A 144,179-nucleotide genomic window follows, 5' to 3' on the forward strand; every position below is an offset into this window, starting at 1 on the left:
CTAGAGAACCCCAGAGATTCTACTAAAAAGCTATTGGAAATAATTCATAATTTTAGCAAAGTAGTTGGCTACAAAATAAATCCCCATAAATCCTCAGCATTTTTATACATCACCAACAAAACCCAACAGCAAGAGATACAAAGAGAAATTCCATTCAGAATAACTGTTGATACCATAAAATATTTGGGAATCTATCTACCAAAGGAAAGTCAGGAATTATATGAGCAAAATTATAAAAAAGTCTCCACACAAATAAAGTCAGACTTAAATAATTGGAAAAATATTAAGTGCTCTTGGATAGGCCGAGCGAACATAATAAAGATGACAATACTCCCTAAACTAATCTATTTATTTAGTGCTATACCAATCAGACTTCCAAGAAAATATTTTATTGATCTAGAAAAAATAACAACAAAATTCATATGGAACAATAAAAAGTCGAAAATCTCAAGGGAATTAATGAAAAAAAAATCAAATGAAGGTGGCCTAGCTGTACCTGATCTAAAATTATATTATAAAGCAGCAGTCACCAAAACCATTTGGTATTGGCTAAGAAATAGATTAGTGGATCAGTGGAAAAGGCTAGGCTCACAAGACAGAATAGTCAATTATAGCAATCTAGTGTTTGACAAACCCAAAGCCCCTAACTTCTGGGAAAAGAATTCATTATTTGATAAAAACTGCTGGGATAATTGGAAATTAGTATGGCAGAAATTAGGCATGGACCCACACTTAACACCATATACCAAGATAAGATCAAAATGGGTCCATGACCTAGGCATAAAGAACGAGATTATAAATAAATTAGAGGAACATAGAATAGTTTATCTCTCAGACCTGTGGAGGAGAAAGAAATTAGTGACCAAAGATGAACTAGAGACCATTACTGATCACAAAACAGAAAATTTGGATTACATCAAATTAAAAAGCCTTTGTACAAATAAAACTAATGCAAACAAGATTAGAAGGGAAGCAACAAACTGGGAAAACATTTTCACAGTTAAAGGTTCTGATAAAGGCCTCATTTCCAAAATATATAGAGAACTGACTCAAATTTATAAGAAATCAAGCCATTCTCCAATTGATAAATGGTCAAAGGATATGAACAGATAATTTTCAGAGGATGAAATTGAAACTATTACCACTCATATGAAAGAGTGTTCCAAATCATTATTGATCAGAGAAATGCAAATTAAGACAACTCTGAGATACCACTACACACCTGTCATATTGGCTAAGATGACAGGAAAAAATAATGATGAATGTTGGAGGAGATGCGGGAAAACTGGGACACTATTGCATTGTTGGTGGAGTTGTGAACGAATCCAACCATTCTGGAGAGCAATCTGGAATTATGCCCAAAAAATTATCAAATTGTGCATACCCTTTGATCCAGCAGTGTTTCTATTGGGCTTATATCCCAAAGAAATACTAAAGAAGGGAAAGGGACCTGTATGTGCCAAAATGTTTGTAGCAGCCCTGTTTGTAGTGGCTAGAAACTGGAAAATGAATGGATGCCCATCAATTGGAGAATGGCTGGTTAAATTGTGGTATATGAATGTTATGGAATATTATTGTTCTGTAAGAAATGACCAGCAGGATGAATACAGAGAGGACTGGCGAGACTTACATGAACTGATGCTAAGTGAAATGAGCAGAACCAGGAGATCATTATACACTTCGACAACGATGTTGTATGAGGACATATTTTGATGGAAGTGGATTTCTTTGACAAAGAGACCTGAGTTTCAATTGATAAATGACGGACAAAAGCAGCTACACCAAAGAAAGAACACTGGGAAACGAATGTGAACTATCTGCATTTTTGCTTTTCTTCCCGGGTTATTTATACCTTCTGAATCCAATTCTCCCTATGCAACAAGAGAACTGTTCGGTTCTGCAAACATATATTGTATCTAGGATATACTGCAACATATCCAACATATAAAGGACTGCTTGCCATCTAGGGGAGGGGGTGGAGGGAGGGAGGGAAAAAAAAATTGGAACAGAAACGAGTGTCAATATAAAGTAATTATTAAATAAAAATTAAAAAAAAAAAAGGAAAGGGAAGCTTGGGAAAAGGAGAGGGAGGCTTGGCAAAAGAGCCCGGAGAAAGTTAAAGAGAAAGTGGATAAAGAAGTAAAATCCTTGAAAAATAGGATTAGTGAACTGGAAACAGAAAACAGCTCTCTAAAAAACAAAATTGGCGAAATGGAAAAAAATTCCACAGAACAAAAGAACTCAATTGGACAATTAGAAAAAGATTTTAAAAAGAGAGTGAAGAGAATACTTCACTGAAAATCAGACTTGAACAAGTGGAATTGAATGATTCGAGGAGACAAGAAGAATCAGTCAAGCAAATCCAAAAAAATCAAACAATGGAGAAAAATGTGAAATACCTTCTGGGGAAGACAACAGACCTTGAAAACAGATCCAGGAGAGACAATCTGAGAATCATTGGACTTCCAGAAAAACATGATGAAAAAAAGAGCCTGGACACTATTTTCCAGGAAATTATCAAAGAGAACTGCCCAGAATTCATAGGAACAGAGGAAAAAATAAACATTGAAAGGATTCATCGATCACCCACTGAAAGGGATCCTAAAATCAAAACACCAAGGAATATAGTGGCCAAATGCCAGAACCCTCAGATGAAGGAAAAAATATTGCAAGCGGCTAGAAAAACCCAATTCAAGTATCAAGGAGCCACAATAAGGATCACCCAGGATCTGGCAGCATCCACATTAAAAGATCGAAGGGCCTGGAATATGATATTCCGAAAGGCTAAGGAACTTGGTATGCAACCAAAAATAACTTACCCAGCGAGACTGAGCATCTTTTTCCAGGGAAGAAGATGGACATTCAACGAAGTAAGTGAATTTCATCTATTTCTGATGAAAAAACCAGAACTTAACAAAAAGTTTGATCTACAAATATAGAACTCAAGAGAAATCTAAAAAGGTAAAGATTAATCTTGGGAACTATATTTTGACTATATAGATGTATTAAGAATACATGTATACCTTGTTCTAGAAATTGATGTGGAAAGGACATTGTATCAGAAAAAGGGTAAAGTGGGGGTAGTACATCTCATGAAGAGGCATAGGAAACCTATTATATCTGAGAGAAAGAATGGAGGGGGATGAATATAGTGGGTATCTTACTGCCTTCAGAATTGGCTTTAAGTGAAAAATCTTAAGACATATTCAATCTATGGTGAAACTTCTCCCACCTCATTGAAAAGTGAGAAGGGAAAAGTGAAAAGGGAAGGAATAAGCTAAGAGGAAGGGAATACGGGAACTGGGAGGGAAAGGGGTAAGATAGGGGGAGGAACTCTAAGGCGGGGGGAGGGATACTAAAAAGGGAAGGCTGTGAGAAGCAAGTGGTGCTCACAAGCTTAATACTGGGAAGGGGGGGAAAGGGGAAAGAAGGGAGAAAAGCATAAACCGGGGTTAACAAGATGGCAAGTAATACAGAATTGGTCATTCTAACCATAAACGTGAACGGGGTAAACTCCCCCATAAAGAGAAAGCGGTTAGCAGAATGGATTAAAAGCCAAAATCCTACAATATGTTGTTTACAAGAAACACACCTGAAGCGGGGAGATACATGCAGGTTAAAGGTAAAAGGTTCGAGCAAAATCTACTATGCTTCAGGTGAAGTGAAAAAAGCAGGGGTAGCCATCCTGATCTCAGATCAAGCTAAAGCAAAAATTGACCTAATTAAAAGAGATAAGGAAGGACACTATATCTTGCTAAAGGGTAGCATGGATAATGAAGCACTATCTATATTAAACATATATGCACCAAGTGGGGTAGCATCTAAATTCTTAAAAGAGAAACTAAGAGAGCTGCAAGAAGAAATAGACAGTAAAACTATAATAGTGGGAGATCTCAACCTTGCACTCTCAGAATTAGATAAATCAAACCACAAAATAAATAAGAAAGAAGTCAAAGAGGTAAATAGAATACTAGAAAAGTTAGATATGATAGATCTCTGGAGAAAGTGTAATGGAGACAGAAAGGAATACACTTTCTTTTCAGCAGTTCATGGAACCTATACAAAAATTGACCATATATTAGGACATAAAAACCTCAAACTCAAATGCAGCAAGGCATAAATAGTAAATGCATCCTTTTCAGACCAAGATGCAATGAAAATTACATTCAACAAAAAACCAGGGGACAGTAGACCAAAAAATAATTGGAAACTAAATAATCTCATACTAAAGAATGATTGGGTGAAACAGCAAATCATAGACATAATTAATAACTTCACCCAAGAAAACGATAATAATGAGACATCATACCAAAATATATGGGATGCAGCCAAAGCGGTAATAAGGGGAAATTTCATATCTCTAGAGGCCTATTTGTATAAAATAGAGAAAGAGAAGGTCAATGAATTGGGTTTGCAATTAAAAATGCTAGAAAAGGAACAAATTAAAACCCCCCAGTCAAACACTAAACTTGAAATTCTAAAAATAAAAGGTGAGATCAATAAAATTGAAAGTAAAAAAACTATTGAATTGATTAATAAAACTAAGAGTTGGTTCTATGAAAAAACCAACAAAACAGACAAACCCTTAGTAAATCTGATTAAAAAAAGGAAAGAGGAAAATCAAATTGTTAGTCTTAAAAATGAAAAGGGAGAACTCGCCACTAACGAAGAGGAAATTAGAGCAATAATTAGGAGTTACTTTGCCCAACTTTATGCCAATAAATTCGACAACTTAAATGAAATAGAAGAATACCTCCAAAAATATAGCTTGCCCAAACTAACAGAGGAAGAAGTAAATATCCTAAACAGTCCCATCTCAGAAAAAGAAATAGAACAAACTATCAATCAACTCCCTAAGAAAAAATCCCCAGGACCAGATGGATTGACATGTGAATTCTACCAAACATTTAAAGAACAATTAACTCCAATGTTATATAAAGTATTTGAAAAAATAGGGTTTGAAGGAGTCCTACCAAACTCCTTATATGACACAGACATGGTACTGATACCTAAACCAGGTAGGCTGAAAACAGAGAAAGAAAATTATAGACCAATCTCCCTAATGAATATTGATGCTAAAATCTTAAATAAAATATTAGCAAAAAGATTACAGAAAATCGTCACCAGGATAATACACTATGACCAAGTAGGATTTATACCAGGAATGCAGGGCTGGTTCAATATTAGGAAAACTATCAGCATAATTGACTATATCAATAACCAAACAAAAACCATATGATCATCTCAATAGATGCAGAAAAAGCATTTGATAAAATCCAACATCCATTCCTCATAAAAACACTTGAGAGCATAGGAATAAATGGACTTTTCCTTAAAATAGTCAGGAGCATATATTTAAAACCATCAGTAAGCATCATATGCAATGGGGAAAAACTGGAACCTTTCCCAGTAAGATCTGGAGTGAAGCAAGGTTGCCCACTATCACCATTATTATTTAATATCGTATTAGAAACACTAGCCTCGGCAATAAGAGTCAAGAAAGATATTAAAGGAATTAGAGTAGGCAATGAGGAAACCAAACTATCACTCTTTGCAGATGATATGATGGTATACCTAGAGAACCCCAGAGATTCTACTAAAAAGCTATTGGAAATAATTCATAATTTTAGCAAAGTAGCTGGCTACAAAATAAATCCCCATAAATCCTCAGCATTTTTATACATCACCAACAAAACCCAACAGCAAGAGATACAAAGAGAAATTCCATTCAGAATAACTGTTGATACCATAAAATATTTGGGAATCTATCTACCAAGGAAAGTCAGGAATTATATGAGCAAAATTATAAAAAAGTCTCCACACAAATAAAGTCAGACTTAAATAATTGGAAAAATATTAAGTGCTCTTGGATCGGCTGAGCGAACATAATAAACATGACAATACTCCCTAAACTAATCTATTTATTTAGTGCTATACCAATCAGACTTCCAAGAAAATATTTTAATGATCTAGAAAAAATAACAACAAAATTCATATGGAACAATAAAAAGTCGAGAATCTCAAGGGAATTAATGAAAAAAAAATCAAATGAAGGCGGCCTAGCTGTACCTGATCTAAAATTATATTATAAAGCAGCAGTCACCAAAACCATTTGGTATTGGCTAAGAAATAGATTAGTGGATCAGTGGAAAAGGCTAGGTTCACAAGACAGAACAGTCAATTATAGCAATCTAGCGTTTGACAAACCTAAAGCCCCTAACTTCTGGGAAAAGAATTCATTATTTGATTAAAACTGCTGGGATAATTGGAAATTAGTATGGCAGAAATTAGGCATGGACCCACACTTAACACCATATACCAAGATAAGATCAAAATGGGTCTATGACCTAGGCATAAAGAACGAGATTATAAATAAATTAGAGGAACATAGAATAGTTTATCTCTCAGACTTGTGGAGGAGAAAGAAATTTGTGACCAAAGATGAACTAGAGACCATTACTGATCACAAAATAGAAAATTTCGATTACATCAAATTAAAAAGCCTTTGTACAAATAAAACTAATGCAAACAAGATTAGAAGGGAAGCAACAAACTGGGAAAACATTTTCACAGTTAAAGGTTCTGATAAAGGCCTCATTTCCAAAATATATAGAGAACTGACTCAAATTTATAAGAAATCAAGCCATTCTCCAATTGATAAATGGTCAAAGGATATGAACAGACAATTTTCAGAGGATGAAATTGAAACTATTACCACTCATATGAAAGAGTGTTCCAAATCATTATTGATCAGAGAAATGCAAATTAAGACAACTCTTAGATACCACTACACACCTGTCAGATTGGCTAAGATGACAGGAAAAAATAATGATGAATGTTGGAGGAGATGCGGGAAAACTGGGACACTATTGCATTGTTGGTGGAGTTGTGAACGAATCCAACCATTCTGGAGAGCAATCTGGAATTATGCCCAAAAAATTATCAAATTGTGCATACCCTTTGATCCAGCAGTGTTTCTATTGGGCTTATATCCCAAAGAAATACTAAAGAAGGGAAAGGGACCTGTATGTGCCAAAATGTTTGTAGCAGCCCTGTTTGTAGTGGCTAGAAACTGGAAAATGAATGGATGCCCATCAATTGGAGAATGGCTGGGTAAATTGTGGTATATGAATGTTATGGAATATTATTGTTCTGTAAGAAATGACCAGCAGGATGAATACAGAGAGGACTGGCGAGACTTACATGAACTGATGCTAAGTGAAATGAGCAGAACCAGGAGATCATTATACACTTCGACAACGATGTTGTATGAGGACATATTTTGATGGAAGTGGATTTCTTTGACAAAGAGACCTGAGTTTCAATTGATAAATGACGGACAAAAGCAGCTACACCCAAAGAAAGAACACTGGGAAACGAATGTGAACTATCTGCATTTTTGCTTTTCTTCCCGGGTTATTTATACCTTCTGAATCCAATTCTCCCTATGCAACAAGAGAACTGTTCGGTTCTGCAAACATATATTGTATCTAGGATATACTGCAACATATCCAACATATAAAGGACTGCTTGCCATCTAGGGGAGGGGGTGGAGGGAGGGAGGGAAAAAAAAATCGGAACAGAAACGAGTGTCAATATAAAGTAATTATTAAATTTAAAAAAATATATATATATAAAAGAAAGTATGTATATATTAAAAAATAAATAAATAAATAAAGTCTATTATTCTCTAAAAAAAAAAAAAAAGAACAATTAACTCCAATGCTATATAAAGTATTTGAAAAAATAGGGATTGAAGGAGTCTTACCAAACTCCTTTTACAACACAGACTTGGTACAGATAACTAAATCAGGTAGGCTGAAAACAGAGAAAGAAAATTGATGCTAAAATCTTAAATAAAATATTAGCAAAGAGATTACAGAAAATCATCCCCAGGGTAATACATTATGACCAAATAGGATTTATACCAGGAATGCAGGGCTGGTTCAATATTAGGAAAATTATTAGCATAATTGACTATATCAATAACCAAACAAATAAAAATCATATGATCATCTCAATAGATGCAGAAAAAGCATTTGATAAAATCCACCATCCATTCCTAATCAAAATACTTGAGAGTATAGGAATAAGTGGACTTTTCCTTAAAATAGTCAGGAGCATATATTTAAAACCGTCAATAAGCATCATATGCAATCGGGAAAAAGTGAAACCTTTCCCACTAAGATCTGGAGTGAAGCAAGGTTGTCCACTATCACCATTATTATTCAATATTGTATGAGAAACACTAGCCTCTGCAATAAGAGTTGAGAAAGAGATTAAAGGAATTAGAGTAAGCAATGAGAAAACATACTATTACTCTTTGCAGACGACATGATGTATACCTAAAGAACTCCAGAGATTCTACTAAAAAGCTGTTAGAAATAATTCATTACTTTAGCAAAGTAGCAGGATACAAAATAAATCCCCATAAATCCTCAGCATTTTTATACATCACCAACAAAATCCAATAGCAAGAGATACAAAGAGAAATTCCATTCAAAATAACTGTCAACAGCATAAAATATTTGGAAATCTATCTACCAAAGGAAAGTCAGGAATTATATGAGCAAAATTACAAAAAAACTTTCCACACAAATACAGTCAGACTTAAATAATTGGAAAAATATTAAGTGCTCTTGGATAGGCCAAGCGAATATAATAAAGATGACAGTACACCCTAAACTAATCTATTTATTTAGTGCTATACCAATCAGACTTCCAAGAAAATATTTTAATGATCTAGAAAAAATAACAACAAAATTCATATGGAACAATAAAAAGTCGAGAATCTCAAGGGAATTAATGAAAAAAAAAAATCAAATGAAGGTGGCCTAGCTGTACCTGATATAAAATGAGATGTTAGAATCCTAGTGTTAACTCAATGGAATTGATACAATGCTTATTGCTTCACATGTTAGAGCATATCCTTACAAGGTGATAAGTCGTTAATACTGATAGAAACAATGTTTGTGTTCACACCTTTAGAGAGCTCATATAAGCAAGAAGCACTTAAGGCCTGAGAGCACTTTCAGAGGAATCCCAAATCCCACTCTCAGATCCCACAGTCCCATTCTCAGAGAAGGAGCATAAATAGAGCTTCAGTGACCCAGTCAAGTTAGTTCATCTGATAAGATTGAGAGGGGAACGTCAAGTGAGTTCAGAGAGAAGTCTGTTTTCAGAGGCAAGACAGATTCATTCCATCTTCCACCTTTGTGCTGGGTGGAGGCTGAAGAGAGCAGAGGCAAAGGACTAGCAGCAAGAGCTCTTGGAACCAAGTAGAAAGATAGGCCTCTAGGAAAAAGTAACCAGGCTATTGGAAGGAAAAAATAAATGTTTGCATTTTATCAGCTGGCTGCATTTTGGAGTGATTATTAATTATAACTGAAAGTAAGGCTGCCTCCAGAAAACCTCCCCAAGAAACCTGCACCCAGAGAGAAGCATTATATTTTAAAGAAAAAGAAGACCACAGAATTCACATGTTAATCTGTAGTGTTCTAGTTGTTTTTTCTAGAGGTCTTTGGACAGCCTTTATTTCAGCTGAGTAATCACCATGGGAATAGCCAGGTGTTAAAGTCCCAAAGTCTTTATTATCTCCTTCACAGTCTGAGGCCCAAGCTAGATTTCTATAGGTCCTCCGGAAGTTGTGTTGGTTTCTATGGGGAAGGCAGGAGGACCGCCATAATGGTCTCTGGCTTGAAGTATCTCTCAGTCCAGGAGCTTGTGCTCCAAATCACGAGGCTTCATCCCTGGAGGGAGTGTAGAAGCGTGGAAAGGAAGACAAGCTATACAGGCTTTTACTATATTCCTATCTTCCTCTTTTGTTATCCCAAACTGCAGATGCAAAGCTCGAGCAGCCTGATGATATTTAGAATGAGATTTTTGGGCTACCTGACACAAAGGAGTATTGACCAACATAGTTAGAAGGCTGTTTGCCTTTGAATTACCATCAAAAATAGGACCTGGAAGTCCTCTGTGAGAATGGACATGCAAGATATAAATCTTACCTGGATGCTTTCTCACTTGCTCTTGAAATTCATTAAAGAGCTGATATATATTGGAAGCTACACATTTTATTTGAGCTGTAGCAATTCTTCATACAACATCTACTGAATAGGCAGAATCAGATATTCATATCTCCTGAATAATAAGTAAGACCTAGAATGATTACATACAATTCATTCTGCTGAAGAATGAAAAGGAATTCTGACTCCTCTCTTTATAGTTAAGTCACGAGAGTATACACCACAAATGTTATGTTTGGATGCATCTGTAAAGATACTTGCTCCTTTAAGCGGAACTTTAGAAACCTTTTCTTCAAGAATCCATCGCCAAATATGTAATAGTCTGGTTATCTTTAATAGAAACCTGTGTGTAAAATTTGGAGCTGTGGCCAATAAATTTGCCACTCTGGGATGGTTTCACAGCATACATTAAGTTGTGCATCAGTATAAAAGGTGTATATCTTGTCAGGTCTTCTCCCAGATAATTGTAGTGCTTGCTTATTTACCTTTAATAAAATTCTAGCCACAAGCACTGGGTAAGGAGTAAGGCTTTGTTCTGGTTGTGCTTGGAGGTTCACCCACTCTATCACACTGTCTCTTTGATGAAGGACTGCTGTGGGTGCCTCTTTTCTAGCAAAAACTGATATTTCCAAGGGTTTATGAGTGAGTCTTTCAACCACAGTAGATAAAGCCAGTTCAACTTCTCTCAATGCCTCTTGAGTTTCTTTTGTAATCTGGCATGATGAGTTTAAAGCACTGTTTCCCCTTAAAATGTCACATAATGGTTGGAATTTATAGGTAGTCAAGCCTAACACTGGATGCATCCATTGGATATCTCCTATCAATTTCTGAAGGTCATTTAAGGTGTTTAGCGTCTCTCTCTTCTTAAGGAAAGTTTTTGTTTTGTAAATGCCTTCGGTATACTTCATATACTAAATATTGAAAAGAAGAATGTCTTTGAATTTTTTCTGGAGCGATATGCAATTTATAGTTCCTTAATGTTTCCATGGTCTTTTGTAGACATACTTCTAACATTTGCTCCTTTAGGTACATACCCCAAGATATCATCCATGTAATATAATAACATTACTTTAGGAAATACTTTTCTTACTGTAGTAAGAGAAGCAGCAACACACATTTGACAATGTGTTACTGTACAAAACCTTTGTTATGTAACCAAATCAGTAAATATTTGTTTCACAAAATATGTTTATTAACAAAATTTATTAACAATTGTTTTTTTAAAAAACTAAAAAGCAACAAATTTTAAAAGTTAAACACAAAACAGAAATTTGAATAGCAAAGAAAAGATAAATAGAATCGAAAACAAAATCACTAAATTTGTAAATAAACAAGGAGTTTTTTTTTTCAGTTGGAAAGCTAATAAAAGAGATAAACTTGATTAATCTGATTTTTTGTTTTTTATTTTTTTTATAATTTTTGCTCGTTTGTTTTTAATTTGGGTTTTTTGGGAGGGTTGACTGATTTTAAAAGGGAGAAAAACCATTTTTTTGGAATAAAGGTGAAAAGAGAGAATTTATAGTAAGTAAAGAATGAATAAAAGCAATTATTTGGAACTATTTTACCTAATTACATTCCTATAAAACTAATAATATATAATAGGCAAATATTTTTAAAATATACAAAAGATACAATTACTGAACAAGAAATAGAGAACTTAAATAACCCAATGTCAGTAAAACAAATTTAATAAGCCACAAAAGAATTTCCAAAGCAGGGAAATAATCAAGGACAAGATAGATTTGCAAATAAATCCTATCAAATAATCCAAGTACTATTTTAGCACAAAGTACAATGCAATCACACTTAATACCAATATTATACAAAATGATTAGAAAAATAATGAGATAATGCATCCTATCAAAATCCTTCTTTAAGAAAAACATGACTGTGTTATCAAAATAAAGGAGAGACAAAGTAGAGAAAGGATATTTTAGACCAATTTCTCTGATGAGTATAGAACCAAAAAACATTAAATAAATTATTAAAGACTTAACATCATCAAAGAGATTTTACCTTATCACTAGACTAAATTCATACAGGAATAAAGGTTCTTTCAATAGTACCAAACTTATAGAAATAAGAAATAATTAGCTATAAAACAACAATAATCTTATGATAATAACAATAGATACATATTTTCTTCATTTATGTTAAAGATACTACAAAGTATAGGAATTAATGGATCATTCCTTTAAATGGTGACTAGTATCTATTCAAAATCCAAAAATAGAATGATTTGTATAGAAGAACTTGAGACCATTTCAAAAAGATTGAGGATAACTCAAATATTATCAACAGTTATTTGCTATAGTTCAAGAAATGGTAGGCATCTTACACCTCTCAGATTGGTTAAGATGACAGAAAAAAGATAAGGATAAATGTTGGAGGGAATGTAGGGAAATTGGGATACTAATGCATTGTTGCGGAATTGTGAAATTATCCAATCATTCTGGAGAGTAATTTGGATACATGTCTAAAGGGTTATAAAACTGGACATACCCTTTGACCCAGCAATGCCATTACTGAGTCTGTATCCCAAAGATAACATAAAAAAGGGAAAAGGACTCACATGTACAAAAATGTTTGTGGCTACTCTATTTGTGATGGCAAATAACTGGAAAATGAGTGGATGTCCATTGATTGGGGGATGGCTGAATAAGTTATGATATGTGGAAGTAATAGAATATTATTGTACAAGAAGAAATGAACAGAGTGGAAAAACCTGGAAAAATTCACATAAACTGATGCTGAGTGAAATGAGCAGAACCAGGAAAACATTGTACCCTGCAATGGCAAAATTATTTGATGATCAACTATGGAAGATTTAGCTCTTCTCAGCAATTCAGTGATCCAAAGTAATTTCAATAAACTTTGGTTTTTAAAACTTTTTTATTAAAGCCTTTTATTTTCAAAACATATGCATAAATAATTTTATTTTTTTAGTATGTTTTTAAATAAACCAAAAATGTCTTCATTTGTCATATTTTTTTGCCTACAATTATTTTATTTTTTTCATATTTTTTTATTATAGCTTTTTATTTACATGGGTAATTTTACAGCATTGACAATTGCCAAACCTTTTATTCCAATTTCTCCCCTCCTTCCCCCCTCCCCCAAATGGCAGGTTGACCAATACATATTCAATATGTTAAAGTATAAATTAAATACAATATAACTATACATGTCCAAACAATTATTTTGATGTACAAAAAGAATCAGACTTTGAAATAACATACAATTAGCCTGTGAAGGAAATAAAAAATGCAGGCTGACAAAAATAGAGGGATTGGGAATTCTATAGTGGTTCATAGTCATCTCCCAGAGTTCACTGGTGTAGCTGGTTCAATTCATTACTGCTCTATTGGAACTGATTTGGTTCATCTCATTGCTGAAGAGGGCCAAGTCCATCAGAATTGATCATCATATAGTATTGTTGTTGAAGTATATAATGATCTCCTGGTCTTGCTCATTTCACTTAGCATTAGTTTGTGTAAGTCTCTCCAGGCCTTTCTGAAATTATCCTGCTGGTTATTTCTTACAGAACAATATTCCATAATATTCATATACCACAATTTATTCATCTATTCTCCAATTGAGGGGCATCTACTCAGTTTCCAGCTTTTGGCCACTACAAAAAGGGCTGCCACAAACATTCTTGCACACACAGGCCCCTTTCCCTTCTTTAAAATCTCTTTGGGATATAAGCTCAGTAATAGCACTGATGGATCAAAGGGTATGCACAGTTTGATAGCTTTTTGAGCATAGTTCCAAATTGTTCTCCAGAATGGCTGGACGTATTCACAATTCCACCAACAATGCATCAGTGTTCCTGTTTCCCCCACATCCACTCCAACATTCCGCATTATCTTTCCCTGTCATTCTAGCCAATCTGACAGGTGTGTAGTAGTATTTCAGAGTTATTTTAATTTGCATTTCTCTGATTAATAATGACTTGGAACATCTTTTCATATGGCTAGGAATAGTTTCAATTTCTTTGAGAATTGTCTGTTCATATCCTTTGACCATTTATCTGTTGGAGAATGGCTTGATTTCTTATAAATTACAGTCAATTCTCTCTATATATTTTGGATATGAGGACTTTATCAGAACCTTTGACTGTAAAAAATGTTTTCCCAGTTTATTGCTTCCCTTCTAATCTTGTCTGCATTAGTTTTGTTTGCACAAAAACTTTTCAATTTGATATAATCAAAATTTTCTATTTTGTGATCAATAATGATCTCTAGTTCTTCTTTGGTCACAAATTCCTTCCTCTTCCACAGGTCTGAGAGGTAAACTATCCTATGTTCCTCTAATTTATTTATTTGTTTGTTTATTTATTTTAATAGCCTTTTATTTACAGGTTATATGTATGGGTAACTTTCCAGCATTGACAATTGCCAAACCTCTTGGTCCAATTTTTCCCCTCCTTCCTCCCATCTCCTCCCCTAGATGGCAAGATGACCAGTAGATGTTAAATATATTAAAGTATAAATTAGATACACAATAAGTATACATGACCAAACCGTTATTTTGCTGTACGAAAAGAATTGGACTCTGAAATATTGTACAATTAGCCTGTGAAGGAAATAAAAAATGCAGGTGGGCAAAAATATAGGGATTGGGAATTCAACATAATGGTTCTTAGTCATCTCCCAGAGTTCTTTCACTGGGCGTAGCTGGTTCAGTTTATTACTGCTTCATTGGAACTGATTTGGTTCATCTCATTGCTGAGGATGGCCAGGTCCATCCGAATTGGTCATCATATAGTATTGTTGTTGAAATATATAATGATCTCCTGGCCCTGCTTGTTTCACTCAGCATCAGTTTGTATAAGTCTCTGCAGGCATTTCTGAAATCATCCTGTTGGTCACACCGAACAATAATATTCCATAATATTCATATATCACAATTTACTCAACCATTCTCCAATTGATGGGCATACACTCAGTTTCCAGTTTCTGGCCACTACAAAGAGGGCTGCCACAAACATTTGTGCACATACAGATCACTTTCCCTTCTTTATGATATCTTTGGGATATAAGCCCAGTAGTAACACTGCTGGATCAAAGGGCTCTAATTTATTTATAATGTCATTCTTTATGCCTAGGTCATGAACCCATTTTGACCTTATCTTGGTATACAGTGTTAAGTGTGGGTCAATACCTAGTTTCTGCCATACTAGTTTCCAATTTTCCCAACAATTTTTGTCAAACAGTGGGTTCTTATCCCAAAATCTGGGGTCTTTGGGTTTGCCAAACACTAGATAACTAAAGTTATTGACTATTTTGTCCTTGGAACCTAACCTATTCCAATGATCAACTAGTCTATTTCTTAGCCAATACCAAATGGTTGTAGTAACTGCTGCTTTATAATATAATTTTAGATCTGGTATAGCTAGGCCCCCTTCATTTGATTTTTTTCATTAATTCCCTTGAAATTCTTGACCTTTTGTTTTTCCATATGAACTTTGTTGTTATTTTTTCTAAATCATTAAAATAGTTTTTTGGGAAGTCTGATTGGTATAGCTCTAAAAAAATAAACTAAATAAATAGTTTGGGTAGTATTGTCATCTTTATTATATTTGCTTGCCCTATCCAAGAGCATTTAATATTTTTCCAATTGGTTAGATCAGACTTAATTTGTGTGGAAAGTGTTTTGTAGTTTTGCTCATAAAGTTTCTGATTTTCCCTTGGCAGATAGATTCCTAAATAATTTAATTAATTAGTTTAAAAGTAGGTCAAGAGAAAGAACATATCACATGTTTATTTGCATGCATGTATGAATGCATGTATATTTTCCTTTTTCCATCCAACTCAAGAATGCCTCCAACAACATTTCTGGAAAAGGATTTTTTATCTGATGCTTGGATGCTTCTTGTATTAGAAAAATGATCTCCCTTCAAGATTGTCTATTTTATTCTATTCTTTATCAGAATCTAGATTAGAACGTTTTAACCTTTTTTTTTTCCTCTTGTATCATGAATGGGATCCTCTGATGACTTCAGAAAAACCAATTAATTTCACTTAAGAATAATATTTATGAAAAAATAAAATTACTAAGAAAAGCAAAAATATATTGAAATTAAGTAATTATTTTCAAAAAGAAGCTCATGATCCTCAGGGTGAGAATCTATATAAATCTAGATAAATTCTCTTTTTGGCTCATAGTACATAGATGATAAAAAAAATAGCATTTTTCTCAAAAGAGAAATGTTTAGTAATCATAAGAAAAATCTATTAAGAAGGTGCCTCTATAACACAAAACATCTATTTAAAGATTATTTTAATGAATCCTGAAGTAGAAAATCAATAAAACTGGATCATGAATCTGATCTAGATATGTAATTTCCCATAATATGCCATTTATTTATATTGTTCATAGAAATAAGCAATATATGCATAGTTATATATCTCTATATAATTACATATGTCTGTATATATATATATATATATATATATATGTATACACATACATATATACACACAGATTTTATATGCATTAACACATGCCATTATATACCTAGATACATTTGCTTTCTTAACAGCCTTGAGAAATGGCAGAATTGACATTTGAGTTATTTGCCTGCAGATGTATTATGCTGAGCTCCAACATTTTCTCTTTCATTCACGTAGAAGGACCAGTAGATGTGAGACCAAAGTAGTTGTCATGGATAGTTATGGTCATGATCTCTTTTTGATCACATGCCTTGTGAATCAACTCTATGAACAATCTATCTCTATTAGTAAACTATCTTTCTATTATATTCCAATTTTTTGCAGGCGTCAGCCTCCAATTTCAAGTCATATTTCTTGCTGTACATAAAATTCATCATATTTATTCATTGTCCAAATATCAGAGGAAGATTAGAAAATTAAGGTATGCTATGTATTTTTATTGTTTTCTTATTTTCTTCCTAGGTATCCTTTTCCAAAATTTAATCTTAAACTACATGTTGAAAAAAAAATCTCAGGAATGGGTAAGACTAAACTAACTATAAATGTTGTACAATTGAACTGAATGAGACCAGGTCACTAAGTTGAGTTTATAGCATCTATCTCCAGGTGAAATAAAGACCTATAGTAGAAAAATGTTCTGGATTTGAAGACAGAGGCCCTGAGTTTCCACCCAGGTTCTGCTACCAACCACTTGTGGCACCTTGGGCAGAAATAGGATATGGAAATTTTTATATGTTCTCCTCACTCTTCTGATATATTCTACATATTGGGGCCACTTGCCAAAGAAAAAGAAAAACTGTGTTATAAGATCTAAATATTTCTTTATGAACCTTACTTTAAAAAATCTAATATCTGTATACTTTTTACACTGAATTGTCATAAAGCTGAAGGGAGATATATTTTAAAAGTGCTTTGTACAATTTAATATACTATAATCAGTTTCTAGTGTCCTCCCCCCAAACCGTCTTTAATTTACTTATTATACACATATACAAAAGGCAATATGCACATAGTGTCCCAGAAATCTTAATATAGTTTTAATCAATCACTCTATGCATATATCTTTATTCATTTTATATGTGTGGTGTATATAATTATATATGCACATTTTTCTCCCTCATTTAAATTTAAATTCCTTGTGAGTAATTTTGTTTCATTCTTTAGTCTTGAATCTCTAGGGTTTGGCATAGTCATGTCTTTAATAAATCATTTTTGATTGACTAACATTTATGTAGAGAAAAGGGTTTTGTTGGTATAGGGAGATCCCACGTGAAGAAATTTCTACTAATAATGCAGTTCTGCACTTTCTCTGCAACTTATACACTTAGAAGGTTTTCAAGAGCACCAGAGTGAATTTGCTCAGAATTTCAGAGCCTGAATGTATCAAAGGCAAGATTTAGATCCAAGTTTTCCTGCCTTCAAAGTCAACTCTATCTCTTATACCATGCTACCTCTCCATACTTATGTAGGATTTTAATTACATGATCTCATTTATACCTCTAAAAAGATAATTAAGGCATTTGGAGCAAGTATTGGTATACACATTTTTAAAATGGGGAAATCAAGCCAGGAGAGAGTAATGACTTATCCAGGGTCATGCAATTTGTAAATAGTGGATCCAATACTACACTTGGCTTTTTCTTTTCTATTGCTAACAAAGTATTGGGTGTTGTGCCCATCTATAATCACCTTTCATAGTGATGTATAACATATCAATTTTCTTTGATTGATTTTTATGTAGTTTAAAAAAATAATTTTAGTATTTACTGGGAGACCAGAGATGGTGGTATTTATGTCAGCTACCTCAGTGAAGCTGAAATAAAGCTTACCCATCTTGATTTAAAACAAATACATACCATCCATCAGCCAACACCTTCCATCCCAAATCTATCTTGACTTATTGTAGTTCTAATATTAGGCATTTGGGAATATAGGTTTTTTTTTTTTTTTTTTTTTTTTTTTTGCTATTTATGGTATGTATGTTAGCTAGTCTAATGTCAGGAAAGGTTGTGAGTAATGACACTGAAAATTGAAGTCATCTGTTTTTTCTGCATGCCTGCTCAGAGCAAACAGCTGCAAAGGAATTTCTCCCATGTTGCTTTGCCAATGATCTTGACCTCAAGAGGATGATTCTTCAAAGAGAGTTACAGGATCCCTTGAGAGAAGAGTTGTATCTACAGTTTATCTCAATCTTGGTTCTCCATTGAGGATTGCTTATTGCTGTTTTACAGAAAGTCTTAATTTGATCCTCTAGGTTACTCTGGAGTAAATCAAGAAAATAATTCATTTTGCCCTAGCATTACAACCAGTTGTTTGAGTACAAATTGAAAAAGCTTATGTGTACCATTATGTGTTATGTGTTATTACTGTTAAATTTACGTGTTAAAATTAAAATTAAAAACATTGTGGGCAGGTGTGGAACACCAGTGGGTCCAGAAACAAGGATGTTTCATAATCTATTATAATCTCCACAAACAAAACATAATGCAATCAAATTCACTTTACCATTTCTCTAGAAATATTTCTTTTATTTCTATAAAAATTCTAAATAAAATCTATTTTTGTCAGGTTTGTGAACTCACATATTACTGTTTTATATATATATATATATGTATATATATATATATACACACACATATATATATATAATATATATATATATATATATATATATATATATATTATGGGAATGAATACTACTATAATGTAACACATTATACAATATCATTATCCACTAAGTGTAAATCTTTTTATCTTTTCTAAAAATATATCTTTTTTTTCTTTTCTTTTTTCTTTCTTTCTCTTTCTCTCTCTCTATATCTGTTGATTGATTATCTGTTTAGAGTTATGTTAATGATAATCCTTTTTATGGATCTGTGGAGAAGGAATTTGTGTCCAAAGAAGAACTAGAATTCATAATTGAACACCAGATAGATAATTTTGATTTATATTAAGTTAAAAAGTTTTTGTACTAACAAAACTAATGCAGACCAGATCAGAAGGGAAGCAATAAATTGGGAAATCATTTTTACATTTAAGGGTAAGGCATCATTTCTAAAATATATAGAGAATTGACTCGAATTTATAAGAATCCAAGCCATTCTCTAATTGATAAACAGTCAAAGGATATGAACAAACAATTCTCAGACAAAGAAATTGAAACTATTTCTAGTCATATGAAAAGATGCTCCAACTCATTATTAATCAGAGAAATGCAAATTAAGACAACTCTAAGATACCACTATACACCTCTCAGCTTGGCTAAGATGACAGGAAAAGGTAAGGATGAATGTTGGAGGGAATGTGGGAAAACTTATCCACTATTGGTAAAGTTGTGAATGGCTCCAGCCATTCTGCAGAACAATTTGGAACTATGTTCAAAAGGTTATCAAACTATACACAGTCTTTAACCCAGCAGTGTTTCTATTGGGCCTATATCCCAAAAGATCTTAAAGGGAAGAAAGGGACCCACGTGTGCAAAAATGTTTGTGGCGGCCCTTTTCATAGGGGCAAGAAACTGGAAACTGAGTGGGTGCCCATCAGTTGGAGCATGGCTGAATAAGTTACAGTATATGACTGCTATGGAATATTATTGTTCTATAAGAAATGATGATGATGAGGAGGATTTTAGAAAGGCCTAGAGAGACTAATATGAACTGATGCTAAGTGAAATGAGATCATTGTACATGACAATATCAATATTATATGATGATCACTTCTGATGAATGTGACTCTTTCCAACAATGAGACAATTGATGCCAGTCCCAATGATTTTGTGATGAAGAGACCATCTATACCCAGAGAGAGGATTATAGGAACTGAATGTGGATCACAACATAGCATTCTCATTCTTTTTGTTGTTGTTCATTTGCATTTTGTTCTCTTCTCATGTACTTTCTTTTTTAAATTTTATTTCGCTTGTGCAGCAAAATAATTGTACAAATATGTTTATACATATTGAATTTAACATATTACATTTAACATGTTTAACATATATCGAATTGCTTGACATCTAAGGAAGAGGGTGGGGGGAAGGAGGAGAAAATTTGAAATGCAAAGCTATGCAAAGGTCAATGTTGTCAAATTATCCATGCATATGTTTTTTTTTTTAATTTTTTATTTAATAATTACATTATATTGACACTCATTTCTGTTCCGATTTTTTTTTCCCCTCCCTCCCTCCACCCCCTCCCCTAGATGGCAAGCAGTCCTTTATATGTTGGATATGTTGCAGTATATCCTAGATACAATATATGTTTGCAGAACTGAACAGTTCTCTTGTTGCGTAGGGAGAATTGGATTCAGAAGGTATAAATAATCCGGGAAGAAAAACAAAAATGCAGATAGTTCACATTCGTTTCCCAGTGTTCTTTCTTTGGTGTAGCTGCTTTTGTCCGTCATTTATCAATTGAAACTCAGGTCTCTTTGTCAAAGAAATCCACTTCCATCAAAATATGTCCTCATACAATATCGTTGTCGAAGTGTATAATGATCTCCTGGTTCTGCTCATTTCACTTAGCATCAGTTCATGTAAGTCTCGCCAGTCCTCTCTGTATTCATCCTGCTGGTCATTTCTTACAGAACAATAATATTCCATAACATTCATATACCACAATTTACCCAGCCATTCTCCAATTGATGGGCATCCATTCATTTTCCAGTTTCTAGCCACTACAAACAGGGCTGCTACAAACATTTTGGCACATACAGGTCCCTTTCCCTTCTTTAGTATTTCTTTGGGATATAAGCCCAATAGAAACACTGCTGGATCAAAGGGTATGCACAATTTGATAATTTTTTGGGCATAATTCCAGATTGCTCTCCAGAATGGTTGGATTCGTTCACAACTCCACCAGCAATGCATTAGTGTCCCAGTTTTCCCGCATCCCCTCCAACATTCATCATTATTTTTTCCTGTCATCTTAGCCAATCTGACAGGTGTGTAGTGGTATCTCAGAGTTGTCTTAATTTGCATTTCTCTGATCAATAATGATTTGGAACACTCTTTCATATGAGTGGTAATAGTTTCAATCTTATCCTCTGAAAATTGTCTGTTCATATCCTTTGACCATTTATCAATTGGAGAATGGCTTGATTTCTTATAAATTTGAGTCATTTCTCTATATATTTTGGAAATGAGGCCTTTATCAGAACCTTTAACTGTGAAAATGTTTTCCCAGTTTGTTGCTTCCCTTCTAATCTTGTTTGCATTAGTTTTATTTGTACAAAGGCTTTTTAATTTGATGTAATCGAAATTTTCTATTCTGTGATCAGTAATGGTCTCTAGTTCATCTTTGGTCACAAATTTCTTTCTCCTCCACAAGTCTGAGAGATAAACTATTCTATGTTCCTCTAATTTATTTATAGTCTCGTTCTTTATGCCTAGGTCATAGACCCATTTTGATCTTATCTTGGTATATGGTGTTAAGTGTGGGTCCATGCCTAATTTCTGCCATACTAATTTCCAATTATCCCAGCAGTTTTTATCAAATAATGAATTCTTTTCCCATAAGTTAGGGGCTTTGGGTTTGTCAAACACTAGATTGCTATAATTGACTATTCTGTCTTGTGAGCCTAGCCTTTTCCACTGATCCACTAATCTATTTCTTAGCCAATACCAAATGGTTTTGGTGACTGCTGCTTTATAATATAATTTTAGATCAGGTACAGCTAGGCCACCTTCATTTGATTTTTTTTTCATTAATTCCCTTGAGATTCTCGACTTTTTATTGTTCCATATGAATTTTGTTGTTATTTTTTCTAGATCAATAAAATATTTTCTTGGAAGTCTGATTGGTATAGCACTAAATAAATAGATTAGTTTAGGGAGTATTGTCATCTTTATTATGTTCGCTCGGCCGATCCAAGAGCACTTAATATTTTTCCAATTATTTAAGTCTGACTTTATTTGTGTGGAGACTTTTTTATAATTTTGCTCATATAATTCCTGACTTTCCTTTGGTAGATAGATTCCCAAATATTTTATGGTATCAACAGTTATTCTGAATGGAATTTCTCTTTGTATCTCTTGCTGTTGGGTTTTGTTGGTGATGTATAAAAATGCTGAGGATTTATGGGGATTTATTTTGTAGCCAGCTACTTTGCTAAAATTATGAATTATTTCCAATAGCTTTTTGGTAGAATCTCTGGGGTTCTCTAGGTATACCATCATATCATCTGCAAAGAGTGATAGTTTGGTTTCCTCATTGCCTACTCTAATTCCTTTTATATCTTTCTCGACTCTTATTGCCGAGGCTAGTGTTTCTAATACGATATTAAATAATAATGGTGATAGTGGGCAACCTTGCTTCACTCCAGATCTTACTGGGAAAGGTTCCAGTTTTTCCCCATTGTATATGATGCTTACTGATGGTTTTAAATATATGCTCCTGACTATTTTAAGGAAAAGTCCATTTATTCCTATGCTCTCAAGTGTTTTTATTAGGAATGGATGTTGGATTTTATCAAATGCTTTTTCTGCATCTATTGAGATGATCATGTGGTTTTTGTTTGTTTGGTTATTGATATAGTCAATTATGCTACTAGTTTTCCTAATATTGAACCAGCCCTGCATTCCTGGTATAAATCCTACTTGGTCATAGTGTATTATCCTGGTGACAATTTTCTGTAATCTTTTTGCTAATATTTTATTTAAGATTTTAGCATCAATATTCATTAGGGAGATTGGTCTATAATTTTCTTTCTCTGTTTTCAGCCTACCTGGTTTAGGTATCAGTACCATATCTGTGTCATAAAAGGAGTTTGGTAGGACTCCTTCAATCCCTATTTTTTCAAATAGTTTATATAACATTGGAGTTAATTGTTCTTTAAATGTTTGGTAGAATTCACATGTCAATCCATCTGGTCCTGGGGATTTTTTCTTAGGGAGTTGATTGATAGTTTGTTCTATTTCTTTTTCTGAGATGGGACTGTTTAGGATATTTACTTCTTCCTCTGTTAGTTTGGGCAAGCTGTATTTTTGGAGGTATTCTTCTATTTCATTTAAGTTGTCGAATTTATTGGCATAAAGTTGGGCAAAGTAACTCCTAATTATTGCTCTAATTTCCTCTTCGTTAGTGGTGAGTTCTCCCTTTTCATTTTTAAGACTAACAATTTGATTTTCCTCTTTCCTTTTTTTAATCAGATTTACTAAGGGTTTGTCTATTTTGTTGGTTTTTTCATAGAACCAACTCTTAGTTTTATTAATCAATTCAATAGTTTTTTTTACTTTCAATTTTATTGATCTCACCTTTTACTTTTAGAATTTCAAGTTTAGTGTTTGACTGGGGGTTTTTAATTTGTTCCTTTTCTAGCATTTTTAATTGCAAACCCAATTCATTGACCTTCTCTTTCTCTATTTTATACAAATAGGCCTCTAGAGATATGAAATTTCCCCTTATTACCGCTTTGGCTGCATCCCATACATTTTGGTATGATGTCTCATTATTATCGTTTTCTTGGGTGAAGTTATTAATTATGTCTATGATTTGCTGTTTTACCCAATCATTCTTTAGTATGAGATTATTTAGTTTCCAATTATTTTTTGGTCTACTTCCCCCTGCTTTTTTGTTGAATGTAATTTTCATTGCATCGTGGTCTGAAAAGGATGCATTTACTATTCCTGCCTTACTACATTTGAGTTTGAGGTTTTTATGTCCTAATATATGGTCAATTTTTGTATAGGTTCCATGAACTGCTGAAAAGAAAGTGTATTCCTTTCTGTCTCCATTACATTTTCTCCAGAGATCTATCATATCTAGCTTTTCTAGTATTCTGTTTACCTCTTTGACTTCTTTCTTATTTATTTTGTGGTTTTATTTATCTAATTCTGAGAGTGCAAGGTTAAGATCTCCCACTATTATAGTTTTACTGTCTATTTCTTCTTGCAGCTCTCTTAGTTTCTCTTTTAAGAATTTAGATGCTACCCCACTTGGTGCATATATGTTTAATATAGATAGTGCTTCATTATCCATGCTACCCTTTAGCAAGATATAGTGTCCTTCCTTATCTCTTTTAATTAGGTCAATTTTTGCTTTAGCTTGATCTGAGATCAGGATGGCTACCCCTGCTTTTTTCACTTCACCTGAAGCATAGTAGATTTTGCTCCAACCTTTTACCTTTAACCTGCATGTATCTCCCCGTTTCAGGTGTGTTTCCTGTAAACAACATATTGTAGGATTCTGGCTTTTAATCCATTCTGCTAACCGCTTCCTCTTTATGGGGGAGTTTACCCCGTTCACGTTTATGGTTAGAATGACCAATTCTGTATTACTTGCCATCTTGTTAACCCCGGTTTATGCTTTCCTCCCTTCTTTCCCCTTTCCCCCCTTCCAAGTATTAAGCTTGTGAGCACCCCTTGCTTCTCACAGCCCTCCCTTTTTAGTGTCCCTCCCCCCGCCTTAGAGTTCCTCCCCCTATCTTACCCCTTTCCCTCCCAGTTCCCGTATTCCCTTCCGCTTAGCTTATTCCTTCCCTTTCCACTTTTCCCTTCTCACTTTTCAATGAGATGGGAGAAGTTTCACCATAGATTGAATATGTCTTAAGATTTTTCACTTAAAGCCAATTCTGAAGGCAGTAAGATACCCACTATATTCATCCCCCTCCATTCTTTCTCTCAGATATAATAGGTTTCCTATGCCTCTTCATGAGATGTACTACCCCCACTTTACCCTTTTTCTGGTACAATGTCCTTTCCACATCAATTTCTAGAACAAGGTATACATGTATTCTTTATACATCTATATAGTCAAAATATAGTTCCCAAGATTAATCTTTACCTTTTTAGATTTCTCTTGAGTTCTATATTTGTAGATCAAACTTTTTGTTAAGTTCTGGTTTTTTCATCAGAAATAGATGAAATTCGCTTACTTCGTTGAATGTCCATCTTCTTCCCTGGAAAAAGATGCTCATTCTCGCTGGGTAAGTTATTTTTGGTTGCATACCAAGTTCCTTAGCCTTTCGGAATATCATATTCCAGGCCCTTCGATCTTTTAATGTGGATGCTGCCAGATCCTGGGTGATCCTTATTGTGGCTCCTTGATACTTGAATTGGGTTTTTCTAGCAGCTTGCAATATTTTTTCTTTCATCTGAGGGTTCTGGCATTTGGCCACTATATTCCTTGGTGTTTTGATTTTAGGATCCCTTTCAGTGGGTGATCGATGAATCCTTTCAATGTTTATTTTTTCCTCTGTTCCTATGACTTCTGGGCAGTTCTCTTTGATAATTTCCTGGAAGACAGTGTCCAGGCTCTTTTTTTCATCATGTTTTTCTGGGAGTCCAATGATTCTCAGATTGTCTCTCCTGGATCTGTTTTCCAGGTCTGTTGTCTTCCCCAGAAGGTATTTCACATTTTTCTCCATTGTTTGATTTTTTTGGATTTGCTTGACTGATTCTTCTTGTCTCCTCGAGTCATTCAATTCCACTTGTTCAATTCTGATTTTCAGTGAAGTATTCTCTTCACTCACTTTTTTAAAATCTTTTTCTAATTGTCCAATTGAGTACTTTTGTTCTGTGGAATTTTTTTCCATTTCGCCAATTTTGTTTTTTAGAGAGCTGTTTTCTGTTTCCAGTTCACTAATCCTATTTTTCAAGGATTTTACTTCTTTATCCACTCTCTTTTTAACTGACTTCTCCAGGCTCTTTTCCCATTTTTCTTCTAGCTCCCTTGTGAGAGCCTTTTTAATCACTTCTATGAGGTTCATCTGTGCTGAGGAACAGACAATCTCCTCCTTTGGGGAATCACCTGGGGACTGCCTGTTTTTAGTCTCCTCAGGATTTAGAGTCTGCTCTCTATCTGTATAGAAGCTGTCAAGGGTTAAAGTCCTCTTCAGCTTCTTGCTCATTCTGTCTATTAATCAGAGACAAACTACCAAAGAAAAACAGAAAAAACTGGAGTCTTTCTTGGGGGGGGGCTGGGTGTGTTATCGAGCTTCCTCTACAGACTGCAGGGGGCAGCAGTGAGGCACTAGCAGGACTGTGCTGCGCCTGCGCTCTGAGATCCCAAAGCGTGCTGAGTCACTGAGGGGGGGGAAGGGGGGGGCGGCCAGGTCCTGAGAGACTCCAGCTGTTTGCGGTTGTATTCTTCAGCCCCGGTGTTTTTAGCTTCTCTGCTGGGCTGTTGACGTGCTGCAGGTTCCAAACCTGTAGCGAAGCTCTCCCCGCAGAGACGGCTACGATCACTCCCCACCCCCTCTCAGCTCTGCTCCCGTGCTCTCACTGCCGCTGCCCTCAGCCTGCGCCTGATCTAAAACCGCCCCAGCCCTCCAGTAAAGACAGACCTTTCTTGGCGGATCTCAAGGATGGCTTCTCTTGGTAACTATTTGTGGGTTTTTTTCAGTCAAGCATTGATTCAGAGGCTTGTAATGAAGTGGATAGTGAGAGAAAGCGTGGAGCTTATGCAACTGTGAGCCTCCTCTCCGCCATCTTAACCGGAAGTCCCCATGCATATGTTTTGAAAATAAAAAAAGCTATAGAAAAAAAGAAAGAGAAAGAGATTCATTGTAAGAAGGGACAATGGGAAAAATTATCTCACATAAAAGAAACATGCAAAAAAGAGCTTTTACAATGGAGGAGAAAATGGGTGGAGGTAATGCTTGAACTAAATTTAAAGTTATGGTTTTCTATTAAAAAAGAAAAAAAAATTCAAGGAGAAATGTGGCCATTGTGTGCTATTTCACATCTCTTGTTAAACTGATTCTCCCTGATAATCAACCAGACCAGATCTTATCTTTGACTATGCCTTTGTGCTTACCATTGTGCTCAGTGCTTAGTGTATACTTCATGGATATTTGTTTGAAAATTATTTAAATTTAAGATTTAGAACTCTAAATTGTTAAGAATGGAAGAATAAACTACTTTCTAGTTTCAAAAAAAAAGATAATCCTGTTTGTGAATATAGGATTTAGCTCCATGAGATGAAAATTCATGATTTGTCTGTGTATTTCTCCCCAATATAATGTTCTCTCCCCAGGAGATAATTAATATGTTTTTGTTGATATATTAAATTGAGGATATTAATTATTTTACATTAAATTTGTGGATTTAAGAAATTCTGAAAATTGCCAAAGAAGAGTAGATCTAGAAGTAATAGGCAGGTTGATTGGTATATTCAACAAAAATTTGAACAATTTATAGAAACATTGAAAAATTAGGTTTTTTCCCCCTTCAGCTTACATTATTTTCTAGTATATATGCATAAATATCTCTGACTACTACATTTAAAGTAATATTTGAGGTCTTGTTTTGGAGTGTCAATCCACTTACCTACATGGAGAAATTCTAAACCTCTAATGTTGCCCACATTTTTAATGTATAAAATATTTGCACTATTTGAAAACTTTTTCTTTCATATCAGTTCAATTCAAATAGCACTTACTGAGTGCCTAATTCATGCAACATGCTGGAATTACAAAAAAAAAAAAAAGCTTTACCAGTGATATTGACTGAAAGAAAAGGTTAGAGCATCTTTTTAAACAAAGTATTTAAAGTAAACTTTTCAACGGCATAATTAGATATATAATAAAGTAGCCAGATAGATTTTGGGTTTCATCTACTTGACAAATACTGAAGGATGTTCAACTAAAAAAAGGCAATATTCAATTTATGAGAAAAGATCTAGCCTTTATTGAAATTGTTCATTTTGAAGTTTGCTCCCTAATAAATGAGACAGGAAATATCACTGCACATTACATGCTGTGAATTGTCATTTGTAAATGACATTAATGAAAAATTCTTCCTGAAATAAACTATTGATTTTGTCATTCATAATAACTTAAAGAACATGATATATAAGCATTAGAATATATGTGTCTGTTTTTTGCTGCTGAAGTACCTAAATTCATTATATCTAATTCTGGGAGAGAGAAAAAGAAAGCCATCATAAAAAGAGAGCAGTGTTACATTAGTTGGCCTTAGAATAATGAAGATATGCATTTAAGGTTTGCCTCTGACAAATATGATGATATTGGGCAAGACACAGCATCTCAATAACTCCAAATACCTCTCTCAGACTCCAAATTGTGGAAAAGCTACATTTTGATAGTGCTTAGGCCTAGATATAGGTTATATTCCAAAGGAATGGAAGAAACAAATTCATTAGTAGGTCATATATACATACATAGGATATAAAAGTACAAATTTGTAAAAAAAAAAAAAAAAAGTATTTTTGTTTGGTATTTGTTTTTAAAAATCCATTACAATGTATTCACATATTAAAAGCATGAAGAGAAAATATTGTATGCCTTTTCAAATTATTTCCAATGTAATCTTTTCTGAAGTGATGAGAAGTAATCTGCCTAATAACTTTTAGATAATTATAAAGTTTGCAAATTAAAAATATGTATTCTTTAAGATAATATATATCTTCTCTAAAGTTAGAATATTCTCTTATTATGAGAGAAATTTTGATATAGTATATAGGAAATTGGTTTCTGATTCAAGTTCTTTGACCTATACTGCCTAAGGGATCTTAGAGAAATCACTTAACTTCCCAAATTCTTCCTCAAATTACGACTTTTGCACATAATACATATACATATTTTATACATATACATTTATAAAATCACCAAATGTCTTCATCCAATTTTGTTACTATTCCAAGCCTTAATTCTTACTTTCTCAGGAGACTGAAGGGTGGGGCAGGGGAGGATTGTAGTAATTTAAGGCATTTCTCAGATGGGTCCCACAACTACTATTACTAATTGTCCTATTCTTTGTGTCTGTGCTTATGTCTGGAGACTGTTATCTCTGTTTCTTCTTAGATGGATTTGTCTTCTTGCTATTCCCTAATCATGGAATTCCCTTCCTCTGCATTGATACTTCTTAACTTCCCTTACTTCCTTCAAGTCCCAGGTAAATTCTCATGTTCTTGTAGAATTTTTTTTCATGCTGCTGAATTTCTTCTACTGATTATTGACAATTCAGTCATTTGTAAATTCTCTTTAGCCTTTTTTTGTATCCCCAGTGTTTAGCAACACAATGTCAGGTACATGGTAGGCATTTAATCAATGCTTATTGATTGATTGACTGGTTGGCGCTCTACATGTCTGCCTCTAGTCCTTCCTTGCTATTTTCTGTGCTGATTGCTCCCTGTTTCCTGTGAGAATCTAATCTAAGGGCAAGTTCCAGCATATGAACTTCATTGTTAAGGTAGTAACTACTCATTGATCTTTATTGATGTTACATAGTTGTGAATTTTACCAGTACTCAAATAAAGAGCCATATCAACCTGGGCAACAAAAGTCTAGATAATAGAATGCTTTGTCAAAGAGTTAATTTGGAGACAGATAGGTGATGCAGTAGATAGAACACTGGACCTAGAGTGAGAAAGGCCTAAGTTTAAATCTGAGTTCAGATACTACTTAGCTGTTTGATCCTGGGCAAATCACTTAACCCTATTGTATCAAAAAAACAAAAAAAAAAAAACAAAAAAAAAACACGTTAATTCATTCAGGGAATTATATGATTTGTTTAGGTAAGAGTAGAAAGTAGAAGGGATTGAGCAGCTCCTCTTGGAACATATCTGAGCATATCTTGGCAACATTAAGTACATGAGAGGATATAAAATTGTGCATATAAATAACATCATTTAAAATTGAAAATAAATATGAAAAAATTACATGAAGTTGTGGATAGAGAGCCAGCTTTAAATCTGGGAAATTCTGGCTTTGGGCCCTGTTTTGGTCCCATGCTGGTTATATGACTATGGGCAATTCTATTCAGAGCCCTCAGGATAACAGATTGTTGATTATTTGCTGATTTGTTTTATTAGACGAACTGACCTTACCAATAAAATTATAGATCTGAACCCAAAAGAAAATATATATGTGTGTATGTGTGTGTGTGTGCGCACATATATGTATATATGTATCTATAATTAATCATTATTATTCCTGACTTCTGTATTTCAACATGTTCATGATTTTAACGACAATAGCCATTAATATCCTTACCTAATCATATTGTGTAATTTGCTATTTAAAAGGAACTATGGTTCCTTTGATGCAAAAACTCCTTCAGCAAAGCAAATGATGTGATCCATGCAACCTTACCCAGTGCAACTCTTGAGCATGGCTCTCCCATAAATTCTAGATGGGAGGATCCAGTAAATGTGCAGTAGATTCTCCTCAATACTTCTTGACAATTCCTGGTCAAAAACAGAACTTAGTAACTCATTAGCAAATACAAGTATTTCTATATACAAAGATCAAAATAGAAATTGGAAATGAAAAAATTTCTGTTACACTGTCTCTTTTTTGACTGTGTATTTGTAACTATTTGTAAAAAGATAATTTTTGAGATTTTCTTCATTGGTGGAAAGAGATTAGTCAGTGCTACTTAACTATGTAAAAAGCAAAGTTACTAATAGCTTGAGAGAGGATAGATCCTGGTCTTCTGACTTCCTACTTCAACAGAGAAAACATAGTTCAAGACTCTCTTGAAATCTCTGATTCCTCTATATGTTGATTTCTTCTCAGAATTTTCAGAGGCCTGAAGAGAGTATATGGAACCATTTTTCTCAGTCATCAAAAAGAGAAGAGTCCTGTGCAAATAAGCTTTGAGTCAATTGTTACAAGTTAAATTTAACAAGATAATAACAAAAAGGTAATTTGTGTCCTCCTCTCAATTTCTTTAGCTTCTTTGCATTTTCAATGTTTGATTGATGCCTTCTTTCTTTATAAATCTCTGAATCTATCCATAGATAAATTTTCCCTCGAAAAAGAACCCCATACTTCTATATCATTATAGACAATATATTTCTTAGTCTATATCTCGTCTATCATTTCCTTTTAAGAAACAGAAGCAATGAATGCCATTTTAATAGTTTTTTGAAATCATAATTGTGTATTGTTTTCATTAAAGTTTTGAAGTCTTTAAAAATATTTAAAAGTGTTTTTAAAATTGTTTTCAAGTATCATGTGTGTTCATTTTTCTCTTACTTCTCTTTTAATTCTGGATCACTTTACGCTACTCTTCCCAATATCTTCTAAATTCTTCAGATTTAAGATTTTAATGGATCAATAATAATCCATTAAAAATACGAAAAATATGCTCAGTCATTCCCCCATTCATGGATATGTTGGTTGTTTTTTTTTTTTTTTTCATTATTTGCAACAACAAAAAGGCCTGATTGCATTAGTTTTATTTTAATGAATGCTTTACTTCTGTCTTTGACCACTTTAGTGGTATATGTGTTTGTGTGTTAAAGATATAAAAAGTTTAGTGACTTTGAAGACTGTAGCTCCAAATTGTTTTCTAGGATGGTTGCATCAATTTATAACTCCACTTATGGTATATTAATTAACTCGTTCTTCCATAGCTTCTCCATTATTCGCCATTTTCATCTTTTAAAAAATCTTTTCTAATATGATAGTTGTAAGTTAGACCCTCAGAGTTATTTTAATTCATACTTCTCCTATTATTAGGTGAGTTATTGCTTACCATTATAATATAACTGGTTATATAACTCATTTCCAAGTCACATACTTCTATGACAATATTCTTTACACAATGAATACTATAAAATCATTCATTTATTTGTCACAGACTATGCATTTTCATGAAACTTGATTTTGCATTTTCGATAATAACATCAATTCTTTAAAAAACACAGCATCTGACTACATAAAAACATTCTTTTCATGACATAAATTCCATGAAATATACATAAAATTTTACAAAGGTGTTAAAAATACTTTGTTTTACGGAAAAACTTCAGATCAATAAAAACAACTGAGTAATTACCCAAATGATATCTAGTATTTTCTCTCTTTTCTATCTATTTTTGGATCCAGTTTACAATCCATATGTAGTATCTATTTATAATATATGTATTGTTGGATCAAACCTGTGAGTAGATCATTGTACTGCATATTGTAACTGGATAATAGTTATTCCAATCCATGTTTTTTTTTTTTTCCTCAAGGAGATAAGCCAAAATCTTTTGTATGGTTATAAATATCATTTTTAAAATTCTATAGATTTAGCAGGCTTAATGCAATCAACAAAAATGTCAGCATAAATGGAGCATCTGAATGATATCAGCAAATGATCTACAGCAAATTTCTCTTCTGTTTGAACTCTGTGCTGGATATTCTCCATGACAATGGCAATTTGGTAAAATTACATCTTCCTATTTTGTCCCTTACCTGATAAATATTGTTTGTACAGAAGATCATTGAACAGAGGTTATATGCACATGGGAGACAACACATGGATTACAATTTTTGAGGTGATATTTTCCTCTATCAAATCAAAGGCCTTTTATGGTCTGAACAATAAAAACAGTAGGATCTTAAATTCCTCAGGATGTTTAGTTAATTTTGTGATGTTAAAGATGTAATTAGCTGAAGAATATAATTTGAGAAAACCTGTCGGTTTTCTTCTCATACTTTTATCAAGAATATTTTCATTCTTCTGTGGGCCCTTCTCCTGATTCTCTAAATTTCTTTCTCCATTATAACTTAGCAACTTTCTCATCATACAAGATCACTCTTTTTCAGAAGGTTTTCACTGGAAATAATTCTACCCTTGTTGTTCCTTCCTCTGATGGATAAGGTCCACCTAGAACTTACATTTAAAAAAAAAGGATCCTGGCCTTCCATTTTCATCCCTTCATTCTTTCCTGGGTTTCACTCCTGATACTCCAGACATTTTTCTCTAATCTGTTCTTCACTTTTTATTTTCCTTAGTGAGAACCCTTTCTGTCTCAAATTAACAGATTCCTTTTATCTTCTCTTATCTGAATTTAAACTCCTTGAGGATGGGAAATGTATTTTTCTTGTTTGCAGTTGAAGCCCAGCAAATAATAAGGCACCAGACACATACTACTGTTGTTGTTGTTTTATTTTAGTTATGTCCAACTCTTTGTGACCTTATTTGAGGTTTTCTTGGCAAAGGTACTGGAATGGTTTGCCATTTCCTTCTTTAGCTTATTTTACAAAAAAGGAAACAGAGACAAATGAGATTAAACGATTTACTCAGAGTCACAGAACTATTAGGTGTTTTAGGTGAGATTTAAATTCAGGATCCCAGGCCAGGCATTCTACCCACTGTGCCACCTAGATGACCTAGCACATAGGAATAAATACTCCATAAATGTTTGTTGACTTGATTCGATATCTGTTTAGATTTGTCTTATACAAATTTTATTGAGAAGGAAAACTATCTTCTTAGTAATACCCCCTTTAAAAAGATTTGATTTTTTCTAAACTTTTGATATCCTCTCCTCACTCAAATTTATTTCAAATCAGTTCTTTAAAATTATCCTAATTGGAAGATGGTGGAGAGGAGGCACATAGCTGTGTAGCTCCATGCTTTCTCTCACTATCCATTTCATTACAAGCCTCTGAATTAATGCTTGACTGAAAAAAAACCCACAAATAGTTACCAAGAGAAGCCATCCTTGAGATTCGCCAAGAAAGGTCTGTCTTTACTGGAGGGCTGAGACGGTTTTAGATCGGGCACAGGCGGCAGGCAGCGGCAGTGAGAGCACGGGAGCAGACTGGAGAGGGGGTGGGGAGTGATCGCAGCCGTCTCTGCGGGGAGAGCTTTGCTACAGGTTAGGATGCTTTGCTCCGGCAGCAAGTCAGCAGCCCAGCAGAGAAGCTAAAAACACTGGGGGTGAAGAATACAACCCCAAACAGCTGGAGTCTCTCGGGACCTGGCCGCTCCCCCTTCTCTCCCCCCCCACCCCCCACAGTGACTCAGCACTCTCTGGGATCTCAGAGCGCAGGCGCAGCACAGTCAGGCTAGTGCCTCACTGCTGTCCCCCGAAGTCTGGAAAGGAACCTCGGTAACACACCCAGCCCCTCCCCCAAAGAAAGACTCCAGTTTTTTCTGTTTTTCTTTGCTAGTTTGTCTTTGATTATTAGACAGAATGAACAAGAAACTGAAGAGGACTTTAACCCATGACAGCTTCTATACAGACAGAGAGCAGACTCTAAATCCTGAGGAGACTAAAAACAGACAGTCCCCAGGTGAATCCCCAAAGGAGGAGATCATCTGTTCCTCAGCACAGATGAACCTCATAGAAGTAATTAAAAAGGCTCTCACAACGGAGCTAGAAGAAAAATGGGAAAAGGAGAGTGAGGCTTGGCAAAAGAGCCTGGAGAAGTCAGTTAAAGAGAGAGTGGATAAAGAAGTAAAATCCTTGAAAAATAGGATTGGTGAACTGGAAAACAAAATTGGCAAAATGGAAAAAAATTCCACAGAACAAAAGAACTCATTGGGACAATTAGAAAGAAGATTTTTTAAAAGTGAGTGAAGAAAATACTTCACTGAAAATCAGAATTGAACAATTGGAATTGTTATTACTCGAGGAGACAAGAAGAATCAGTCAAGCAAATCCAAAAAAATCAAACAATGGAAAAGAATGTGAAATACCTTCTGGGGAAGACAACAGACCTGGAAAACAGATCCAGGAGAGACAATCTGAGAATCATTGGACTCCCAGAAAAGAATGATGAAAAAAAGAGCCTGGACACTATTTTCCAGGAAATTATCAAAGAGAACTGCCCAGAAGTCATAGGAACAGAGGAAAAAATAAATATTGAAAGGATTCATCAATCACCCACAGAAAGGGATCCTAAAATCAAAACACCAAGGAATATAGTGGCCAAATGCCAGAACCCTCAGACGAAGGAAAAAATATTGCAAGCAGCTAGAAAAACCCAATTCAAGTATCAAGGAGCCACAATAAGGATCACCCAGGATCTGGCAGCATCCACATTAAAAGATCGAAGGGCCTGGAATATGATATTCCAAAAGGCTAAGGAACTTGATATGCAACCAAAAATAACTTACCCAGCGAGAATGAGCATCTTTTTCCAGGGAAGAAGATGGACATTCAACGAAGTAAGCGAATTTCATCTATTTCTGATGAAAAAACCAGAACTTAATAAAAAGTTTGATCTACAAATATAGAACTCAAGAGAAATCTAAAAAGGTAAAGATTAATCTTGGGAATGATATTTCGGCTATAAAGATGTATAAAGAATACATGTATACCTTGTTCTAGAGACTAGATGTGGAAAGGACATTGTACCAGAAAAAGGGTAAAGTGGGGGTAGTACATCTCATGAAGAGGCATAGGAAACCTATTATATCTGAGAGAAAGAATGGAGGGGGATGAATATAGTGGGTATCTTACTGCCTTCAGAATTGGTTTTAAGTGAAAAATCTTTTTTTTTTTTAAATTTTTTATTTAATAATTACATTATATTGACACTCGTTTCTGTTCCGATTTTTTTCCCCTCCCTCCCTCCACCCCCTCCCCTAGATGGCAAGCAGTCCTTTATATGTTGGATATGTTGCAGTATATCCTACATACAATATATGTTTGCAGAACCGAACAGTTCTCTTGTTGCGTAGGGAGAATTGGATTCAGAAGGTATAAATAATCCGGGAAGAAAAACAAAAATGCAGATAGTTTACATTCGTTTCCCAGTGTTCTTTCTTTGGGTGTAGCTGCTTTTGTCCGTCATTTATCAATTGAAACTCAGGTCTCTTTGTCAAAGAAATCCACTTCCATCAAAATATGTCCTCATACAATATCGTTGTCGAAGTGTATAATGATCTCCTGGTTCTGCTCATTTCACTTAGCATCAGTTCATGTAAGTCTCGCCAGTCCTCTCTGTATTCATCCTGCTGGTCATTTCTTACAGAACAATAATTTCCATAACATTCATATACCACAATTTAACCAGCCATTCTCCAATTGATGGGCATCCATTCATTTTCCAGTTTCTAGCCACTACAAACAGGGCTGCTACAAACATTTTGGCACATACAGGTCCCTTCCCTTCTTTAGTATTTCTTTGGGATATAAGCCCAATAGAAACACTGCTGGATCAAAGGGTATGCACAATTTGATAATTTTTTGGGCATAATTCCAGATTGCTCTCCAGAATGGTTGGATTCGTTCACAACTCCACCAACAATGCATTAGTGTCCCAGTTTGCCCGCATCCCCTCCAACATTCATCATTATTTTTTCCTGTCATCTTAGCCAATCTGACAGGTGTGTAGTGATATCTCAGAGTTGTCTTAATTTGCATTTCTCTGATCAATAATGATTTGGAACACTCTTTCTATGAGTGGTAATAGTTTCAATCTCATCCTCTGAAAATTGTCTGTTCATATCCTTTGACCATTTATCAATTGGAGAATGGCTTGATTTCTTATAAATTTGAGTCAGTTCTCTATATATTTTGGAAATGAGGCCTTTATCAGAACCTTTAACTGTGAAAATGTTTTCCCAGTTTGTTGCTTCCCTTCTAATCTTGTTTGCATTAGTTTTATTTGTACAAAGGCCTTTTAATTTGATGTAATCGAAATTTTCTATTCTGTGATCAGTAATGGTCTCTAGTTCATCTTTGGTCACAAATTTCTTTCTCCTCCACAAGTCTGAGAGATAAACTATTCTATGTTCCTCTAATTTATTTATAGTCTCGTTCTTTATGCCTAGGTCATAGACCCATTTTGATCTTATCTTGGTATATGGTGTTAAGTGTGGGTCCATGCCTAATTTCTGCCATACTAATTTCCAATTATCCCAGCAGTTTTTATCAAATAATGAATTCTTTTCCCATAAGTTAGGGGCTTTGGGTTTGTCAAACACTAGATTGCTATAATTGACTATTCTGTCTTGTGAGCCTAGCCTTTTCCACTGATCCACTAATCTATTTCTTAGCCAATACCAAATGGTTTTGGTGACTGCTGCTTTATAATATAATTTTAGATCAGGTACAGCTAGGCCACCTTCATTTGATTTTTTTTTCATTAATTCCCTTGAGATTCTCGACTTTTTATTGTTCCATATGAATTTTGTTGTTATTTTTTCTAGATCAATAAAATATTTTCTTGGAAGTCTGATTGGTATAGCACTAAATAAATAGATTAGTTTAGGGAGTATTGTCATCTTTATTATGTTCGCTCGGCCGATCCAAGAGCACTTAATATTTTTCCAATTATTTAAGTCTGACTTTATTTGTGTGGAGACTTTTTTATAATTTTGCTCATATAATTCCTGACTTTCCTTTGGTAGATAGATTCCCAAATATTTTATGGTATCAACAGTTATTCTGAATGGAATTTCTCTTTGTATCTCTTGCTGTTGGGTTTTGTTGGTGATGTATAAAAATGCTGAAGATTTATGGGGATTTATTTTGTAGCCAGCTACTTTGCTAAAATTATGAATTATTTCCAATAGCTTTTTGGTAGAATCTCTGGGTTCTCTAGGTATACCATCATATCATCTGCAAAGAGTGATAGTTTGGTTTCCTCATTGCCTACTCTAATTCCTTTTATATCTTTCTCGACTCTTATTGCCGAGGCTAGTGTTTCTAATACGATATTAAATAATAATGGTGATAGTGGGCAACCTTGCTTCACTCCAGATCTTACTGGGAAAGGTTCCAGTTTTTCCCCATTGTATATGATGCTTACTGATGGTTTTAAATATATGCTCCTGACTATTTTAAGGAAAAGTCCATTTATTCCTATGCTCTCAAGTGTTTTTATTAGGAATGGATGTTGGATTTTATCAAATGCTTTTTCTGCATCTATTGAGATGATCATGTGGTTTTTGTTTGTTTGGTTATTGATATAGTCAATTATGCTACTAGTTTTCCTAATATTGAACCAGCCCTGCATTCCTGGTATAAATCCTACTTGGTCATAGTGTATTATCCTGGTGACAATTTTCTGTAATCTTTTTGCTAATATTTTATTTAAGATTTTAGCATCAATATTCATTAGGGAGATTGGTCTATAATTTTCTTTCTCTGTTTTCAGCCTACCTGGTTTAGGTATCAGTACCATATCTGTGTCATAAAAGGAGTTTGGTAGGACTCCTTCAATCCCTATTTTTTCAAATAGTTTATGTAACATTGGAGTTAATTGTTCTTTAAATGTTTGGTAGAATTCACATGTCAATCCATCTGGTCCTGGGGATTTTTTCTTAGGGAGTTGATTGATAGTTTGTTCTATTTCTTTTTCTGAGATGGGACTGTTTAGGATATTTACTTCTTCCTCTGTTAGTTTGGGCAAGCTGTATTTTTGGAGGTATTCTTCTATTTCATTTAAGTTGTCGAATTTATTGGCATAAAGTTGGGCAAAGTAACTCCTAATTATTGCTCTAATTTCCTCTTCGTTAGTGGTGAGTTCTCCCTTTTCATTTTAAGACTAACAATTTGATTTTCCTCTTTCCTTTTTTTAATCAGATTTACTAAGGGTTTGTCTATTTTGTTGGTTTTTTCATAGAACCAACTCTTAGTTTTATTAATCAATTCAATAGTTTTTTTACTTTCAATTTTATTGATCTCACCTTTTACTTTTAGAATTTCAAGTTTAGTGTTTGACTGGGGGTTTTTAATTTGTTCCTTTTCTAGCATTTTTAATTGCAAACCCAATTCATTGACCTTCTCTTTCTCTATTTTATACAAATAGGCCTCTAGAGATATGAAATTTCCCCTTATTACCGCTTTGGCTGCATCCCATACATTTTGGTATGATGTCTCATTATTATCGTTTTCTTGGGTGAAGTTATTAATTATCTATGATTTGCTGTTTCACCCAATCATTCTTTAGTATGAGATTATTTAGTTTCCAATTATTTTTTGGTCTACTTCCCCCTGCTTTTTTGTTGAATGTAATTTTCATTGCATCGTGGTCTGAAAAGGATGCATTTACTATTTCTGCCTTACTACATTTGAGTTTGAGGTTTTTATGTCCTAATATATGGTCAATTTTTGTATAGGTTCCATGAACTGCTGAAAAGAAAGTGTATTCCTTTCTGTCTCCATTACATTTTCTCCAGAGATCTATCATATCTAACTTTTCTAGTATTCTGTTTACCTCTTTGACTTCTTTCTTATTTATTTTGTGGTTTGATTTATCTAATTCTGAGAGTGCAAGGTTAAGATCTCCCACTATTATAGTTTTACTGTCTATTTCTTCTTGCAGCTCTCTTAGTTTCTCTTTTAAGAATTTAGATGCTACCCCACTTGGTGCATATATGTTTAATATAGATAGTGCTTCATTATCCATGCTACCCTTTAGCAAGATATAGTGTCCTTCCTTATCTCTTTTAATTAGGTCAATTTTTGCTTTAGCTTGATCTGAGATCAGGATGGCTACCCCTGCTTTTTTGACTTCACCTGAAGCATAGTAGATTTTGCTCCAACCTTTTACCTTTAACCTGTATGTATCTCCCCGCTTCAGGTGTGTTTCCTGTAAACAACATATTGTAGGATTCTGGCTTTTAATCCATTCTGCTAACCGCTTCCTCTTTATGGGGGAGTTTACCCCGTTCACGTTTATGGTTAGAATGACCAATTCTGTATTACTTGCCATCTTGTTAACCCCGGTTTATGCTTTCCTCCCTTCTTTCCCCTTTCCCCCTCTTCCAAGTATTAAGCTTGTGAGCACCCCTTGCTTCTCACAGCCCTCCCTTTTTAGTGTCCCTCCCCCCGCCTTAGAGTTCCTCCCCCTATCTTACCCCTTTCCCTCCCAGTTCCCGTATTCCCTTCCGCTTAGCTTATTCCTTCCCTTTCCACTTTTCCCTTCTCACTTTTCAATGAGATGGGAGAAGTTTCACCATAGATTGAATATGTCTTAAGATTTTTCACTTAAAGCCAATTCTGAAGGCAGTAAGATACCCACTATATTCATCCCCCTCCATTCTTTCTCTCAGATATAATAGGTTTCCTATGCCTCTTCATGAGATGTACTACCCCCACTTTACCCTTTTTCTGGTACAATGTCCTTTCCACATCAATTTCTAGAACAAGGTATACATGTATTCTTTATACATCTATATAGTCAAAATATAGTTCCCAAGATTAATCTTTACCTTTTTAGATTTCTCTTGAGTTCTATATTTGTAGATCAAACTTTTTGTTAAGTTCTGGTTTTTTCATCAGAAATAGATGAAATTCGCTTACTTCGTTGAATGTCCATCTTCTTCCCTGGAAAAAGATGCTCATTCTCGCTGGGTAAGTTATTTTTGGTTGCATACCAAGTTCCTTAGCCTTTCGGAATATCATATTCCAGGCCCTTCGATCTTTTAATGTGGATGCTGCCAGATCCTGGGTGATCCTTATTGTGGCTCCTTGATACTTGAATTGGGTTTTTCTAGCCGCTTGCAATATTTTTTCTTTCATCTGAGGGTTCTGGCATTTGGCCACTATATTCCTTGGTGTTTTGATTTTAGGATCCCTTTCAGTGGGTGATCGATGAATCCTTTCAATGTTTATTTTTTCCTCTGTTCCTATGACTTCTGGGCAGTTCTCTTTGATAATTTCCTGGAAGACAGTGTCCAGGCTCTTTTTTTCATCATGTTTTTCTGGGAGTCCAATGATTCTCAGATTGTCTCTCCTGGATCTGTTTTCCAGGTCTGTTGTCTTCCCCAGAAGGTATTTCACATTTTTCTCCATTGTTTGATTTTTTTGGATTTGCTTGACTGATTCTTCTTGTCTCCTCGAGTCATTCAATTCCACTTGTTCAATTCTGATTTTCAGTGAAGTATTCTCTTCACTCACTTTTTTAAAATCTTTCTCTAATTGTCCAATTGAGTTCTTTTGTTCTGTGGAATTTTTTTCCATTTCGCCAATTTTGTTTTTTAGAGAGCTGTTTTCTGTTTCCAGTTCACGAATCCTATTTTTCAAGGATTTTACTTCTTTATCCACTCTCTCTTTAACTTTCTCCAGGCTCTTTTGCCAAGCCTCCCTCTCCTTTTCCCAAGTCTCACTCTGCTTTCCCCATTTTTCTTCTAGCTCTCTTGTGAGAGCCTTTTTAATCACTTCTATGAGGTTCATCTGTGCTGAGGAACAGACAATCTCCTCCTTTGGGGATTCACCTGGGGACTGCCTGTTTTTAGTCTCCTCAGGATTTAGAGTCTGCTCTCTATCTGTGTAGAAGCTGTCAAGGGTTAAAGTCCTCTTCAGCTTCTTGCTCATTCTGTCTATTAATCAGAGACAAACTACCAAAGAAAAACAGAAAAAACTGGAGTCTTTCTTTGGGAGGGGGCTGGGTGCGTTATCGAGCTTCCTCTACAGACTGCAGGGGGCAGCAGTGAGGCACTAGCAGGACTATGCTGCGCTTGCGCTCTGAGATCCCAAAGCGTGCTGAGTCACTGAGAGGGGAGAAGGGGGGGGTGGCCAGGTCCTGAGAGACTCCAGCTGTTTGGGGTTGTATTCTTCAGCCCCGGTGTTTTTAGCTTCTCTGCTGGGCTGTTGACTTGCTGCCGGAGGAAAGTATCCAAACCTGTAGCAAAGCTCTTCCCGCAGAGACGGCTACGATCACTCTACACCCCGTCTCCAGTCTGCTCCTGTGCCCTCACTGCCGCTGCCCGCCGCCTGCGCCCAATCTAAAACTGCCCCAGCCCTCCAGTAAAGACAGACCTTTCTTGGCGGATCTCAAGGATGGCTTCTCTTGGTAACTATTTGTGGGTTTTTTTCAGTCAAGCATTGATTCAGAGGCTTGTAATGAAATGAATAGTGAGAGAAAGCGCGGAGCTTATGCAACTGTGAGCCTCCTCTCCACCATCTTAACCGGAAGAAGTGAAAAATCTTAAGACATATTCAATCTATGGTGAAACTTCTCCCACCTCATTGAAAAGTGAGAATGGAAAAGAGAAAAGGGAAGGAATAAGCTAAAAGGAAGGGAATACGGAAACTGGGAGGGAAAGGGGTAAGATAGGGGGAGGAACTCTAAGGCGGGGGGAGGGATACTAAAAAGGGAGAGCTGTGAGAAGTAAGTGGTGCTCACAATCTTAATACTGGGAAGGGGGGAAAGGGGAAAGAAGGGAGAAAAGCATAAACCAGGGTTAACGAGATGGCAAGTAATACAGAATTGGTCATTCTAACCATAAATGTGAACGGGGTAAACTCCCCCATAAAGAGGAAGCAGTTAGCAGAATGGATTAAAAGCCAGAATCCTACAATATGTTGTTTACAGGAAACACACCTGAAGCGGGGAGATACATGCAGGTTAAAGGTAAAAGGTTGGAGCAAAATCTACTATGCTTCAGGTGAAGTCAAAAAAGCAGGGGTAGCCATCCTGATCTCAGATCAAGCTAAAGCAAAAATTGATCTAATTAAAAGAGATAAGGAAGGGGACTATATCTTGCTAAAGGGTAGCATGGATAATGAAGCACTATCTATATTAAACATATATGCACCAAGTGGGGTAGCATCTAAATTTTTAAAAGAGAAATTAAGAGAGCTGCAAGAAGAAACAGACAATAAAACTATAATAGTGGGAGATCTTAATCTTGCACTCTCAGAATTAGATAAATCAAACCACAAAATAAATAAGAAAGAAGTCAAAGAGGTAAATAGAATACTAGAAAAGTTAGATATGATAGATCTCTGGAGAAAATGTAATGGAGACAGAAAGGAATACACTTTCTTTTCAGCAGTTCATGGAACCTATACAAAAATTGACCATATCTTAGGACATAAAAACCTCAAACTCAAATGCAGTAAGGCAGAAATAGTAAATGCATCCTTTTCAGACCACGATGCAATGAAAATTGCATTCAACAAAAAACAAGGGGGAAGGAGACCAAAAAATAATTGGAAACTAAATAATCTCATACTGAAGAATGATTGGGTGAAACAGCAAATCACAGACATAATTAATAACTTCACACAAGAAAACAATAATAATGAGACATCATACCAAAATGTATGGGATGCAGCCAAAGCGGTAATAAGGGGAAATTTCATATCTCTAGAGGCCTATTTGTATAAAACAGAGAAAGAGAAGGTCAATGAATTGGGTTTGCAACTAAAAATGCTAGAAAAGGAACAAATTAAAAAGCCCCAGTCAAACACTAAACTTGAAATTCTAAAAATAAAAGGAGAGATCAATAAAATTGAAAGTAAAAAAAAAAAACTATTGAATTAATTAAGAAAACTAAGAGTTAGTTCTATGAAAAAACCAACAAAATAGACAAACCCTTAGTAAATCTGATTAAAAAAAGGAAAGAGGAAAATCAAATTGTTAGTCTTAAAATGAAAAGGGAGAACTCCCCACTAACAAAGAGGAAATTAGAGCAATAATTAGGAGTTACTTTGCCCAACTTTATGCCAATAAATTTGACGACTTAAATGAAATAGAAAAATACCTCCAAAAATATAGCTTGCCCAAACTAACAGAGGAAGAAGTAAATATCCTAAACAGTCCCATCTCAGAAAAAGAAATAGAACAAACTATCAATCAACTCCCTAAGAAAAAATCCCCAGGACCAGATGGATTGACATGTGAATTCTACCAAACATTTAAAGAACAATTAACTCCAATGTTATATAAACTATTTGAAAAAATAGGGATTGAAGGAGTCCTACCAAACTCCTTTTATGACACAGACATGGTACTGATACCTAAACCAGGTAGGCTGAAAACAGAGAAAGAAAATTATAGACCAATCTCCCTAATGAATATTGATGCTAAAACCTTAAATAAAATATTAGCAAAAAGATTACAGAAAATCGTCACCAGGTCAATACACTATGACCAAGTAGGATTTATTCCAGGAATGCGGGGCTGGTTCAATATTAGGAAAACTATTAGCATAATTGACTATATCAATAACCAAACAAACAAAAACCATATGATCATCTCAATAGATGCAGAAAAAGCATTTGATAAAATCCAACATCCATTCCTAATAAAAACACTTGAGAGCATAGGAATAAATGGACTTTTCCTTAAAATAGTCAGGAGCATATATTTAAAACCATCAGTAAGCATCATATACAATGGGGAAAAACTGGAACCTTTCCCAGCAAGATCTGGAGTGAAGCAAGGTTGCCCACTATCACCATTATTATTTAATATCGTATTAGAAAAACTAGCCTTGGCAATAAGAGTCGAGAAAGATATTAAAGGAATTAGAGCAGGCAATGAGGAAACCTAACTATCACTCTTTGCAGATGATATGATGGTATACCTAGAGAACCCTAGAGATTCTACTAAAAAGCTATTGGAAATAATTCATAATTTTAGCAAAGTAGCTGGCTACAAAATAAATCCCCATAAATCCTCAGCATTTTTATACATCACCAACAAAACCCAACAGCAAGAGATACAAAGAGAAATTCCATTCAGAATAACTGTTGATACCATCAAATATTTGGGAATCTATCTACCAAAGGAAAGTCAGGAATTATATGAGCAAAATTATAAAAAAGTTTCCACACAAATAAAGTCAGACTTAAATAATTGGAAAAATATTAAGTGCTCTTGGATCGGCCGAGCAAACATAATAAAGATGACAACACTCCCTAAACTAATCTATTTATTTAGTGCTATACCAATCAAACTTCCAAGAAAATATTTTAATGATCTAGTAAAAATAACAACAAAATTCATATGGAACAATAAAAAGTCGAGAATCTCAAGGAATTAATGAAAAAAAAATCAAATGAAGGTGGCATAGCTGTACCTGATCTAAAATTATATTATAAAGCAGCAGTCACCAAAATCATTGGGTATTGGCTAAGAAATAGATTAGTGGATCAGTGGAAAAGGCTAGGTTCACAAGACAGAATAGTCAACTATAGCAATCTAGTGTTTGACAAACCCAAAGCCCCTAACTTCTGGGAAAAGAATTCATTATTTGATAAAAACTGCTGGGATAATTGGAAATTAGTATGGCAGAAATTAGGCATGGACTCACACCTAATGCCATATACCAAGATAAGATCAAAATGGGTCCATGACCTAGGCATAAAGAACGAGATTATAAATAAATTAGAGGAACATAGGATAGTTTATCTCTCAGACTTGTGGAGGAGAAAGAAATTTGTGACCAAAGATGAACTAGAGACCATTACTGATCACAAAATAGAAAATTTTGATTACATCAAATTAAAAAGCCTTTGTACAAATAAAACTAATGCAAACAAGATTAGAAGGGAAGCAACAAACTGGGAAAACATCTTTACAGTCAAAGGTTCTGATAAAGGCCTCATTTCCAAAATATATAGAGAACTGACTCAAATTTATAAGAAATCAAGCCATTCTCCAATTGATAAATGGTCAAAGGATATGAACAGACAATTTTCAGAGGATGAGATTGAAACTATTACCACTCATATGAAAGAGTGTTCCAAATCATTATTGATCAGAGAAATGCAAATTAAGACAACTCTGAGATACCACTATACACCTGTCAGATTGGCTAAGATGAGAGGAAAAAATAATGATGAATGTTGGAGGGGATGCGCGAAAACTGGGACACTAATGCATTGTTGGTGGAGTTGTGAACGAATCCAACCATTCTGGAGAGCAATCTGGAATTATGCCCAAAAAATTATCAAATTCTGCATACCCTTTGATCCAGCAGTGTTTCTATTGGGCTTATATCCCAAAGAAATACTAAAGAAGGGAAAGGGACCTGTATGTGCCAAAATGTTTGTAGCAGCCCTGTTTGTAGTGGCTAGAAACTGGAAAATGAATGGATGCCCATCAATTGGAGAATGGCTGGGTAAATTGTGGTATATGAATGTTATGGAATATTATTTTCTGTAAGAAATGACCAGCAGGATGAATACAGAGAGGACTGGCGAGACTTACATGAACTGATGCTAAGTGAAATGAGCAGAACCAGGAGATCATTATACAGTTCGACAACGATATTGTATGAGGACATATTTTGATGGAAGTGGATTTCTTTGACAAAGAGACCTGAGTTTCAATTGATAAATGACGGACAAAAGCAGCTACATCCAAAGAAAGAACACTGGGAAACGAATGTGAACTATCTGCATTTTTGTTTTTCTTCCCGGGTTATTTATACCTTCTGAATCCAATTCTCCCTATGCAACAAGAGAACTGTTCGGCTCTGCAAACATATATTGTATCTAGGATATACTGCAACATATCCAACATATAAAGGACTCCTTGCCATCTAGGGGAGGGGGTGGAGGGAGGGAGGGAAAAAAAATCGGAACAGAAACGAGTGTCAATATAAAGTAATTATTTTAAAAAAATTTAAAAAAATTTTTTTGCATATCCTTTGATCCAGCAGTGTTTCTATTGGGCTTATATCCCAAAGAAATACTAAAGAAGGGAAAGGGACCTGCATGTGCCAAAATGTTTGTAGCAGCCCTGTTTGTAGTGGCTAGAAACTGGAAAATGAATGGATGCCCATCAATTGGAGAATGGCTGGGTAAATTGTGGTATATGAATGTTATGGAATATTATTTTCTGTAAGAAATGACCAGCAGGATGAATACAGAGAGGACTGGCGAGACTTACATGAACTGATGCTAAGTGAAATGAGCAGAACCAGGAGATCATTATACAGTTCGACAACGATATTGTATGAGGACATATTTTGATGGAAGTGGATTTCTTTGACAAAGAGACCTGAGTTTCAATTGATAAATGACGGACAAAAGCAGCTACATCCAAAGAAAGAACACTGGGAAACGAATGTGAACTATCTGCATTTTTGTTTTTCTTCCCGGTTTATTTATACCTTCTGAATCCAATTCTCCCTATGCAACAAGAGAACTGTTCGGCTCTGCAAACATATATTGTATCTAGGATATACTGCAACATATCCAACATATAAAGGACTCCTTGCCATCTAGGGGAGGGGGTGGAGGGAGGGAGGGAAAAAAAATCGGAACAGAAACGAGTGTCAATATAAAGTAATTATTTTAAAAAAATTTAAAAAAATTTTTTTGCATATCCTTTGATCCAGCAGTGTTTCTATTGGGCTTATATCCCAAAGAAATACTAAAGAAGGGAAAGGGACCTGCATGTGCCAAAATGTTTGTAGCAACCCTATTTGTAGTGACTAGAAACTGGAAAATGAATGGATGCCCATCAATTGGAGAATGGCTGGGTAAATTGTGGTATATGAATGTTATGGAATATTATTGTTCGGTAAGAAACGACCAGCAGGATGAATACAGAGAGGACTGGTGAGACTTACATGAACTGATGCTAAGTGAAATGAGCAGAACCAGGAGATCATAATACACTTCGACAACGATTTTGTATGAGGACATATTTTGATGGAAGTGGATTTCTTTGACAAAGAGACCTAACTGAGTTTCAATTGATAAATGATGGACAAAAGCAGCTACACCCAAAGAAAGAACACTGGGAAACGAATGTGAACTATCTGCATTTTTGTTTTTCTTCCCGGGTTATTTATACCTTCTGAATCCAATTCTCCCTATGCAACAAGAGAACTGTTCGGTTCTGCAAACATATATTGTATCTAGGATATACTGCAACATATCCAACATATAAAGGACTGCTTGCCATCTAGGGGAGGGGGTGGAGGGAGGGAGGGGGAAAAACTTGGAACAGAAACGAGTGCAAAGGATAATGTTGTAAAAAAAAATTACCCTGGCATGGATTCTGTCAATATAAAGTAATTATTAAATAAAAATTTAAAAAAAATTATCCTAATTGTCTTTCCTTCAGGAAAGAACTCCTCCCTCTATATTTGGTCTAGTCCAACTATTATTTCTGTCTTTTTTCCCCTTTATGCCATTTCTATTTCCTCATAAAGTCCTTTTTTTTAATTTTTATTTTTTATTTAATGATTACTTTATATTGACAGCATTATTCCTTGCATTATTCCAGATCTTACTGGGAAAGGTTCCAGTTTTTCTCCATTGCATATGATGCTTACTGATGGTTTTAAATATATGCTCCTGACTATTTTAAGGAAAAGTCCATTTATTCCTACGCTCTCAAGTGTTTTTATTAGGAATGGATGTTGGATTTTATCAAATGCTTTTTCTGCATCTATTGAGATGATCATATGGTTTTTGTTTGTTTGGTTATTGATATAGTCAATTATGCTAATAGTTTTCCTAATATTGAACCAGCCCCGCATTCCTGGAATAAATCCTACTTGGTCATAGTGTATTGACCTGGTGACGATTTTCTGTAATCTTTTTGCTAATATTTTATTTAAGGTTTTAGCATCAATATTCATTAGGGAGATTGGTCTATAATTTTCTTTCTCTGTTTTCAGCCTACGTGGTTTAGGTATCAGTACCTTGTCTGTGTCATAAAAGGAGTTTGGTAGGACTCCTTCAATCCCTATTTTTTCAAATAGTTTATATAACATTGGAGTTAATTGTTCTTTAAATGTTTGGTAGAATTCACATGTCAATCCATCTGGTCCTGGGGATTTTTTCTTAGGGAGTTGATTGATAGTTTGTTCTATTTCTTTTTCTGAGATGGGACTGTTTAGGATATTTACTTCTTCCTCTGTTAGTTTGGGCAAGCTATATTTTTGAAGGTATTTTTCTATTTCATTTAAGTCGTCAAATTTATTGGCATAAAGTTGGGCAAAGTAACTCCTAATTATTGCTCTAATTTCCTCTTTGTTAGTGGGGAGTTCTCCCTTTTCATTTTAAGACTAACAATTTGATTTTCCTCTTTCCTTTTTTTAATCAGATTTACTAAGGGTTTGTCTATTTTGTTGGTTTTTTCATAGAACCAACTCTTAGTTTTATTAATTAATTCAATAGTTTTTTTTTTATTTTCAATTTTATTGATCTCTCCTTTTATTTTTAGAATTTCAAGTTTAGTGTTTGACTGGGGCTTTTTAATTTGTTCCTTTTCTAGCATTTTTAATTGCAAACCCAATTCATTGATCTTCTCTTTCTCTATTTTATACAAATAGGCCTCTAGAGATATGGAATTTCCCCTTATTACCGCTTTGGCTGCATCCCATACATTTTGGTATGATGTCTCATTATTATTGTTTTCTTGTGTGAAGTTATTAATTATGTCTATGATTTGCTGTTTCACCCAATCATTCTTTAGTATGAGATTATTTAGTTTCCAATTATTTTTTGGTCTACTTCCCCCTGGTTTTTTGTTGAATGTAATTTTCATTGCATCGTGGTCTGAAAAGGATGCATTTACTATTTCTGCCTTACTGCATTTGAGTTTGAGGTTTTTATGTCCTAATATATGGTCAATTTTTGTATAGGTTCCATGAACTGCTGAAAAGAAAGTGTATTCCTTTCTGTCTCCATTACATTTTCTCCAGAGATCTATCATATCTAACTTTTCTAGTATTCTGTTTACCTCTTTGACTTCTTTCTTATTTATTTTGTGGTTTGATTTATCTAATTCTGAGAGTGCAAGGTTAAGATCTCCCACTATTATAGTTTTACTGTCTATTTCTTCTTGCAGCTCTCTTAGTTTCTCTTTTAAGAATTTAGATGCTTCCCCACTTGGTGCATATATGTTTAATATAGATAGTGCTTCATTATCCATGCTGCCCTTTAGCAAGATATAGTGCCCTTCCTTATCTCTTTTAATTAGATCAATTTTTGCTTTAGCTTGATCTGAGATCAGGATGGCTACCCCTGCTTTTTTGACTTCACCTGAAGCATAGTAGATTTTGCTCCAACCTTTTACCTTTAACCTGCATGTATCTGCCCGCTTCAGGTGTGTTTCCTGTAAACAACATATTGTAGGATTCTGGCTTTTAATCCATTCTGCTAACTGCTTCCTCTTTATGGGGGAGTTTACCCCGTTCACATTTATGGTTAGAATGACCAATTCTGTATTGCTTGCCATCTTGTTAACCCCGGATTATGCTTTTCTCCCTTCTTTCCCCTTTCCCCCCCTTCCTAGTATTAAGCTTGTGAGCACCACTTGCTTCTCACAGCCTTCCCTTTTTAGTATCCCTCCCCCCGCCTTAGAGTTCCTCCCCCTATCTTACCCCTTTCCCTCCCAGTTCCCGTATTCCCTCCCGCTTAGCTTATTCCTTCCCTTCTCACTTTTCCCTTCTCACTTTTCAATGAGGTGGGAGAAGTTTCACCATAGATTGAATATGTCTTAAGATTTTTCACTTAAAGCCAATTCTGAAGGCAGTAAGATACCCACTATATTCATCCCCCTCCCTTCTTTCTCTCAGATATAATTGGTTTCCTATGCCTCTTCATGAGATGTACTATCCCCACTTTACCCTTTTTCTGGTACAATGTCCTTTCCACATCAATTTCTAGAACAAGGTATACATGTATTCTTTATACATCTATATAGTCAAAATATAATTCCCAAGATTAATCTTTACCTTTTTAGATTTCTCTTGAGTTCTATATTTGTAGATCAAACTTTTTATTAAGTTCTGTTTTTTTCATCAGAAATAGATGAAATTCGCTTACTTCGTTGAATGTCCATCTTCTTCCCTGGAAAAAGATGCTCATTCTCGCTAGCTAAGTTATTTTTGGTTGCATACCAAGTTCCTTAGCCTTTCGGAATATCATATTCCAGGCCCTTCGATCTTTTAATGTGGATGCTGCCAGATCCTGGGTGATCCTTATTGTGGCTCCTTGATACTTGAATTGGGTTTTTCTAGCTGCTTGCAATATTTTTTCCTTCGTCTGAGGGTTCTGGCATTTGGCCACTATATTCCTTGGTGTTTTGATTTTAGGATCCCTTTCAGTGGGTGATCGATGAATCCTTTCAATGTTTATTTTTTCCTGTGTTCCTATGACTTCTGGGCAGTTCTCTTTGATAATTTCCTGGAAAATAGTGTCCAGGCTCTTTTTTTCATCATTCTTTTCTGGGAGTCCAATGATTCTCAGATTGTCTCTCCTGGATCTGTTTTTCAGGTCTGTTGTCTTCCCCAGAAGGTATTTCACATTCTTTTCCATTGTTTGATTTTTTTGGATTTGCTTGACTGATTCTTCTTGTCTCCTCGAGTCATTCAATTCCATTTGTTCAACCCTGATTTTCAGTGAAGTATTTTCTTCGCTCACTTTTTTAAGATCTTTTTTTAATTGTCCAATTGAGTTCTTTTGTTCTGTGGAATTTTTTTCCATTTCGCCAATTTTGTTTTTTAGAGAGCTATTTTCTGTTTTCAGTTCACCAATCCTATTTTTCAAGGATTTTACTTCTTTATCCACTCTCTCTTTAACTGACTTCTCCAGGCTCTTTTGCCAAGCCTCCCTCTCCTTTTCCCAAGCTTCTCTCTCCTTTTGCCAAGCCTCACTCTGCTTTTCCCATTTTTCTTCTAGCTCCCTTGTGAGAGCCTTTTTAATTACTTCTATGAGGTTCAACTGTGCTGAAGAACAGATGATCTCCTCCTTTGGGGATTCACCTGAAGACTGTCTGTTTTTAATCTCCTCAGGATTTAGAGTCTGCTCTCTATCTGTATAGAAGCTGTCAAGGGTTAAAGTCCTCTTCAGCTTCTTGCTCATTCTGTCTAAAAATCAGAGACAAACTAGCAAAGAAAAACAGAAAAAACTGGAGTCTTTCTTTGGGGGAGGGGCTGGGTGTGTTACCGAGCTTCCTCTCCAGACTGTGGGGGGCAGCAGTGAGGCACTAGCAGGACTGTGTTGCGCCTGCGCTCTGAGATCCCAAAGCGTGCTGAGTCACTGTGGGGGGGAGAAGGGGGGGGGGCGGCCTGGTCCCGAGAGACTCCAGCTGTTTGGGGTTGTATTCTTCACCCTTGGTGTTTTTAGCTTCTCTGCTGGGCTGCTGACTTGCTGCCGGAGCAAAGTTTCCAAACCTGTAGCAAAGCTCTCCCCGCAGAGACGGCTGTGATCAATCCCCACCTCCTCTCCCGTCTGCTCCTGTGCTCTCACTGCCGCTGCCCTCAGCCTGCGCCCGATCTAAAACCGTCCCAGCCCTCCAGTAAAGACAGACCTTTCTTGTCGAATCTCAAGGATGGCTTCTCTTGGTAATTATATGTGGGTTTTTTTCAGTCAAGCATTGATTCAGAGGCTTGTAATGAAGTGGATAGTGAGAGAAAGCATGGAGCTTATGCAGCTGTGAGCCTCCTCTCCGCCATCTTCCTCATAAAGTTCTTAAGGCAGTATCGTGTTAGAGTAGAAATGTGGTGGGTCCACTGCAAGTGATATACAAACTAGTTTGTTATATAATTATTTTCTAATCTCCATCTCCTCATTGTTTTCCATTGAGTTTCATCTTTAAATTCCCTTTTCATGATCTGGCTAAGTTGGTTCTCTTGTTAAGATTTCCACAAAATGGACTTCCAGCCAAGATGGTGGAGAGAAGGCACACAGCTGCGTAAGCTCTGTGTCTTCTCTCAGAATTCATTTCATTACAAGCCTCTGATTTAAGGCTTGACTGAAAAAAAAACCACAAATAATTATGAAGAGACAACCAGGGAAGGTCTGTTTTTGCTCAAGGGTGAGGATGATTTTAGATCGAGAGCAGGCTAAGGACAGGCAGCAGCAGTGAGAGCACAGCAGGCAGCTCACAGTCGATCAGACTGAAGGGGGGGGTGGGATGTGAGCTCAGCCATCTCTGCGGGGAGAGCTTTGCTACAGGATTGGATACTTTGCCCTGGCAGCAAGCCAGCAGACAAGCAGAGAAGCTAAAAACACTGGGGGTGAAGAATACAACCCAGAAAAGCTGGAGTCTCTTGGGACCTGGCCACCCTTCCCCCACAATGTCTCAGCACACTCTCAGAGTCTCAGAGCACAGGCGCAGCATAGTCATAGCTGTCCTGCTAGTGCCTTGCTGCTGCCCCCTGCAGTCTGTAGAGGAAGCTTGGTAACACCACACAGCCCAAAAAAGAAAGCAGATTCCTTTGGAGTTTTTTCTTTTTCTTTTTTTCTTTGCTAGATTGTCTTTGATTCTTCTCTGACAAAAGGATCAAAAAATTTAAGTGGACCTTAACCACTGACAGCTTCTATATGGATAGAGAGCAGATTCTAAACCCTGAGGAGACTAAAAACAGACTGTCTCCAGGTGAATCCCCAAAGGAGGAGATCATCTGTTCCTCAGCACAGATGAATCTCATAGAAGAAATTAAAAAGGTTCTCACAAGAGAACTAGATGAAAAATGGGAAAAGGAGAGGGAGGCTTGGCAAGAGAGTCTGGAGAAGTCATCCCACTCATTTAAATATTGAGTGGATAAAGAAATCAAATCCTTGAAAAAAAGGATTAGCAACTGGAAACAGAAAATAGCTCTCTAAAAAATAAAATTGGCGAAATGGAAAAAAAAATTTCATAGAGCAAAACAACTCACTTAAAAACTCAGTTGGACAATTAGAAAAAGATAATTAAAAAGTGAATGAATTAAATACTTCATTGAAAATCAGAATCAAACAAATGGAATTGAATGACTCAAGGAGATAAGAAGAATCAGTCAAGCAAAACCAAAAAAATCAAATGATGGAAAAAATGTGAAATACCTTCTTGGGAAAACAACAGACCTGGAAAATAGATCCAAAAGAGGCAATCTTAAAATTATTGAACTCCCAGAAAAATATGATAAAAAAAGAGGCTGGACACTATTTTCCAGGAAATTATCAAAGAGAACTGCCCAGAAGTCATAGAAACAGAGGGTAAAATGGACATTGAAAGAATTCATCAATCACCCATTGAAAGGGATCCTAAAATCAAAACACCAAGAAATATAGTGGCCAAATGCCAGAACCCTCAGACAAAGGAAAAAATACTGCAAGCAGCTAGGAAAACTCAATTCAAATATAGAGGAGCCCCACTGAGGATTACCCAGGATCTAGCAGCGTCCACATTGAAAGATCGAAGGGCTTGGAATATGATATTCTGAAAGGCTGAGGAACTCAGTATGCAACAAAAAATAACTTATCCAGCCAGAATGAGCATATTTTTCCAGGGAAGAAGATGGACATTCAACAAAATAAGCGAATTTCACCTATTTTTGATGAAAAAACCAGAACTTAACAAAAAGTTTGATCTGCAAATATAGAACTCAAGAGAAACCTAAAAAGGTAAAAAGAAATCTTGGGAATTATATTTCTTCTATAAAGATGTATAAAGAATACATGTATACCTTGTTCTAGAAACTAGAGGTGGAAAGGACATTGTATCAGAAAAAGGGTAAAGTGGGGGTACTATATCTCACAAAGAGGCAAAGGAAACCTATTATATCCGAGAGAAAGAATGGAGGGGGATGAATATAGTGGTTATCTTACTGCCATCAGAACTGGCTTTAAGAGAAAAAATTTAGACATATTCAATTTATGGTGAAACTTCTCCCACCTCATTGAAAAGTGAGAAGGGAAAAGTGAAGAGGGAAGGAATAAGCTCAGCGATAGGGAATACAGAAGCTGTGAGGAAAAGGAGTAAGATAGGGGGAAGAACTCTAAGGAGGGCGAGGGATACTAAAAAGGGAGGGCTGTGAGAAGCAAGTGGTGTTCACAAGTTTAATACTGGGGAGGGGGGTAAGGGGGAAAAAAAGGAGAAAAGCATAAATAGGGATTAACAAGATGGCAAGTAATACAGAATTGTTAATTTTAACCATAAATGAATAGGATAAACTCCTCCATAAAGAGGAAGGGGTTGACAGAATGGATCAAAAGCGAGAATCCTACAATATGTTGTTTACAGGAAACACACCTGAAGCAGGGAGATACATACAGAGTAAAGGTAAAAGGTTGGAGCAGAATCTACTATGCTTCGGGTGAAGTCAGTAAAGCAGGGGTAGCCATCCTGATCTCAGATCAAGCAAAAGCAAAAACTGATCTAATTAAAAGAGATAAGGAAGGGCACTATATCTTGCTAAAGAGTAGCATAGATAATGAAGCAATATCAATATTAAACACATATGCATCAAATTGTATAGCATCATCTAAATTCCTAAAGGAAAAGTTAAGAGAAGTGCAAGAAGAAATAGATAGCAAAAATATAATAGTGGGAGATTTCAACCTTGCAGTCTCAGAATTAGATAAATCAAACCACAAAATAAATAAGAAAGAAGTCAAAGAGGTAAATAGAATACTAGAAAAATTAGATATGATAGATCTCTGGAGAAAACTAATTGGAGACAGAAAGGAGTACAATTTCTTTTCAGCAATTCATGGAACCTATACAAAAATTGACCATATATTAGGACTTAAAAACCTCAAACTCAAATGCAGTAAGGCAGAAATAGTAAATGCATCCTTTCCAGACCACAATGCAATGAACATTACATTCAACAAAAAGCCAGGGGAAAGTAAACCAAAAAATAATTGCAAACTAAATAATCTCATACTAAAGAATGATTGGGTGAAACAACAAATCATAAACATATTTAATAACTTCATCCAAGAAAACAATAATGAGACGTCATACCCAAATGTGTGGGATGCAACAAAAGCAGTAATAAGAGGAAATTTCATATTTCTAGAGGCCTACTTGCATAAAATGCAGAAAGAGAAGGTCAATGAATTGGGCTTGCAAGTAAAAATGCTAGAAAAGGAACAGATTAAAACCCCCCAGTCAAACATTAACCTTGAAATTCTAAAAACTACAGAGATCAATAAAATTGAAAGTAAAAAAAAACTATTGAATTAATTAATAAAATTAAGAGTTGGGTTTATGAAAAAACCAATAAACTAGACAAACCCTTAGTAAATATGATTAAAAATAGGAAAGAGGAAAATCAAATTGTTAGTCTTAAAAATGAAAAGGGAGAACTCGCCACTAATGAAGAGGAACTTAGAGCAATAATTAGGAGTTACTTTGCCCAACTTTATGCCAATAAATTCGACAACTTAAATGAAATGGAAGAATAACTTCAAAAATATACTTGCCCAGATTAACAGAGAAAGAAGTAAATATCCTAAACAGTCCCATCTTAGAAAAAGAAATAGAACAAGCTATTAACCAACTCCCTAAGAAAAAATCACCAGGACCAGATAGATTTACATGGGAATTCTATCAAACATTTAAAGAACAATTAACTCCAATGCTATATAAACTATTTGAAAAAATAGGGATTGAAGGAGTCCTACCAAACTCCTTTTATGACACAGACATGGTATTGATACCAAATCAGATAGGCTGAAAACAGAGAAAGAAAATTATAGACCAATCTCCCTAATGAATATTGATGCTAATATCTTAGATAAAATATTAGCAAAAAGATTACAGAAAATCATCCCCAGGATAATACACTATGACCAAGTAGGATTTATACCAGGAAATGCAGGGATGGTTCAATATTAGGAAAACTATTAGCATAATTGACTATATCAATAACCAAACTAACAAAAACCATATGATCATCTCAAAAGATGCAGAAAAAACATTTGATAAAATCCCATATTCATTCCTAATAAAAAACACTTGAGAGTATAGGAATAAATGGATTTTCCCTTAAAATAGTCAGGAGCATATATTTAAAACCATCAGTAAGCATCATATGCAATGGGGAAAAACTGGAACCTTTCCCAGTAAGATCTGGAGGGAAGCAAGGTTGCCTACTATCACCATTATTATTCAATATTGTATTAGAAACCCTAGCCTAGGCAATGAGAGTCGAGAAAGATATTAAAGGAATTAGAGTAGGCAATGAGGTAACCAAACTATCACTCTTTGCAGATGATATGATGGTATACTTAGAGAACCCCAGAGATTCTACTAAAAAGCTATTAGAAATAATTCATAACTTTATCAAAGTTTATACAAAACAAATCCCCATAAATCCTCAGTATTTTTATAGATCACCAACAGCAATAGAAATCCAACAGCAAGAGATACAAAGAGAAATTCCATTCAGAATAACTGTTGATAGTATAAATATTTGGGAATCTATCTACCAAAGGAAAGTCAGGAATTATATGAGCAAAATTACAAAAAACTTTCCACACAAATAAAGTCAGACTTAAATAATTGGAAACATATTAAGTGCTCTTGGATAGGCAGAGCGAATATAATAAAGATGACAATACTCCCTAAACTAATCTATTTATTTAGTGCTATACCAATCAGACTTCCAAGAAAATATTTTAATGATCTATAAAAAATAACAAGATTCATATGGAACAATAAAAAGTCGAGAATCTCAAGGGAATTAATGAAAAAAAAAATCAAATGAAGGTGGCCAAGCTGTACCTGATCTAAAACTATATTATAAAGCAGCAGTCACCAAAACCATTTGGTATTGGCTAAGAAATAGATTAGTGGATCAGTGGAAAAGGCTAGGCTCACAAGACAGAATAGTCAATTATAGCAATCTAGTGTTTGACAAACCCAAAGATCCTAACTTTTGGGATAAGAATTCCTTATTTGATAAAAACTGCTGGGATAACTGGAAATTAATATGGCAGAAATTAGGCATGGACCCACACTTAATATACCAAGATATATTAATATAAGATACATTATTTAGGCATAAAGAATGAGATTATAAATAAATTAGAGGAACATATGATAATTTATCTCTCAGACTTGTGGAGGAGAAAGAACTTTGTGATCAAAGATGAACTAGAGACCTTTACTGATCACAAAATAGAAAATTTTGATTATATCAAATTAAAAAAGCCATTGTACAAATAAAACTAATGCAAACAAGATTAGAAGGGAAGCAACAAACTGGGAAAACATCTTCACAGTTAAAGGTTCTGATAAAGGCCTCATTTCCAAAATATATAGAGATTTGATTCTAATTTATAAGAAATCAAGCCATTCTCCAATTGATAAATGGTCAAAGGATATGAACAGACAATGTTCAGATGATGAAATTGAAACTATTACCACTCATATGAGTGTTCCAAATCACTATTGATCTGAGAAATGCAAATGAAGACAACTCTGAGATACCACTACACACTTATCAGATTGGCTAAGATTACAGGAAATAATAATGATGAATGTTGGAGGGGACGTGGGAAAACTGGGACATTGCTGCATTATTGGTGGAGTTGTGAACAAATCCAACCATTCTGGAGAGCAATCTGGAATTATGCCCACAAAGTTATCAAACTGTGCATACCCTTTGATCCAGCAGTGTTTCTATTGGGCTTATATCCCAAAGAAATACTAAAGAAGGGAAAGGGACCTGTATGTGCCAAAATGTTTGTGGCAGCCCTGTTTGTAGTGGCTAGAAACTGGAAAATGAATGGATGCCCATCATTTGGAGAATGGTTAGGTAAATTTTGGTATATGAATGTTATGGAATATTATTGTTTTGTAAGAAATGACCAGTAGGATGGATACAGAGAGGCTTGGAGAGACTTACATGAATTGATGCTAAGTGAAATGAGCAGAACTAGGAGATCATTATATACTGCACCAACGATACTGTATGAGGATGTATTCTGATGGAAGTGGATTTCTTCATCAAAGAGATCTAACTCAGTTCTAACTGATCAATGATGGATAGAAGCAGCTACACCCAAAGAAAGAACACTGGAAAATGAATGTAAACTGTTTGCATTTTTGTTTTTCTTCCCAGAGTATTTCTACCTTCTGAATTCAATTCTCCCTGTGCAACAAGAGAACTGTTTGGTTCTGCACACATATGTTGTATCTAGGATATACTGTGACATATTTAACATATATAGGCCTGCTTGCCATCTGGGGGAGGGGGTGGATGAAGGGAGGGGAAAAATTGGAACAGAAGTGAGTGCAAGGGATAATGTTGTAAAAAATTACCCTGGCATGGGTTCTGTCAATAAAAAAGTTATTTAAAAAAAGTATGCACATCATGACCATTCTCAAAAGTTAAAAAAAAAAAAAGATAAAATTTCCCCTTATTACTACTTTGGCTGCATCCCACAAATTTTGGTATGATTTCTCATCATTGTCATTATCTTGAGTGAAATTATTAATTGTGTCTATAATTTGCTGTTTCACCCAATCATTCTTTAAGATGAAATTATTTAGTTTCCAATTACTTTTTGGCCTATTTACCCCTAATTTTTTGTTGAATGTAGTTTTTATTGCATTGTGATCTGAAAAGAAAGCGTTTACTATTTCTGCCTTCCTGCATTTAATTTTGAGGTCTTTATGTCCTAACATATGGTCAGTTTTTGTATAGATTCCCTGAACTGCTGAGAAGAAAGTATGCTCCTTTCTGTCACCATTTAGTGTTCTCCAAAGATCTATCATACCTAATTTTTCTAATATTCTATTTACCATTTTAATTTATTTCTCATTTGTTTTGTGGTTTGATTTACCTAATTCTGAGAGTGCAAAGTTGAGATATTCCACTATTATAGTTTTTCTGTCTAGTTCTTCTTGCAACTCTTTTAACTTCTCCTTTAGGAAGTTAGATGCTATACCACTTGGTGCATGTATATTTAGTATTGATATTGCTTCATTGTCTATGCTACCTTTAGCAAGATATAGGTACCTTCCCTCATCTCTTTTAATTAGACCAATTTTTGCTTTTGCTTTATCTGAAATAAGGATAGGTACTCCTGTTTCTTTTTTTTTTTACTTCATTTGAAGCATAATAGATTCTGCTCTAGCCTTTTACTTTTACTCTATATGTATCTCCCTGCTTTAAATTTGTTTCCTGTAAACAACATATCGTAGAGTTCTGACTCAAAAGTCTTCTTGACCCAGTCTGCTATCCACCTCTGCTTTATGGGTGAGTTCATCCCATTCACATTTATGGTTAAAATTACTAATTCTGTATTTCTTTCCATCTTATTACCCCCAAATTATGCTTTTCTTTTTCTTGCCCCCCTCCTTACCCTCTTTCTTAGCTTTAAACTTATGGGCCCCACTTGTGTCACACAGCTCTCCCTCTTTAGGATCCCTCCTTCCTCCCTTTGAATCCTTTTTCTTTTCTTTTACCCTTCCCTTATTACTCTTTGCCTTTCCCCTTTTCTCTCTCACTTTTTTAATGAGGTGAGAGAAGATTTTCTGTAAAACAAATATGTCAATTATTTTCTTTTTGAGCTAACTCTGATGAGAGTAAGATTCACACAATGTTCCTCCTCCTACCTTTCCTCAAATATCATAGGTTTCCTTTGCCTCAGCGTGGGCTATAGTTTCCTTCTTTTTATCTCCCTTTTTCCCTTTTTCTCACACTATCCTCTTTCCATTTCTACTTCCCTTTTTATGTTATATCAGTAAAATCAAAGTATATATGTGGTCTTTATGTATATCCATAACGAAATACAGTTCTCAAGAGTTTCTTTTATCTTTTTCTCCTTCTCTTGAGTCCTATAGTTGTAGATCAATTTTTTTGTTTAGATGTTTGTTTGTTTTTTCCTTAGAAACAAGTGGAATTTATTTGTTTCATTAAATGTCCATCTTCTTTCATGGAAGAAAATGCTCAGCTTAGCTGGGTAATTTATTCTTGGCTGCATCCAAGTTCTTTTGCCTTTCAGAATATCATTCCACATTGGGCACCAAATGTGATGACCATGTTTAGCACCCAGAATATATTAGAAAAAGCCAGAGTCAGAATAAGGGAAAATGCTTGATCTTTATTCTTTGCGGAGATGAAGGGGAATAGCTATACAAAGTGAGAGCAATCATGACACAAATCCAGCCAGCAGTGCATTTGCCTCTCTCACTCCACCCAAATCATCTCTACGTCATCTCCTATACAACACATCAAAACTTGCACAGCAAGTATGGGGGGGGCAGTCTTTCTCCAAGCATATATTAATACAGTATTGTCCAATTGCTATTTAGCCTCACGTGCTGGTACCTCAGTGCAACAACTCAAGAGTTTCAGCCCATTATAATAACCCATAAGTCTAGCTATTTCAAATTATTTTTAAAAACCCAATTTTATCCTCTCAATTTCCATGTAAACCTACCGTCATTGGAAATGAGTCATTTATCACCATCACCATCATCATCATCGTCGTTGTCGTCATCATCGTCATTATCATCATCATTTCTAGATCCTGGATCTCACTATCTTTTCTAAGATGTAAATATAGTGGCCATTCATGAACCAAGCTTTGTTGATTATCATGGAAACTTTGACCAGATGCTTTCCTGACATTGGCCAGAAGGCTAGTGGCCCTCTACTCCATAAGAATGCATTATATTAATGTGGGACTTAGTGTGGACTCCCAATAGGGTTTAATCCTACCACAATTCAAAATGACTGAATTCAAGGGACCCACCAGTCCCAGTCTCCCTTAGGGGCAAGGATTATAAATATATGTTCAACCATTGCAGACTGTATTCTATATATTTTTTTCTTTCTTAAATATTTGTTTTTAAACTACAAGGGTCCTCCTAATGTAGTTTATATGGCATCATATTCAATAACAACTTAAAACTTTGTTGTCAGAAGGACTTGGGGTCTGTATCTATGTCAAGCCTGATGCATGTTGATATAGAACCTCGCTGTTCAAAATAATTATAAATGCATAATGCTCTGGTGAATCCACAAAATGCTTGAGCTATTGCATGTTCTCTTGTGTGTTTTTCCCTGGCACAGGATTAGCATGCAAGCATACACAATAACTGCCTCAGTCATTTTTTTTGGCAGCCCTTGGACTAATGAGTTGAAGAAAGCTTCTTTAAGTGTCAAAAGTGTATATTACTGCCAGCATTCAAGTTCTTTATTTAATCAGCAAGCAGAGCGAAACAAATAGAATAAAATAAGGTTTATTTATTTTCATGATATTCATTATTAACACACACAGCTATAACTGTGATGCTTTAATTCCTAAATGTGACATGAAATAAAATGTTTGATTTTTGAAAACAATTCTTTTTAAAATTAAATCAACTTTCTAAATAGGAAGGTAGCTTGAGCACTGTGGCAGATAATTATTGATTCTGCCCTTAAGATGATGAACTTACTTCAAGAAAAGACATAATCCTCTTAATATGTTTGCTATATCAAATGCTAAGAACATTAGATAAAATGATGTTCAAATTAGATAGCTACTGAGAATTAATATAGGTTTGGCAGTGGTGTCTTTATTCTATAAAGTTTTATATTGAAAAATTTTCAAATATTTATAAAACATCTTTTCCCCTTCCTCCCTCCCTCCTTCTGTTCTTCCCTCCCTTCCTTTCTCCATTCCTCCCTCCCTCCCTCCCTCCCTCTGTTCCTTCCTCTCTCTTCCTCCCTTCTTCCCTCCCTCCCTTTTTTCCTCCTTCCCTCTCTTCCTCTCATTCTCCCTCTTTTCCTCCTTCCTCTCTCTCCCTCCCTCTCTTCTTCCCTCCTTTCTTCCTTCCCTCTTTCCCTCATTCCTTTCCTTCCTCCTTCTCTCTCTCCTTCCCTTTCTCCCTCCCTCTCTTCCTCCTTAGCTCCCTTTCTTCCTCTCTTTCTTCCTCCTTCCCTCCCTTACTCCCTTCCCCTCACTTTCTTCTTTCCTTCCCCGTCCCTCCCTCATTTCCTTCTTTCTTCCTTCCTTCCCACTTCCTTTACTCCCTATCTCCCTCCCTTCCTTCCTTCCTTCTTTCTTTCCTTTCTTCTTTCCTTCCTTCCTTCCTTTCTTCCTTCCTTCCTTCCTTCCTTCCTTCTTTCAGGCCTTTATCTTTCCTATCAACCTTCCTTCCTATTCTCTTCCCCATGCTTCTTTCCTTTATTTTTCTCCTCCCATTTCCTCCCTGTTGCCTTGATTGCTCCTTGTCTCACCTCACATACTATCTTTTCTTGCCATTCCCACCACAAGGTCCCAACTTGCTCTCTATTCCAGAAGTCAGGTCTACTAGGGGAGAGATGTTCTTATCTGTCTGCTTTTCTTGTGAATGTAAATGATGATATTGTATGCCTAAAGATTTCGCCAGAAATTTTTCTCATGTAGCCAGATCTCTTGCTTTGTCAGTAGCAATTAATCATAATTTTATTATCATAATTAGTTAGAAATAGAGATAGGCCCTAGATCTATTATCTTGGTGTTATGAGCAATAAAGTGATGAAACAAACTCTCTCAGCACCTTTTCTGAAACATACTTTCTTAAAGAGTGACCTAGTTACTAAGTATTATTAATTATTACTTATAACTGCTACCTCTTCTTATCTCAGTTTCCTCAAGTATAAAGTGGTGATAATAATAGCATCTATCTCCTAGGATTTCAATGAGGATCAAAATAAATAAAATCTCTCAGTACAGTGCCTGATACATAAAAACTGTTCAATAAGTGCTTAGTTCTTTCCTTTTAAATATTAATTTGACATTTCACTAACTGCATAGTGAACAGATTGCAGAACAATAAAAATTATGTATAAGAGGATTGTCCCAGTAATAGATCAATGGGTAATAAGAATCCCAGTTTTATAAAACTGTTTTTTGTTTTGTTTTGTTTTGTTTTGTTTTGTTTTGTTTTGTTTTTGCTGTTAGTAGCATAAGGCAAAAGAACACTTCAATTTTTATTCAGTCAACTGGGTTCAAAGTCCTATTCTGACATAAAGGTTTTGATGATCTACGCATTATTCAACCCTTTGGTTTTACATGTAAAATAAGTGAGGTTTGACTAGATGAACATTTTTTTCTTCTAAAGCTATGAACCCTTCTTTCTTGAGATGCTCCAAATCAAAGGTGGAGAACATTTTGCCCATAGGCCTGGGAAATCATCTGATCTGGCCATACCAAGGCAACAGCAGGGGAAACTTGAAATTCAATAAATCCAGGAGTTTTTTTTCATAACAACATGATTTAAATTAAGTAAATCATAATAACAAATATAATGTTAAATATAATAAAATGCAACATAATATAATTGTTAAATATAATAATAAATATAATCACAATAACAATAATAATTTTGAGGAGCAGTCAAAGAACATCCATTACAGAATAGTCATCAGTTTAAGGAGTTACTGAATGATCTTGATTCTGGATACAGTGATCTTGTTTATCACTATGAACTGTGATGGCTGAGTTGTAGGAAAATACTCATGGAGTTTTATGAACTGTGTAAGATTAAGTCAAGCAGCAGTTCATGGAAATGAAGAAAAAACTTGTCAGGGAACTCAAGGATAGCAAGCACCTATGTGATCTAATGTTCACATTAGACATTACCTCAAGCTGCAGAGCTCCAATTAGCTTCTCAGCTCCCTGCTTTCAAAGGTAAAATTGTTTGAAGCTAAATTAAGGCTGTAGAAAGTACAATTCAAGAGAAATAAAATAACAGTGCATTTCTTCACTCTGAAAGGACAAAGAAAAAAAACTTCTTTAACACTTGAATATGCTGGTGAATGTGTAAAACTAACTGAAACATTTTATGAAATAATCAAGGATGTGAAAAATAAGCAAATGGAATAGAACACCTTTGCTATCTGTTCAATGTAGAACCAGATGATATGTCTGATAACTTACAGTAAGAAATTATTAAGCTACAGAATGCTATTGAGCAGAAAACTAGGTATAACTATCTTCCATTGCTTAAATTATATAAGCATTACATAAGCAATGATGAATTTTCTACTTTGAGGAGACATGCATTGACATATACAACTGTATGTGGAACAACTTGCTGATGTAAGCAGTTTTTTTTTTTTTTTCCCAAACTTAACCATTCAAAAGTTGACTATGCTCCAGACTGAGTGACACAAACCTAGAAAAGCAGGTGTGAGTTACAAACAGCTAATATCACCACCTTACCAAAGATAAGCAATTCCAGTGATCACATTAGGGATGAGTTAATTCAGTGTTTGGCCAAACATAATAGGCTAATTTTTAACTTGATAATTTTGTATGACAAAATGATAATGATGATGAATAATGATGATATATATTTTCCATATGCTAATGACCCTTGGCAGAAAAAAAGGATTTTCACCCATGTTCTTTGTTCAATCCACAAAAAAGTAGACTGATCTCATACTGTATTTTTTAAATTAGTAATTATCAAAACAATCTATTACTGGCTAAGAAATAGAGTAGTAGATCAATGGAATAGATTAGGAGCACAATACATTATAGTTAGAAATTTTAATAATTTAGTGGTTGATAAACCCAACGATCTAAGCTTTTGGGCCAAAAACATTATTTGACAAATACTGCTGGGAAAACTGGTAAATGGTATGACAGAAACTAGGTATAAACCAACATCTTATATTTAATACCAAGATAAGGTACAAATGAGTATATGATTTAAACAGAAAGGGTGACATCATAAGCAAATTAGGAGATGGTGGAATAGTTTACCCTATCAGATCTGTGGATATTGGAAGAATTTAGGGTCAAAAACATATTGAAAAGATTTCAAATTGTAAAATGGATAAATTTGATTATATACATTAAAAAGTTTTTGTACAAACAAAACCAATGCAACTAAAATTAGAAAGAAAACAAAAAACTGGAGAGGAAATTTTTTACAACAAATATCTCTAATAAAGACATCATTTTCCAAATATATAGAGAACAGAATCAGATTTATAAGAATACAAGTCATGCCTTAACTGATTAATGGTCAAAGAACATGACAAGTTTTCAGACAAAGAAATCAAAGATATCTATGGTTATATGAAAAAAAAATGCTCCAAATCACTATTAATTAGAGAAATGCACATTCAAAACAACTTTGATGTACCTCATCACTCTCATAAGATTGACTAATATGATAGAAAAAATAACAAATGGGAATCCTAGGACACAATATACAGTTTTTAAACTCAACTAGAATTGTGAACTGATCCATTTATTCTGAAGAGCAATTTGGAACTAAGTCCAAAAGTATATACTTTGATTCAGCAATACCACCAGTAGGCCTACATGCCCAAAAGATTTTTTTTAAAGGAAAGTAATCTATTTCTACAAAAATATGCATAGCAGCTCTTTTTGGGGTGGCTAAAATTTGGAAATTGAGGAGATACTTATCAATCAAGAGGAATGATTTAACAAGTTATGGTACATGATTGTAATAAAATATTATCATGCAATAAGAAATGTCAAGCAGAATGATTTCAGAAAAATCTAGAAAGACATGAAAGTGAACAGAGGCAGAAAAACATTATAAACAATAACAGCAACATTTATAATGAACCACTGTAAGTGGCTTAGCTATTTTTAGCAATGCAATAATCTAAAACAATCCCAAAAGACTCATGATGAAAATGCTACCCTCCTTCAGATAAAAAACTGATGGTGTCCCAAAACAGACTAAAGTATACTATTTTTCTTTCTTTTTTGTTTGATTTTTCTCAAAAAAGATGATTAATATGAAAAGGTTTTACATAATTGCATGGATATAATCTGTGTCAGATTTCTTATTGTCTAAGGGAGAAGAGAAGGGCCAAAGGGAAGGATAAAATTTGGAACTTTAAAAATGAATATTAAAAATTGTTCAGCATGTAATCGTATGTCCAGAACCGGCTAGACAGAGTCTGTGTATAAAGGCCCTGCAAAGAGAGAAGAGGAAGGGCGGGACAAGAGACGTGCAGAATTGGAGACAAGACAGGCTTTTTGATCAAGTCTTGTTTATTGTGGGCAAAAGTACAAGTATTTATGGTGGTTTGTGAGGGAGTGGGGGTCGTGCAAATTCAGTACAGAGGGGACCCTAGACAAAGGATTTGTTTCCCGCTGAAAGAGGAGTTGACCAGAGGCCTTTGATGATGTAGGAAGTTCCAGGAGGCGTCTAGATGTCTGTTTGTTCAAGGTTAGAGTAGTCTTAGGAATGTGGCTTTATCACCTGTAGATTAGTGCCGGCTCCCCACAGGTCCCCCTTTTTGTATTTATATAAAGAATAGAATTTTTCACTTCCTGACCTGTGCCTGGCTTAGGTTATCCCTATGGGGAGAAGCCTTACCCATCATAGGAAGGATGTACAGAAACATCTTCCTGGCTTAGGTTGGCTAGTCCTTGAGGGATCTTACCCCATCATTGGCTAACCAGGTCTCGATGTTTTTTGGAAATTTTGATTGCTCATATGAGCAACAAAGGGGTCATCATCAGTCTCAAGGCAATGATAACGTATGTGAATGGGTTTTGCCAGTACACTATCTATCTGGGACTTTACAAAGGACATGATTTTCCGGAAAGCCCAGGGTCCAAAGGACAAAAGTATGAGAAAGCCAATTAAAGGCCCAAGTAATGGAAGGATATAAGGGAGTATCCCATGGAGCCCACTCCAAAGAGGATTGTCAAAGAGTTCCTTGCACTGCTTAACCAGATCTTCCGGGAGCTTCCTAATTTTGTCTTTTACAATTCCAGATTTATTAGCATAGAAGCAACAGCATTCTTGGAGGGCTAAACATATCCCTCCTTGTTCTGCAGTGAGGAGGTCTAGGCCTTGTCTGTTTTGCAAGACAACATCAGCTAAACTATCGATCTGATCCTGAAGATCATTTATAGTACTGGAGAGGGCCTGGACGTAGGTGCCAGTCCATGGTCTCATTTTTAAAACTGCTGCTCCAGGCTGTGAAATGTGGGTGCGTCATGCTGACAGTCAAAGCTGATCCAAGCTGATCCAGGTCCCAGAAGCAAGCCAATATCTGTAATTTGACCAAAATCTAGAACAAAAAACACAAATCTAACAAAGAAAGATTAAATCATTCTTAGATAGAAAGACTCAGTTAACCAGACTGCTGCAAAAGATAAGGAGGCCAAAATAAATTGTTTCCTATGTGAAGAAATGAATTTGCTTTACAGGCCAGGCAAACGGCTGCAGTCTTTCAGACCATTATTAATTGTCCTCTTATCATGTAGAAAACTTAAAGAAACAAAACACAAATATCCAGTAACAGACAGATGACCAGGTGAAATACTCAGTTACCCAAGCATTTAGGATACAATGATTACATATAACCAGACTGAAAATAGCAAGGCATGACATAATTGAATTGCATTAACAGTTTCTATTGACCATTGCTCTAATCATAGAGATCAGTTACAGAAGGAAAAATGCAAGAACATAATAACATAACATAAGCAATTGAGTTTTAACTGCTTATCAATTGTCCCAGTAACTGTCAGAGGATGGAGCTTTAAAACTCCCAAATAGCATTAACTAATTAACTATAAGCCCAAGAACTTTTACCCCAATAACACATTCCATTAATCAAATTTTGGATAATTCCTAAACAAAGATTTATCATAACTTTACAGTAATAACAGAAAGAAATTTTGTCTCAATAAGTTCACAACTTAGAACAATTATCATATCTTGGTAGATGTTACATAAATGAACATTATACATATAAATCATTTTGCTTTTAAAATACCCAATACATAGAGGAAATATCCCAAATTGTATATTGTCCATAACAGAAACATTTTCAAAAGGACAAAGAAAAAAACTATTATGTTCAGTGTTCAGAGGCCCTTTAAATAACCTCAGGATGACCCAATACAATCAATTTAAACTTATACAAAAGACCCAATTCCACATAAAAGAATTCAAGAAGTTTCTTAAAAATAGCAATTAATCTTTTAGAAATATTCCTACCAAAGTATGGATCACATTTATGACCATATTCCTTAAACAAGAAAACCTTTATGTATAAAAAAAAACAAATATTCAATCAATTAACTTAAAAGTAAGCATGCCCTTAAAGATCAGTTTGTTGCACTGGCTGTAATCAGATAAGAAAAAAAACAGTAGGAACATACTTGGGGGGGTGAGGGGAGTAGAGGATTCCACATGGCCATCCTTCCCCCACTCCTACCCCTTAGGAAAAAAAAACTTCCCTCAGCTTCCCCACTCAATTTCCTACATGGAGATCCTTTTCAAGATTTAGCCCATCAGTTTATTTACTTTCTTCCCAAATCTACCAAGTTCCAAACCTTCTCCTTCCTTCAAAAACCTGTAAGATTCACACTATAGTGAATAGCCCAAACCTCCATAAAACCCACACATGTCCAGTAGAGCTGGATTTAAAGTATAACTTATGTTAACAAATAACTCAAAGTATTTCAGAAGGTAACAAACCGAATCAAACTAATACAGCTGTTTTTAAAAGTTTTTTTTTTCTTTCTTTTCTTTTCCACCACATTTCTTCTAACAGCTATCTTATCTCCAGAGCTTTTTATTGCCCAGAACCAGGCTAAGCTTGAATTTTATTGCTCTTTACTCTAGTAGGCTTTTCCTTAAAAAAAAGTTTAAAATCACAAGCAAATTTTCCTTATTCGTTGTTCTTAAAACTTAACAAAGCTCTTAAATCAGCAAACAGACTAGGGGCTTTTTCCAGGACTCCACCCCCAGAGAGAAGTTTGCTTCACCTTGAATCCCCCCCCTTTTTTTTTCTTCCAGAATCCAAAGGGGCTTCTGTGAACTTCCAAGCCTGTTTAGTGCTTTTCTCTGCCTTCACAGAGAATGCCTTAGATATTCCATTCAAACTTCTTTCCTTTAAATGTTAGCACACTGCTCTTCTATATATATATTTAACTTTCCCAAACTTTCAAATCCCTTTCAATCTATTTTTTTTTATTCATTTCTTTTTTTTTTTTCTTTTCTCTCCCTTTTCTCCCTTTTTCTCATAGGCTGCTGCAGTCAGCCAGAGACAGAAGGAGAGAGAAAGATTTTTCAAGCTTCTTGATATTTTCTAAGCCTGCACACAGAGGCTGAATTCTTATCTCTTACAAACTTGATAACTTTTAACACAGACACACACAGACACATGTGGAGCTTCATTTTACTAAGCACAGTTGCAACGTTGTTCTTAAAAATTTTTCAACCAACAACATAACAGACAGACAAATCACACAGAACAGAGAACACACATCATACAGACTACACAGTTACAACAGTAAACAAACATATAACACATACCCAGAGGATATTTTCCAGAGTTCCAGAAAATACTTGTCTCAGAACTTTTAAACCCACCGGGTTTCATTCTGAGACCACAGATTGCTAGCAAACAGACCAGAACAGAACCAGAAAAGAATCAAAAGGTCTACTCTCTTGTTTATCTTGCTAGTTTATAACCTCAGAGCAAATAGTCCTCAGTCTTAATGGGTTAGAGGGGGAGGGGAGTTTTACAGTTTAGAAGATTGAGACAGAACAGTTAAGGAAACTGAGACAAGGGAAACTAGTGCAGGGAAACTGAGTCAGGACAGTTAAAGAGAACTGTGGCATAACATTCAATACTCTCTCCCCCATTGTTGGTGGAATTGTGAACACATCCAGCCATTCTGGAGAACAATTTGGAACTATGCTCAAAAAGTTATCAAACTGTGCATATCCTTTGATTCAGCAGTGTTTTTACTGGGCTTATATCCCAAAGAGATACTAAAGAAGGGAAAGGGACCTGTATGTGCCAAAATGTTTGTGGCAGCCCTGTTTGTAGTGGCTAGAAACTGGAAATTGAATGGATGCCCATCAATTGGAGAATGGTTGAGTAAATTGTGGTATATGAACGTTATGGAATATTATTGTTCTGTAAGGAATGACCAGCAGGATGAATACAGAGAGGACTGGCAAGACTTACATGAACTGATGCTAAGTGAAATGAGCAGAACCAGGAGATCATTATATATCTCAACAACGATACTGTTTGAGGATATATTCTGATGGAAGTGGATCTCTTCCATAAAGAGAGCTAATTCAGTTTCAATTGATCAAGGATGGACAGAAGCAGCTACACCCAAAGAAAGAACACTGGGAAATGAATATAAACTGCTTGCATTTTTGCTTTTCTTCCAGGGTTATTTATACCTTCTGAATTCAATTCTCCCAGTGCAACAAGAAAACTGTTTGGTTCTGCACACATATATTGTATCCAGGATATACTGTAACGTATTCAACATGTAAAGGATTGCTTGCCATCTGGGGGAGGGGGTGGAGGGAGGGAGGGGAAAAATCGGAACAGAAGTGAATGCAAGGGATAATGTAAAAAAATTACCCTGGCATGCGTTCTATCAATAAAAAGTTATTTAAAAAAAAAGAAAAAGAAAAGAAAGTTAACAACAACAAAAAAATACTCTCTCCCCTAAATATTCAAACCTTTGAATATTAGCACCTTCCTCTAGATACCCAGGAGGTCTTAGCACCATAATTTTGACCAACCCAAAATAAAAAATAAAAAATAAAAGTAGAAAAAACTCATATGGCAAGAGCAAGTCTCCCCCTGATAACCCCAGAGTTAACAGCTGTACAAAGGCTCCCTTGTTGCAAGCATGTCAGGTCCTCTACAATTCTGGAGCACCACCTCAGCCAGAGAATCTAGTTTGAGATGGACAATTAAATCTGTGGTCATTTGTGCACTTTACTAACAGCAGGGCCCAAAAGCTCAACCCACTCCAGGGGAGAAGGGTAAGGCTTGGAGGAGCTTCACGTGTCCCTGCCCAGAGCTGCTGTTTCTAGAATACAGAATTGTGAGCAGATTATGCACAGTAAGACCATCAAGGCAGGCAAACTCCAAACTTTTTAAATGCCTGATATCAAACAAGGTCCTTTGAATTGCTGAGGTACTAATTAATGAACTGGGGTTACAGGACTGATGAAAAACAGATCAGAGAGACTGACAGTCCCAAGTCAGGTGTCTGATTTCTAAAACTTTTCTAAAAAATTAATCCCCAAAGCTGAGTCTGCCAGGGCAATTTTAACAAAATAAGGGATTCCAAAGCTAAAACATTCAAATTCAATCTGAACTAGTGAGATAGGGGGTGGGGCAGAAATGCCTAAGGAAGAGTGAATAGAAGCTAGGGGTTCCCATTCTTTCAGGTATTTTGAAAAAAAAAAAAAACACCAGTTTCTCCAATGTTCTATCTCTTTCTTCCCCTTTTATTTTTTATTTATTATTATTATTTTTTCTCATGGAAAGGAATTATCAAATGACTATTCCCTATATTTAAACCCCAAGAGTGAATCAAAATCCCTATACATAACAGATTTGTACAGTAGCATTTCCTAAAAATCCCTCAAACATAACAGCAATAATTACACAATTTTAACAAATCCCATCCCAAATTTTAAACACACAGTAATAAATGATCCAGGCAAGGTTTAACAGTCAGTCATCAATTATTCCCAAAATCCCTCATATCAGTCCAAAGTACACTAGATGCAGGGTCTAAAGGCTCATCCTTTGGGGAAGTTAAAGAAAAGCTGTTGAAGGGGTAATTTTTTTTTCTGTCTGTTATCTCCTTTTCATTTTTATGGGAACTTAATTCGAGCCTAGAATTGGTGTGCTTAAGGGCATCTTTTAAGAAAGAGGAACTGTCCTGATTAACTTAGTTAACATTTATTAACATCCTCATCTGTTGAGGGCTGCAAGTAGGTCCCTTATGCAATTCCAATAATTGAAAGCTGTGATAGGGGCCTTTCAGGTCCGAAAGTTCTATAAAAATCATTAAGGCAATCTCTAACTCTTTTCCACACTTTTCGTATCAATGGTTTCTTCCTGCGGGCAGACAAAGTGCCACAAGGCTTGCCAATGATATGTCCTGGATTCTTGAGTCCAAAGCCCCCAGCTCTCTCTTTCTTGTCCTGCTGCAGAGTGTCCTGCTCTCTGGCCCTTCTCTCTCCCTGGCCTCCAATCCTTGCCTCAGCATGTTAAGATTAAGTGACTAGCTCAAGTGGCAGAATTTGTTTTAGAAGTCAAGACCAGGGAATTCAAGTTCAATACTTCAAGCTCAACACTTTTTTTTTTTTTTTTTTTTTTTTTACTGCTCCACATCATTAGTTAACTTTCCTGCACTTCAATTTTCTCATGTCATAAAATGACTAATAATTATACTTGTACTACCTGACCTCATGGGGCAATTTTAAGGAAAACACTCTAAATACTATAAAATTCTAAGTAAAAATATAACAGATTATTTAAAATATGTAAAAGACATCATAACATAACAATTAATTAGCAAACTTTTATTAAGCACAAGGAACATTAAGCACATGGTATAGTGCCCTGGGGATATAACTATAAAAGTGAAATAATCCCTAGTTTTGAAAAACTAGCAATCTAGCTGAGACAACATGCATATATGCATGAAAGTAAGTATATTATTTATGTGTGTATGTATATGTGTGTGTGTGTGTGTGGTATGTATATCGTATACATACATATTGTATATTTATTATATACAACAAGTATACATATATACAAGTATGCATACATATTAGTTTTATGCATCCATGATTGGTATGGTTCCTTTGAAAGGCTGACATTCAAATTCATTTTGTTTTTTTAACTTCAAAATATTTATTATTCATTATTATAAACATGAACAATACTGTCACAATTGCAGTGAGGAAAGAAGAGGCTTAGAACTAAGTATCTTCCCTATACAGTTGGCTGCACTGTTCAGTATAGGATTTAAAACTAGCCCAGATGTGATGAATACCTGTAAGGAGATAGCTCTGCAGGCAAGGTCAGCTCATAGAGGAGAATTTCTCAGAAACACAAGGTGATTTTAAAGGAGCTGCCCAAATCATGTGAATTGGGTGTGTGTATATGTAACATGTTAAAATGCTGAAAGTTTCATGATGCCATTCTTTTCCATATCAGATTCTTTTAAATTAAATACTTGAGCCTCAGTCCTTTCAAAATATAATGTCACTGAAATCCTAATATTATATATATGTATATGTACATAAACACACATATATACATATATTCTTACACTATATATGTGCATTATAATTATTAAATCATATAGATGTTAACATATTTTATATCATATGCATTATTTACACATACACATGTGTATCTCATAAGGCAATTCATTATATACTTATATGTATATATACATGTAAACAAACATGTGTATATTATATATACAAGTATATAAAATAGATATATTTTGGGGGATAAGGCACTAATAGCTATAGAGATTTCACTCTAAAATTTCAGATCGAGACCTCAGAGGTCTCTTCCACAGTCCACCCTTATTCTCCCAGGTGATGAAATTGAGATTAGGAAATTTAAGGCCCAAAGTGATGCCATGCAATTAGTACAAGAGTTGGGATTTTAGTTATTGCCTTGTGACTCCAGAGATAATATTTTTCCCTCCATCAAAAAAAAAAGTTTAACCTGGAAGGTGTGACATGTGAATTGAGCCTCAAAGGAAACTAGGAATTCTATGAATTACAGTGGATGCATACATTTTAGGGATCATGAATAGCCAAGACAAAGCATAATGATTGAACATAGTGGATAGAGGGTTTTCCTTGGAGTCAAGAAGCCTTGAATAAAATTCTGATCCTAGACTCATACTATATTCTATGATCATGGACAATTTTGTTAATCTCTCAGTATCCTAAGCAACTTTCTAAAACAATAATTTACATGGTATTAGCATTGGAGAAGAGAGGATACTTATAGCTATTCCATATAATGATAGAATAACAGATTTGAACCAAGTAATGACAAGAAAAATGAGACCTACATCATTTTATAGATGGGAATACAAAAGGAATTTAAAAAAAGTCTGGCATATCATCAATTCAAATCTCTTGACTTTTGTCTGCTAGTTTCCCCTTCAAACTATATGAGCTTATAGAGATTGCAATTATCATTGAAATCCCCATATTATTCTATGCATTAATTTGACATGTTTCTGTAAAGTTACTATCAGTTTTTTACAACTATAGAATTACAATAGAATATTTGTAACATTCTGTGGTTTGGTTTAAAAAGTAACATTTAATTAAGTATTCTCAGAATACCTTATATTCTTGGGACTATCAACAAAGCCATGATTGAGATTTCTGGTGAAAATTTAGCTGACATTGTAGGATTTCTGTGTAGGGCAGAAGACTCTGTTCATTGATTAGATTTTGTTTTAAATAGTTTCTTGAGGCAAAGCACAAATCTCTATAACTTAATCTTACTCTTAATTAAATAGTTGAAGCTCATCATATCAGCACAATGGAAAGCCACAAAGCAGTGGTTTATTGATGGTAGCTTCTTGGGCTCAAGTTTTATTCCTGCTTTCCTTCTGCTTCTTCTTTTGCTATTCTGCAAAAAGGATTTGTGAAAAATTAATTTGTTGACAATAGCATATAAGGCAATAGCATAGAAGAGCATTCAAAGAAATAAAAAGTGAGCTTTTAATAGTATTTGTTGCCTTTCATACTATTTAACATCAAAGCATCTTGTATACAGTTAAAAATATTAATTTTACACCAAACAATTGTGGTAGTTATCAGGAGCATTACTCCAAGGAGTAGTCACAAGCTATAAGACTAATTGAGATATTACTCTAGAATTAAAATTATCACCACAATTGTGCAATAATAGTTTCCATTTGTTTCCTGATGAATAATTTTCCGAAGTATAGTTTAATACATAATTTTATTTGCTCCTTTTAATAGCACTGTGTAAACATAGCATTTTTTAGTATCCCTATTTTATAGATAACAAATGAGGCTCACAGGTTTTAAGGAAATTTTTCAAAAGTTACACAGTACATAGATGGAAAAGGACTAGGAAAAACTAGGTCCCAGTACTTCTGATTCCAAATACAATATTCCTTTTTCTCTGATTATACAGAGTAATAGACAAGACTAATAATTAAAATTGGTGATAATTCCTAAAGCTCTGCTCAGTTACTCAAAATTTAAAATCTTAATAAATCACTTCCCATTTTGGCACATACCGCTAACGAATAGCACATTTCTGTTAGCATTGATCAGGCTTAATAAGCTTCATGATGGAGGTGGTAGTAAATGGTTAAATGGTCTATAGACAGTCAGTTTGGAATAGAAGAGATGAAAACAAAGAGAAAAGTCATGTGCATAAGTGACCAAGAGCTCTCTATATTACAAATAATTATTTAAAACATATATTTAAGATTATTTCAATATGTTCATGTATTAATTCAAAAGTAGAAGGTAGAAATCTTACATTAAGGATGTATACTATAGTGGAATTGAAAGGAATATTTAATAGAACTGGATATTCCAGACCTGCCTTTTCAGGTCTAATTCATTTGAAATTATTTGTGTAAATGTATTTGCTTGATTAAAACCCTAAATGTCATTCTGTGTTGGGAAAAAACAGATACTTGAACTGTATTTTCACAAGTAAATCGCATAGTGAATCCAACTGGAATTGTAAGCTTTGATTCAAAGTAATTAGTTTTGCTAGACCATACAGAGCCATAGTTGGCACTTATCTTTTGAATTTTCTGCCAATTTCAGGACTCTGGCAGTGCTGGCTTATATCAAATAGGACCCATGCATCCTGTCCCAGGTCAATGATTCTACTGAAACCTGCCACTTAGATTCAATTTAGTGTTTACATGTAGATATGTTTCAAAGATATAATTCCTTCCACTAATTTTAATTCATTTCTATGCAAATTTCATTGCAAATTTTTATTAAGAATCTGCAATTGGTTTCTCTTCATCTTATCTGATTAGATTTTAATTCACAGCATTTCTTGACAGGAGTAGGGTTGGAGTAGATGAGATAGTCTCTGAAACCCCAACTCTATAAAGTAATATCAGTTGTGTATCTATTTGGCAAGTTATAGTCTCTTATTTTGAAATTTAATCCCTTCTTCCTGCAGAACAATTTGCCCTACCCCCTTCCCCTTAATTTATAGACCAAAACGTTATCCCATGAGAGTTGGGCTAAGATTATATTTATCTTGAAAGTAAAAATGAATTGTTATTGTCTCAAAAGTTAGTGAATCTTCATCTACTGTAATAATAAATGGACTAAAAAAGGCCCATAGTTCATCATAAGTCCCTCTAGGGCCTCTAGTCTTTGGATTCTGGGGATAAGGCTTATATGCATTAAAAAGAATGCAGTAGAAATCTTTATAGTGTGTATTTACATCTTGCCCATGTGTTAGCAGTCCTTTGCTTTGGTATGTGAACACCAAATTTAGTTGCATAAATCTTTCAATGAGACATTCTTCCAAATCATCTCAAATACTTCAGTGGCCTAGGCACTCACTGAAAAAGATTTGTTTTTTGATACAAACTCTTGCTCCTATAGGAAAAATGGTAATTTGTTAATCTGTTCATGGATGAACAATTATCCAAATAGTTGCTGGACAGACATAAAGGGAGAGCTTATATGGCCTTAAAATGAAATAAACTGGGTATCAAACAATTTGACAACCAACATACAAAAGGAAGGCAGTTTTGATCAGTGGCCTGAAAGGATAGCGATTTATTTTGAATTAGAATAGCCAAAGGGACAAGACTCATTATTTTTCACAAGCTAAAATAAATAACAAAAGCTATGATTTTTGATCCATCCAGTAAACACATAAATACTCCATTGTTTTCTTAGAAGAGATTGAGAGTTATAAAACAAGTAAAAATGGAATAGAGAATTTATTTTTTTTTACTTTATGTTTAAATATGATTGTATTGAAGTAATGAGTTTCTAATTTGTTGGAGAGAGTAAATGTATCTTTTTATTTTTCTAATATAACCATAAAAGATCGACACAAAGCCAAGGGTATTATCCATACTTATGTACATGGAAAATTATTTCTTCATTTCTTGCTGTACTAGCTACTTTTGACGGACTTTTTCATTGTTCTCAGCTCAGTCTCCTGGGTGTCTCAAAAGGGGGCAGTTCATATATTAAAATATTATTAGAATAAGAAAAGACCCCAGAGGTCTTCTAGTCCTATCCCTTAGTTTTATAGAGGAGAAATCTAGGTTCTAAGGGAGGCAGGATGATTTATCCAAAATAATACAACTACTAGTAGCAGAATTTCAATAAGAAGTCAGGCTTGAGTAGCAATTCCATATCCTCATCTCTTTTGGAAATAACAATTGTCTTACCATACCTATTCCATCAAGATATGTATAAAATGCTTATGATATTCAAAGTTTTCTTTTTTATTCTATTTTTAAAAATATTTATTTAAAATAAATACAAAATAAGAAAAAAATAGAAAAAAATAGACCTTTGGAAATTCTCTCTAGCAAAGACGTGATTAACCTAAGAGTTAACTTGTGACAGAGGTGAGATTTGTACCTGGATTTTCTTGTTACCAAACCCAAGGCTCTATATCTACTACACTAATTACTGCCTTTATAAAGTGCTAAATCATATTAATTATATTATTATTGTTCTTTTTTCTCAGACCTGTGTTTTACTATTAAGAGATCTTCTACCAATATAAACCAGCAACAATTTGACAAGTGACTGTCTATGATAGTTAAATGAGGATACTAAGAAGTTTTTTTTTTTAATATTTTATTTTATTTTATTTAATAATAACTTTATATTGACAGAATCCATGCCAAGGTAATTTTTTTTACAACATTATCCCTTGCACTCATTTCTGTTCCGATTTTTCCCCTCCCTCCCTCCACCCCCTCCCCTAGATGGCAAGCAGTCCTATATATGTTAGATATGTTACAGTATATCCTACATACAATATATGTTTGCAGAACTGAACAGTTCTCTTGTTGCACAGGGAGAATTGGATTCAGAAGGTAAAAATAACCCGGGAAGAAAAACAAAAATGCAGATAGTTCACATTCGTTTCCCAGTGTTCTTTCTTTGGGTGTAGCTGCTTAAGAAGTTAAATAATTTCACTGGGATTACACAGACAAAGGTGAAAGTTGAACCCTGGTCATCCTCCAAGATTTAGGGGTGAGAAAGTAAATGAAGAGAAGGGGATGAATAAGAATGGAAGGGAATAAGCATTTATATATTGCTTATATAGCTATGTTTATATAATGTCTAACAGACATTGTGACTCATTCAAAGTCACACAACAAGTATCTGAAACTTCTTCCTACCAGTGTCCCCTCCACCTATCTCCAAATAAGACTTTAATAGTTGTCAGGAGGGGAAGTAAAAAGTTGGGGCTAGAGACCACTATGCTTTCCACAAAGAGAATATCAGGATAGAAGTATGTTTGACTTCTCACTTCAATACTGTTCATTTAGGAGAGATGATGGCATTCAAGCTAATTTCTGGTCTTTTTGTCATTTCTGGAGGGAAAGAGACCCAAAGCTCTATATTCCAGCTTTGACATCCTTTGCCACCGAATGCCAATTCCAAAATGAACACACATGCCATTATGTTGGATGGCAAACAGCCAAGAAATCCACTTCTCCAAATCACAGAAAAACAAATCCAGAGAAGGTATATATTAAAGAATATATACAGAATAAAGGTACTTTCATATAGGGAATAAAGCAATAGCTTAACCAAGAAAGAGTTTTGGATCTCACCCAAAGGAAAACTCCCTTTAGAAGCTATGAATAATTATGATAGATATTGCTAGCTGTTCTCATGTCTTCCCAGAGTCTTCTCCCTCAGCAACCCGAAGCAAATTTGATTTCTTCCATTATCTTTCTTGAAGCTGAAAGCCAGAAGCATCTGAGGCAACTTGAAAAATCCTGGAGACTTGAATCAGATGAATCTTCAAAGAGGATTGTTCCTGAAGTGTATCAATGGGGATTGGTTGAGAACTGAAGTTCTCTTGCCCTCCCATCAGGTGTTCCCCTCTCTCTCCAATTAAAAGATAGCCCCCATAGCAATGGGCCTTAGGACAAGTCACAACAGTAGTAAGACCAGAAAACTATCAGAGTTTGAATGTATTGAGATCAGATCTCCCCACCAATAATGAAAGCGGAATCAATTGCATATGAAAGGGAGTTTCAAATAGGGGAACCAAGAAAAAGTTGAGGAATTAGGTGGATTAAAAGATTATTTTTTAAAAAAAGAATGGAAAAGAATAATAAGGGGAAAAACAGATACTACTTGTGTGCTGACTTTGTTTTATCAAAAAAGCTACAGGAGGAGAAGAAGAATAAAGAAATAAGGAAAAAAGTTGTTGCAGAGGCATGAAGAAATAATTGTTAGAAGAATCCATTTCACAAAAAAATGAGATCAGCTGCCCAGAAAGAGATTTTGTGGTAAGGAATGTCATTTTCAATTCCCTAAGGATGAACCCAAGAGACATTTCTGTGGTTATTCAGGTCCCAGGAAATAAAAAAAAAAAAGATATGAACTACATTCCATAGTAGAAATAGTGTTTACTTTAGAATCTTTGTATTCAAAGGATTCCTGTAAGAACTCTGAAGTAAGTCCACTTAGCAGACTTGGGGAGTATACTGGAAAGAATACTGCATCTGGAAGAGTGGGTACAAATTCTAGGTCTGCCAATTATAAAATATCTAACTTGAATAACAGACTAGATGTGCTTTAAGGTCTCATACATTTCTAAATAACAACAAAAACAAAATCAACCATGTGTGTATATGTGTTTTGTGTGTTTTTATTCTGTTCAGGAAATAATTAAATTTTGTCACTTAGGGAATATAGTAGGATTTGAGCTAAATTCTGATTACTTTGTCATTTCTGAGGGGAAGGGGACCCAAAACTCTATATTACAAATTTGACATCCTTTCCCACCAAATGCCAGTTTTACAATGAACACAAGACAGCAAATAGTTAAGAAACCTATCTATGCAATATTGGATTAGAATTATTGTTATCTGGATTAAAAGAAATTGTAATACATTAAAAGTTTCAGTAGAAAGAATAAACAAAGTTTAAGTTTAGACTAGAGACTGAATTCATGTGTGAAATAGGAACATAGCTGGGAGAAGGGGATGTTAGCCATATTCCAGTGGTTTTTCATTTAGGGTCAGAGGAGCTTTAGAAATTGTCTAGAGAAATGGTTAGTGAAGGAAAGAATTTTAGGTAATTTACAAAATGGATGAGAGAGAGAATTATGTAATATCTTTGTAATGATGAGTGCAAAGCTATGCAAATATCTCCAGAATATATGATGAGGGGTCACAAACAGCCACTTCAAGGGCCAAGAATTAACAAAAAAACAAAACAAAACAAAACAAAAAAAAAAAACAAACCAACAAACAAAACAAAGTTGATAACATTTGCTCAAATGAATTCAGGGAAGGTTTCCTAGATCTTGAGGTGAAAAAAAGCAGAAAGAGTAATCTACTGGAAAGAAAGAATTGGGATAGAAAAATAAGATGGATTTTCTGTTGTCCTGTGGGAAAGGACCAAAAAACAATGAGAATGAACAAGTGAATTGGAAGACATTTGCATACTCAAGAGGAGGTAATTCTAAAAGAGGAGGGGACAGAGAGAATTATCCATTTCAAAGGGATGTTAGAAATCTTAAAAGTTCAATTCCATCCTTTTACTAATGAAGAAGAAAGATGGAACAGATGAGGTAGTCCAGAAAAGTAAGAATGACTTGGTCTGAAGTACACAGAAGAAAAAAAAAAGGGAAAGCTATTTAGAGGTCTTATCCTTAAGACCAAATAATGCTACAATAAACCTATACTGTAGATCAGAAAATCATAAAATCTCAATGTTTGAAGAGGCCATCAAGTCTAGCCTATACCATAGAAATATCTTCTGTAATACCTCCAATAAATTAATACCTAGCCTCTGCTTGAAGACCTCCAGAGAAGGAAAACCCATCAGCTTACAAGGTCCATTCTAGCTCTCTGGAGGATCTTGGGACCAGCCTTGGTCTTAGTGGAGGAGTGAAGGAGGCAGAACTCACCAGGATGGTCAAAGATGGAAAATCTCTATATCCAATTCTCTCAGCCTTAAATACCTCAGTGTGATTACATCATTACAGCACACTAATATGTGTGAACTAGGGAACCATTATCTCATCATCAATCACACTGAGTATGTGTTAACTATAAGCACCCTGCTATGTAAAACATATCTTTACTGTAAGTATTCCTTGCTTCAAGTAGGACACAAGTGGTCATGCCCTCCTTGACTTCTCAGAAAAAGGTGAGAACACCAAAGGGAGGTGATCACGCCCTCCCTGACTTCTCAGAAAGGGATGTGTGCGCCCAAAGGGAAATGAGGAGCCAAACCAAATATTGTCAACAGATTTCCTCTGGGCTAAAGGGTCTTATACCTTACCCAGAGTTCCACACTCTTTGCAGCCCTCTACACATTCCATTGCTGGGAAGCTTTTCCTTATAACAAATTAAAATATTTCTGGTAGCAACTTCCATTCACTGTTCCTCATCCTTTTCTTTGAGGTTAAAAAAAAAATCCAATTGCTCTTCCACATAGTAATCTTTTAAATACTTGAAGAAGGATGGGATTAGCAACTAATCTTCTCAGGTGAAATATTCTCAGGTTCATCAACTTGGCATGGCATGATCCCAAGGCCATAATGATCACTGTCACTTGGATGCTCTCCATATCATTAATATTCTTACTAAAATGTGGTGTTATTAATTGAAAATAAGACTGAACAGATGAAGAGACTGGGGCAGAGTACAACAACTTTATTCCTCATTAATTCATTTTTTACTGTATCTTAAAAAACAAATTAGCTTTTTTGCAACTATATTAAACTGTCAACTCATATTAAACTTCTAATTCACTTAAAATATTTGATGAACCCAAATCCTGGATGGAGAAATTCAGATCTTAAAACTCATGTCTTGGAAAGGGTTTCTATTATAGTCAAGTTTTCTAACACTTTTAACTACTTTCTTGTGAGCAAGAAAACTAACTCTGTGGTTAAAAAAATTTATTAATAAGGATTTCCATGTAATTGATAGAGATGAAGATTTTTTTTTTAATCCTTTGGAAAATGCCATCCAGCTCCAGAGATAACTCTGAAAACTGAATGTGGATTGAAGCTTAATATTTTGACCATTTTGTTGGTCTGTTTCTCATACTTGTTTTTCCCTTTTGTTCTGCTTTTTCTTGCACAAAATGACAAATGTAGAAACATGTTTAAAAGAATTTATATTATATCAAATTGCTTCTTTTCTTGGGGAAGGGGGAGGTAAGTGATGGAGAAAAATTTGAAACATAAAATCTTACAAAAATGAATGTTGAAAACTATCATTACATGTATTTGGGAAAATAAAACACTATTAAAAAGGGGGGAAAGGACCCCTGAAAACATGAAGAAAATAGAATTAAATAAAAGAGATTGTTGTAAATGTTAATGTCTTTCCTCCCAAACTATGTTATATTTAAACTATTTGCATTTATTTCTATTTGTTCTGCACATACTTAGTTATGCACTTGTTGACTGTCCTTTAGAAATAAATCCTATACCAGTGATTATTGTTTCAATCTTTCTTTTGTATTCCTAGAACTTAGTACAATATATGGAACAACTAAACATTTAAGTCACTTCTTGGCCTATCCATTAGATTTCTTTCCACAAATTATAAAGGGAAAGGATTTCAGTAAAGGGAGGGAGGTTGTTTGTCTGTTTTAAGTATGCAGAGATGGGATGCATTTTTTTTTTTTTTTTTGGTTTAAAGGGGAGAGAGAGAGAGAGAGAGAAAAAGAGAGAGAGAGAGAGAGAGAGATCTTATTTTAGAGTGAAAGGAGAGGAAATATAGATGGAACAGAGGCTTTAGCAAGAGTGAAGACTTTAGGAAAAAAAAGAAAAGTTAGAACAGTCACAGGCATTTGGAGAAATGTAATATATAATTAATAAAAAACAAATTAAATAATTAACATATAGCAATAAAGGGCCAATTGAAGTTAGATGGCATAAATTTGTAGTTGGTATGTGGTTATGGTTTCTTTAATCAACGTTCAGGATCTCAGAAATAGAAATGGAATAGGGTGGATTCTCTGGGCCTCTAGATAACACAGGGATGTATAAAGTATGAAAGGATATGTGGACAGAACAGAGGGGAAAGAAATTGTTAGAGAGGAGAATTTCAACATTCATCAATGAATAAATGATGAATCTATTCATTGTAGAGGGCCGAAACTATTGAGATGCACTGAGGTTGGGACTGCAGAGTGTTTGAAGCTAACTTCTGATTGGACAATACTCTATGGGCATATGCTTGGAAAATGGTCCTTTCCACTATCCATACTGGCTCAATGATTGGTGTATAGAGGATTGTAGGAGGGACTACGGGGTGGAGTAAAGCTAGCCAGACACATACTCTTGGTGGTAGACGGGGGGAGGTGCTTGGGTAGATTCTGCTTCCGTTCTGTTCAATTCTGGGGACCAAGAATAAAGATTGAGGAATTTTGCTTATCCTGACTCCGGCTGATTCTGGAGTGTCCTGGGTGCAAGTGCGGTCTTTACAATTCACTATAATTAACAATTAAAAATAGTGCAATTGATAACTTCTTGATCATTATTTGGAATCCAAACATGCACTTGTATCAGCTGCTATCTAAATGTGTAGGTGCTTCATTTAAGTATGAGGCAGCCAAGTATGTTCTCTGAAGAGCATACAGGGATTGCATCTACCCTGAAGGAGTTCCTTATAATTTTTTATTATAGCTTTTTATATACAAAACATGCATAGGTAATTTTTCAGCATTGACCTTTGCAAAAACTTCTATTTTAACTTTTTCCCTCCTTCCCCCCGCCACCTCTCCTAGATGGTAAGTAGTCCCATACATGTTAAATATGTTAAAGTATATATTATCTTGATGCACAAGAAAGATCAGATTTAGAAAGAAGGTAAAAATAACATGAGAAGAAAAAACAAAAATGCAAGAAAGCAATAACAGTAAAAGTGGCAATGTTATGTTGTGTTCCATACTCATTTCCCAGTGTTCTTTCTCTGGGTATAGCTGGTTCTGTTCATTACAGATCAATAGGAACTGATTTGGATCATCTCAGTGTTGAAGAGTCACATCCATCAGAATTGATCATCATATAGTATTGTTGTTGAAGTATATAATGATCTCCTGGTTCTGCTCATTTCACTTAGCATCAGTTCATGTCTTTCCAAGTCTCTCTGTATTCATCCTGCTGGTCATTTCTTATAGAACAATAATATTCTATAACATTCATATACCACAATTTATTCAGCCATTCTCCAATTGGTGGGCATCCATTCTATTTCCAGTTTCTAGCCACTACGAAAAGGGTTGACACAAACATTTGTGCACATATGGGTCCCTTTCCCTTCTTCAATATCTCTTTGGGATATAAGCCCAGTAGTAACACTAATGAATCAAAAGGTATGCACAGTTTGATAACTTTTTGAGTATAATTTCTAATTGCTCTCCAGAATGCTTGGATCCGTTCATAACTCCACCAACAATGCACCAGTGTGTCAGTATTTCCACATCCCCTCCAACATTTATCATTATGTTTTTCTGTCACCTTAGTCAATGTGAGAGGTGTGTATCTCAAAGTTGTCTTAATTTGCATTTCTCTGATCAATAATAATTTGGAACACCTTTTCATATGATTAGAAATAGTTTCAATTTCATCATCTGAAAATTGTCTGTTCCTATCATTTGACCATTTATCAATTGTAGAATGATTTGATTTCTTATAAATTAGAGTCAGTTCTCTCTATATTTTGGAGATGAGGCCTTTATCAGAAGCTTTGGCTGTAAAAATGTTTTCCCAGTTTATTGCTTCCCTTCTAATCCTGCCCACAGTAGTTTTGTTTGTATAAAAGCTTTTTGAACTTAATATAATTGAAATTTTCTATTTTGTGATCAATAATGATCTCTAGTTCTTCTTTGGTCACAAATTCCTTTTTCTCTGAGAGGTAAACTATCCTAAATTCTTCTAATTTATTTATAATCTCATTCTTTATGCCTAGATCCTGAATCCATTTTGATCTTATCTTGGTATATGGTGTTAAGTATGGATCAATGCTATTGGAATCCTTACAAAGTGTTAAGTCATTAGAATTGATAGAGACAATAATTATCTAATTTAGCATGGTTCAGTATGATTGATCTGATCTTACAAGGAGATGCTATGGGACAGAAGAAATAAAGTACTAAGTAGAACTGATAGAAACAATGCTTATGTTCACACCTTTAGAGAGCTCATATAAGCAAGAAGTTCTTAGGGCCAGAGGCACTCTGGGACAAACACAGAGGCATTCTGGGAAGAAACCCATAATCCCACTCTCAGATCCCACAATCCTACTCTTGGAGAAGAAGCATAAATAGAGCTTCAGTGAGCCAGTCAAGTAAGTTCAGAGAGAAGCCCTCTCTCGGAGGCAAGACAGATTCATTCCATCTTCCACCTTTGTGCTGGCTGGAAGCTAAAGGGAGCAGAGGCAAAGGACTAGCAGTAAGAGCTCTTGGAACCAAGCAGAAAGATAGGCCTCTAGGAAAAACTAACTGGGCTATTGGAAAGAGAAAATAAACGTTTGCATTTTATCAGCTGGCTGCATTTGGGGTGATTATTACTTGAAACTGAAACTTAGGCTGCCTCCAGAAAACCTCCCCAAGAAACCTGCTCCCAGAGAGAACCATTATATTATATAAAAGAATAGAACACCACAAATGCCTAATTTTTGCCATAGTAATTTCCAATTTTTTCAGCAATTTTTGTTAAATAATGAAAAGACCGAAAAGACCAAAAGTTGGGGTCTTTGGTTTCTAAAACACTAGATTGCTATAGTTATTTACTATTTGGTCCTGTGGACCAAACCTGTTTCACTGATTAACTACTCTATTTCTTAGCCAATACCAAATGATTTTGGTGACCGCTACTTTATAATACACATGTAGATCAGGCACAGCTAAGCCACGTTAATTTGATTTTTTTTTCATTTCTTCCCTTGAAATTCTTGACCTTTTGTTCTTCCAGATGAATTTTGCTATTTTTTCTATGCATTAAAATAGTTTCTTGGGAGTCTGATTGTTATAGCAGTAAATAAATAGATCCGTTTGGGTAGTATTGTCATCTTTATTATTGATCTATGCAGGAGTACTTAATATTTTTCCAATTGTTTAGATCTGACTTTATTTGTGTGGAAAGTGTTTTGTAGTATTGCTCATATAGTTCCTGACTTTCCTTTGGCAGATAGATTCACAAATATTTTATACTATCACCAGTTATTATTTTAAATGGAATTTGTCTTTGTATCTCTTGCTGTTGGATTTTGTTAGTGATGTATAAAAATGTTGAGGATGTATGTGGATTTATTTTGTATCCTGAAACTTTGCTAAAGTTGTGGATTGTTTGTCATAGCTTTTTAATAGAATCTCTGGGATTCTCTAAGTATACCATCATATCATCTGAAAAGAGTGATGATTTGGTGTTCCTTATCTATTCAAATTCATTTAACTTTTTTCATCTGTTATTGCTGAAGCTAGCATTTTTAATACAATATTGAATAGTAATTATGATAGTAGGCAACCTTGTTTCACTTCTGATTTTATTGGGAATGGCTATGGTTTATCCCCCTTACATATGATGCTTACTGATGGTTTTAAATAAATGCTACTGACTATTTTAAGGAAAAGTCCATTTATTGCTGTACTCACTAGTGTTTTTAATAGGAAGGGGTGTTGGATTTTATCAAATGATTTTTCTGCATCTATTGAGATAATCATATGATTTTTGTTAATTTGGTTATTGATATAGTCAATTATGCTAATGGTTTTTCTAATATTGAACCACCCCTGCATTCCTGTATAAATCCTACTTGTTTATGGTGTATTATCCTGGAGATGATTTTCTGTAACTTTTTGCTAATATTTTATTTAAGATTTTTGCATCAATATTCATTAGGGAGATTGGTCTATAATTTTCTCTCTGTTTTCAACCTATTTGGTTTAGGTATCAGTACCATGTCTGTGTCATAAAAGGAATTTGGTAGGATTCTTTCATTTCCTATATTTTCACATAGTTTATATAGCATTGGAGTTAATTGTTCTTTAAATGTGTGGTAGAATTCACATGTAAATCCATCTGATCCTGGGGATTTTTTCTTAGGGAGTTGCTTAATAGCTTGTTCTATATCTTTTTCTAAAATGGGACTATTTAACCAATTTAATTTTTCCTGTTAATCCGGGTAACCTATATTTTTGGAGGTATTCATTCATTTCATTTAAGTTATCAAATTTATTGGTATAAAGTTGGGCAAAATAACTCCTAATTATTGCTCTAATTTCTTCTTAATTAGTGGAAAATTCTCCCTTTTCATTTTTAAGGCCAACTCTTTGATTTTCCTCTTTCCTTTTTTCTAATCACATTTACCAAAGGTATATCTATTTTGTTGGGTTTTTTCATAAAACCAACTCTTGGTTTTATTTATTAATTCAATAGTTTTTTTTTTCACTTTCAATTTTATCAATCTCTTCTTTTATTTTTAGAATTTCAAGCTAAGTGCTTGATTGGGGGGGTTTTAATTTGCTTATTTCTAGCCTTTTTAGTTGCAAGCTGAATTCATTGATCTTCTCTTTCTTTATTTTATGCAAATGAGCCTCTAGAAATATAAATTTTCCCCTTATTGCTACCTTGGCTGAATTTCACACATTTTGGTATGACATCTCATTATTGTCATTCGCTTGGATGAAATTATTAATTGTGTCTATAATTTATTGTTTCACCAATTCATTCTTTAGGGTGATCTATTTAGTTTCCAATTACTTTTTGGTCTATTTTCCCCTGGCTTTTTATTGAATGTAATTTTTATTGCATCATGATCTGAGAAGGATGCATTTACTATTTCTGGCTTTCTACATTTGAATTTGAGGTCTTTATGTCCTAATATAAGGTCAATTTTTGTATAGGTTCCATCAATTGCTGAGAAAAAAGTGTATTCCTATCTGTCTCCAGTTTTCTCTAAAGATTTATCATACCTACTTTTCTAGTGTTCTATTTACCTCTTTAACGTCTTTCTTATTTATTTTCTGGTTTGATTTATCTAGTTCTGAAAGTGCAAGTTTGAGATCTCCCACTTATAATAGTCTAGTTAGCTTTCTGGAGGTCTTGGAAACAGCCTTAATTTCAGCAGAGTAATCACTATGAGAACAGGCAGAGATAAAGTCTAAAAATCTTTATTGTGTCCTTCACAGTCTGTCTCCTTGCCTGGGGCCCAGGCTAGCTTTCTGGAGGCCCTTCAGATAGGCCTTGGTCTCAGTGGGAAAATGAAGTAAGACAGGCCAGCCACCATGGTGGTGGTAGATGGAGTGAATGTCTCTTGTTCAGTCCTTGTTGGCTCTTCTACACTCTATTATAATTACTCATCCTGTGTCAATCCTTGTATAATAGGTGTCAATCTTATAGAACTATATTAAGTACTAAGTACATGTATTGAACTAGAGACCTATTAATCACCATGCTAAACTAGATAACCATTGTATTATCAATTCCTCTCAGTTAACACCTTGTTTCTCCAGACTTCTGGCTCTCTATACCCACTATTATAGTTTTGTTGTCTATTTCTTCTTGCAGCTCTCTTAACTTCTCCTTTAGGAAATTCTATGCTATACCACTTGTTGCATATATGTTTAGTACTGATATTGCTTCATTATCTATGCTACTCTTTAGAAAGATATAATGCCCTCCCTATCTCTTTTAATTAGATGAATTTTTGCTTTTGCTTGATCTGAGATCAGGATGGCTACCCCTGCTTTTTTGACTTTTCCTGAAGCAGATTCTGTTTCAAACTTTTACCTTTATTCTTATATCACCCTACTTCAAGTTTATTTCCTGATACAATATATTGTAGGATTCTGGCTTTTAATCCAGTCTGCTATCTACCTCTGCTTTATGGGGGTGTTTACACTATTCACATTTATGGTTAAAACTACTAATTCTGTATTTCCTGCCATCTTATTATCCCCAAAATATGCTTTTCTCTTTCCTTTCCCCTTTTCCCCCTCTCCAGCATTAAACTTATGAGCACTACTTGCCTCAAGAAGCCTTCCTTCTTTAGAATCCCTCCCCCCCCCTTAAAGTCCCTCCCCTTTTCTTATACTTCCCCCTTACTATTTCTGTATTCCCTATTCTATTTCCCAACCCCTTTCTTTTTCTGCTTTTCCCCTCCCACTTTTCAATGAGGTGTTAGAAGTTTCTATGTAAACCAAATATGTCTAATATTTTCTCTTTAAGCCAATTCTGATGAAAGTAAGAGTCACACTGTGTTCATCCCCCTCCTTTCTTTCTTTCAGATGTAATAGGTTTCCTTTGCCTTTTCATGAGATATAGTTTCCCTCTTTTTACTTCCATTTTTCTCTTTTTTGGTACAATTTCCTTTCCACCTCTAGTTTCTTTTTTATATTATAACAGTAAAACCAAATTATACTTGTACTCTTTATGTATACCCATAACAGAAATGCAGTTCTCAATAGTTCTTTTTACCTTTTTATGCTTCTCTTGAGTCTTATATTTGGAGGTCAAACTTTTTGTTTTGCTGTGGTTTTTTTGTCAGAAATAAATGGAATTCACCTATTTCATTGAATGTCCATCTTCTTCCCTGGAAGAAAATGCTCAATTTAACTGGGTAGTTAATTCTTGGCTGTAGTCCAAGCTCCTTTGCCTTTTGGAATATCAGATTCCAGGTCCTTCAGTCCTTTAATGTGGATGCTGCAAGATCCTGACTGATTCTTATTATGGCTCCTCTGTATTTGAATTATTTTTTTCTGTCTGCTTGTAATATATATTTTTTTTCCTCTGGCCTGATAGTTCTGGAATTTAGCCACAATATTTCTTGGAGCATCTGGGCAGTTCTCTTTGATGATTTCCTGAAAAATAGTGATTAGACTCCATTTTTCATCATGATTTTCAGGGAGTCCAATAATCTTTTGATTATCTCTCCTAGATCTATTTTCCAGGTCTGTTGGTTTTTTCCCAAGTAGGTACTTAACATTTTTTCTATTTTTTCATTCTTTTGATTTTTCTTGACTAATTCTTGGTGTGTCCTCAAGTCATTCATGTCCATTTGTTCAAATCTGATTTTTAATGAATGATTTTCTTCATCTACTTTTTATATTTCTTTTTGTATCTGCTGTCCAATTAAGTTTTTAAATGAGTTGTTTTGTTCTATGGAAATTTTTTCTATATCACCAATTTTTTTTTTAAAGAATTATTTCCTTTTTTTCTAATTCACAAATTCTGTTTTCCTTGAAATTGTTTACCTTTTCCAATTCACAAATTCTGTTTTCCTGGGAGTTGTTTATCTTTTCCAATTAACTAATTCTCTTTTTCAGGGAGTTGATTTCTTTTTCCACTCTATCTTTTAATGAGTTATATGTCTTGTCCTGACCCTCTTGAAAAGCTTTGTTTTCCTTTTCCTATTTTTCTTCTAGCTCTCTTTTAAGATCTTTTAAAATTTCTTCTATGAGAGCCTAATGTAGTGGGGACCATATCATATCCACTTTTGGATCTAGAGACCAACTGTTTTTAGTCTCCTCAGCGTTTGAAGTCTGCTCTCTTTCAATATGGAAGCTATCTATAGTTAGATCCTATTTTGCCTTTTTGCTCATAAAAAAAAAAGCTACAGTCTGTTTATGGGGGGCAGTGGGGTATTTCCAAGCTGCCTCTACAGACAACAGCAAGTGGCAGTGAAGGGGCAGTGGGACAGCACCCACTAGCTGCGTCAGGATTAGCAGTTGTGCTGAAATCAGTGGCAGTGGAAAGGCAGTATCTGCACTGGGAACAGCAACTGCAGGGGCGATTGGAACACACTGAGTCACTCCGGGTGTTGCGTCGGTCTGGCCAGTTCCCAAGAGACTCTAGGTGCAGAGGTCCTCAAACTACAGCCCGTGGGCCAGATGCAGCAGCTGAGGACGATTATCCCCCTCACCCAGGGCTATGAAGTTTCTTTATTTAAAGGACCACAAAACAGTCTTCCAACAGTCTGAGGGACAGTGAACTGACCCCCTATTTAAAAAGTTTGAGGACCCCTGCTTTAGGGTTTTGGGTTATAGTCTTTACCCTCTGAGTTTATAGCTTCTCTGCTGATCTACTGGCTTGTTACCAGGGCAGAGTAACCCACCTTGTGGTAGAGTTCTCCCTGCAGATTTTTCACCAGCAGATCCCACACCTCAACCCTCTCTGGTCTGCTCAGTATGAGCTGTTTCCTGTGCTCTTATTGCTTGCCTGAGGCCAGCCCTGGCCTAGCCCCATTCCCTCCCTGCATGTGAGCAAACCAGACCTTTTCTGGTGAATTTTGAAATTTTCTTCAGTTGGTAATGCATTGTACTCCCAATATTCATGGGTTCTGATAGTCAAATTCAGAGGCTGAATTTCATTAAAATATATTGAGGGTAAAGGAGAGCTTAAGAAGATGCATGTGTCCTCTCTGCCATCTTGGCTCTGCCTCAAGTTCCTTATACTTGACAGACTAAATTTTTAGCTTTGTATGAGTCTCCTATACTTAGGTTTACTGAGATTCCATGTTAACAGTTCAAGGATTTGAAGATATATATATATATATATATATATATATATATATATATATATATATATATATATATATATATATCTTTATTACATTATAATAGATTATATTCCAGTGTTGACCCAAGAAAATTGGCATAGGTTATAGTGTCTGGTGCAATGGTCTTAAAATTTTGACAATGTCTACATTGTAGACTCATTGATAGTGAGTTGCCATATTCTGATCTGATGATAGTAATACGGAATGATGGGGGTAATGAAATATACATATGTGATGAATGAAAGGCAGAAGAGACAGAGTTTCTGGATAATTAATAATCGATTTATTAATCAGGTTATCTAATAATCAATAAATGGAAGGTCCTTGGCTTCTCAGGGTAACCAAAGACTCCAACCATTGGCGATCACTGAATGCTTAATACCTTCCAAAAAGAGGAATGCTCCTGAACCCCGACTGATGAACAATTAATGAGAAAGTGGTCACATTAATGAGGAGGTAGGCTAAAAGTCTTCAGCTCCTGTCAAAAATGTGACTTGATTATGAAACTCAACCATCTCCAGTAATCTGGACCAAAAGAAATCATTTCTATTCAGAGCACTATGGTTTGTTTTCCTTCATAAATTGGTACCCTATACTCCCATGAAGGAGTGCAAGAGCATGGGATTGATATTTTGGGGCTAGAATTCACCCATACTACATTCTGTTCATACTCTAAATAGAAGTGAGGTCTTCTGGTTGGGTGGAGTCTTGCCCAAAATTGGAAGCATGTACCTCAAGATTAAGTTCAATCTTATCATCTATCAGCCTTGTTCTTCAGAGACTGGCTGAGTCAGCTATAGAGGCAAGTTCCTAGAAATAGAGGAACATAGAAATAGGGAGAAAATAGATAAGAAAAACCTCAATCCTAATTTAATCATTGGTTATTAATGTAATAGAAAATCTAAAATTTATCTCACATAGGAACAAGTACAAGTATTTTTCTTTTAAGGTTGTATTCCCTATTTTTCTTGGTAAACTAGATAAAGTCCTTCTACTTAGCTGTCAATAGAGTGGTTTATGGTCCCCCCCCCAAAGTATCCTCTAGCCCAGAACTGAAGGTCTAAATGATAAGGAGGTGAAGAAAGACCTCCAAGATAGCATCTGCTTTGATGAAAATGAAGGCCAATGATGTAGAAATTTTCATGCTGTTTGGTTGACAATTTTTGTCCCAGTTAAGGACACCATTTTATTGCATATATATGTCACTGGATAGATTGTCTTGAGATGGGAAGTGATTTAACAATTAAATAATTGTTTTATTATTAAAAATGTATTATTAAAAATCAAATAGGCAATTGGAAGCCATTAATAAGGAACTTTTACCTAAACCCTCAGAAAAGTGACCATCTGGAGTTGAGGGGGTCTATCTTAAGGAGTTGACAGGGAAGTGTTCCTCCTGCACTTTGATGAAATAGATATAACTACTATCAATATGACAGCTACCCTAGAGTACTGAGCTTGGAAAGTCAATAGGAAGGCACGAAGAGTCATGTCTGTCAATAGTTAGCATATATATATATATATATTAGTGCTTTAAACTTTGGCAATTTAACTTCTGTTCCCTCCATTCTGCTCAAAAAGGTTTTTATAATTGGTAGGAACCTGAGAGATCACCTAGTTCAAACCTTTTCATGTAAAGAAAATAAATAAATAAGAACTATGTCATATAAGTAGAAAGTAGAGTAGTCAGATGTGGATTCTAATCCTTTGACTCATAGAACCATCTTAATCTGTCACTTTTCTTCTTTCTTCTTTACTAGATACATATATTTCTCCTGATTTTTATATATAGATATGTCCTAATCATCTTTCTTTGGTCATATTCTCATTTCTCATTCCATTCTTACATTCTTCCCCAAAGTGATCTCATTCATTCCCTTGGCTTTGATTTTCATCTGTTCTAGGTAAATGATTCCCCAAATTTACTTCCTCACATCTAAACTTCCCCCATATCCCCAAACTTATATTTCAACTAATTTCTGGTTATCTCTACCTGTAATGTCACAATGATATTTCAAATTCAACATATATAGTGGAAAGATAGTGATATACTAGGTTGAAAATCTTGTGCAAATACTCTATTAGGGTTTATAAATGTACCATTCTATTAAATAACAAGAAAAAATACCTCTAAATTCTTCTTTCCAACTTAAGAATGCACAACAGGATAATGTATAAAGGCAAACTAGAGGCTAGAGTGCAAGCAGCTGTCACCAGAACCCTTAGGGGCATTCCAGCCTTCTCTGCCTGGGAATCAAGTTCAGCTCAGACTGAGTCGTTCTTGAGATTTGATCTACCAGAGTGTAACTTTGGAGAATTCTGGGCAGATCCCCCACAAGACACCCCCTGCTCAATCCAAGAAGCTTGAGCATTACACTAGTAGCTTGAACCAAAGTATGGAAGAAAGGGCCTGGGTGAAATCCAACCTGAAATGCTCTTATGGGAACCCAGCACTAAGCTATGATCTTTCATTAACAGTGATGGATCCTGGAGCAGAGAGAAGCCATGTAATAAAAAGATCACTTAGGCAGAGATAAGTACTACAGCAAACCAAATTGTGGAGCAACTATGTTGCTCTACTTGGGACCCTGTAGCACCTACTCACATTATTCACTTTAGAACCTTTATGCAAGCAAAGGTTTTTTTAATGAGCAAACCAGGAAAAACTTCAAACACCATATGGAAATACTTTGGTTTGAGAGATACCTAGGAGATGAAGACTAATGGGTATTTAACCCCGCCATAAGTCCAACTAAAGTCTCAGAGGAAAAATGTACCTAAAGGAAATGAAGCAACAGACTTATAATGGTAAAGCCAGGGAGGTAAAGTCCAGGGCTTAGCATGGTACCTGACACATAGTAGGTATCAGAATGGCAGTTGTACTAGTAAGATAAGAAAAGGAGTTAAAGGAACAAGAATAGACAAAGAGAAAACAAATTTACTACCTTTTGAAGATTATATTATGGTATATCTTGATAACCCTAAAATTACCTAAAAATAATAGAAAGTAAGTTGATAGACTTACATTATAATGCTAGAGAAACTGAGGCAAGATAGAAATTAGAGATTATTTGATAATTTATTTAAAAGGAAGAGGTTTACTAGGACCAAGTGGATCCAGATTTGGTCTTAGGGCTGAGTGAAACTATCGTCTCCAAGAATACAGCTCAGACTGAGGGGGTAGAGTGAAGCAGGAGTGGAGTCAGGGTGCTGAGAGTGGGAACATGGGACTCTGACAGGGTGAGGTGAGCCACCAGAGATGGGATGACATAAAGGGGGGAGGAACCCCAGAGATGGGGAGAGGCATCTTGATAAGACGGTATCTGATATTCTGATAGCTTAGGATGGGGAGTGTTAAGTCCAAGCTAGCTCCCTAGAGACCTCAGGATCAGCCAGAATCAGGATAAGTAAAAGTCCTTGGTTCCTTGGTCTTTAGAGGAAGAAGCAGGCAAAGTACCAGGAGTTTTGTCAAAGATCTCTTCTCCATTCTGGAGTCCAGAATCTCAACCTTTCTTCTCCTCATCCTGCGGCCAAGTGAAGTCTGACCTCTGTCACCCCACCCTCCAATCCTTATCTGCAATTTTCTTAACACCAAAAATTGAGCCAGCATCAATGGTGAGAAGAGCCATTTACTCAAAACATGTGTTAATAGAGTCATTGTCTCATATCAAATAGGTAATTAGCCTTAAGTGCTTGGTTGTCTCATTCAAGTACACCTTTTCATAGTTTCAACCCTTTACAGGGGAGAGGCATTTTGATATTCTAAAACATAAGATCTTTTATCCTTATCAAATATTCTGATAAAGAGGGAGGGTTGGTTTTGTAGGACTGAGCAGAACAATTATAAACTGAGACAGATTAGGGAACTGAGTCAGGATAATTAGCAAAACTGAATCAGAACAATAAAAGAGAACTGTGACATAACATTCCACTATCTCTTTTCTGAATATTCAAATCATTGAATTACCTTCCTCTAGAAGGTCTAAGCACCATCATTTTGACCAACCCTATATAAAGCAAAATAAAACTAGAAAAATCATGGAATTATGGCAAGGACAAGTCTCTTCTTGATAGTTCCAAAGTTATTAGGCATAAAAACAGCATTCCTCATTTAGGGAGGCACACAAGAATCCCTGTTGCAGAAATAGCCGGTCCTCTGTTGGGGAGCATCTCAGCCAGAGAATCCAATTTGAAATGAACAGTTCATTGTGAGTTAGGCCTATGTTCATTTATATATTTAATTCAGCCTCTGCTTAAACAGGGAATAGCAGTGCTCAAGTCAGGCCTGCTGTCCATCCTAAGAGGGGCACCCCAAGTCTGTCAGAGACTCCAAAGAAGTAACTCCATCTGTCCCCTCTCAATAGAGCAGGAGCTGCTACTAGGAAACAGATTTCTGAGCAAATTATGCAATTAGACCAAGGCAGGCAACACCGAATTATTAGAGGACTGATATCAAAATGCTGAAATACTAATTAAGGAGCTGGGGTAACAGGAGTGGAGAAATAGATCAGACAGAATGCCAGTCCCAGGACAGGTGTCTGATTTCTGGTTGTTTCCAGCAGAATAAGGGATTTCAAAGTTAAACATAACCAGCAAATCATAGTCCAGTAAATTTTAAGCAAGGAGTAAAAATGAAAAGGACTGTTTAAATAATTTCCAACTCAATCTGAACTAATGAGATAGGGGGTGGGGCAGAAGTGCCTAAACAAAATACATCAGTTTTCCCAATTTCCTTACCAGTTTCTTCCTACCTTTTTTTTTCTCATGGAAAGGAATTATCAAATAACCATTCCATATATAAATCCCAAGAATGAATCAAAATTCCTATACATGACACACTAGTACAATTAAGTTTCCTAAAAATCCCTCAAACATATAGCGATAGTTACACAGTTTTAACAAATCCCAGTTTTAACAAATCTTAAATACAGTAATTCAGTTACAAATTTAACAATTCAACTACTTTCCCACTCCCCAATATCAGTCCAAATTACATCAGGAGCAGTGGTGTCTCAAAAACTTCTTTATGCTGTGAGGATGGTCCCAGAGGCTCAGTCCAGGGAGGGGATGGACATGGCTGTGCTGCCTGCTACCAAAGCTTCAAATGGGCTGATCCATGTCTTAGAAGCAAGTCAATACCTATAATTTAACCAAAATATAGAACAAAAAACCCCACAAACCTAACAAATGAAGGTTACAACAGACTGATACTGTGGAGGCCAGTCTGAATTGGTCAGCAGCTTAATTGGTTTTCTTCACAGGACAGATAACCAGATTGGAAATAGCAAGGTATGACATAATTTAATTGCATTAACAGTTTCTATTGACTATTGCTCTGATTATAGAAATCAGTCACAGGAGAAAAAATGCAGGGACATAACTACAACATAACATAAGCAATTAAAACTTAACTTTCAGCAAAACAGGATAAAATAGCTTTAATTCATTTTTACTCCAATTATTGTCCCAATGGAGCTTTAAAACTCCCAAATAATATTAACTATAAGCCCAAGAAATTTTACTTCCAAAAACAAATCCAATTAACCAAAGTGTCACATAAATCTTAAACAGATTTTATTATAACCTTATATTTATAACAGTAAGAATTTGCCTCAGTAAGTTCACATCACATATTTAAGTAGACAGTTTCATAAGTAAATATTATACATACAAATCATATTGCTTTTAAGATACCCAATATATAGACAAATTACATACTGTCTGTAACAGAAACATTTTCAAAAGGACAAAAAAATATTATTTTCAGAGGCTCTTTAAATGACCTAAGAATGACCCAATACAATCAATTAACTTAGAATATCCTATGCAGAATATCCTAATACCACAAAAAAGAATCCAAAAGGTTCTTAAAACTGTTAAACTTTTAGAAATACCATAACCTCATATTGATAACAGTTATAAATTTGTTTCAGTAAGTTCACAAGTTATCTTTCATATTTAACAGAAACATTTTCAAAAGGACAAGGAAAAACTAGGATTTCAGAAGCCCTTTAAATGATGGGCATAACTCAGGATACAATTAATTAAATTTATACAGAATAAAACAAGAATCTGAAAGATTCTTAAAAATATCTTTAAACTTTTAGAAATGGCCCTATCAAATTATAGATCAGTCAATTAACTTAAAAGCAGACCTATCTCTTGAAATCTTTTGCCAAAGCCAAGTCTCTGCAGAAAGAGGCTGGAACACATTTAGTGGGGGGGAGGGGAAATTTCATGTGGCAGCCCTTCCCCCCACTCCATCTCCAAAGAGGCAGAGGAGAGGGAAGGTGAGCTAAATTGCATTCCAGGCTAACTAGCAGAGAGCAGTGGGTATGAGTTTAATCTTGACCTTTGAAGACAAAAGATCCCCATCCAGCTTTTAAAGTAGCAGAAAGCAGTGGGAGAGTGGGGACAAGGATTGCATGTGGCCATTATTCCCAACGGACTTTTCCTAAGCTCCAACTTTGGCCAGAGATGGAGCCTTTAGAAAAGTCAGACCTTTCTTTAATTAGTTAGAGGCATGTGACCCCTTTCAGGTAAGTTAACAGAATTTCATTCCAACAAGTTCTTAAGATCTTACATTCAAAGATATCTAAATCTAGCTTACATAGGCAACAGTAAAATTATTTCCCACAATTTGAAACTGCCCAAAAGAATACTCGGAACAAATCTGGCATGCAAAGGCAATAGTAAAATTATTTCCCACAATTTCAGAATCATTCTAAAATTCCTAATCAAATGTTTTCTCCAGCCTGAGTTTCAATCAGAGAAGGTTTTATTGCCCTTTATTCTAGCAGGCTGTGAAAACCTGCTTTAAGGAAAAACCATCTGCCTTTTTGTTCCTTTTACTCACAAATTAGTACAACAGGTTAAAAAGTTTAAAATCACAAGCAAATTTTATACTAAGTACAGTTGCAACATTGAAATAATTAATTCCCAAATTTCTTCTTAAACCTTTAGAAGAGCTCTTAACCAACAGAACAAACGAGTCACATAGAACACACAGACATAGACTGCAGTCAAAACATTTAACACAGAGACCAGGGGCTATCTGATAACCTTAGAATAGCCCTGAGGGAAGTTGTCAGCTCTAGAGTCTTTCCTCTCAGAATCCAAATGGAGCTTTTTTAGACAGATGGTGTCTTAAAAAGACACCCAGATTTATACTCTGGAAGGCCCAGAGTTGTGCCAATTGATGTGTCTTGAGACACCCATGTAGTGCTCATTGCATCCACTGCACACAATTTTCTGAATTTATGTCCATCAGAATTTCATTATTCTGAGAATCCAGATGCTAGTACAGGCAGAACAGAAGAGGTCTTAAGAAATCCAGACTTACTCTCCCATGGGCCAAATGGAGTGTCCACCGTTGGGCTTCAGGAACAGTTGTGGCTGGAAATTGCTTTCTTTCCTGAAGGTTCTGGAAAAAATTCCAGAGGGCCAGCTTCTTCAAGCAAAGAACCCAGATCCCCAGCTGCCCTGAGGCCCTAATGTCTCTATTCTTTAATCCTGCTCATTTTCTAACATCTCAGTGGGACGCCTCCAAAATGTAATGCTGGAAAAACTGAGGCAAGATAGAAATTAGAGCGTATTTAATAATTTATTTGAAAGGGAGAGATTTACTGGGACTAAATGGATCCATGGTTTGTGTTCCCAGGGTTGAGTGAGACTCATCTCCAAGAATCCAACAAACAATGTGAGTTCTCAATGATCTATATATATGTGGCTCAGACTCAGGGGTCAGACTGAGGCAGGGGTAGAGTCAGAGTGCTGACAGGGGGAACACAGGACTCTGACAGGGTGGAGCGAGCCACTGGAGATGGGATGATATAATGGGGGGAGGAACTCTGGAGATGGAGAGAGGCATCTTGATAAGATAATATTTGATATTCTGATAGCTTGGCATGGGGAGAGGCATTCTGATGGGGAAAGAATAAGTAATTATCCTGAGATTATATATATTGCTCTTACTTTGTGACTCCTCGTTCAAAACTGTTTAGGGACTCTCCATTTCCTACTGAATTAAGTATAAGCTCCTTATGTATTTCAAGATTTTCCACAATATGACTCCAATCTTTCTATCCAATTAATCAATCAACAAACATTTATTAAGAAGTTATTAAGTGACAAGTTGTTATTTGGCCATTTCATTTTTTCCCTAACTCTTTATGACCCCATTTGGGGTTTTCTTGGCAAAGATAATAGAGTTGTTTCCCATTCTCTTCTCCAGCTCATCTTACAAATGAGAAAACTGAAGCAAACAGGAGTGAGTGACTTGCTCAGGGTCACACAGTATCTAAGACCAGATTTGAACTCAGATTTTCTAAACTCCAGGACCAGCACTGTTATTCACTATGCCACCTGCCCTAAGTACTGTGTGTTAACCACTGGGGATATCAGAAACAACCAAATAAAAATCCCTTGCCCTCAAAGAGCTTGCAGTCAGACTTGAAATTTAGGAAAATCATTTTGGTGACAGTATGAAGGATGGATTGAGTGAGGAGAGACATAAAGGAGGGAGACCAATTAGATCACTATTTTAATAGGTCAGATTAGAGGGAATAATGGTCTCAGTGAAGATGACAGCTATGTGAGTAAAGAGAGGGAAGCATGTGAGAACTATGGTTGATGAAGAAATGACAAGATTGAGGAATCAATGATGACATCAGGGTTATGAAAATAGATAACTGGAAGAATGATGTTCACCTCAATAGTCATAAGGAAATTTAGGAGAGGAGAGGCTTTGGGAGACAAGATAATGAGTTCTGTTTTGGACATGATGTATTTCAAATACCTATGAAATATGTGATTTGAAATATCCAGTAGGCAATTGGTAGTGAAGGCTTGGAACCCAGGGAAAAAATTCAGACTAGATAATTTGCTATTTTTTTTTTTTTTTTTTTTTGGCTAGAGCAATTGGAGTGAAGTGATTTGCTCAGGATTACATATCTAGGAACTGAGGCCAAATTTGAACTCAGGTCCTCCTGACTTCAGGGCTGTTGCTCTATCCACTGTGCCATCTAGCTGCCCCTAACTTATTAATTTCTAATAATGACTTACCAAAAGATTTTGGACCTAACACACACTAAAAAAAGTTTGTAATCTTATTGAGGCAAGAAAGGAAGAACAAAATATTACAATCTTGAAGATAAATGTTGTTTGAAATTATAACAATACACAAATATGTAAATATGAAAGTCAAACCACATGAGTATAATGATTAGTGTAAAAGATGGAAAAACAGATAAACAGAAAACAATGAAAGTCTGACAGTACCAAGTTTTATAAGAAATTTTTCTCTGGGTGTGAGAATTACAACTATGCATTATATGGAGATATTTGTATAACTATCTTCAAAACCTATCAAGATTAAATGAGAAGACAGATAGAATATCACTTGACTTTGAAAAATATAATGTCCTATCAAAATATAAGAATTGATTTGAACACATATATGTTTTCCAGGGACATACACACAAAATCTTTTTTTCTTTTTTTTTTAAGTTTTCATATTGAGGGTTAAATGATGCCAGTTCTTTCAGTACACATTGAATTTTTTTTCCTTGTTTATTTATATAATTCTCCTTGACATACTGCTACCACCAAAAATTGTGAATGTTAACATAAATAAGAATATTTGATTCTGTTATACAAATATTTCTTGTAGCTAAACTCTGAGGTCTACCCTTCTTCCCATCACACCTAGAAATGCATAAGCTCATTTACATTTAGTCCTTACTAACCTGTTATGAGAAGCTTGATTCATATAGAGTGAATATATACTGATTCTCTCAATCCTGTAATTTTGATGCCAATCACATCTCATATACAACCCATAGACACTGTGAGGTTTGGAAAAACTTATGATTTACACATAAATTATGTCAATCGTACAACTGACATCCCTCAGATACTTTTATCAATTAATAAATTATAGTATTTAAGGCTCAATATCTTTCTATCCATATATGCATTTCTAGAACATCTATCATCCAAGTACCGAGGATTTTTGAGAAGGGTGCTATTTTAGCACAAAATATACAATGAGGAGACAGATCATCTTTTATGATTATCTCCCAATATAAGAGAAATGATGCCATTCTAACCCTTAAAATGTGAGTTCAAAATATGAATGCATAAGTACACAAACTTGTTTTTATTTGGAAAGAAATCTTTGTTAATGGGTCCTGAGCACTTGACTTTGGGCTGATGCACTTGGACTTTGGAGGCTATGAATTACAATTTTGATAAATTTAAGTATGTTTTTATAACATGCAGGAAGAGAGGAACACAAAGCAGACAGTTTAAAGTATGCTTCCAGTCCCAGACTTCACTGGAAGTATTTATCTCAGCCAAAAGAGTTGAGAGCCAAACCACTGTGATTTTGAGACCTTGCACCCAGCCCAGAGGACATTGTGGGCCCTCCCATCCTTGCTCTGAAATATGTAACACTAAGATTAATCATCAAACTACTGCCCCCTGCTTCCCTCATTTTCAAATGCAAATTTTAAGTGTAGGATCCAGATTGTCATAGACTATCTCATGCAAAAAGGAGATGGTCTCTGTGAATTTCCACAATTTGTATTTTGTGTATTAAGCTGTCAATGAGTATCTAAATCACTTCCTTTTCTGTCATTTTCTCTTCATTCCTTTGAGACACAACAGCATTCAGCAACAATCCTCTCACCCCACCCACCCCTTTCCCCCACTCCCCACGACAAAAAAAAAAAAAAAAAAAAAAGAAAGAAAAAGAAAGAAAATGCCCTTTTTAAATGATATGTAAATCCTGCAATTCACCATGGTCTGTGTAGTACAGGTTTAATTCTTCCTGCTAGGCCTCAATCTGCTGAAACATTACTCTGATATACAGTACAAAAGCATAGCAAAGATGTTCATATCAGCACATTGTAAGCTGGTAGCAGGGAGGGAAATCAATGAAGCCAAAAGGACAATAGCTATAGTTTAAACAGGCTGCAGAAATTTGCTAAGACAGAGACAAAGGTCCTGTGCTGAAAAGCAAACTGCAGAAGAATTCCTTGCACTCCATTATGTTCCCGAAACAATCCTCACTCAGAGAGTGGATTTGCATCTCTAATAGAGTTCAGGCTCTGTTTGTGAAAGGCTTTCGCTAGGCCTGACCCCTTGTCTCAAGACCACATTGATACCCAGTGCCTTGCCTCACCCTGTCCTGCACCACAGAGAGCAGTATCATGGGAAAATGCACCAACTTAAAAGGAAGCAAAGGAAGGTAGGAGGAAAGGGGGAGGAAAAATTAAAGGCTTGAGGCAGTTTTGGTGGTATTTAGCAGTGAAAATTACTTAGGCAAATAATAGGACCTACTGCTGGTAATTACTGCTAACAAGCTTCCCCAAACCCAAATGTGACACTTGGACTGATGTGAGAAAAGCAGATATAAGCTGAGCTTATTAAGCTTGAAAAAAAGGAGACTGTTCCCAATAAAAATATAGGAATTCTAGAACTTAACAAATGTTGTAACCTAATGTTTCTGATTATCCATTAAAACAGAAAAAAAAAATAGATTATACTATTTTAATTAGTCTTTTCTCCATAACTCAGTCATATGCTTTAATGTTAAGTCCCATGTGAAAATATTTGACTTGCTAAGAATATTTTCCTGTTTCAAAACAAAGCATTGAAGGTGCTCAGTTTTCTCCCTTAGCTAGAGACTATGGGTGTTTCCTTTTCACCTGGTGCTCTCAAAGTAATAACCTAGAATTAGTCATTTTTTTTTCCTGCAAGAGAATATATTGAAAATAAATTGCTTACTCAGAGCACAAGACAATGCATCCTTTTCAAGAAATCATCAAAAAGAAGTTTTTGAGGATTGTTTATGGTATACTATTTCAAACAAAGTTGAATATGGTTTGATAATAATGTTACTTTGTTCATCAACTTTGAGAACAGTTTAAATATCATGTTTAAACATAATTATAGAATTTAGTAATTACCATTTTAATAAAAATAATGCTTAATTTATTAGACATTAGATAGATGAAAGAACAAGCCTGGAAAATAATTTCAGTAATATAGATCATAAGAAAAATGTGAAATATATTTTACTCATTATTTTCTTTACTTTATTTCAGAAAGAAATAGTTCTTGCCTTTTTATGAGCAGCCAGAAATAAGTATTTTATGTATGGAATGTGTTTTTTGTTAAGTACACAAATGATCACATCATATGTTAATACTTATCTATTTTTAATATAGTACCATTATAATTAAGAGCCATTTACATGATCAGTCCATGCAGATGTTTTTTGATTTGGGGAAATCATAGTTATTTTCATGGAATAATATCATTTTGACATATAATATAACTGAAAGATTGTCAGCAGGAGAGATATTTAAATCAATAAAATGAAATTATATGTTTCTGTCAAAAGATTGTAGAAATTCAATAATTAGGCCTAAATTTTAAAATGTTCAATATAGTTATGAATTCTTAATAAAGCAAGGATTATATCACTCATATCCTTTGAACAACATATCTATTACTAAATTAAATGAGGCATAATTATAATGTTAACTAATCTTGTAGAATTCAGTTCTCTTTAAGCTTTGATACAAAAATAAAATTCTCTTAAATTGTAATTTATAAAGTTTAAAAGATATTGAAAATTATGTTTTGAAGATGAACAGGAAAACAAAGATTATAATTTATTTGCCTTTGTGCTTCTTAATCATACTGCCCATTTTTTGTTAACAGTTAAGAAATTCAGAGTATCCATTTCTTCATTACTTGAATTAATTTATTTTTGAGTAAGGTTATCATGCTAGATGCTAGACTCTAATTAGACAACAGATTCAAAGAATTGGCTCAGTTGGTAGGATTACAATTTTTCACATAATTTACATCACTGTGTACTGACAGTCCTAAAATTTTTTAAGGGTCACGGATATATAAGAAATCATTACTTTTGTGACCACAGAGAGATAATACGTATTTTTTTTCCATTTCAGAAAATATATTTTTCATACATATGAATATATGAGACATAGATTAAAGATACTTTTAAAAGAATATGGTTTTTCTTTTTAACATATCACTGTATCTGTTATACACAATTCAATAAAACTTCATGCCTATACTACTAGCTCCCAATTCCAAGTGTTAAATTTCTAACCTTGGAAACAATCTTTCTTGTGTTAGTAATAGGTTTATCAAAATGTAAGGTGATTGTACTATATAAAATTAATTTTCAGGAACCATATACATTTCAAGCATTTCTTTCTTTTCAATCATTATTAGACTAGCACAGTGCCAATTTTTTCAACTATGCTCATTGTATTGTTGGAGAAAACTGAATATGGAATAGGAGCTATAACAGAGGAGTGTATGGAGTGTGGGAGAGAATATTTCTGCCCAGAATGAAGAATTGGAGACAAAATAAATTATTCTGATATAAAGTATAATTTCAAAGTTAGTTTTAGGATTTTTTTTATCATGAAATAATATCATATACTATATGGAGGCTCTTCTAATTTGTTCATGACAAGAAAAATATTTTAAGTTTATGATTCTGGAATTTTAAATGATGATTTCTTAATTCTGTATTCACTGGAACATTTATGGAAGAAATAAGATCAGTGTTCCCAAATTAAACTTCTTTAAAATTTATTATAAAATATTTAGTTATATTGTAGAGTAAGGTCCAAATTCCAACTTTACCATTACTACAAATAATTTGCAAAAACACACAATTTCTCTGACTCAGTTTCCTCATTGGTAAAATGAGGGTTTGGGCCAAATGACCTTAAAGGACCCTTCCACCTCCAGATTTATGATCTTTTGATTATAACTGTCTTTGGAAAAGAGGCTTTAAGAGAAAAGACAATTCTTTTAAACCAAAAACACATATTTAAAAAGAAGAAAAATAATGAAGAAAAAATATGTATTCAAGTACTAGCCTGATTGCACTTATGGCCTAATAGCATATCATATTCCTGAAACCATATTATAAAATATATCATATTTTGATTTGAAATTAATGAATGTAGAAAAGTCTATAAGAGAACAAAAATTAACAAATTTATTTGTTTTTAAAAGTTCATTGTTTATAGAAAATAAAAAAAAGTGTGATAGGACAATATTACTCTAAATATACAGTGCTTTTTGGTTTGGAAGCCACAATTATGAGTTCTGTTGAGTAAAATAAGGTGGCAAAAATAGCCTATCCTTTAGGTACTCATAAATTTGTTACCAATTGGTGACTTCTTCTGAATGAACATAATTTGCTAGCTTTGAGGGATTGATTTGGTTGTGAAAATAACCAACAAATAGAGAAGGCAAAAAATGTTTCATAAGTTTTTATAGTAATTATATACATATATATATAGCTAATATATTATTATTATTTGCACTTTTGATTTATTATAAGATGACATTTCCTACAATAACACATCAGATTGTTACAACACATAACATCATAATGGAATATAAAACCCCTTAATTTATATCACTCTGTCTTATACCGTAGTGTTAGATTGATTTATGCTCAGTTTTTTATAGACAGATTCTCAACAATTACTCTGAAATAGAAATAAGAACCTTAGTATTTTGAATAAACGCTTTCAATGGGTCTCTGCTGTCTTGATACTTATCTCAAAGCATACACTCACCTTCTTTTCTTCCCTTAATCATGACATAATCAATGCTATTAAAAATCCTCAAGAATAAAATTTGAAAGAGTCAAGGATTACTTTATGGTATTTTTTTTTTTTTTGAATCTTGTTGTTGAGGTATTTTGGAATAAAAGTCAAACTGTTTAGGCTTATTTTAACTAGGAACACCACAAAACCTCAAAACAAACCATAGATAGGAAAACAAAAATAATGATAATTTGAACTTCCTATAGAATCTTCCTCCTCAAATTCCTCAACATTTTAAACTTTGAAAACACTGTACCAATCTTAAATTTATTAAGTAAATCAATTATTAAAATGGCACATGTACAAAGAACTCAACAATATTGTACAAAATTCTTTCCTTTCATAATTTCTTTCCACCAGAATCATTTAGTCTAGCCTTTGCCCAAAATCACATATATATTAAGTATTCGAAACCTTATTTGAATCTACATTTTCTAAATTCACTTAATCTTGACTCAGTTTTACATATGTATTTTACAGATTGGTTTCAAAGATCAATTCTCTGACGTGCTAATTTTGGCCTGGCAATCAACATCAGGAAAACAGAAGTCTTTCACCAGTCAGCATGGCACCTTCTATACATGGAAAGCTTGGTCACAGAAAATGGAGAAATTTAGAATGTCATGAAAATTTCACTTAGCTTGTATTATACATCCTTGTACGCGCTCCTCTTAGCCCCAAGCTGTATACAAGTACATTCTTGTATGATGAAGCTGACACATGATTTGCCGGTTAGCTCAGTGTTTGGGAAGCTCCTAAAGAAAGTGTAGTTTAGAAGAGGTATTACATTATCTACATTATCTACCAAACAGAAAGTTTATAGATTCATTGTGCCCATTACATTATAGTGTGATTGTCAAGTCTGAATAATCTATTAAAAGTTCAACTGCTTCCACTTGAATTGTTTTAGGAGGAATGAAAATTGTTTGGCAAGATAAAGTATTAAACACTGTGACCTATCTATAAGCTGAACTGCCAAGCATTCAGATTCTACTCTGGAGAATGCAACTTCCATGGACTAGCTATATAGCCTAGATGCCAAATAAATGCTTTCCTAAAAGACTATTTTATGGAACTCAAAAAAAAAAAAAGTGTTCGTTCATTCACAGGTCAGAAATGAAAAAGAAAAGTGAGAAAGGCACCTTCAAGGTCTCTCTAAAGAACGTTAGTATTGATTGTCATGCATAAGACCCAGACTAGTATGCTCACCTCAAAAAAATTCCATGAACAAAGCAGAATTGTAATAGCATAAGGGAAATGTGAATTATGCAGAATCTAAAAACATCTGCATCAGAATATTTCCAGAGAGGCCTGAGGAGACTTACATGAACTGATGGTAAATGAAATGAGAAGAACCAGGAGATCATTATACATAGCAACAACAAGATTATACGATGATCAATTCTGATGGACATAGCTCTCTTCAAAAAAAGAGATGATACAAACCAGTACCAATTTTTCAGTAATGAAGAGACCATCTACATCCAGAGAGAGGACTATGGTAACTGAGTGTGGTTCACAACATAGCATGTTCACTATTTTTGTTGTTGTTTGCTTGTGTTTTATTTTGTTTCTCTTTTTTTACTGGTTTGATTTGATTTTTCCTTGTGTAGCACAATAATTGTATAAATATGTATGCATACATTAGATTTAACATATATTTCTACCATATTTAACATATATTGGACTACTTGGCATCTAGGGGAGAGCATGGGGGAGGGAGGAAATTGAAACACAAAATTTTGCAAGGGTTAATATTGAAGAATTAACCACACATATGTTTTGAAAAAAAAGTTTTAATTAAAAAATAAAAATAAAAACATCTGCATCCCAAATGTTTTAACAGACTACTTGTGTCTGATTTGTGATAGAGCCTTCTGAACTCATATTTTACTGTTCAATTACAGTGGAACACACTCTACCTTGATCCCAGCATCATGATGTCATTTATTCTCTTCAAAAATGAAGGACAAACAACTATAAAACCTGCCTAAGAAAACAAACTAAGAAATGGAAGAATTCAACCCCAATAGAAACATCAGTAACAAAAAAGCTATTAGAAATATTCATAACTTTAGCAAAGTAGCAGGATACAAAATAAATCCCCATAAATCCTCAGCATTTTTATACATCACCAACAAAATCCAACAGCAAGAGAAATTCCATTCAAAATAACTATTGACAGCATAAAATATTTGGGAATCTATCTACCAAAGGAAAGTCAGGAATTATATGAGCAAAATTACAAAAAAACTTTCCACACAAATAAAGTCAGATGTAAATAATTGGAAACACATTAAGTGCTCTTGGATAGGCAGAGCGAATATAATAAAGATGACAATACTCCCTAAATTAATCTATTTATTTAGTGCTATACCAATCAGACTTCCAAGAAAATATTTTAATGATCTAGGAAAAATAACAACAAAATTCATATGGAACAATAAACGGTGGCAAATCTTAAGGGAATTAATGAAAAAAAAATCAAATGAAGGTGGCCTAGCTGTACCTGATCTAAAACTATATTATAAAGCAGCAGTCACCAAAACCATTTGGTATTGGCTAAGAAATAGATTAGTTGATTAGTGGAATAGGTTAGGTTCACAAGACAAAATAGTCAACTATAGCAATCTAGTGTTTGACAAACCCAAAGATCCTAATTTTTGGGATAAGAATTCATTATTTGATAAAAACTGCTGGGATAACTGGAAATTAGTATGGCAGAAATTAGGCATGGACCCACACTTAATATACCAAGATATATCAATATAAGATACATGATTTAGGCATAAAGAATGAGATTATAAATAAATTAGAGGAACATAGGATAATTTATCTCTCAGATTTGTGGAGGAGAAAGAATTTTGTGATCAAAGATGAACTAGAGACCGTTACTGATCACAAAATAGAAAGTTTTGATTATATCAAATTTAAAAAGCTGTTGTACAAATAAAACTAATGCAAATAAGATTAGAAGGGAAGCAACAAACTGGGAAAACATCTTCATAATTAAAGGTTCTGATAAAGGCCTCATTTCCAAAATATATAGAGAATTGACTCTAATTTATAAGAAATCAAGCCATTCTCCAATTGATAAATGGTCAAAGGATATGAATAAACAATTTTCAGATGATGAAATTGAAACTATTATCACTCATATGAAAGAGTGTTCCAAATCACTATTGATCAGAGAAATGCAAATTAAGACAACTCTGAGATAACACTCCACACCTGTCAGATTGGCTAAGATGACAGGAAAAAATAATGATGAATGTTGGAGGGGATGCGGGAAAACGGGGACACTGATGCATTGTTGGTGGAACTGTGAACGAATCCAACCATTCTGGAGAGCATTCTGGAATTATGCCCAAAAAGTTATCAAACTGTACATACATACCCTTTGATCCAACAGTGTTACTTCTGGGCTTACATCCCAAAGAAATACTAAAGAAGGTAAAGGGACCTGTATGTGCCAAAATGTTTGTGGCAGCCCTGTTTGTAGAGGCTAAAAACTGTAAATTGAAGGGATGCCCATCAATTGGAGAATGGTTGGGTAAACTGTGGTATATGAAAGTTATGGAATATTATTGTTTTGTAAGAAATGACCAGTAGGATGAATACAGAGAGGCTTGGAGACTTATATGAACTGATGCTAAGTGAAATGAGCAAAACCAGGAGATCATTATATACTTCAACAACAATACTGTATGAAGATATATTCTGATGGAAGTAGATTTCTTTGACAAAGAGACCTAACTCAGTTTCAATTGATCAGTGATGGACAGAAGCAGGTATATCCAAAAAAAGAACACTGGGAAATGAATGTAAATTATTTGCATTTTTGTTTTTCTTCCCAGGTTATTTTTACCTTCTGAATCCAATTCTCCCTGTGCAACAAGAGAACTTTTCAGTTCTACATACATATATTGTATCTAGGATATACTGCAACTATTTAACATACATAGGACTGCTTGCCATCTAGGGGAGGGGGTAGAGGGAGGGACGGGAAAAATGGAACAGAAGTGAGGGCAAGAGATAATGTAAAAAATTACCCTGGCATGGGTTATGTCAATAAAAATTATTATAAAATAAATAAATTTAAAAAAGAAACATCAATAACAAAGTTCACAGAATTATTTAGAAATAATGAATTAAGATTGGGCAAATGATGAATCCTTGCATTGGTCAAACTGTGAATTCCAATACAACCAATGATTTCGAGACTTCAAGGCATTCATTATTCACACTAATCAGCAGCTCATTTATTGTGCCAGACTGTCAGAACACTATCCTAGGCTGTCAAGGCCATACTCACCAGTCTTAGGAACACACCCAAATACAGAGGGAGATAAGTGAGAAAGTGCAAGAACAAGTATGTGTGTTTATGTGTGTGAGTTCAGCTCAAAGCTGACTATTTGTGCTTTCTCTCTTCTGGGAGTATCCTGTGCCCAGCCCACTTAGTACCATGTAGGTGGAGCCACAGAAGGAGACACCTGGAGTAAATGCTGTGTCCTAGGTGGAGATCAAACAAGAGGATGCCACCTCAAGGAACATATTAGCAGTTCCTATAACACCCTATAAGACACAACCTCCTGGCAAAGAGATCAAGCCCCTTTTTGCCTCCAGGGACTGTCCTACCAGCTGTGTGGCATGCAGGCTACATGGCAACTATTGGAGAGAGAGAGGAATGTCCCTTACAACTTACTAAGGGTCCTTTTATCTCCCTTTCTTTAATTCACTATTATAATTTAACTCATTGCTCTTCATACAGTTTATTGGAACCTTATGGATCAGGGGCCCTTCCAAGACTACAAGTATAGAATGAATTTATCAGAATTAGGGTATAATGGGCTGAGGCTTGAGTTGATGCACTGAGGTCCCAAGCATGTGAGGCTAAATAGTAATTGGACCATACTCTATTAATATATATGCTTGGAGAAAGAACGGCCCCCGCCCACTCTTTGTGCAAGTCCTGATATGTTGTATAGGAAATGACGTTTTTGGTGGAATAATTGGATTCTTTGAGACATAAGACTTGAAAACCCTCAGGAATCATTGTATTCTCTGAGATATAAGACTTGAAAGCCCTCAGGAATCATTAGATTTTCTGAGAAATGATAAGATGTTACAAGACTTCAAAATCTGCTGGAATCATTGGATTCCATAACACATAAAAAGACTTTTGCAGGACTTCAAAAACTTGGGGGGATCATTGGATTCCCTGACATGTGAAACAATGGACAATAGATTGGTTTTGGGCTATCTTTTGGCTGCTGAAGAAGGCATATATGTGACTGCTGTGTACATACCCTCCTTCTAGGACTTCTGGCAATCTTTTACAACACCATGTTCATTTATATTATTTATTATACCACTTGCGTGTACAATTCATGTTTGTTACACCACATCAAGCCTGCACTGACTGTGGGGAGAGTCATCACTAATAGCCTCTGCATTATTGCTATGTGCTTGTGTAATACCTCCCATGCTGATGGGTTTGTGCATACCTGTTTCTAATAAGACCCTTCAGCCCAGAGACCTGCTAGCAACCCCCACTTCCCTTTGCTGCTTTTCATCTCCCTTTCTGAGATGTCAGGGAGGGTGTGATTATCTCCTTTTTAGTGCTTTCACCCTCTTTTCCTGAGAAGTTAGGGAGGGTGTGATCACCTCCCTTTGGGGGCTCTGACCTCCCTGAGGAGTCAGGGATGGCACGATCACCTGTGTTCTAAAACAAAAAAAAGCAGGAGATGTAATGGGTTGAGGCTTGAGTTGATGCACTGAGGTCCCAAGCACATGAGGCTAAATAGTAATTGGACTATATACTATTAATATATATGCTTGAAGAAAGAATGGCCCTCGCCCACTCTTTGTGCAAGTCCTGATGTGTTGTATAGGAAATGACATTTTTGGTGGGTGGAGGGAGGGGGTTGGAAAGGGAAACGGAAAGAGAGACTGCTGGCTGGTGTCTTGACACAGCTGCTTGCATTGCTATCGTGACTGCCCTTCACCTCCAATTCCCCTCTGCTAGCTGGCTTCCTATCTGCCCATATTGCAATCGCAATCCTGCTTCACCTCTACTGAGAATAAAAATTGAAGATTTTTCCCTTAACCTGAATTCCTGACTCCGGCTGATTTTAAATACGTGGTCATCACATTAGGGTACTAGGATTTATTAGTCCTTCAATCAACAAATCAATTAATCAAACATTTCTTAAAAGCTGAAAGTGTAGTGTTGTAGAAAGAACATGGGACTTGGAGAAAGAAAATTTGGGTTTAAATTCTAATATTATTAAATTTCAACTTTTGCCATTTATTGCTATGTGATACTACAGAAATTACTTCACATCTCTAATGCTTAATGGGACAATGATATTAATTCAAATGATCTAAAATTGGGACAATATAATTTATCTCAATGGTTTTATAAATATAAGGTTAAGTTTTATTTATTTTTAATATTTTCTAGGATTATATTAATTTATTATTAAAGCAAATCAACCACAAAATGGTGATCAAAAGATTATTTGCCACTACTTGGTCAAAACTACTTTTGCATTTATAAAATATTTTTTGAGAATGATCTGCTCTTATCCTCTTATATACATTTTAACTACTTCAATTTTTAAAAAATTCTATACAATATGCTTTCCCCATTCTACTTATATATGAAAAAGTTTGTTTCTTTTTCCCCCTGTGTGCCTTCCAGTATGGAAATCCTATATTCAGGCATTCCTTTTTCACAGTACGGAGATTCCATATTCAGGCATTCTTTTTTGCACTTGTGTTACAATCATAACTCACATTTTGGCATCTGGAAAAGAAACCCAAAATGTACTCAGAACAAGCAGCCTTTAACTATTGTCAAATCCACATTGTAATTCAGTATATGAAATTAATATAAATTCATTTTTCATTTGTGGAGGGGGGAAATTATGATTATTGATCTATTAGCTAAGAGGTGAGTGCTGTTAACTATTCTGGAATCTCGAAATACTTGATATTCATTATCTTCTCTTACTAAGTAAGCTTTTAGTCAATAAGTGGATGACATCTTGGATGGATCGCTGGACCTGGAGTCAAGAAGATCTTAATTCAAACCTAGCCTCAAATATTTACAACTTTTGTCATCCTGGGAAGATTATTTAATACAGTCTGTCTCAGTTTCTTTATCTATAAAGTGAGCAAGAGAAGGAAATGGCAAAGCACTCCAATATTTTTGCCCAGAAAATATCATAGGGTCACAAAGAGTTGGGCATTCAGTCTATATGCCAGATGGTCATATTGTATATGAAGTATCCTGAAGGAAGAGTTTGAAAGCAGTACTTTAACTTGTTTATTCAGTTTCAGAAAATTCTTATGTATTGAAATTTTATGAGACTGGTTAATAAATTAATAATAATAATAACTAATATTTACATAATACTTTAAGGTTTGCAAAATGTCTTATATGTTATTTCATTATTCAAACAACTCCTTAAGGTATGAGCCATTATTATCTTCATTTTATAGAAAAGGAAGCTGAGGCACAGATGTATTAAGTGACTTGCCCAGCATTGTAGTGCTGGTAGATATCTGATGGAGAGTTTGAATTCAGATTTTCTTAATTTCAATTTCAGGTCTAGCTGTGGGGAGAAAAATTTATGAATTGTATCATCCAAATTTAATTAAATTAACATTCACAAAATGAGTCCGTGTTTAAGGAATTTCTGTAAAAACAATTGTAGTTTGAAAGCAATAGTAATACTGCAAATGCAAGAGATCAATAAGAAAATTATATAGCTGACATTTCTACTTAATAATCATAATCAACTTATGAAGTTAAAAATTGAATCATTGCATTTATTGCATAATATACCTTGCACTATTAGCTAATATGTGAAATAAAGCCTGAATGATTAGTTTGCTAATTGAAAATTAAAATTTTTTTATTCCCAAAATGATGTCTATCTTTTCTTAAAGTCTCATTTCTAAACATTTTAAAACTTGAAGAGATAATATCCTATATGTTAAAGTGGTCAAAGTGAAGGGTTTTTAGCAGCTTTGCACCAATTTAAGAAGTATAATAGTTTGTAGGAGTGCTTTATTGACATCAAGAAAGAGGGAAATTCACTCTTTAAACTCCAACAAAATCTTTTGCATTACTGGTGGATAAAATAGGAATAGAAGAATTTTATGATTTAGCAAGTCTAGCCAGTGATACATTTTTTCCTTTTATATATACATAACTTTGTGAGATAGTTTTTTCAGAAACTGAACCTAGAAGAAACTGCCAAATTACCATATCACAAAATGTTAAACTAAGATTTAAAAATAATGAAGTATATTTAATTACATTGTGCTCTATTTTTCTGTTCTTTTTTCTCTTTCTCCATATAAAAATACACATATACATGCACACTTACATATACATTTATAAATGTAATTTATAACTTTTTAGTCAAAAGAAAGAGAATACTATTAATAACTAAAACAAGATGTTTACTTCTTCTTAAACTCATCTTTTTAATTGTTATCTTTTATATCTTATAATTTACATCTTATATATGTGCATTATAATACTGTGGTATATATAACTTTAAATTATATATATGAAAAATAAACAAATAAATAAATAAATATATGCATATACATATACATTATATATATAAAGAGAGAGAGAGAGAGGGAGAGAGAGAGAGACAGAGAGAGTCAATGCTCCAAAAGTCTTTACTGGTGTGATATTTATGAGATATTTAATCAAAAATCTTTGGAGGTCACTGGAGATAATATTGGATTTGGTCTTTGGAATAACTACATTCAAATATAGTCTATAATGCTGATATTAATCTAATGCTAGATATAGATATGTCATTTTATCTCTTTATTCTTCAGAATTTTCTTATGATATATCTTGATTCACTCAGTCAATTAACTATTGGAAAAATAAACAAACCAAAAGGTAGTCTTTGTTTCTGAGCAATTTATTCAGTTGGGCAAGAAAAAATGCATAATTATAGATATATAATAATTTTTGTGCATGCAGGGAGAGGTAATATAAGTCAAGGGAATCAGAAACAGCGTTATGTAGAAGATGGCCCTGGAGTTGAACCCTGAAGGAAAGTAGGACTTCTAAGAAGTAAAGTTGGCTAGGAAGTACATGCTAGTATGAAGGATAGCTAGTACAAAGCCTAGAACATTGGAGATGGGAAGTTATTTATGAAATACAATGAGACTCAATTTGACTATAGGCATAAAAATGCATAAAGGGGAGAGATATACAATGAATTCAAAAAGTTATGTTGTGAAAGTCATAAAGTACCAGACACAAGAGTTTATATTTCATCAAAGGTCATAAGAGAATTATTATAATTTATTAAGAAAAATATAATGGGAAATTTACTTTGGAAATTGTGTGGAGAAGATATTTTATTGGGCAAATAAATATTCAAGACTTTGAGTTCAATTAAGAAATTCTTACAATAATCCAAAGGAACAATGATAAAGTCTTGAACTAAAGTTGATATATTTGTGGAAAGAAGAGAACAGATACCAGAGACTTTGAAGTAAAATTAGAATTTGGCAATAAAATGTATTTGTGGAGTAAAAGTAAATTGAGGATGATACTGACATTGGAAAATTGGGTTATTAAAGAGCTGGTGCTACTCTGAATAAAGATAAAGAAGTTCAGAAAATAAGTTTTGGGAAGGAAATACAATGAATTTTGCTTTGGACGTGGTAAGTTTGATATGGCTAGGAAACAGCTTATTCCAAATGTTCTAAGAGGCAGTTCATGATATAGGAAAGGGGATGAGGAAAAAGACTAGAACTGAATATGTAAATGGGCTATGTAGTATGTCAGTAAGGGAAATTGTCCTTAATGAACAAAATTACACATCCTTGCTTATACAGGAAAAAATGTTTATGCACTATTACACCATAGGGTATGGTGCTATACAATTCTGTTCACTTTAGATTTAGTTTTAAAATGCAGCCATTGTTACATTATTCATGACTTAATGGATATATATGGTTCTCCACTTATTTCATCAACTTTTGCCACATCATTTGACTTTAACTTCCTTATAAGTTTGCTTGAATAAAGCCACAGAATATACATTTGAAATTAGTTTTGAAGGAAAATATTAAAACAAAACAGGGGGTGTGTATCACTTGTAGTCTAAATTATTTCACTTTGGAAAATGTGGGTAAGATAATTTTAGCCTATTCACCCAAGATACTCAAAATATCTCACAGCCCTGGCTAACTATATTCAAAACTAGATAACAATGCAACTAAATGGATACTAATGCTAACCTTTAGCTAATTAAGAACAATTGTCTGATGGACCATTTACAAATTTAAGTCTTACATCATGAAATTTTCTCATTTTTTCCAATGGAACCAAAACAAGATATGTTCAGTTTGTACATTGATAACCAGAAAGACCATAACAGCATTTTTGTCTCCTTGAAATCTTCTCTTTTTTGTCTATTAGGTGACTTTTTGAAGAGAATAAAAGAAAGAGGATTCCATACAGGGGAAGTGAATTATATTACTGGCAAGTAAAATTGCCCACAAACAAGATATTGTATAGGCAAACACAGAATGAGTTTTCATGCCGGGTTTTGTCAGTGTCATGATTTATCTTCCATTCATCAAGTCAATGCCCAGGATCTTTTCAGTTGTGATGTATAAGACCTTGGGAAATTGACTACTGCCTGCTGAGCATTGTTAAGCCTGAGAACTCAACATGAAAGGAGATCCAAGGCTACTCCCAACAAACAGTAAGTCAGACATTCCCAACTGGTCAGGGGATTAGGGGTAATATAGTACCTTGTTCATATTGGTTTGCAGAAATAGACCAGGGAGAAGTTCAGGGGAGGGAGGCAGGATATCCAACTTTATTTTCCTTTTTTTTTTTTTTTTTTTGTTGTTATTATTGTTCAATCTTGTCTGATTCTTTTTTTTTTAAATTTTTATTTAATAATTACTTTATATTGACACTCTTTTCTGTTCCAATTTTTTTCCCTCCCTCCCTCCACCCCCTCCCCTAGATGGCAAGCAGTCCTTTATATGTTGGATATGTTGCAGTATATCCTAGATACAATATATGTTTGCAGAACCAAACAGTTCTTTTGTTGCATAGGGAGAATTGGATTCAGAAGGTATAAATAATCCGGGAAGAAAAACAAAAATGCAGATAGTTCACATTCGTTTCCCAGTGTTCTTTCTTTGGGTGTAGCTGCTTTTGTCCGTCATTTATCAATTGAAACTCAGGTCTCTTTGTCAAAGAAATCCCCTTCCATCAAAATATGTCCTCATACAATATCGTTGTCGAAGTGTATAATGATCTGCTGGTTCTGCTCATTTCACTTAGCATCAGTTCATGTAAGTCTCGCCAGTCCTCTCTGTATTCATCCTGCTGGTCATTTCTTACAGAACAATAATATTCCATAACATTCATATACCACAATTTACCCAGCCATTCTCCAATTGATGGGCATCCATTCATTTTCCAGTTTCTAGCCACTACAAACAGGGCTGCTACAAACATTTTGGCACATACAGGTCCCTTTCCCTTCTTTAGTATTTCTTTGGGATATAAGCCCAATAGAAACACTGCTGGATCAAAGGGTATGCACAATTTGATAATTTTTTGGGCATAATTCCAGATTGCTCTCCAGAATGGTTGGATTCGTTCACAACTCCACCAACAATGCAATAGTGTCCCAGTTTTCCCGCATCCCCTCCAACATTCATCATTATTTTTTCCTGTCATCTTAGCCAATCTGACAGGTGTGTAGTGGTATCTCAGAGTTGTCTTAATTTGCATTTCTCTGATCAATAATGATTTGGAACACTCTTTCATATGAGTGGTAATAGTTTCAATTTCATCCTCTGAAAATTGTCTGTTCATATCCTTTGACCATTTATCAATTGGAGAATGGCTTGATTTCTTATAAATTTGAGTCAGTTCTCTATATATTTTGGAAATGAGGCCTTTATCAGAACCTTTAACTGTGAAAATGTTTTCCCAGTTTGTTGCTTCCCTTCTAATCTTGTTTGCATTAGTTTTATTTGTACAAAGGCTTTTTAATTTGATGTAATCAAAATTTTCTATTTTGTGATCAGTAATGGTCTCTAGTTCATCTTTGGTCACAAATTTCTTTCTCCTCCACAAGTCTGAGAGATAAACTATTCTATGTTCCTCTAATTTATTTACAGTCTCGTTCTTTATGCCTAGGTCATAGACCCATTTTGATCTTATCTTGGTATATGGTGTTAAGTGTGGGTCCATGCCTAATTTCTGCCATACTAATTTCCAATTATCCCAGCAGTTTTTATCAAATAATGAATTCTTTTCCCAGAAGTTAGGGGCTTTGGGTTTGTCAAACACTAGATTGCTATAATTGACTATTCTGTCTTGTGAACTTAGCCTTTTCCACTGATCCACTAATCTATTTCTTAGCCAATACCAAATGGTTTTGGTGACTGCTGCTTTATAATATAATTTTAGATCAGGTACAGCTAGGCCACCTTCATTTGATTTTTTTTTCATTAATTCCCTTGAGATTCTCTACTTTTTATTGTTCCATATGAATTTTGTTGTTATTTTTTCTAGATCAATAAAATATTTTCTTGGAAGTCTGATTGGTATAGCACTAAATAAATAGATTAGTTTAGGGAGTATTGTCATCTTTATTATGTTCGCTCGGCCGATCCAAGAGCACTTAATATTTTTCCAATTATTTAAGTCTGACTTTATTTGTGTGGAGACTTTTTTATAATTTTGCTCATATAATTCCTGACTTTCCTTTGGTAGATAGATTCCCAAATATTTTATGCTATCAACAGTTATTCTGAATGGAATTTCTCTTTGTATCTCTTGCTGTTGGGTTTTGTTGGTGATGTATAAAAATGCTGAGGATTTATGGGGATTTATTTTGTAGCCAGCTACTTTGCCAAAATTATGAATTATTTCCAATAGCTTTTTAGTAGAATCTCTGGGGTTCTCTAGGTATACCATCATATCATCTGCAAAGAGTGGTAGTTTGGTTTCCTCATTGCCTACTCTAATTCCTTTAATATCTTTCTCGACTCTTATTGCCGAGGCTAGTGTTTCTAATACGATATTAAATAATAATGGTGATAGTGGACAACCTTGCTTCACTCCAGATCTTACTGGGAAAGGTTCCAGTTTTTCCCCATTGCATATGATGCTTACTGATGGTTTTAAATATATGCTCCTGACTAGTTTAAGGAAAAGTCCATTTATTCCTATGCTCTCAAGTGTTTTTATTAGGAATGGATGTTGGATTTTATCAAATGCTTTTTCTGCATCTATTGAGATGATCATATGGTTTTTGTTTGTTTGGTTATTGATATAGTCAATTATGCTAATAGTTTTCCTAATATTGAACCAGCCCTGCATTCCTGGTATAAATCCTACTTGGTCATAGTGTATTATCCTGGGGATGATTTTCTGTAATCTTTTTGCTAATATTTTATTTAAGATTTTAGCATCAATATTCATTAGGGAGATTGGTCTATAATTTTCTTTCTCTGTTTTCAGCCTACCTGGTTTAGGTATCAGTACCATGTCTGTGTCATAAAAGGAGTTTGGTAGGACTCCTTCAATCCCTATTTTTTCAAATAGTTTATATAACATTGGAGTTAATTGTTCTTTAAATGTTTGGTAGAATTCACATGTCAATCCATCTGGTCCTGGGGATTTTTTCTTAGGGAGTTGATTGATAGTTTGTTCTATTTCTTTTTCTGAGATGGGACTGTTTAGGATATTTACTTCTTCCTCTGTTAATTTGGGCAAGCTATATTTTTGGAGGTATTTTTCTATTTCATTTAAGTTGTCGAATTTATTGGCATAAAGTTGGGCAAAGTAACTCCTAATTATTGCTCTAATTTCCTCTTCGTTAGTGGCGAGTTCTCCCTTTTCATTTTTAAGACTAACAATTTGATTTTCCTCTTTCCTTTTTTTAATCAGATTTACTAAGGGTTTGTCTATTTTGTTGGTTTTTTCATAGAACCAACTCTTAGGTTTATTAATCAATTCAATAGTTTTTTTACTTTCAATTTTATTGATCTCACCTTTTATTTTTAGAATTTCAAGTTTAGTGTTTGACTGGGGGTTTTTAATTTGTTCCTTTTCTAGCATTTTTAATTGCAAACCCAATTCATTGATCTTCTCTTTCTCTATTTTATACAAATAGGCCTCTAGAGATATGAAATTTCCCCTTATTACCGCTTTGGCTGCATCCCATACATTTTGGTATGATGTCTCATTATTATCGTTTTCTTGGGTGAAGTTATTAATTATGTCTATGATTTGCTGTTTCACCCAATCATTCTTTAGTATGAGATTATTTAGTTTCCAATTATTTTTTGGTCTACTTCCCCCTGCTTTTTTGTTGAATGTAATTTTCATTGCATCGTGGTCTGAAAAGGATGCATTTATTATTTCTGCCTTACTGCATTTGAGTTTGAGGTTTTTATGTCCTAATATATGGTCAATTTTTGTATAGGTTCCATGAACTGCTGAAAAGAAAGTGTATTCCTTTCTGTCTCCATTACATTTTCTCCAGAGATCTATCATATCTAACTTTTCTAGTATTCTATTTACCTCTTTGACTTCTTTCTTATTTATTTTGTGGTTTGATTTATCTAATTCTGAGAGTGCAAGGTTGAGATCTCCCACTATTATAGTTTTACTGTCTATTTCTTCTTGCAGCTCTCTTAGTTTCTCTTTTAAGAATTTAGATGCTACCCCACTTGGTGCATATATGTTTAATATAGATAGTGCTTCATTATCCATGCTACCCTTTAGCAAGATATAGTGTCCTTCCTTATCTCTTTTAATTAGGTCAATTTTTGCTTTAGCTTGATCTGAGATCAGGATGGCTACCCCTGCTTTTTTGACTTCACCTGAAGCATAGTAGATTTTGCTCCAACCTTTTACCTTTAACCTGCATGTATCTCCCCGCTTCAGGTGTGTTTCCTGTAAACAACATATTGTAGGATTCTGGCTTTTAATCCATTCTGCTAACTGCTTCCTCTTTATTGGGGAGTTTACCCCATTCACATTTATGGTTAGAATGACCAATTCTGTATTACTTGCCATCTTGTTAACCCCGGTTTATGCTTTTCTCCCTTCTTTCCCCTTTCCCCCCTTTCCCAGTATTAAGCTTGTGAGCACCACTTGCTTCTCACAGCCCTCCCTTTTTAGTATCCCTCCCCCCGCCTTAGAGTTCCTCCCCCTATCTTACCCCTTTCCCTCCCAGTTCCCGTATTCCCTTCCGCTTAGCTTATTCCTTCCCTTTTCACTTTTCCCTTCTCACTTTTCAATGAGGTGGGAGAAGTTTCACCATAGATTGAATATGTCTTAAGATTTTTCACTTAAAGCCAATTCTGAAGGCAGTAAGATACCCACTATATTCATCCCCCTCCATTCTTTCTCTCAGATATAATAGGTTTCCTATGCCTCTTCATGAGATGTACTACCCCCACTTTACCCTTTTTCTGATACGATGTCCTTTCCACATCAATTTCTAGAACAAGTTATACATGTATTCTTTATACATCTATATAGTCAAAATATAGTTCCCAAGATTAATCTTTACCTTTTTAGATTTCTCTTGAGTTCTATATTTGTAGATCAAACTTTTTGTTAAGTTCTGGTTTTTTCATCAGAAATAGATGAAATTCGCTTACTTCGTTGAATGTCCATCTTCTTCCCTGGAAAAAGATGCTCATTCTCGCTGGGTAAGTTATTTTTGGTTGCATACCAAGTTCCTTAGCCTTTCGGAATATCATATTCCAGGCCCTTCGATCTTTTAATGTGGATGCTGCCAGATCCTGGGTGATCCTTATTGTGGCTCCTTGATACTTGAATTGGGTTTTTCTAGCCGCTTGCAATATTTTTTCCTTCATCTGAGGGTTCTGGCATTTGGCCACTATATTCCTTGGTGTTTTGATTTTAGGATCCCTTTCAGTGGGTGATCGATGAATCCTTTCAATGTCTATTTTTTCCTCTGTTCCTATGACTTCTGGGCAGTTCTCTTTGATAATTTCCTGGAAAATAGTGTCCAGGCTCTTTTTTTCATCATGTTTTTCTGGAAGTCCAATGATTCTCAGATTGTCTCTCCTGGATCTGTTTTCCAGGTCTGTTGTCTTCCCCAGAAGGTATTTCACATTTTTCTCCATTGTTTGATTTTTTTGGATTTGCTTGACTGATTCTTCTTGTCTCCTCGAGTCATTCAATTCCACTTGTTCAAGTCTGATTTTCAGTGAAGTATTCTCTTCACTCACTTTTTTAAAATCTTTTTCTAATTGTCCAATTGAGTTCTTTTGTTCTGTGGAATTTTTTTCCATTTCTCCAATTTTGTTTTGCAGTTCACCAATCCTATTTTTCAAGGATTTTACTTCTTTATCCACTCTCTCTTTAACTTTCTCCAGGCTCTTTTGCCAAGCCTCCCTCTTTTTTTCCCAAGCTTCCCTCTCCTTTTGCCAAGCCTCACTCTGCTTTCCCCATTTTTCTTCTAGCTCCCTTGTGAGAGCCTTTTTAATCACTTCTATGAGGTTCATCTGTGCTGAGGAACAGATGATCTCCTCCTTTGGGGATTCATCTGGGGACTGCCTGTTTTTAGTCTCCTCAGGATTTAGAGTCTGCTCTCTATCTGTGTAGAAGCTGTCAAGGGTTAAAGTCCTCTTCAGCTTCTTGCTCATTCTGTCTATTAATCAGAGACAAACTACCAAAGAAAAACAGAAAAAACTGGAGTCTTTCTTTGGGGGAGGGGTTGGGTATGTTATCGAGCTTCCTCTACAGACTGCAGGGGGCAGCAGTGAGGCACTAGCAGGACTGTGTGCGCCTGAGCCCAGAGCGTGCTGAGTCACTGTGGGGGGGGGGGAAGGAGGGGGCGGCCAGGTCCGGAGAGACTCCAGCTGTTTGGGGTTGTGTTCTTCACCCCCGGTGTTTTTAGCTTCTCTGCTGGGCTGCTGACTTGCTGCTGGAGCAAAGTATCCGAACCTGTAGCGAAGCTCTCCCCGCAGAGATGGCTGCGATCACTCCCCACCCCCTCTCCAGTCTGCTCCCGTGCTCTCACTGCCGCTGCCCTCAGCCTGCGCCGGATCTAAAACCACCCTAGCCCTCCAGTAAAGACAGACCTTTCTTGGCGGATCTCAAGGATGGCTTCTCTTGGTAACTATATGTGGGTTTTTTTCAGTCAAGCATTGATTCAGAGGCTTGTAATGAAGTGGATAGTGAGAGAAAGCGTGGAGCTTATGCAGCTGTGAGCCTCCTCTCCGCCATCTTAACCGGAAGTCCCCCAACTTTATTTTCCACACTGTCATGAAGTGCACCCTGTTGCCACATGCTAATGGAGGGCAAAGAGAAATAGGAGTAAATATGATCTACCATAGATCTATTACTTCTCCCTTCTTTCCTGTTTTTATAATCCTTTACGACTTTGTTCTGTCTTGAATTCTCAAAATAATCCTGGGTTTGATGGGATAAAGTGCAGCTTGAGGCTGCTCAGAAACCTTTATAACTACAACCTGGCACAATACCATAAAATAACTCTCCACAAATGAGAAGAGCCAAGTTCAGGTACAATATATAAATATGTGTGGGAAAGGAGAACACATTCATATAATTATCCTTACTGCCTTCCCAAGGGTTGTATCTGGAGGATATCCAAAATACAATCCCAATATCAGGGAAGTCTCTTGCAGAGCCCAACAGTGGAATTGTTGTGGACTTTTCCAAAGAAGAAGATAATAATAACTTTGATTATTACTGTATCTCTCTCTAATAGAGCCCTAACCTTTCCTAGAATCATGAAATCATAGTCTAGTAAAATCTTTCAGATTATTTAATTCAATCTCCTCATTTAAAAGATGACTACCAAGATAAAGTAGCCTTGAGTGTCTTTTAAATTCTCCTCTCACCCCTCACCCCAAGCATTGCATATACTTCTCATTTCATGGTATGATTTTACAAAATCAGCAATTATAGTAAAAATCACTGACACCAGGCAACTTACAAAGCTATTAATTCTTCTATAAAAACAAATAAACATTTCTTCAGAAATATAGTCATCTTTCTGCAAACATTACAATTTTAGGAAATATGTAAAGAAAATCGTTTTATAAGCATATTGATAGAAAGCAGTGTGGTATAGTAAAAAGATAACTGGACTTGAAAAGAAACTAGACAATTTTTTATCTCTGATAGTTACAAAATGTTTTCTGTTGTTTCTTTGGGCATCTATGCTGACATGAATTCTTCCATCATGTAGTATCTCCATTGAATTTAAGCTTCACCTTATGACATTTTAAAGCATAAGCCCAACCAGAAAGCAGGTACTTGTGCTTTTGCTTTGTTTTGTGGTTTTTTGTGTGTAAGAGAGACAGGGAAAGAGAAAGATAAAGGCAGAAAAAGAGACAGAAGGACAAAGAGACAAAGAGCGAGAGATAGACAGACAGAGACAGTCAGACAAAAATAGAGAGAGACAAATAGAGAGAGAGAAAGCAATTGGGGTTAAATGATTTGCTTAGGATGACACAGTGACCTCCAGTGTCAGAGGTTAGATTTGAACTCAAGTCCTCCTGTCTCCAATTCCAGTTCTGTATCTATTGTGCCCCCAACTGCCCTTGTGTTTTTTAAAAATAAAATTTATTAATACTTTTTTTTTACATCCTTATTTCTTCCAATAGCATTTCCCTTCCCTCTCCCAGAAAGCCATAGAATATTAGAACTAATATTTAAAACATAGAAAGAAGAAAAATTCAGCATAACTTCTGAATACATTTAAAATATGCACTATGAGAAACCTTTGAGGACCTCTCAGTTTTATAAAGGGTTGGAATAGGGATGTCTTCTTTTAATCTTTGCTTGTTCTTTACAATTTTACTTTTGATTTTTTTTTTTTTTTTTTTTTTGGTATCTGTAGCTGCTCTTTCCATTTACATTGTTATAATCATTGCATACAATGTTTTCTTGGCTCCTCTTTCTTTACTCTGCATCATTTCCTGCAGATCATTCTATGTATCTCTATATTGCTCTTATTCATCAGTAATAATTTGTTATGTTCATGTACTATCCTTTGTTTAGTCATTCCCCGATCAATGGTCATCTACTTTGTTTCTATTTTTTTTACTATCACAAAAAATTCTATTATAAAATTTTCAATCTATATAGGAACTTTCTTTTTATCAATGGTCTTCTTTGGATATAAAATAGTAATTACATTTCTGGTTTAAAGTCTATCAAATAGGATTTGTCTGTTGCTTTCTTTTTTTAATTGTTGCTTTCAATTCTACTTCATTCTAAACGTTTTTAATTCCATAATATCTCTGGGATGTAAGGTGATATCTTTAAAATTTTTTCTCAGGAGTTCCACTTAGTAAAAGTGCCAGCCACCCCTGAGGAGGGGAAATAGAACTTGAACCCAGCAGTCCTGGGTTAAACCCATCCACATACCCAGCTAATGACCCCCACCTTCTGTGGGAGGGAGTGAACTACTACTTTCTCCTTCCTACCCTACTTTCCACTAGACATTTAGGTAAAGGATCAATGTAGCTTTTTCTACACAACTCTTTATTGGTTTTTCCTGTTACTCTCCCTGTTCCTATACTTGTATAATCTGAAGTGATTTAGGATAAAACTGTCTCAAGTCCTATTCTCCCATCCCCTCACTTTACCCTATCAATATCCTAATCCAATTTATTGTGCCCTCTTGAAATCCCATTACATAGTGAACAAACTCTTCTTCACCACATTCGTTACCTCACAATTCTTCCATCTATTAGCTCTTACTGAGATCTTACTACTTTCAAATGACTCTGCACATCCTGCTAGCATCTTCAGCATAGCTGTACTTTCTTTAAAACTTCTAGACACCTTTATCCTGGAGAGAGTCAGAAATGTCCCCCACTATCTCTTCAAGACTTTCCTTTTACATCTTCTCACTAATCTTAGCTCTTCTGAAGGCCAAGGAATCAAAATATTCTAAAAAATTCCAAATTATGGTAGCTCTAGTGTACTCACATCTAAGTCAGTCTCTCCCATTCACAATGATTTCAGTACCTAACTCACCATTTTATGTCCTCTTTTCAAAACACTTTTTAGCTCCCTATAGATATACTTGTGAAACTCTCAGTTCCTTAGCTTCCTTATGTCTCAGCAATCTATTCCTATGACTGTACATGGGAGGAAAGAAAGAAGGAAAGAAATAAGCATTTATACACCACCTATTATGTTCCAGGTACCTTATTAAGCCTTTTTACAAATATTTTATTTGATCCTCACTAAAAAAATGGGACATAGATGATATTACTTTTTAATATTTCAGGAAACTGAGGCACACAGCCTTTAAGTGATTTACTTAGGTCACACAAGGTAGCATCGAAATATGGATTTGAACTCAGGTGCTTTCTGATTTCAGGCCCTGTGCCACCCAACTGACACTTAGGACATAGATGTTACCTATTGTTCTTCTGTAATGAGAAACTCTGATATTCTCTTATTTGAGTGTTAAGTTCTATTAGTCCATTTCTCCTTATGCTTTTCCATCTTATACTTAATCATAATTATCAAGCAGAGCTTGATTCCTTCCATCTCTTAGTACTTAGGTAATTACTCCTGCTCTGACATAGTTTTAGTTAGGAGCAGGCCTGATACCAATGTCTTGTTACTTCAAGTTCAATTTTGATATGACATATGAGACACTTACAAGATACTGTATAGTTAACAAAAAGCTCATTTACTTTTCTCTAATATAACAAAAGTTATCCAAGAAGGGTACGCTGCATTTAACTTTTATATACAAGGCTCCTCTAGTCCATATAAAAATGTTTTTTGTCAACAGGGCAACATTATGATGACCCAAAATGTCTTTAGATATTCACCAAATGAGAGAGGACTGGATTCCCATATGGCTTGGAATTTTTATGCACTTTAGTGATTTGGAATTTTTATCAAGGGAGGTAGAAGCCAATGAGGTTACAGAAATAGCTTAGTTCTCATTTAGGGAAAAAATTTTCTCTTGCATTTCTGTCATGACATTGTAATGACACATCATACCTACAAGATCCAAAAGTTCTTCTAGAGGACTTTCTGCCATTTAAATGTTTTCAGAGTTTTGTTGGATAATTCACATGAAAATAAAATGAATTAAAGGGAAAAGAAAAAGGTGGGGAGAAAGATTCAGTCACCATAAAGGAAACAAAGAAAGAAAAAAGAAAAAAATGTAGAAGAGGGCAAAAGCTTTAATCTCCCCCGTCAAAATCCCCTCCCTGGAAAGACAAAGTCTCAGACCTCAAAGATGTGGTCCATATGGTGGATGCCACATCTCTGCCATTCACTGTGGGTTTCCTAGAGCTATTAAACCAGAGCATCACCAAGAATGATGACCTCTTCAGTTCAGACATGGATTCCTCTCCTTGAGGGAGTGACAGTAAACAGGAACAGCACGAGAAACATCAGGAAGGCAGCACTACTGATGCTGGAATTGTTGAATAACAATTCTTTACAATATATCAGGATGCTCTGGAGTAAAATGGTTAAAAGATGATTAGCCTTTTGCATTCAACTTGTCCTGGGATCTAAGTTGATTAGGAGGTTCTCCTAATATTGCCATATATTCAGCATTGCCTGGCTTGTTCAACAAAACTTCTCCTTTCTTTAAAAACACATCAGGGGTTTGATATAAAATCTTTGTTCCTTTAGAAGTCCCTGTATAGGGACTTTCTTTTTTCAAATAGGGACTCTCACTTATCCATACACAGGAAGTCAGAATTACCATCAAGTTATATAGGGGAATCCCAATTGAATTAACTAATCATGAATCCACCATAGTGATATGACAATAGTTCAGATAATTCTAAAGGTTTTTATTTGCTGGTACACACAGTAATGGGCAACTAGTTGGCAAAGCAGATAATGTACCAGACCCGAAGTCTGGAATATTCATCTTCCTGAATTCCACTCTGTCCTCAGACTGGCAAAGATATTGAAGTGGTTTGCCATTCCCTTGTCCAACTCATTTTATAGATAAGAAAACTGAGGCATATTTCTAAAATATATAGAGAACTGACTCAAATTTATAAGAATTCAAGTCATTCTCCAATTGATAAATGGTCAAAGGCTATGAATAGACAATTTTCAGATGAAGAAATTGAAACTATTTGTAGTCATATGAAAAGGTGCTCCAAATCACTATTGATCAGAAAAATGCAAATTAAGACAACCCTGAGATACCACTATACAATTGTGAGATTGGCTAAGATGACAGGAAAAGATAATGACAAATGTTGGAGAGGATGTGGAAAAACTGGGATACTGGTACATTGTTGGTGGAACTTTGAACAGATCCAACCATTTTGGAGAGCAATTTGTAAATCTGCTCAAAAAGTTATCAAACTGTGCATATCCTTTGACCCAGCAGTGTTTCTACTGGGCTTATATCCCAAAGAGATCTTAATGGAGGGAAAGGGATCCATGTGTGCAAAAATGTTTGTGGCAGCTCTTTTTGTAGTGATAAGAAATTGGAAATTGACTGGATCCTCATCAATTGGAGAATGGCTGAATAAATTATGGTATACGAATGTTATGGAATATTATTGTTCTGTAAGAAATGAGTAGCAGGATGATTTCAGAGAGGCCTGGAGAGACTTACATGAGCTAAGTGAAACCAGGAAATCATTATACATGGCAACAACAAGACTATATAATGATCAATTCTGATGCATGTGGTTCTCTTCAACAATGAGCCGATTCAAACCAGTTCCAGCTGTTCAGTGATAAAGAAAGCCATCTACACCCAGAGACAGGACCGTGGGGGAACTGAGTGTGAACCACAACATAGCATGATCACTTTTTCAGTTGTTGTTTACTTGCATTTTGTTTTCTTTCTCAGTTTTTTTTTTCCCTTCTTGATCTGATTTTTCTTGGGCAGCAAGATAACTGTATAAATATGTATACATATATTGGGTTTTACATATGTTTTAACATATTTAATATGTATTAGACTATCTGCCATCTATGGGAGGGGGTGGTGAGAAGGAGGGGTTAATTTGGAACAGAAGGCTTTGCAAGGATCAATGTTGAAAAATTACCCATGCATATGTTTTATAAAGAAAAGCTTTAATAAAAAAAAAATAAAGTTAACACAATTGGAAAAAAAAAGAAAAAAGAAAACTGAGGCTACAGGGTTAAGTGACTATCCCAGGATCACACAGCTAATAAGTTTCAAAGTCCAGATTTGAACTCAAGATGAATATGCCTAACTCCAGGTCCAGCACTCTATCATCTAGCTATCCAAAACCATCAGTGGGAGTTCCCAAGTCATTTCCTCATTCCCCTATCATTTCTTATTGCTGGGTTCCAATACTAACAAGATGCTGAACTTTAATCTCTGAAACTAGAACCTCTGGGGTGGATATCATTCACTAGGTTACTATTAGCCCCCACCCATTTAGAACAGACTTCACTTGTGAGGCATCAGCTACATTAGCAGCTCCTTTGCTGGTCTTGAATAGTTTTTAAAACCCAAGACCTCTGTCTCTAATTACTGAATGTACTGACCCAGTTTACTTTGTCTTATTACATTGGCAGACTTATTTCCTCAATATTGGTAATAACGACCAGGGAAATGTGGGACTTGAATTCAACTTCTGCTCTTATTACCTAAGTATATGTGTGATCTCTCTGACCTTCAGTTTTCATTTACAAAATAGGAATGTTAATTACATTGACCTTAGAATTGTGAGAATTTGAAATAATACAATTGATACGCACTATTTAACCACTATTTAACTATGAGCTATTGCTATTTTGAACATAATTTGATATTGTTCCTTTACAAATACTAACCTTGGAAATTTACATAAAACTTCATATAAATAGTAAGTTCTATACTGTCTCAAGAATATTACTTTGCCAGTTTGGGCTTTCTAATATGATCAACCAATTCCTGGACCTGTTTTAATCAATTAAAAAAATAATCTGTCAACATTAACATTTTTTAAATAATTTTTTCCCTTGATTATTTCACTGTACAGTAGATTTAAAAAAATAAAGCTATGGATATAAAATTAAATGTCTTTCTCACATTTTTAGGAGGAACCTTGTAAATTTAACATAAAATTATGTGGATTTTGTTGCAGAGGTTGGCAAATGATACCATAACATTCTGTTAAAATATTTGATCTATTGCTATATGCCTTGGAATATGACCATGTCAAAATTTCAGAGACTCCAGAATTTATTTTGCTATACATATAATTATGCATCTATTAAAAACAGGCATTTGAAAAAAAAGAGTGGGGCAAAGTAAGACTCAGACTAGTTTATATGTATCTTCGTATTTTATTTACAAAATGAAGTGTACTTTCTTTAGCAAAAGACGTGTATTAAAAATGTCCTCATTATTACCATTTCAGGACATAGTGAACATTCCAAAGCAGATAGGTCAGGTATTTAAGATTGTCTGCAGGCAGAAAACACAAACACATGCAAATAAACAAACAAAAACCTTATGAAATTACACAAAACTGTTGGGTTTCATTATATGGTATTTTTCATGAGCTGGATAAGGAAATATTCAGGGGCTAATTACTGAGCCAGTGGATGTCTGAGGGGAAATTTTCTTCTACATCTTGGCACCCACATTTTAGTACACTTCACTGATTTTTGTGACTCCATTAAAGATTTGGCTTATTTTTAATTTTTTTTTTCAGTTATGTCCACCTCTTCAGTACCCTATTTGGATTTTCTTGGCAAAGATACTAGTTTGCCACTGTAGCACATTTTCTTCTCCAGCACATTTTACAGATGAGGAAACTGAGGCAAAGCTAAGTAACTTGTCCAGGGAAACACAACTAGTATGTATCTGAGGATAATTAAACTCAGGAAGACTCATCTTTCCTGATTTCAAGCTCTATCCACTGCTTGTTTTTTGTCCTTCTTTCTCAAAGAGGACTATGATATCAGGGAGGTGCCATTATATGCAAGTGAACTGGATTTAAATGAGGCAGGGCTGTGCAAGGTCACCTGCCTCACTTTCTCCTCCAGAGCCATCTGGGTCCAGTGGCAAGATATAATTCAAGACAATTGCACATGGCCGTGGATAAAATGGCAGACCTTGACTATTTTAAGTTAAGGTCTTCCTCAGGTTTCACTTTGACTGAGATTAACCATTCAGTGATTCTAATTGTCCATCAGCACTTCTTAAGGTTTAAACAATTAGACAAGTCATACTTATTTTCCATGGTTCTACTTTCTCCTTTTTCAAATCTATAGCTTCCACAACAATTTTTTTTCCCTTAATGACTTTTGCACTGATCTTGCTTTTCTAGTTTCATGTATTTTATTATAATTTTAAACATTTCTTCTTTTGTGCTTATTTCAATTTTCTGCTTGTCGACTCCCCAGATTTTTAATTTTACAATCAGTTATTAATCATTTATTTTTACTTTGTTACTGCATATTTTCAGAGTTAATTTTTTTCCTCTGAAGATTGCTTTAATTGAACCAGAAAAATTGTTATATTGTCTCATCTTTGTCATTCTTTTTCAAATAGTTGCTAATTATTTATCTGATTTATTCTCTGACACATTAATCAGGGTTAGTCTTCATCTGTCTCTATTTAGGTTTGTATTGTTTTGATTATGCTCTCTGTATTAATTACTATTTCATATTATAGTACATAAGAAATATTTTTAAATTATTTCTGACTTCTTACATTTGTTTTCAATTTTTCTGTGACCTACCATATGCCTATGTTTGCGAAGGTGCTATGTGATGCTTAATAACAATGTATCTATAACATTCTGAAAATTCCATATCTTCCATATTTCATTTCTCCAATAGTTTGTTCAGTTCTAAACTTTCTTTTTTATTTATGTTTCTTTTAGATTTATCAAAACATAGAACATGAAAATCAAAGTCTCCTAAAATTTTTATTATGCCTTTTTGTAAGTTCACTAATTTAAACCACATGAGTTTAGAGACTGAATCAGCCATCCTTCCCAAAAGATTCTTCCCTCTTTCCCACCTCATTCCAAAGAGTAATTACTTATAAAAAAGAATTTCAAAAAAGAGGAGAAACAATTTAGTGACACTAATGAATCCATCAACTTTTTGACATATTATGTGGGTTTGTACATTTTCTTATCTCCTCTTTGAGGCCAAGCTTGGTTCCTATCACCACTTCATTGTGCTCATTTAATGATGTCTAATACATCTATATATATATATATATATATATATATATATATATATATATATATATATATATGTACATACATACTATAAACACACACACATATGAGTTAAGATAGATATGTGTAGAACTATATCCCAAAATACGTAAATTAATATTTTAATTATAAATTGTATTTATAGTTGTATACATGTACATATATTTATAAACATATATGCATGTATGCGCATATATATGTAGTTAAATAAAGTCATATAGTTATATGACCAACTTTTACTCTCTGTCTCTGTCTCCTTGTCCCAAGGGTTGATAAATGTAACACAAATATAAATAAAAAGGAAACTTGAGAACTGAATAGATTATTGAAGAAATTAAATATGAAAGACATGGGATTTTCAGAATATCATACATACACATTATTATTAAGGATATATGTGTGTGGTATCTCTCTATCTATCAATCTATCTATAGAAAGAGAGAGAGAGAATGAGAATTCAGGGCTGAGCTTTTTATTTTAATTGTGTAGAGTATACTTTTACTAGTGCAGAGAGGTTATTCATTTATAACTTAGTTTGGGAAAATTGGGAGCAGTGAGAAATTAAATGACTTGTACAGTCATATAGTTAATATCTAGTATCAGTTAAAGGTCAGATTTGAACCCAAGTCTTCCTGGTAACAAATTCGGTTCCATAGCCATTACATCATACTGACTCTCTTAAAGAACTTAATGTACAAAACTATGGATTAACTATCAATTTAGAAGAACTGAATGAAATTCACTTGATTGATGTACTATATTAAAATTACAGTATCAAGAATTTGGATATTTAAACTCATATTTCATGTAACACATTTTCCATCATCATGGAAATGAAAGCTTCAGCAAAGTGGTTGAAAAATGTAGATCATTTGAGTTGGAGATAGAATAATATTCACTACATCCAATCCAAAATTTAGAACAACTAATAATAGTTGATAAATGCAGTTTTGTAGGGAAATTAGAAGAATGGCTAATTTAAGAGTAGACCTCTAAGTATTTATTTCCCTTAAAACAAGAAGAGCAGTGGGTTGCAGAAAGTTTCTGATTTTTAATTCAGGAATTCTTGTGTATTTACATATGTAGAAATCTAACCATGAGTATGTATAATCATTTTGGTCTGTGAAAAAGTCTGCAAAAACATCACATTACAGAGATTCTAAATTGCATTTTGTAGAGGATAATGTTCTGTGAACTCTGATTTAGAAATATTTTCAAGCAGATTATTATTTAAGCCAATTTGTTGTGCTTTTGATAAATCTTCTGGAAGAATTTATTAGCATTTTGGCTACTTCCTACCACAGTGAAATGCATGATTTTTAAAACATACACAAATAAAAGTAAATTTTGCAAAATCATGAAAAACATGTATGGCTTGTCAGGAGAGATTTGAGAAGATATTCTCACCACACCACTTTATAATAGAGGTCTACAAGTATTGTATCTTGCCCATATTTTCAGACATCTTTGATGTATTGGTCAATTATGTTTTTTCTCCTACTTTCTCTATTTCTTTTTTTAAACATTTAAAATATTATGTCTTATATAGAATGGCTCCCTGAGAAGAGGAGGGATGGCAGAGAAAATTATGATGATATAAAAAAATTAATAAAAACTTTTTTAAAAAAAGGTTATTTCATGATATCCCCTGTAATATCACTTCTTTTCTGCATGCATAGTTAATTTGAAAAAGGTAGGGGAATGAGCCTATATACTCTTGAGATACTTCTTCCTTCTGTCCTTTAGATTCTATTGCCTTTCTTTTTCAACCATTTGAACTATTCCAGAGAAGGAAGTTGGGTATACTCGTATTTACTATCTCATTCATCATCTTACAATGCATTTATTAATTTCACATGTGTTTTCATGTCAATTTTACGAAATAGCTGGGTTTACACATCATCAAGTAGGAAGGTAATAAACACAAAACTTCATGAAAAGCATGGTTTATTGGACAATAAAGTTTCTACACATGCCTAATAGATCTGTTTCATCAGCCTTTTTAAACATGTGACTATTTCTTTGTTCTTTTCATCAGTTTGTGGACATTGGCTATTAATATTCACTTTTATTCAGCTGATTAATTACCATTTCACATCGTGACCTAATCCAAGTAAATATTTCAGCTGAAAGAAAGAATTTTAATGTTCTACATTATTTAGCAGCAAGAATAATTCTAAAATATGCTGGGTTCAACTTGGAAGAAAATTTACACCAGCATCAAGAGAATAGCCAGAGTCAAAGGAGAGAGCAATATATAGGATTAGGAAGTAGAATTACCAAGCAAGTCTTGATAGAAGAGGAAAAGATGAGTCTACAGGCCAGAGGCAATAAATTTGCTAAGAATCTCTCCGAATAAACTGGGAAAACATTTTTACAGTTAAAGGTTCTGATAAAGGCTTTATTTCCAAAATATATAGAGAATTGACTCTTATTTATAAGAAATCAAGCCATTCTCCAATTGATAAATGGTCAAAGAATATGAACAGACAATTTTCAGATGATGAAATTGAAACTGTTTCTACTCATATGAAAGGATATTTCAAATCACAACTGATCAGAGAAATGCAAATTAAGACAACTCTAAGACACCACTACCCACCTGTCAGTGACAGGAAAATATAATGACGACTGTTGGAGGGAATGTGGGAAAACTGGGACACTGATGCATTATTGGTGGAGTTGTGAATGGATCCAACCATTCTGGAGAACAATTTGGAACTATGCTCAAAAAGTTATCAAACTCTGCATACCCTTTGATCCGGCAGTGTTACTCTTGGGCTTATATTCCAAAGAGATATTAAATAAGGGGAAAAGGACATGTATGTGCCAAAATGTTTGTGGCATTCCTTTTTGTAGTGGCTAGAAACTGGAAATTGAATGGATGCCCATCAATTGGAGAATGGTTGGTAAATTGTGGTATATGAATGTTATGGAATATTATTGTTCTGTAAGAAATGACCAGCAGGGTGAATACAGAGAGACTTGGAGAGACTTATATGAATTGATGCTAAGTGAAATGAACAGGACCAGGAGATCATTATACACTTTAACAACAATACTATATGAGGATATATTCAGATGGAAGTGGATATCTTCGACAATGAGAAGATCCAATTCAGGTCCAATTGATCAATGATGGACAGAATCAGCTACATCCAGAGAAAGAACACTGGGAAATGAATGTGGACTACTTGCATTTTTGTTTTTATTCCCAGGTTATTTTTACCTTCTGAATCCGATTTTTCTTGTGAAACAAGAGAACTGTGCATATCTGTACACATATATTGTATTTAAGATATACTTTAACATGGTTGACATGTATGAGACTGCCTGCCATTTAGGGGAGGGGGTGGAGGGAAGGAGGGGAAAAGTTGAAACAGAAGTGAGTGCAAAGGACAATGTTGAAAAATTACACATGCATATGTTCTGTCAAAAGCTATAATAATAATAATAAGAAGAAGAAGAAGAAGAAAGAATCTCTCCCATTCAGAGTAAATATTCTGTCTTATGTAATTAAGGATAAAAATAATAATACACTGATGTTTTCCAATTGGTTTGCTAGTTAGGAATCTATCAGTGACTGCCATTCCTCAACTAACCCTAGAAACTCATGACTAAACATATATATTCTATTAAATAGCATATACTATTAAAATGTGATTCCAATTTTATAATTAAAAGACATGTCATAAGTGAATAACTCCGTGAAAGATAATGGTATTTCCAGTAATTAGCTTTGATCATCAGAGCAATAATATTTTAATAGAGCAAGCTTGTTCTCAAGAAAACTTAATCTTTTTTCTTATAGAGGAATGTTTAAAATGCTCCTACATCTATCCTTGAAAGTTTCAAAAGACACCATTCTATCACTTCAGCCTTTCTCTTCAAATTGTATGTATTAACTATAGTGTATAGTTTGAATTTGCTGTCCACATATTTTAAACTCCAGATTCTCTCCCGTCCCCTACCCGTTTGGAGTACTATATATCACTGTGCTTTAAAGAGAGATCTCTGCAGGAAAAAAACAACGATTCATTAATCATGAATCATTATATTTTGTCAGTTGGCAAAGAAATCCTTTACTCATTTATCCTTTGAATGAAATTAGCTCTGGCTCAGGCTTTCAGAGAAGGCAATTCTAAATTCTTGGCATCTTCCTATAGCAGTTTGTGTATGTGCCATAAAATGGCAGATGGAGTTTATTATGGAAGATGAATTTATTTTGTAATTTTTTTTTTCTATTTGATCACTTCATTTATTAAGTGTTGATAATAGGCATAGATTATTATTTTATATGTGCTCATATGTTTAAGGCAGTGGGTATTAGCTTCATAATGAAGAGAAATTTCAAAAAGAGATATTTACTTTATTGTTATTGTCAAATATATAGGCAACCCTTTTACTCTTTTATTCCATTTGATAAACTACTATGCAAATTCTTTAAGCATAAAAATTCAAAACTTATTGAGAATCAGAACCAAAGAAAATATCTGAGTACAAGAATCTTAAGGCTATAGTGGACACCAGCAGTTACATGGTTATGGAAAGCTTTACAAGTATTTTGAATATTATGGTTCAAGATGAATATTTATTGTACAAATTGGCATATTTTCAGCTAAACTCTACATTTATTTATTATCTTTTAAGTGATTATCGTTTTGCTAGGCACTGGAGTGACAAGATACAAAATGATAAAATATAGTTAGTAGGAGAGCTAAAATTGCACTCCATACTCAAACAGTATTCATGAGAGACACAAAAGTTTAATTGAATTCAATTTTTGATCTATATCTGTAGCATCTTTAAAAATATTTATTTATTTATTTTGTTTTTAACAGCATTTTTTTTCTGAATATCGTCCTCCCTGCTCCTATATACAGCATGTCACTCCTTATATAAAGATTAATTAAAAAGAAGAAGAAATGGCAACACTTGCCAACATATCAACTGTATTTAAATATGTATGTAATATGTCATACTGATATTTTCTCTACTTTTCTCTTACCAAATTCAGTCATTATTTTTCTCCATCCCTCCCTCCCTTCCTTTTCTTTTACTCTTTCCTTCCTTCCTTTGAATAAGTTGGGAATGAGTGAATTTTCATGAGGATAGGCTACCAAAAGGAGTAATTTCTTAACAAAGCACACTGACTCGATGATTTCAGCACAAACTGAGACAGTTTACTAGCTTTCCTCTCTACTGTTGAAGATTATAGGATGAGATGAACATTGTCAAACACTTGTCAAACATAGAAGTAAATATAGTTCACTGTTGTGATTTCTGTGGTTTAAGATCTGTAAATATATAAAAACCATGTAAATTACTGATCATCAAGCTAGCAATGTATATGATACCATTTCATTAAATTAATAGAACTTAAAATATTGTTGTTTTTGTCTTTTTGAGGAATTTAGATTCCTCAGTTGGGTACTAGGAAAAAAAATACAATCAGACCTTTGAATCAAAGATTAGCTTGAAATAAGAATGGGGGGAAATATTTGATTTATGAATCAAATAATATCACAATCAGAATCTGTAGGAGAATCCCTTCTGAATATATTTATTTTCACCCTTACCCTAACTTTTGTTCTTTGAAAATGATAAAATAATTGGTATTTCATTTTTCTAATGATATTTTAAATAGAAATCAATAATTATGGTAGCATATTATTTTTATAAAAGACAAATTCACCTTTTATTAACTGTTTCCTCCTTATCCTCAACCAAGTACTTGCAGCCAATTACCATTTAAATTCCTAAGTCATATTTTTATCCAGCATGCTATTGTTTCCAGATCTTTCTTCAACTTGGCTGAAATAAGAGCTATTCAAATTAAGCAGCTGCTTTGAACAAAGAACAAATAAACAAAAACTTAACCTGTTCAAAATGTTTCAAATCAAGGCCATCTTGCATTATTCAAGAGCTACTAATAGCCAGCAAAGTCCCCTGATGATTCTCAAAAAACCACTTAACTACTTAAATGCATCTAAAATACATTTGCCTTCTGTTCTGATAATAATAGTATCTGATCCATCTTTTTGTCCATATTGCTATGTATTTCTTGTTATTTGAAAGCAACAGTAGATCCTTCCAGTATGTACAAAGGTACATGACATATAATATAAATCAGAGAACAATACTCTAAGACAAGGGTGATTTTTCTATTCTTTATTCCTAAATTATCACTGGGTGATATGTATGTCTATACCTAAGGACAGGGAGATCATATTTATTTATTATTATATTTTATATACTTATATGTAATATAAAAATATTTATTTTTCCTGAAAAAAAAATCTATATTGCCAAAACACCAATCTGGATATACAAAAGGCTTTACCAATCTGAACATCAGAGACATCAAGCATCATGATCCAGACATTAGCTGTCTTCAAACATGCAAAAGTGTATGCTGTTTATTTAAAAGTATATTAATTTAGAAAAAAGAAAATGAGGTCCCCCAAATTTCACTACCTATGACTTAAATCAAGGTGGCATTAAGCCAACCCAATACCAACTGCTCAAAACGGAGGTTGCTAATGGTTGTGGTTATGTTCCCAAAAGTATTTCAAACTTTAAAAAATTGCTCTCTATTGTAAACATGATTTTGTTTCTGATTTATTTTACTACATGAAAAATGTAGAATTTGTTTTTCTTTCTTTTGTATGTAGATCAACTTTTTCTAGTAATCTCTACTTTTCACAATAAAGGCACCAGGAATTTCAAGACAAAATGTCCAAAGTAGAATTGTAAAGGGGGTAAAGTTTGTCTTCCACTGATAATGGCTTACCATTCTGAATTATTTTTCATGTTGTGTGGGAAACACTGAGTGACAAACTCCATATATATATATATATATATATATATATATATATATATATATATATATATATATATATATATATATACACACACACACACACCATCAGTTACCATCATATTGTAATCATTTTCAAAGTTTTAATTCAATACAATTCAACAAATGCCTTCAATAATACTGTGCTATAAAATGGTGGGTACAAAGATAAAAAGCGGGGAACATAGTCCTTATCCTCAACAAGCTTCAACTTATAACAAGACAAAAAATATAAAATAATTTGAATACTATTAACATGAGGATCAGGAAAGTTTTTCAGGAGTCAGCAGCTGAGAACTAAAGGAAGAGGGGAATACACTCCAAAAGTAAGATACATGGTCACTTTTAAGATAAATTGAGCAGTTTAAGTGATGAGAAAGACCAAAGAATGTAAGATATTGCTGCAGTAATAGAATATTTTGATACTTAATATGAATAGAAGAACTCTAAGATCACTGCAAATATATGTGTATGAAGATGAAACACAGCTTTCAGTTGGGATTTGGACAGTTTGGGATAGGAAGTGATCTGTGTGTGACATGAGGAGTCAAATTTCTATGTCAACAATGTGGAGTCATGCCTCACTTGTGCAGAGAAAGATTAAAGGGTAGAAAAGATCTTTTACTTATTTAAAAGAAAACCCTAAGGAAATATGAATATCAAAAAAATATAATTTCAAGAGGGTAAAAGAAGTTAAGGAAGATTTCAGAAGCAGAAAGATCTCACCTAATGTACATATACTATTTTATGACTAAAGTGAGTAAAACTGAAAATAATGGATGTAAACATGTGGAGACTCAGGTATGATTTTTAAATTACTATTGATTTGATAGTGGAAATTAAAGGAGTTGTGACTTTAAGAGAAAGGTGAATCACTGAAGATTCAGGGTCTCTCAGTTAAGCCACTGGAGTAAATAGGAAACAGAATTGGATGTGGAAGGGATCTGAAGAGAAGAATTGACTACACAGCAGGGGAGGCAAATAACTGATCAGTTAGAATTATGTCAGTTAGAAGCATCTAGTTGCTAGGCTTCATCAGAGTGATACTTGATTGATCACAGAGAGAATTAACTTCACTGGCCAGGGTCTCCATTGATAAATTTACTTACTATCTTACTATCCCTTACTACCACCTAAAGTGGAAGAGTGATAAAACTTCTAAAGCTTTGGTGCTCTCTGCTGCCTCTTTTGGCTTAAGAAAGAAAGAAAAAAAAAAACATATTTGGAGCTGTTTTGGTATCCAGGCAAGATGGCTTAAAAAGTTAAATTTTAACTGTGTTGCTGTGAGCTTCATTCTAATTGGACAACACAGGATTTGGATGAGTGGATAAATGTCCAGTCTCATTTGCATAGCACAGGGTTAGGCAAAATGTTAACTTTGGAGGTCTCCAGATTAAACAGAACTGCTATAAAGTTCTTAACTTATAAAGAGTTAACAATTTCTAAACATCCACTTTAAGGATGATGGTTAATTGAAGAAGTTTGTAAATGCAATGTTGTAATGGAAAAGAGAAGAAAATTTCTTTTCTCTTCTTTAGCTGAAGAGCAGTGAGAATTGATAGTTAATTTGGCATAGAAAAGCAGTTTTCTGTGGTGCAGATGCTAGTGAATCGACAAATAACATTGAAACTTAGGGTCCAAAACCCAAAGGCCTCAGCTTTTGGGATAAGAACTCGTTGTTTGACAAAAATTGCTGGGAAAATTGGAAATTAATATGGCAAAAACTAGGCATTGACCCTAAAAAATGAGATTATAAATTGGAAGAGCATAGGATAGTTTACCTCTAAGACCTGTGGAAGAGGAAGGAATTTATGACCAAAGAAGAACTAGAGATCATTATTGATCACAAAATAGAAAAATTTGATTATATCAAATTGAAAAGTTTTTGTACAAACAAAACTAATGCAGACAAGATTAGAAGGGAAGCAATAAACTGGGAAAACATTTTTACAGTCAAAGTTTTGATAAAGGCCTTATTTCCAAAATATATGGAGAAATTGATAAATGGTCAAAGGATATGAACAGACAATTCTCAGATGAAGAAATTAAAACTATTTATAACCATATGAAAATATGCTCCAAATCATTATTAATCAGAGAAATGCAAATTTAGACAACTTTGAGATACCACTACACACCTGTCAGATTGGCTAGAATGACAGGGAAAGATAATGCAGAACGTTAGAGGGGATGTGGGAAAACAGGGACACTGATATGTTGTTGGTGGAATTGTGAACACATCTAGCCATTCTGGAGAGCAATTTGGAACTACGCTCAAAAAATTATCAAACTGTGCATACCCAGCAGTGTTTCTACTGAGCTTATACCCCAAAGAGACACTAAAGAAGGGAAAGGGACCTGTATGTGCCAAAATGTTTGTGGCAGCCTGTTTGTAGTGGCTAGAAGCTGGAAAATGAATGGATGCCCATCAATTGGAGAATGGTTGAGTAAATTGTGGTATATGAACGTTATGGAATATTATTGTTCTGTAAGAAATGACTAGCAGGATGAATACAGAGAGAACTGGTGAGACTTACATGAACTGATGCTAAATGAAATGATCAGAACCAGGAGATCATTATATACTCAACAACGATACTGTATGAGGATGTATCCTGATGGAAGTGGATCTCTTTGATAAAGAGAGCTAATTCAGTTTCAGTTGATCAAGGATGGACAGAAGCAGCTACACCCAAAGAAAGAACACTGGGAAATGAATATAAACTGCTTACATTTTTTCTTCCCGGGTTATTTATACCTTCTGAATCCAATTCTCCCGTGCAACAAGAGAACTGTTTAGTTCTGCACACATATATTGTATCTAGGATATACTGTAACCTATTTAACATGTATAGGACTGCTTGCCATCTGGGGGAGGGAGTGAAGGGAGGGTGGGGAAAAATCAGAACAGAAGTGAGTGCAAGGGATAATGTTGTAAAAAATTACCCTGGCATGGGTTCTGTCAATAAAAAGTTATCAAAAAAAATATATGAAGAATTGACTCTAATGTATAAGAAATCAAGCCATTCTCCAATTGATAAATGGTCAAAGGATATGAACAGACAATTCTCAGACAAAGAAATTGAAACTATTTATAGACATATGAAAATATGCTCCAAATCATTATTAATCAGAGAAATGCAAATTAAGACAACTCTGAGATACCACTACACACCTGTCAGATTGAATAGAATTACAGGGAAAGATAATGCGGAATGTTGGAGGGGATATGGAAAAACTGGGACACTGATACATTGTTGGTGGAATTGTGAATACATCCAGCCATTCTGGAGAACAATTTGGAACTATGCTCAAAAAGCTATCAAACTATGCATAGCCTTTGATCCAACAGTGCTATTACTGAACTTATATCCCAAAGAGATTTTAAAGAAGGGAAAGGGGCCTGTATGTGCAAGAATGTTTGTGGCAGCCCTTTTTGTAGTGGCCAGAAGCTAGAAACTGAGTGGATGCCCCTCAATTGGAGAATGGCTGAATAAATTGTGGTATATGAATATTACAGAATATTGTTCTGTAAAAAATAATCAGCAGGATAATTTCAGAAAGGCCTGGAGAGACTTACATGAACTGATGCTAAGTGAAATGAGCAAGACCAGGAGATCATTATATACTTCAACAACAATACTATATGATGATCAATTCTGATGGACGGGGCCCTCTTCACCAATGAGATGAACCAAATCAGTTCCACTAGAGCAGTAATGAACTGAACCAGCTATGCCCAGTGAAAGAACTCTGGGAGATGACTATGAACCACTACATAGAATTCCCAATCCCTCTATTTTTGTCTGCCTGAATTTTTGATTTCCTTCACAGGCTAATTGTATACTATTTCAAAGTCCGACTCTTTTTATACAGCAAATTATCTGTTTGGACATGTATACATATATTGTACTTAACTTATACTTTAACATATTTAACATGTATTGGTCCACCTGCCATTGGGGGGAAGGGATAAGGGCAAGGAGGGAAAAAGTTGGAACAAAAGAATTTGCAACTGTCAGTACTGTAAAACTACCTATGCATATATCTTGTAAATAAAAAGCTATAATAATAATAAAAAAGAAACTTATGATCCAGAGTTGTGAGTTGCCTTAAGTAAAAGACTTTTCCTCCATTTCCTTTCCTACCAGGATGTATGCTGATTGTATTAGTAGGAAAGTGTGAGCTGAGTTCATATGTATATTGTGATATATTATTTTATTCATTTGCTTTAATTAATTTGTATCGATGCTATTTTACCTTTTTTTAAGTAAACAAGT

The sequence above is a fragment of the Antechinus flavipes genome, chromosome 3 (genome assembly GCF_016432865.1).
Source record: "Antechinus flavipes isolate AdamAnt ecotype Samford, QLD, Australia chromosome 3, AdamAnt_v2, whole genome shotgun sequence".
Classification (NCBI taxonomy): Eukaryota; Metazoa; Chordata; class Mammalia; order Dasyuromorphia; family Dasyuridae; genus Antechinus; species Antechinus flavipes.